Below are 119319 nucleotides of genomic sequence, written 5' to 3' on the forward strand. Positions count from 1 at the left end.
AGTTGCCCCAGAAGCCCAATTTGTGCTATAAGGAGTAGTCGAAAGGTGATCTTCTTTTAAGTTTATTAGAGAGTAGAGAAAGCAAATAGACCACTGCCCTACCTGACACAGCACCTCTAGACCCTGTGAGAGGGAATTGAGGAAACAGAATAATCTTCTGGACCTGGGCTCAAAGCAAGCTCTGAGCACACTTGGGACAAGGAGGCAGTTATCAGTCTTCAGTAATCCAAAGGCCTGCTCTTCACTACAGAAGGTGGAGCCAACACCTGCCCCTTCTGTACTCCAAGTTCCTTTTCTGCTTAAATTTCTCAGATAGTCCACATCCAGACAACTCTCCCTCTGTGACTATTTTTCTCTCACCCAGTGTGGCAGTGTCCCCTAACATCCTGACTTGTGATTGTTCCCTGCTTTCAAGCCTCCCCTAGCAGCTCAGTCTCAAACATTAGGTTCCCTCTTATGACCGTACTTGGTTATAGCAATCTAAGTTATAAGGAACCATGTAGTGTATTTCTTCTCCATTGCAGCTCCTAAGAGTCTCAGATCAAATCCTGACTGCTGCATCTAGGATGGAAGTAGGTGAGCTGCCTGGCTTACCTCTGTGGTTATGACTTTGTTTCCCAGAGTGACTGAAGATGGGTAAGAACATGAATCCCTGAGTTAAAGCTTTATTATCAGCACAGACAGAAATTCAAGCTTCAAGGGCTAGACTTGACTCAAGTGTTAGAATGCTTGCCAGGCAAGCCAAATTCAAATGCCAGCACAGCTAATAAAAAGAAAAAGAAAAAGCCCTAGGCTGACTATTCCTCGATCTGTGTAAACATTCAAATGAACTGTTTGAAGTTGACTTTGGATATTTTCAGTACTGCTTTACACTTCCCCATGTTGCCCTTTTCCCTATTGCTGGTATGGCCTACTTGTTATTCTATTCAAGAAATACTAATACAGGATCTCAGCAACTTCAGCAATACTAGTGGTGGATACTATCTGTGGTTACCTTACATAGTTCCTGGTCTTTTGTTTCTTTTGAAATGTTCATACCTTCAGGAAGAGTTTGCTAACCTAGTCCAGCTTTTTTGTCCTAGTAACATTGAGTCAAATTTTCTACCTTAATTATTTGAAACAGACTCTGAATATCAACACTGAGAGTGCCAGTTTTTAAACTAAAGTTCTAAAATTTCTAAGATTGACAAAAACAAAAACCCAGGTTGTTGTTCAATCTCTCATGCTTATTTACTTACCTGAGGAGAGACAGGGGCAAATGTTAGATTTTTTTTTCATATCTTATGCCTAGTAATAGAAGACATAAGAGATTTGAGCTTAAACACATTGGGTAAAATTGATAGACCTTCTTTCTCATTAGATTAGCTGAAAGAGTACTATTACTATAGAGCTTACATCTACTTTTTTTTGCCAGTCCTAGGCCTTGAATTCCCAGCCCCGGACATTTACTTTTATGTGTAAATATAATGATATACTTTCATACTAAATGATGCCATATTCATACTACAACTACTTCACCAATCATCATATTCTATTATCATGCATTTTTCCCCCATCCTTATTTCTTACTTTTCTTCTTAAGTCATTTCAGGTTCAATCCTGTTGTTCTAATGACCTCTGGCTTGCAATTTTCCCCATGGAGTATTTAGAGTTACTACTGCCTGAAATTGTCTCCTCCCAGAATATTCACAAGAATTTGATTATCTTAGTCTCGTTCTTTACAGTATTTATTACAGACATACTTACACTATGTTACTTGCCCCCTCTACTTACAATATCTCCACAGCAGGCGCTGGTTTTATGCACTGCTGAATTCGTAAAACTGAAAATGGTATCTGGCACAAACTAGGTACATTTGTTGAATTGTCTTTATTATGGTTTGCAAAATTTCCATTGTGGTGCATATATAAATATATATGCATATATAAATATGAGGAAATGTAAATAGGAACTAGAGGCTTATAGAAATGTGTATTTGCTTACTTTTCATTGACTTGTACTAAGAGCTCTGACAAATAGTTTCAAGTTAGAGCTACACTTGAGGCTAGTAGTATTTGAAATAAGAAAGAATCCAGTGTATACAGCTTCTATTACACTCAGGGAGCTGTAAGGGCAAGATTCTCCTTTTTCTCCTCTCACCTCAATGATCTCTCATCAAAAAATGTCAGAGAAGCCAGGAGTTTGACCTAGTGGTAGAGTGCTTGCCTAGCATGCACAAAGATTCAGGTTCGATTCCTAGGTACCAAATACATAGGAAAAGCCGGATATGGTGCTGTGGCTCAACTAGCAGAGCTCTACCAGAAAGCCCAAAGATGGCCCTCAGGCCCTGAGCTCAAGCCCCAGGGCTGGCAAAAAAAAATGTCAGGGTCTTCCAGAAGGCAGACTGACTATATTTCAGCTTTTGCAATAAGCTCACGCTAAATCTGTAAGTTTCAGATACAAAACCAAAGTAGAAAGCCTCTGAATTATGAAGTTGAGTCTTGAAGAAGCTTTTATTTCACAGATAAAAGAATGCAGTAAATGATTAACATCAGGCATGCACCGCAACCTGAAATTGCTTAGTTTCTGATTGGCCTAAACTTGTATAATTTCTTTAGGCACATTTACAAATTTTTTATGCCCTAATATATAGGGTAAGATAACTTCTTCCTGTGGCAGTCTAGTAATGAGAACTAAGTTCACTGACTAGATTCCTTTATAACTAAAGGTCTTTAGATTTGCAAGCTGCCAATTCTCCTTTGGTATTATATTTCAATATGGATATTTAAGTAAATCATAGTGTAGGGGAGAAAGTTAACCTAGAAAGATGAAGTGTACTATATAAACAATCCATCATTTTTCTGGCACTGATAGTCAAACAGTAGATAAAGAGACCCACAGGTAAGTGCCAAGTTTTTATTCTTCTTCCACAGCTGCCTTTTCTGGCACGAAGATCTCCCTCAAATCTGAAATTCACACAAAAGAGATGTGATCCAACTATCAAATTAAAGAAAGCATTTCCACTATCAAAATTATAGAACACATGTACGGAGATCTTAAGAAAAGCACAGCCCTAGGTACAGTAATATGCATCTAATTGTTTTCCATTTATCTGTCAATTTCACATGATTAGCATTAAAAACACAACCTAATACACATGACCCTCAAGTCCCACCCCCACAAAAATTGGTCTTTGTTCACTGTCAAATGACAAGATGTCCCAAGGGTGAGAAAAGGTGAGTGTCAATGCCCCTTAGCCTATTTCTTCAATCATTCCATCAACAGCTCTTCATTTCTTGAACTACCTTCCTTTTCCAAAGAGGTAATGCTGGTATCAGTCAGAAAGGCTTTCTGAGAAGACTGGCTTGGATTTCTGGGTCTGTTCCAGTCGATTTAAGATGAATTGGCTCGTATCAATGAAGCGCTCAACGCAGTTCACAAAACAGGCCTCAGCCCGACTGTCCAACTTTGGCCCAGGCTTGTCCATGCACTTCTCCTGCTCAGGACAAAATATAAAATCACAAAAGGAACTTGCAAAGAAAAAAAAGTAGGATTTGGGTAGCTTCTTACTGTTTAGAAGAAAACTTCATAGTATCTGATAAGTTACTATTGCACATTTGGTAGCTTACCAATTGCTAAGCTAAATTCTCATTACAACTTTGTGGGAAAGACATTATTACATATCCTTGTTTTGTAGAAATGAGGGAAACTGTGGCAGAGAAATCTCTTGTCGAAGATTATAGAGCCAGGGAATGGTGTAGGTCAAGAAAAATGGTAAAATACATGGTAATTCAATTTTGCTGAATTTGGCCCTAAGTAAAAAACAATGCAGTAGTTGCATTAAATGCCTTTATATTAACTGAAAAATAAAAGGATTAGGCAAGTCTTTACTGTGAGCAAATTCACTCCCTCTATTATGTTCCTATGCCTTCTTCTCTCCTCCTTCCATGTATGTGTATTTATATAAATATGTAACTTCACATACATATGTACATGTATATATTTTATATGTAAGTACTTCAGTCATCTTTACCCTTTTGTAGCATTTTGTTTTGTTGAAACAGCTTCATTATGTAGTCCAGGCTAACCTCAAATTTGCAGCTGACATACCCCACCACACACAGCCCAAAAGCCAGAAGTTTTCAACCCTTCTCAAAGGGAATGAAAATGTATGCATTTTCTTCAAAAGCCCATAAATCAAAGATCCTTAAAGGAGTCCTTAACCACACCCCCTTCAAATGCAACAAGAAATGAAAAAAAAACGACAGACCTGAATTAATAAGTAAGCATTCTGTAAGGATCATAGTCCAGTTTAGGAGGAAAGGGACTGTAAAAACCGATGCTTGCTTATAGTTCAATGAATTTCGTTCAATGAATTTCATTCATGATTTTCTGCTGTAATTTCAAGCTTACTACCCTCCAGATCAAATAAATATCTCTGTTCTCCAAGTTTTGTAACTTTGTATGTGAAGTGAATGCAGTATGCTGGCCTTGACAAGCAGTACACTTTGTTCTCAAGCTACAAATGCCTCCTACCAGTTCGCTACTCTTCAGGGCAGACACAATCCTTCAACCTTCAGACTCGAATGGCTAGGTATTGCTCAACTAACAAAAGACAAACAAATGTGTATTTGGAGGAAATGAACCCAGTTTTATTGTCAGTAGGTTCAAGGCACTCATTGTTTTTACCAATGGGATTAGAAAATGGGTAATCAAGGTAACTCCTGAGAAATCCAGGAATAGATTCTTGGACTCTAGGGATTCCGGTTCCCCAAAATAAAATTCCAGTACTGAGGAGTCTGATCGGTCTTAGTAACAAGCACTAAGCAGTTCCAATCTCAAGTGTCTGCAAGTGCTGGGTAGGACAGCGGCCTAAGGCTCTGATCCCCAGACCCTTGCACCAATAAAATGAGGTCTGAAATAGCGAGTCCTTAGAAAAGTTGGGTCACCCTTCTCCCTTCCGGCTAGGCCTAGGGAGTATGAGCCATCGCTCCCCAGAGTACTGGCGAGTCCACCCTCTTTTCAAATTCCGTAGGGGAAAGGTAAGAGGCAAAGCGGGGACACTGCCTAAATCAGAGCCCCGGTATTCTCACCCAACAAAGTTCAGTCATCTGGTGCACCAGCTGCTGGAAGCGCTGCTTCTGCGTCTCCACCTCAATGAAATGCTGTAATTGTGGGTCCACTGCTCCCAAACCGCCCGCGGAAGACGAGGACGAATCCATCCCAGCGCGAACACGCGTGCCGAGATGAACTCCGCACCAAGTCACCGACCTTCACGTGTCTCAAAGACGGAACCGGAACCACAACCCGTGGCCTCAGGGACCGCCCCGTGAGTGCACTGCGTCGGCGCAAGGCTGCCGCCCCAGCCCTCTCCGCCATTCCCCAGGCTTGGCGCCACCACCCTGCTCTTTTGGCGTGCAGGATCCGCAATGAGCCGCAAACTCGCGGCTGAGCCAGGCATACGCCTATTGTACTGGCGTGGTCCAGACGTAAACCCCAAAACAAAAGAATAAAGGGAAAAGGATGTTACATTAGACCACATGGCCCATGGAGGGCGGGGTCTGGCTGCTCCGCCCTGGTGCACTTCTTAGTCTGCCCGCGCTTTTTTACCACCCTGGGGCTGCCTTGGCGGGGACTGGCGGGAGACATAGCTGGCCTTTGGCGGGGAAGGAGTGGGGGGTGGAGGAGACATGGGAGTGAGGATGTGCTAGCTCTAGTTCGTTGATAAATTTTTTCATGCAGGATAATGAGCTTTGACAGTTCATCATCTGCCTTTAATCATGCCACACGTCTACTGTGTTCCAAGCACTCACTGTGCAGGCATCTCAGAATTAGAGGCATAAGTTAAAAAGAGCACGAGGGATAAAATGTCGATAATCCTACGGAATATGATAACCCAATGCTTTACCCTTTTCTGCAATACTGAGATAAGATGTTCCAAGAAAGCCACATGATTGAGATATGAGAGACTCACTCTTCACAGTAATTTTATTTCATCAAAATACCCCTGCCATTTTATGACACCGTTTCATTTCTGCCAAATTCCAAGCCATCCTCAAGCTCTAATGCTTACCCAAAGGGCAGTGGGACCCCTTGTGAGGCTATTTACATACCTCCCCCTCCCCCAAATTTTCCCATCCTAAATTCAGTCTCTCATAATAATCTTGGGAAATGCGCTCTCTTAGACCTGGAGGCAATACCAGGCAGAGAAATTTTTTGACTGTTGTTCAGAAGGAATGAAGCATTCCTAGATGTACAGGGGCCTTTATGGATTTAGTTGAGAATACAAAGACCCCAGAACCTTCAAACCGGTAATTCTCTCAAAGATAGTGAAATTGGGATTTGGAGAGTAAAGGAGTAGGACCAAGAAGTTTATAGGCCAGTTCAGGATTCTTCATCCATGACATCTAGTATGTTGCTCAAGAGAATTTTGAAAGAAGGACGTTCATCTGCTTTCTAAAACCAAACAAAAAGTACAGTATTACAGTGATTAAATTGCAGAATCTAAGGGAATTGTAACTGTAAGCAGAAAATGTTTATTAAAAATATACTATATGCAGGGCCGCAAGCGTAGCCTAGTGGTAGAGTGTTTTCCTAGCATGCATGAGGCCCTGTGTTCGATGCCTCAGTACCATATACTCAGGGAAAAAAAAACATATATGCTACATGTTTAGTAGACTGTTGACTAAAACAAAATAGCAGCTCTCTCCATAAAGTCTTTCTGTCCTTTTCATCTCTAGTAACTCATTATTAGTTATTAGAGCAAATCTCAGGTTATTAGTGCAATAATAATCTGAAAATATAAGGATAAACATTTATTAAAACTGGAGGCAAATTTATTACACAATTGAATATGGATTCTTATTTTGGATCATCAAGTGAAAATGGTTACCTAACTTAAGTGGTTGGCAGAGCAAATGTCCTACTAGCTGTGATAAAGTTTAGTTTTGTTTCAAACATTTTCAATGATGCCAAAGATTGTGAGTGGAGGGCTTAACATTTCCAAGCCACAAGCCATATGCCTGGCAAGGACTCTAAACACCTGGGACATTTTGTCAATCTGTTCAGACTTAGGTCCTTTCTTATATTTTCTGTAACCCCTGAGGTATTTCATGATTCAGGGACCACTCATGCCAGAATGGTTTCAATCTGTCAGAAACAAAAGGACTTCAGTTCTTTCGTTCTATAAATTAGTGGTTCTCAAAACTAGCTGAGTTCCCTGGGTGCTGATAGCTCACATAATACAAGCTACTCAGGAGGCTGGGATCTAAGGATCACGGTTTGAAGCTAGCCTGTACAGCAAAATCTATGAGATTCTTATCTCCAATTAACCACCATCAAAACAAACAAACAAAAAACAGAGTTTCAGAACTTCCTAGGAACTTTGAAAACATCCCTTGTTTCCATGTTAAATATACCTAATCAGAAACTACAGGACGGGGCTGTGAGTTTGGCCTAGTGGTAGAGTGCTTGCCTAGTATGCACAAAGACTCGGGTTCAATTCCTCGGTACCACATACATAGAAAAAAGCCAGAAATGGTGCTGAGGCTCAAGTGGTAGAGCTCTAGCCATGAGAAAGTCCAAGGATAGTGCTCAGGCCTTGAGCTCAAGCCCAGGACTGGCAAAAAAAAAAGAAAGAAAGAAAAAAGAAAGAAAGAAACTATAGGAAAAGTTCCCACAAATGTATATTTGTTTTTTTTCCAGCCCTGAAGTTTGAACTCAGGGCCTAAGCACTGTCCTTGGGCTTTCTCAAGGCTAGAGCACCCCCAAACTCCAACACCTCAGAAATCTATATTTTTAAGAGTTCCTCAGAGATTCTCATATGCACCCAGTTTGGTGCCATTAGAGAGTTGATGTGCAGACCAACTCAGAGAATTTGCATATTATCAGTCTGTAACTGCCTTGCTATGAAAAGTGGACACTGACTAGTTAAATGAGAAATGTAATGGAGGTCATTTAATTTAGTACTAAATAAAGGGTAATAAAGAAATGGAAAGAATTTAAGAAGGTACAATAAAACACTTACTTCATGCCAGCAGCTGTACATGATGGCATATACACTCTCTGAAGCCAGATGTGGCCTGTAGAGACGTAGGCCTTTTGCAATGTGTTCAGCTGTCTCACTGTTAGTAAATCTCTCATATGGCATCTTCCCCAGGGAGTAAATTTCCCACATCAAAACCCCTAGAGGATGAAAGGAAACTGTGTAAATCAGTTTGCCATCTTTTGGAGATGTAGAGATCCTAATCCATCTAGAACAACCTCAAACATTAGAAGCTGATTTCTGCACATGTCCAAGCTTCTTCAATAGTACTGATTATACTAGAGGACTAGAGAATTGCACTAGAATATTAGCTACTCTAAATGAGAGACAGAATTTGGTTTGTCTTTGAAGTTCCTTGCGTCTGGCAGAATGCCTAGTACATGATCAGTATTCAGAAGCTGTTGGCTCCTGAATGAATTGTTTTCCTCAATATATTGTCAGTTCTAAGAAGATGGGCGGTAATGTCCAGTTTACTGATTGTTGTCCTCAGAAACCCCCAGAGACACTCCCCAAGGAGTAGATGGTCTCTCTGGGCAGGTTGCAAACTTGAGTTTCTTTGACAACATTCCTCTTTCTTTCTGTAGCATCTGTATCAACTCATTAACTTACCAAAAGCCCAAATGTCAGATTTGCTGCTGAACTTGCTGTACATAAGGACTTCTGGTGGTGACCATCGGACTGGAAATTTGGAGCCCACTGAACTGGTGTATTCATCATCCAGGACATACCTGCAAGGGATCCGAGACTTGTTGCCAATTGGATTTGCCAAACTTGCTATTTGCTTAAATCTTCTTAGCATGCTCAGAAGAGTTCCACAGGCTTTCTCAAAAGCCTTGGCTGATTAACTAGTTTTGTTACCTTTAACAAAATTCCTGTTTTCCTAATTTAAGCTTTTCTGATGGACAATATGGTCACAGGAAAAATAAAGTGAAGTGACATCTAATGAATACCCCTTTCCTCTTTTCTAAAACCCTTTGTTTCCTCTGTTTTCCTCTTCCTTCCAATTCCAGTTACCAGTGGAAATTAGAGGTAAAGGGAGACAGGAGTATATAATACATAATAATAAAAAAGAGATGAGGGCCGGGAGGTTGGCCTAGGGGTAGAATGCTTGCCTAGCATGCATGAAGACCCAGGTTCGATTCCTCCGTACCACATACATAGCAAAGAGCTGGAAGTGGTGTTGTGGCTCAAGTGGTAGAGCTCTAACCTTGAGAAAAGTCCAAGGACAGTGCTGAGGCCCTGAGTTCTAGCCCCACAAATGGAAAAAAAAGATAAAAGAAATAACCTAAATAATTCATAGCAACAAAAAAAGAACAAAAAGATAGTAAGCAACATGAGAATAAGAGTAGAAAAACAAAATGAAGGGATTAAAACTGTTAAACACTTCCTCATGTTTGCAGTGTTCCAGTTTTAAGGAGAAAAAATAAAAAAGGCGGGCCGGGAGTTTGGCTTAGTGGTAGAGTGCTTGCCTAGCATGCACGAAGACCCGGGTTCGATTCCTCGGTACCATATACATAGAAAAAAGCCAGAAGTGGTGCTAAGGCTCAAGTGGTAGAGCTCTAGCCTTGAGAAAGTCCAAGAACAGTGCTCAGACCCTGAGCTTAAGCACAGGACTGGCAAAAAATAATAAAAAATAAATAAATAAGGCACACTCACCTAGACAGGCCGAAGTCAGATACCTTCACAACTCCTTGATCATTTACTAAACAGTTTCGAGCTGCCTGTAGTACAACAAAAATCAGTGAGACCTTATCACTGTCACACAGGTTAAATGAAGAGCGCTTCTGCCCATTAAAAGAATGAAGCCAACTCCTTCAATTATAGACACACCCTTGTGATAGGAGTCAGTTCATGTCATCGCCAAATGCTGATGCATTTCTACCACACAAAAAGCCTATCTTAAGCACTAAGGAGATATGCAAGTTAATTTACATTGGCAATTCTACTACATCGAAATAGTGAGATAATTAAGGGGTGAACTTTGTTTTGTTTTCTGCATTTCTGCCAGTGACACTAGGGCACTTTGAGCTTTGGCCTAGCTGAAAAAAAAATGGAAGCACAAAGTCTGATGCCTCTGGGAGCTAAGAAGGCAAAGAATGAAGTAGGGTGGGTGGATATGTGGAAACACTGGACTTGTCTAAAGTAGGTGGCTGCTCCTCAGTACCAGGTGACTCAGCATAGTGTTTAAGAATGTGGAGTCAGGGGCTGGGAGTTTGGCCCAGTGGTTACAGTGCTTGCCTAGCATGCATGAAGACCCGGGTTCGATTCCTCGGTACCACATACATAGAAAAAAGCCAGAAGTGGTGCTGAGGCTCAAGTGGTAGAGCTCTAGCCTTGAGAAAGTCCAAGGACAGTGCTCAGGCCCTGAGCTCAAGCCCAGGACTGGCAAAAAAAAAGGAATGTGGAGTCAGGCCACGGGTTTAGCCTAGTGGTAGAGTGCTTGCCTAGGATGCATGAAGACCCGGGTTCGATTCCTCGGTACCACATACCTAGAAAAAAGCCAGAAATGATGCTGTGGTAGAGCACCAAGCAGTAGAGCAGTAGAGCTCTAGCCTTGAGAAAGCCCAAGGACAGTGCTCAGGCCCTGAGTTCAAGGCCCAGGACTGGCAAAAAACAATTATCTTTAGGGCTGGGAGTTTGGCCTAGTGGTAGAGTCCTTGCCTAGCATGCACGAAGACCACATACATAGAAAAAAGCTGGAAGTGGTGCTGAGGCTCAAGTGGTAGAGCACTAGCCTCGAGAAAGTCCAAGGACAGTGCTCAGGCCCTGAGCTCAAGCCCAGGACTGGCACAAAAAAAAAAATAGAATGTGGGCTCCATGCTGTCAGTTGCTCTAGATTTTCAAGAGAAACTAGAAATGACAGCCACTGCAAATATTTCTCTTTGGTAACTACCATAATTTTTTTTTCAAAACTTGATATATCTACAGGCCTTCAGTTTGAGTAAAATGTCACCAAAATGGTGGCTCCATGCCAGGAGTAGTCCCATTGGGGAGTATACGACTGCCCTGCTGCTCTTAGTTTAGAATTTCCACTGAAGAAACCCACTGTTTCCTGGTGAGTGGCAGAGTGAGGGTGAGTACCTGCTTTAACTCTCATCGTGGAAGACCTTGGGGTGTTCAAGACTGAGATATCAGATAGACTGAGACAGAGGCATACTTTTAGTGTTTTCCAGAGAAAGCTGAAATACTTACACCAGCAACTCTTCCTCAACAGTGTATGCTATCTCTCAATACAAATTCTACCCCACCCCCAGCCCTGGGTTCCATCTGAGGTCCCACCAGGTCTCGATGAAGAAACTGCTTTGACTCCAGATATTCCATAGCTTCACAGACATCCTTGCACATCTCCAGCAGTTGCTGGGTCTGGAAGGGTTGGCGCATCTCCCTTAGGTAATTTAGAAGGCATCCATTAGCCATGTACTCAGTGATGATAAAGATGGGGCGCTGTTTGGTGCAGACACCATATAACTGCACCAACTTCTCGTGAGAAAGATTCCTAGAAAAAAGACAAAAAATAAAAAACAAAAAAAAAGAATCTTTCCCTTTTGGCTCTGCATATGTACTAGTCATAAAATGATGGGGGGGGGAAGGGATTGTCTAGGATAGAGACAAGAGACTTTCTCATAGGAGAAAGTTTCCTTTTCTTCTCACCACAAACTTCCCAAGTTCCTAATATGTAGGAGTGAGCAGGAATTTCCCTCCAAGTATGGTCACCTTATACCAAAATAGGTTGTCCCAGTAATTATTAGACCTCAGCATCTGAATCCAGAATTGGGCTGGTGTTGTAACTCACATCATGACCTTGGCTTCTTCAATAAATTCATCTTCAGACATGGAGCCTTCTCTGATCATCTTGATGGCCACATCATACTGGCCTCTCCATTTCCCATACTTCACTACGCCAAACTGTCCAGTCCCAAGCTCCTTTAAGAAGGTCAGGTCCTTTGGATCGATTTCCCATGAGCCTAAAACAAAGTTTTGGTAGTGTGGTTCTTTGCAGGATACATTGGTATAATTCATACAATAGATTAAGAACCCCTACAAGGGTAGAAATATGAAAAAGCAGTAAAGGGAAATTTTCAAGAATACAAATCTATGCTTACTCAGGTAAATCTTAGGGGCAGGGGTTACTGGCTGCAGGAATCTGGAAACTTTAGATACAAGTTGGTCATATGGCAAGAAGATATGTCCTTTATGATTATGCTAATAAGTGTAGCTAATAAATTCATTGATAATATTAATTTTTTTACAATGGAGAATTAAACACACAAGTATCTGAATCTTTGCTTTCACAGTCCCAGCAGGAGCCACTAGAGGGAGGACAACCATTAAATAACTTTTGCTTGTCTCTGCCTTGACCTTTCTTGAGGTGTAGAACAGCTTATCCCAAGGACATTTCCTAAAGCAAAGTCTACAAAGGTGGTCCTTGCAACTGGCCAGCACAATCTGCCCAAAGAAAGACGCAGTTACCATAGCCAAGGCCTGCAGTGGAAGGAGCGTTCTTGTTTTGTTGAGACACTGGGTATTTCAGCCTTGATATCAGTCCTAAAACAGAGAGGTTATGCTGTGGGTATAGTGCAGAAGGTGGAATTCCTGCCTCATTTAAAGCCTCAAACGTCAATGTGCATCATTTTCGCTTACTTTGAATCCCAGAAGATCTTCTATGAACCCATTTTTTTTTCTGGGAGTTTATCCCCTTACACAAGTTTTGAAGACAAAGAAAAATATTAATTGAAATATACTCAATATTGCATATGTTTCTACCTTCTAGACAAAGCTCAGCTCACATCCTACCTACTCAATGAAGCTTTTGCCCATGTATTCATGCCTTGAACCATTTCCCAGTTTTTTGATTGTTGTTAGTCTGTGAATATTTAGAAATTGTCTCTGAACTGTCTGTTCTATTGGGACAAGGCACTGGATTAAGAAGTGCTCTTTTAGATCTGATATATTGCTTGAATATACAGTATAACACAAATAATCACTAGTGAATATTTGATGGCTGATTAGTCACTAGTTTCTTCAATTCCTTTCCTTAACACTGAGCATCAATAACCATATTTAAAAAAAATCAGTACCTACTGGGTATGACTCTGCTGTCCTAGAGGTACAGATGTTTACTTTCATAGGTAACTCACAGTGCTGAGTGAGTACACAATGTTCTCCTTGTGTCTGTAACACTTTTCTCCCTTGAACCAGGGTACTCACCTGCAGAGTTGTGTTGATGATAGTTAATGAGCTCAGGAATGGTGCTGAAAAGGTGCTTCTCAGCCAGGTAATACTGGCTCTGAGGTGTGGAACATACAACATAATGGCGTATAACTCCTTTAGGGTCCCTAAAGACAGGAATGTTTAATCAGTAACTTGGGAACAAGGATTAGCAGGACCCCAAATGTGGAGCGACAGGAGTTTAGAATTGAAAGCACAGATAGAGTGGAAGGGACATGACATTAGGTAGGTTTGGAGAAGGCTTTCTGTATTTTGTCCCCAAGGCCTCGGAATAATAAACTCACCCTGTAGATCTAGCAAACACAGACACAGTGTATTTTCCAGCTTTGCTGGAATCTCTGACAATGAAACCTCCTTCTTTCCCCTGAAACAATAAAGAAAGAAGCTGGCTATAGAAGAAAACAGTAACCACACCTACATCCCACCTGCACAAACCTGAGAGAAAACAGTCATGATTTTACTGCTCGATCCCATGCTCTAGCTGAGGCCTCCTTGCTTTTAATTCGGAAAGATGTAAGTAAAACCTCAGACAAACGTGGCCCTCCACAAAGCCTTACTTATTGTGCATATAAAACGCGGTTTGTTGGTGTGGCCCCACACTCACCTCTTGCTTTAGTAGTTGCTCAGCTTGACTCCGAGTCATGTGTTTGGAATACCACCTGTGGAAGGAGAGTACTTGAATGCTTCCTAGGCCATGTTTTAGTAGCTCAGATATCCTCTGAGCGTCCTGTAGGACTCATCCATGCCTATGACTCCATCAAATTCAGTAAGACCCTATCAAATGGCTATCATGCAACTAACATCCTAAGCCAATGCTGGGAAAGGCAGACAGCATAGTTTTCAGGGAAGAGATCAGGGGCTGGATCCCTCAAGATCAACCCACTTTTCAGAATGAAGGAGAAAAAGATATCAGTACAAATTTGACATTTCTGTCCTTCAAATATTTCCCATAAGGAAACTCTCTCAACTCTCTTATCACCTCTCTCAAAGAAGGACTCCCAAACAACAAATCCATCTATGGAATCAAAGAAAGAGTTGATGCCCTCATATTCCCTTTGGATTTGAGAGCGTAGAAACTTTTCTAGCACTCACAGCAGAACTTTTGCAATCACAATAACACATATGCATTCACTTGGGATGGTGACATCATTTGACCCAGTTGGCATTCACTGTATAGTGTATCTTGAAATAAAAAAAACATTTATAGAAAATATAAAATGTATATACTACATTTTGCTCCTCTTGGAAGATGGAGGAGCTAAGCATACTCACTCATACATTTCTATGGAATCTTCTGCTTCAGTGACATAATTACTAGGGATGTAGCCTTCCTGCCTGTAAAGGAGACAATATTCCTATGTTGATCATGCAGCACTTCAGTCATCCTCAGAGAGACAGATTCATATGCTTACATACCTTAATTCACAGAACCAATCCTTGATTTTATATCCATATATGTATATATGTAAAATAATATGTAGGTATATACAGGACTATGTCTTTGACACATGGTTCAGCTGGTGAAGGTTGGAGCTTCTGAACGTGTAGCATGTATGCTTCTGTGTTATGTGTACATAACAATAGAAGCACTTGGAGGTGACAGATCATATATAGAGATGAACCCTGGAAAGCACTTGACAGGAGAGTATATGCACTTTGGTGTGGGAAGAGCAATCCCTGATCAAGATATTGGACAGGGAGATTATGTTGCAGCAGCAATTTTTGCAAACGTCTGCAGTGAGCAGGCACAGGTTCAGGACAAGCTGCATATACTCACCCATTTTTATCTCGTGCTCGCCACCAGGGTAGGTTGCTCTCCTCCAGGATAAAATACTCCTCACCCTTCCGAAGCTGCAGGTCATTTGCATTCATTGGCATGTAATCATAAAGGGCTACAACCTTTTTCAGCTCACTTGTGGAAACAGGTACGGCTGTTGGCTCAGGAGGCAATGGCTTGTTCAAGATCTGTGTAGTTAAGAGGAAAAGTACAGGGGTTGACTAGTCATCAAGCATTCTCCTCTTTTCTCTCAGCTCTCTGGTTTACTAGAGACATTATTCTAACTCAAAATCACATGTAATAAGAGTTTCAATCTGTTTTCACTCAACAACTGTACTAAGCACCTATACAAGGGGTTCTCAATCTGGGGTAGATATGATAATCAGCTAAAGAATGTTTTAACTATGTCAAAATGTCTGGGAGTAGGACCCAGGCATCAGTATTTTGAAAGCTTCCTAGATAAAGACTATGTATAGCCAAGGTTAAGAAACCTGTCTGGGATTGATCTAGTTAGTACATGGATCTAAGTGATTCTGAACTTCAACTTCCTTTTTAGAAATGAGGACTATGACTTTGAGACCAGCCTAGCATCTACAGTAGGACCCTGCCTGAAAAAAAGGAAAAAGAGGGCCGGGAGTTTGGCCTAGTGGTAGAGAGCTTGACTAGCATGCACAAAGACCTGGACTCAATTCCTCGGTACCACATACTTAGAAAAAGCCAGAAGTGGTGCTGAGGCTCAAGTGGTAGAGTTCTAGCCTTGAGAAAAACCCAGGGACAGTCCTCTGGCCCTGAGTTTAAGCCCAGGACTGGTTTTAAAAAAAGGAAAAAGAGCCAGGAGCGGTGGCTCACCCCTGTAATCTTAGCTATTCAGGAGGCTGTGATCTGAGGGTCAAGGTTCAAAGCCAGCCTGGGCACAAAAGGACCTGAGACTCTTATCTCCAATTAACCTCTAGAAAATGGGAAGTGGGGCTTGACTCAAGGATAAGGCAATAGCCTTGAACTGAAGAGCTCAGGGACAGCACCTAGGCCCAATTCAAGTCCCATGAACCACAAAAAAAGAAAATAGTAGTAGTAGTAGAATCTATGAGTGGGTATATGAGTACTCAGATCTAAATTATTTCAATTTTACTGTATGTTTGAAAATTGTTATAATTTTTAAAAATAGAAAATACTTTTTGCTTAAAAATTAAATAGATGATTAGAATCAATGGGTTCCAAGAGCTATCTGATAGCCTTCTACCTTTTCATTGAAGAAGTACTAAACAGATAGAACACATCTCTCTCTCAAGCAAAAGTTCCAGAGTATAAGATTCTGGTATGTTTCAGGTTTGCATGAAAATTTCCATTGATGCAGCAGTAGTGTGCAAATTTCATCTATACCTGGTCCTCCTCTGGTGTAGGGGGAAGAGGTTTTTTTGTTTTTCGATGAGAACTCCCAGGTTTTAAGCCTGCAAAAAAAAAAAAAAAAAAAAACAGAAGAAGAAGGAGGAAGAGGAGGAGGAGGAGGAGGGGTAGGAGGAGGAGGAGGAGGAAAGAATATAGAATGTATTTTAGGAAATAGTACAAATATAAGTTTGGTTAGGGCAATTGCTGCTGCACAGATGTGACCGGGGTTTCAGGTCACATGACTCAAAGCTGGATTTCAGCACCCACTAGTCCCCTTTATCCAGGCTCATTTCTGCAGTTGCCAGAATGTGTAAATGTTGTGTGTTCCTGAGCTTGACAGGCACTTGAGTGTGATGCAGTCAAAGGAGGAATAAACTGGGCTGTGGATGTAGCTGAATGGCAGAGTGCTTCCCTAACCTCTGATTTACATTCCCACATCCCACCAAAACAGGAAGAAAAAAATTTATATTGAGCAGATCTCTTACTTCCATTCCTGTTCTCCAAAATTTGGCAGCCCATGGCATTTTTAGCTGTCTGAGAGCAGCAGAGATATTGTCCATCGATCCAGAAGCAAGGATGGAATTTCTGTACCAAGTCACTATTGTACCGGATTACTGTAGCAGGAGAAAAAAAAGATCACATGTGACATGAAGGAGAATCCATCATTTGCATGTTTTCCTCTTTGAGGAAGTGTGCTGGTGAGCCTGCCCAGCCACCCTGAAGGAACGAATACAAATGACAGAGTAGCTGGCTCACATGATTGTCCAGTCTGCCTGTGTGTCCTGTCCCCCCACTTCCTGTGCTGTTGTCATCAGTGGTTTGTCATGATGAGCACCTTCAACTAACATGATAATCGTATCTGATTATTTCAGAGGAAATATTATCTGATTTCCCAGTAGCCATTACAATCTTTCTGTAAGGGAGGTGTTCATTTGTTCCTGTGGGGGAAGCAATGTGTTCCACATGCTCTCCAAACTCCTATTATTATTATTTTGTGCCTGACTGGAGTTCAAACTCAGTATCTTGTGCTTGCTTGTTTGCTTGTTCAGCTAGTATTCTACCACATGAGCCATACTTCCAGACCAGCTTTTTACTGCTTATTTTGAAAAGGGCGTTTTGTGGACTCTTCTATCCTAAGTGGTTTTGAACTACAACCCTCAAGACCTCAGACTTCTCAGTAGCTAGGATTGAAGGCATAAAAACTAGCACCATGAATCATTCCATTTGTGTATGTGGGTTTGCCTGTGTGTACACAAATGCGCACACACGCACACACCTAACAACGTTGATCATGGTACTTGAACTCAGTACCTAGCTCTATCCTTGAGGTCTTTTGCTTGAGACCGGTATATTATTACCTGAGCCAAACTCCATTGCCAGCTTTTTTTCTTCTGTTAGTTCATTGAAGTTAAGAGTCTCACGAACTTAGCCAGGCACAGTGGCTCACGCCTGTAATCCTAGCTACTCAGGAGGCTGAGATCTGAGGATCAAGATTCAAAGCCAGCCCAGGCACAGAAGCACCTGAGACTCTTATCTCCAATTAAACTCTAGAAAATGGGAAGTGGGGCTTGGCTCAAGGGTAGGGTGGTACCCTTGAGTTGAAGAGCTCAGGGACAGTGTCCAGGCTGAGTTCAAACCCCATTACACACAAAAAAAAGTCTCACAAGCTTTCCTGTCAAAGCTGGCTTCAAATCACAATCCTCAGATTTTAGCCTCCTGAGGTGCTAGGATTACAGCCATGAGTCACCAATGCCTGACCTTTATTTCATTTTTAATATACCAACTTTCTAGTTTTCAGCAATAGATTTTCTGTGTTTACAGAATAGTTAAGGAAGTTGAGTTTAAGAGCATATGAAGATGAGCCTGCCTTTAAGATCAACATAGTTCCAGTCTTTTTTCGACCACTAAGGTAGGCTGAGATCATTGCCACAGGTAAACATAGCAGCTCCATTTCCCTTATAATCCTGTGAAACTCAAAAGATCTCCCAGAGGCAGGCATGGTGACTCATACCTGTAACCCTGGCTATTCAGGAGGCTGGGATCTGAGGATCAAGGTTCAAAGCCAACCCAGGCACTAAAGGCCATGGGACTCTTATCTCCAATTAACCTCTAGAAAATGGGAAATGGGGCTTGGCTCAAGGGTAGGGTGGTAACCTTGAGCTGAAGAGCCCAGGGAGAATGCCCAGGACCTGGGGTGGGGCAGTATCCTTGAGCTGAAGAATTCAGGGACAGAGCCCAGGTGCAGAATTCAAGCCCCATGACCAAAACAAAACAAAACAAAACAAATAAAAAACCCACCATCTCCCAGAAGCTGAAATACTATGCAAAGAGTATAATGAAGAAAGGTGGAATCACTATTTATAATCCCAAAACAGTCTCACAAAGTCAGTTAGTAAAGGTGTCCAAGGGATCAAGTATCAGATAACTGAGAGTTAGCAAAGGCAATTGAAATGCATGACAGTGGCAGGTACCAGGGCAAAGACCCAGGCTGGCCTAAACTAGATAGATAGACAGACAGACAGACAGACAGACAGACAGAGAGACAGACACAGAGAAGGCTTGTGCTGGTGGCTCATACCTATAATAGTATCTACTTGGAAGATGAAGACTGGGAAGACTGTGCATCAAGACCACCTTAGGGAAAAAACACTTATCTCTAACAGCTGGGTACTGTGGTACAATCTGTCATTCTGGCCATACAAAGGCTGTGATCAGGAGGATTGTGTGGTTTTAGGCCAGTCTGTGCAAAAAAAAAAATTCAAGTTCCTATCTCAACAGAAATAAGTTGGTGTGATGGAGTGTGCCTGTCATTCCATCTATGACAGAAAGCATAAGAAGAAAGATCATGGTTCAGGCTGGCTAGAGCAAAAATAACTAGAGCAAACTGGTATGGAGTCATGGCTTAGGAAGCAGAATGTCTGCCCAGCAAGTACAAAGCCCTAAGGGCAAACCCACTACCAACAAAAAAAGAGAATTAAACCAAAATAAAGCATTCTACCATGGAAAACAACTTGAAGCCAGGCAGGGAAGTATACAACTATAATCTCAGACCTGAAGGGATGGAGGAGAGGAGAATAGAGGAGAGGAAGAGAGAGGGGAGGAGGGAAGGAGAAATTGACAGAAAAGAAGAAAGAAAAGAGAATTCAAGTACATAAGTGCTTGCCAGTCATATTACACTCATTGAAGGCCTTGGCGGAGGCTCAGAAGTTCTTATGGTCAGGTGCATTTTTGTTTTTGCCAGTCTTGGGCTTAAACTCAGGGCCTGAGGACTGTCCTTGGATTTTCCTCAAGGCTAGAACCCTATCACTTGAGCCTCAGCACCACTTCTGGCTTTTTCTAAGCATGTGGTACCAAGGAATCGAACCCGGGTCTTCATGCATGCTAGGCAAGCACTCTACCACTAGGCCAAACTCCTGGCCCTGGTCAGAAGCCTTTTTGCTAAAGTGCTATCTCAACGTCTATTTAAAATCCTTTATTTTTAAGTAGCTGTACAAAGGAGTTGCCATTTAACAAAGCAGAATATTAGTACAATAAACCTTCATCAATATAACCCTTTTATCATTCCTCCCAACTTTACCCCTGCCCTCAATTTTCTTAATTTTGTAGAATATGCATTGAATTTTATAACTGCATTTCCTTCACTTGCTCTCTTCATTTGTCAACCTTCCCTCCATTTGATCCCATTCCCCAATTCTTGTTTATTTTGTTGGATGAATTAGCCTTTATTTTTTTTCCCTTTTTGGCTAGTCCTAAGGCTGGAACTCAGGGCCTAGACATTGTCCTTAGGCTTTCTCAAGGCTGGCACTCTACCACTGGAGCCACAGCACTACTTCTGGCTTTTTCTATGTATGTGGTACCAAGGTATTGAACCTGGGTCTTCATGCATACTCGGAAAGCACTCTACCACTAGGCTAAACTCCTGGACAATGAGTTAGCCTTTCTAAAGGATTACATTGGGTTCTTTTTCTCATCATGGATTTGGAGACTTCTAAACACTCTCCCTTACCTATCCTTAGCCTGCTTATCTTGACCATCCCTCTTCATCTTTACTTCAAAGGCAGGGTGGTGGGTTGTGTTTGGGCAATAGGGGCTCTTTTGGCTATAGAAATTTTATGACAACAATAAAACCAACCAAAGTCTGCATGTCCTTTTTCATTACCAGGCAATGGAAATTCTGAATAGTATTAGTGATAATCTTCCTTGATCGATCCCACCACCAGCACCTCTATCAGCTGCCCATCCAGTGTCAGTCTCCTCACCCAGGGATGTGAGGACCCTCAGGAAGTCTGTACCTATGCAGGCTGGCACCAGCTGACTTGCCAAGGATACGTCATCACAACTAGCCACTCATAAACTAAGCTATGCTAATATGCTAATGAAGGAAAATGAATCTTCCTGCCCTTCCTACTCTCAAAACTCTCATTAGGGAACCTCCCAACATTCCAAAATAATATCTACCACTTTGGCAGTCCCTTGAAGATAACACCCTTTATTTCATTGGCTAATCTAGAGCTTGTATTTCCGGCTGCTTAGAATGGCAAAAGTAGTTCAAGTATGAGAGCTTAGGGGAGACTGATGACCAGCTCACAGGTGAATTGTCTGGAAAAAACTACTCATTGTCACATATTTTCTAAACACCCCATGGGCTGATCTGTGCTATCTATGTTTACCAGGATAATAGCTAAAATTCTTTTCAGGTATGCAGGAACCATTCCTCCCTGGATTGCAGTTTTGCTAATGACATTCTTACATTCATTTGGGTGAGGTCGGGCTATTCACATATCATTGATGTTGCAATTAGGATAGGCACTATTAAGGTTAACCATAAAACAATTCAAGAATGACTATAAAGTGGGCTGGAGCTTGCCCTAGTGATAGAGTGCTTGCTTAGCATGCACAAAGACCGGTGTTTGGTTCCTCAGTACCACATGTATAGAAAAGCCAGAAGTGGTGCTGTGGCTCAAGTGATAGAGTGCTAGCCTTGAAGAAAGCCCAAGGACAGTGCTCAGGCCCTGAGTTCAAGCCTCAGGACTGGCAAAAAATGAATATATGGCTGTGGTACAACTCAATGGTACAATTCAGGAGAAAGGCCCTAATTTCAATACCTAGTACAAGAAAAAAAGATGGACTGTAGATAATCTTCGTCATGATATAACATAAAAATGTCTGTTACTACGTTTAAGGAAATGGAAGTACAGAGTCTGTGGCTAAGTCCTCATGGATACAAGCTTTGTATCGTATGTGACATGGGAAAAATATGGCAGCTGTGTATGCAGTACCTGAGGGTCACTATGAAAACTAGGGCATAATTCACATATAATAAAATACACAGATCTGGGGCTGGGAATGTAGCTTAGTTGGTAAAGTGCTTGCCTAGCATGCATGAAGCCCCGGGTTTGATTCCCTAGTACCATATGAACAGATAAAGCTGGAAGTGGCACTGTGGCTCAAGTGGTAGAGTGCTAACCTTGAGCAAAGAAGCTCAGGGACAGTTCCCAGGCCCTGAGTTCAAGCCCCAGAACTGGCAAAACAAACAAACAAAAAACCAAACAAAAACCCCTAGTATTTTTCAGTGCATGAGAGAGTATATGTGTGCAAGCACACTAGTAGTTGGATTTGATCTCTAAGCCTTTTGCTAAGCTTTTGCACTTAAGGCTGGTGCTCTACCACTTGAAACAAAGCTCTACTTCCAGGTTTTTGCTGGTTAACTGGACATAAGTGTTTCATGGACTTTCCTCCCAAGGCTGACTTTGAACTGTGATCCTTAGATCTCAGCTTCCTGAATAGATAACATTATATATGTGAGCCTTGGGCACTTAGCTAAGGAGTTTCTATCTTGAAGACGTTACACATTCTTTCTCTCTTGCTTCTCCCTAAGTTCAGTCTCAACAAGTATTTCTCTGACTTGTAAGTAGAATACTAATTCAGAATATGACATCTGGAGCCTGAATATTGGTATCACCACTCACTAAGCATGTGCTCATGAGAAAAATTGGTAAACTATTTAAAGCTTCAGTCCTTTCATCTGGAAATAGGGGAATGATACATCATAAAACTATTGGGAGGATTAAATGAGCTAATGGATTTGAAATAAGCAGCACAAAATCTGGTTCATAGCAAGTGCTTATTAAGTGTTACTATTATTTATGTTCTAGCCAGAATTATTATGAGAATTAAATGAGATAATAAATGATAATAAATATGAATATCTTGTTTATCTTCAGAGTTTTGTGCTAAGAATTAAATAAATGAGGCTGGGAGTTTGGTCTAGTGGTAGAGTGCTGGCCTAGCATGTACAACGACCGGGGTTCTATTCTTTGGTACCACATACATAGAAAAAGCTGGAAGTGGTGCCATGGCTCAAGTGGTAGGGCTCTAGCCTTGAGAAAAACCAAGGAGCTCAGGCCCTGAGCTCAAGCCCAGGACTGGCATTTAAAAAAAGAATTAAATAAATGTGCTAGGCATGTTGGCCAATGCTTCTAATCCCAGCATTTAGAAAGCTGAGGTTGGACCATCATGAGACCGGCCAGGGTACATAATGAGACCCTGTCTCAGGGAAAAGAGAGGAGGGGAGAGGAAAGGAGAGGGGGGGAGAGGAGGGGAGGGGAGGGGAGAGGAGAGGAGGGAAGAGGAGAGGAAGTGGTAGAGTGTCTGACTAGAAAGGCACTCTAGCCTCTGAATTCAAATCCCAGTGCCCCCAAAACCAAATGAACAATAATGAATTGTGGCTCATGCCTATAATCCTAGCTACTCAGTAAGTTGAGATCTGAGGATCAAAGCCAGCCCAGGCACGAAAATCCTGGAGATTCTTATCGCCAATTAACCACCAAAAATGGGAAGTAGAACTGTGGCTCAAGTGATAGAATGCTCGTGTTGAGCTGAAGACCTCAGGTCCAAGCTCCAGAGTTCAAACCCCATAATCAACAACAACAACAACAACAAAGAATTCAGTGAATGGTTCTTTTCTCCCTTTCTTCTTTCAGTTAGACTTTCCAACTAAAATTTCTTTGTTGTTTTCAAGGCAATGAATAAGAAGGATGGTATAACCAATCACTCAGGATCAGAATGTAAATGTTTAAGACAAAGGGTTGTCATGCAGTTATCAGGCTGCCCTCCTTCCTGTTTCTCTAGGCAGTCTTTCCTGATGTCAACTCAACCAGTTCATTTCTCAGTCACTTGACATGTGGCTATATATACACACTAATACAAATGCCTGCATCCTGTACTGCAAGCATTCAGTCAAGTTTATCTATAAGCACTGTACGTTTTCTGCAGCACAGAAACAATGTTCAAGTTTAAGTTCACACAATGTGAGGAACAAAAAATGGCTCCTTGGGAAATATCTATCCATAATAAAGAAATGTGCAGTGCTTCCTTATATAGTACTTTCTGGTTTTGCACATGTTTTTAACATAGATTATTCTTCACTTGATTCTTTGAACAACTCTGGAAGTAGGTATCATTATGCCCATTCAGAAAAAAAAAACTTGAGCCTCAAACTATATCATTGGAATACATGCCAGAAGCTATGTGGCTTAGACATGATACCACTCTGCTTGAAATCAAGATTTTTTTTACTATAATTTGAAGCACTCTCATACATTACCTGTTTAATTTTTGGAGCTAGGTATTCCATATGCAGAACTCTAACCATTGCATAGTCATTGAACAATGCACCATCCTAGTTGGTATATTAGACTTTGTTTTAAATAGGGAAATGGAAGCTCTCATAATTACAAAATTGCACTGAGTGATGGTTGCACCTGTTAGTCTAATTTGTATATTTTATTCATATGATGAGACACTAAACTCTGTAACTAATTTTAAGGCAAAATATGATCTTTGTTTTCTCATTCCCTCTGTTGCTCTCCCTCCCTCCCTCCCTTCTGTCTTCCCTTTTTTCTTGTTTTATTTTCCCTCAATTCATTCATTCACTCTTCCTTTGTCTCTACTTTTCTTCTTTCTCCTTGGGCTCTCTTCTTTTCTTTTTACCTTCTTTTCTTTTCTTCCTCTTTTCTTTTCCTTTCTTTCTTTCTTTCTTTCTTTCTTTCTTTCTTTCTTTCTTTCTTTCTTTCTTTCTTTCTTTCTTTCTTTCTTTTGTGGGTAGTGGGGCTTATACTCGGCCTGGGCACTGTCCCTGAGCTCTTCAGCTCAAGGCTACTACCCTACCCCTGGGCCTGGGCATTGTCCCTGAGATCTTCGGCTCAAGACTACTGCCCTGCCTTTGAGCCAAGTCCCACTTCCCATTTTCTAGAGGTTAAATGGAGAGGAGTCTCCGGTCCTTTTGTGCCCGGGGTGGCTTTGAACTTTGATCCTTAGATCTCAGCCTCCTGAGTAGCTAGGATTACAGGCATGAGCCACCTCACCTGGCTTAAGGAATTTTTTTTTCAGTTGGTTGTGGGGCTTGAACTCTCTTTCTTTCTTTCCTCTATTAAAACTATTTTACTTTCCAAATAGTTCTCACCATTTTTGAGCTGATGAATCCAGCGTTTTCTCAGTTCTTCAGTTGGGGAGAAGACATAGAGAGGCCCTTCATCATATACAACCTGGAGCAATGGACACAGAATTCCTCGGTTAGGATGTTGGAGGAGTGGAGAAAAAGATCTGAACACAATAAATTTAAATACAACTTTATATACCCATTGTGAAAAGCAAAGAAAGGAAGGGTTTTCATTCAGCAGTTGTGCAGCGGTTTGGAACAATCGTAAACTACTCAGGAAAGGAAGATGTTAAGACTCTTAGCTTTTAAAAATGTTTTATTAAAGAATTTATTAACATTGAATTTTACATTATATTTCAAATGACATATTTAACTCTTAGCTTTTTTAAATACACTTAGTTCCTCTTAACTGATGTTTCAATTTGTGTAAATGCTTAGTCCGTAATGTTTCCCTTAGTGCTTGGCAGATATGTTCATTTTTTCTTTATTATCAAACTTTGAGTTTACATAGAAGGGTACTGAAATGATAATCTGTATATCCTTTGTCATGGTTAGTACATATTTGTTATTCATTTGGATAAGAGAGAGGCCACTATTTATGTCTTACACCAAAATTAGCCAGAACAAACCAAATTTAGAACCACAAACTTACTTTGAGAAATCCAAGTATATATTAGCACTATCACCAAATGAGTCCACTCTTTTTCTGCCAGTCCTGGGGCTTGAACTCTGGGCCTGGGCCTTTAGCTTAAGGTGAGCACTCTAACACTTGAGCCACAGCACCAACTTCTAGCTATTTTTGAGTAGTTTATTGGAGATAAGATTCTCACAAACTTTCCTGCCTGAGCTAGCTTCAAATCACAATCTTTAGATCTCAGCCTCCTGAGTAGCTAGGATGACAGGCATGAGCTACTGATGCCCAGCTCTGTCCACAGTTTTTGAACATCAGCCCTATTCAGAACATCATGCCAGATGTTGTAGAGATGCATGAAATACAAATACTTGGCTTCAACCTTTGCAAAGTTAAGACATACCACGCAACAAATAACAAAGTCAAATAAAAATTAATTTAAATTATAGACTGTTCAGCATCATCTACTAATATAAGCAACTTCATCTTGTTGAAAGATGATGGTAGTAAAATCAGGTCAAAAACATTCTTCCTTCACAGCCTTTATAACAGTCAGGGAAGTGAATAAAACCATTTTAGATTTTTTTTTGCTTGTTAGTCTTACTGTGCTCATAAATCCATGACAGAAAGCCCCCTCCCCTGAGATTTTCCACTTCCTTTTCTGGTTTTCACTGTTGCAGAGGCTGCAATATTCACAACATGCGGCCTCCAGAGTTGCTGGGACATAAGTCACATTGAAGACTGAATCTTTCTCTCTTTTCTTTTATGGCCTACACTGCATACACTAAACAGATGCCTATGTGGCTGGCTCTTCAGCTATTTCACATTAGAAGAATTTAAGTTTATGTATGGGACAAAGAGGCCTTCTACATATGGCACTTCCTAATATCACTCATTCCTCCCCTCCTCCATTCTTTCAACCCACATGATCACCATTAAGATAGAGAGGCAGAACTAGAAGGAAGTGATACGTTCACACAACAGAGTATCTTTCCCAATCCCGTTATCATATGCCAAACACACTATAATGGAATTAGAAGTGTAACATTTTCCTCGTCCATGGGTAGCAATAGAGGATACTGTGTTAGCTTGGGAAAATCTCAGCTCTTGTCTGTCTTATTTCTTGGTCCAGCTAAAACCAAGCTCTTGCTCCACAGACCACAATCATCTGCTGGGCAATTACTGAAAGAAAGCTTAAAACTATAAACCAGTGTGTTTTATCCTGCAGCTCAGAACCATCTCCCAAGGACCTCCCAGCCATTCTCAAGAATGTAACTATAAAAAAAAATAGGAGAGCTGGACATAGTGGCTCATGCCTGTAATCCTAGCTACTCAGGAGGCTGAGATCTGAGGACTGTTGTTCAAAGCTAGCCTGGGCACTAAAGAACGTGAGACTCTTCTCTCCAATTAATGTCTAGAAAATGGGAAGTGGTGTTGTAGCTCAAGGGGTACGGCGGTAGCCTTGACCTGAAGAGCTCAGGGAGAGTGCCCAGGCCCAGAGTTCAAGACTGATTATATATGGGGGGGGGGCTGGAGTTTGGCCTAGTGGTAGAATGCTTGCCTAGCATGCATGTAGCCCTGAGTTCAATTCCTCAGTATCACATACACAGAAAAAGTGCTGTGGCTTAGGTGATAGAGTATAGCCTTGAGAAAGCTCATGGACAGTACCCAGACCTTAAGTTTAAGCCCCAGGACTGGCAAAAAAAATAGAATAAGGTATTTATCTTGAAGAAGATATGGAAGGGAGACCCTTAGATTATCACTAGTCAGCAAACATAACAGGCCTAGTCTCCTTTACACTAGCCATCGCTCTCTATATTTAACTTCGCCATCTCTGCTGAGCCCCTGTGCTCTCCTTGGTTTATTTTTTTTTAATTACTGATCTTAGACACCACAGCATGAAGCTATATATTAGTCTCCCTCTAGCTTTGCTGTAGAAAACACCTCTGACTTATGGGTTTTAATGTTCCCGGTCCCTATTTTCAAGGCCTTGACTATCTCTTTTGCTTAAACCACAAAGTCTTGCTGGGTATGGTGGTGAACACTTGTGATCCATGTCCTTGGAAGTCTGAAGCTGGAGGATTTTGATCTCAAAGTTAGCTTGGGCTACATAGTGAAAGAATCTCAGATAAATAAAGCAATAAGAAAAAGACAGGCATGAGGCTCATGTCTATAATTCTAGCTTGATTCTGGAGGTTGATATAGATCAGAAGACATTGGTTCAAAGCCACCCTCAGGTAAAATGTAATGAGACCTTTTCTCAATAAATAAATCTAGGTATAAAGATGAATGTCTATAATCCCAGTGACTAGAGCGCATAGGAAAAAGATCATAGTCTGCGTACAGTCCCAGGTAAAAAATCAGAGATCTTCTCTAAAAGATAACCAATGGCCAGGAGTTTGGCCTAGTGGTAGAGTGCTTGCTTAACATACCCGAACTCAGGTTTGATTCCTCGGTACCACATATACAGGAAAACCCGAAAGTGGTGCTGTGGCTCAAGTGGTAGGACTGAGAAAACCCAAGGACCTGAGCTCAAGGCCAGGACTGGCAAAAAATAAAAATAATTAAATAAAAAATAACCGAAAGGGATATGGCTCAAGTGGTAGAGTACCTGTCTAGCAAGTGCTGGCCCTGAGTTAAATCCCTACCAACAACAAAAAAAGAAAGGGAATGAGGGCGATAGGAAGAAAGAAAGAGAAGAGAGAGAGAGATGGGAGGAAAGGGAGAGAGAAAAGAGAGGGGGGAGTTTTCACTTGGGCTTGCACAGGTGTTTGATAAGTGACATATTGATATTAGTAAGTTGAAATCTTCAACCTGCTATACTGCTTGCACTATCATTTCTTGGACATGTATTTCAGCCATATTCCACAAATATCCCCAAGCATTGGGAAGGAGGCAGATGTGAGACTTGAGCATCCCACCTCTATACTTGATCGACTTGAAAATAAACCTTTTAGAAAAACTTGTTGTTTCAGAAATTAGTATAGTGTGCAATGGGCGCACCACACCTTCTATTTCAAGTTCTGTACATTAACACCTAGTCACCTTGCCTCAGCCCTGAGCTCCATCCAGGAGGACTTCATTGTAGGGTCCTTTTCACAACTGATGAGAGAAAATAACTCACCTGGAAGGGGTAAGGGAACCTTTCAATGATTGAAATTTGCTCCATCTCACTGGATTCTTCGCCTCTTCTCTGTAATGAAAGAAGAAAGTACAGTTATCCTACAATTACATTGCTGTTTTCTGAACTTCTTTATGTATTGGAGGCTTTCTACAGCAGCTTCAGAAGACCTTGTGACAAATGTCTAATTCTAGTGATGACTAACTTCCCACAGCCTTGTAGGGACCATGTCCATAGGATCATTCACTTTAGAATGTCTCAAATCTTTTAAGTTAGTAGGAAAGCACATTTCTCTCTCTCTCTCTCTCTCTCTCTCTCTCTCTCTCTCTCTCTCTCTCTCTCTCTCTCTCTCTCTCTCTCTCTCTCTCTCTCCCCCCAGTCCTGGGGCTTGAACTCATGGCACTGTCCTCGAGGCTCGAGCTCTACCACTTGAGTCATAGCACTCCTTCCAGCTTTTTCTAGGTATAAGGTACGGAGGAATTGAACCTGTGTCTTCGTGCATGCTAGGCAAGCACTCTACCTCTAGGCCAAGTTCCCAGCAGCAAATTTTCTCAATAAGTCATGCTGAGACAAATATTAGAAGGAGAAGAACGCAATAAGTATTTTATACCATATACCAAAGTAAATTCCAATTAAAAATACAACTATATCCGGCCATGGTGGCTCATGCCTGTAATCCTAGCTACTCAGGAGGCTGAGATCTGAAGATCAAGGTTCCAAGCCAGCCCAGGCACAAAAGGACCTGAAACTCTTCTTTCCAATTAACCTCTAGAAAACCAGGAATTGGGGCTTGGCTCAAGGGTAGGTTGGTAGCCTTGAGCTGAAGAGCTCAGGGACAGTGCGCAGGCTGAGTTCAAGCTCCATGACCCCCCTCCCCCCTCATACACAAAAATACAACTATAGCCGGGCACAGTGGCTCACTCTTGTAAATCTTAGCTACTCAAAGAGGCTGAGATCTGAGGATCACGGTTCAAAGCCAGCCATGGTACTAAAGACGCTTAGACTCTTATCTCCGATAAGTGGCACTATGGCGCAAGGGGTAGGGCAGTAGCCTTGAGCTGAAGAGCTCAGGGACAGCACCCAGGCGCAGAGTTCAAGTTCCATGACTGACAAAAAAAGGAAAAAAAAGAAAAGAATGTGAATAGTATACAAATAATCTATGATGGCACATGCTTGTAATCTCCCCACTCAGGAGGCAAGGACAGGAGGATCTCAAGTTTGAGGTGATATAAGGAAAAACCTTGCTCATAAAAAGAAAGAAAATAAAAGAAAGGTTAGAAAGAAAGATGAATAGTATGATATGATTCTGTGTTCTAATAATATATGATATATCTATGAGTAAAAGTATATGAATTGCTGGTAGATAAAAGCATCTGAAAGTCTGTATAGAACATCATGCTATAGAACATCTTATATTTTTAGCTTTTATGTATTCTCTATAATTACTATGATGCATTACTTTTTTTCCATAGGGTCATCTTGCATTACTGTTATGATCAGGAAAAAGGAAAAGCTCTGTATTTTAAAGTACTAAATCAACCAGGCACTAGTGTGATCATAGCTATTGAGGAGGCTAGGATCTGAGGATTGTGGCTCAAAGCCAGTCCTGACAGGAAAGTCTGTGAGACTCATATCCCATTACCCACCAGAAAACCAGAAGTGGGACTGTGGCTCAAAGTGGTAGAACTCTAGCTTTGAGTGAAAGAATTCAGGGACAGCACCCAGACCCTGAGTTCAAGCCCACTACTGATAAAATATAAAATAAAACATCAAATCAAAAGCTAATAGGTGACACACTTTGGAGAAGTTCCACGAAGTGAGAGGAGAACACACAATAAGATATTAAAGAGCTTGGTGTACCACAGCCACTAGTTCATGCCATAAATCCTAGTTACTCAGGAGGCTGAGATCTAGATGACCACAATTCAAAGCCAGTCCAGACAGAAAAGATTGTGGGACTATCTCAACTAACCAGCAAAAAGCTGGAAGTGGAAGTATAGTCAAGTGGTAGAGCACCAACAATGGGGAAGCTTAGTGAGAGTGCAAGACCTGGAGTTCAAACCCCAGTACCAGCACAAAATTAAAAAAAAACCCTCATGCGATCCTAGGATCTTGATCCATAGACTTAAATCAATATGAAATTGTGATCTTGGTAACTGAAGGAAAAAAAAACCCTCTCACTCTGCTCAGTATGAAAATCTGATGTGGCAATGATTTATGATTAGCTATTATATATTTCAGGTTAAGTGAGTTGTCTGTTCTACATATGGAGGAAAGACACTGAGACTCAGTATACACAAGCCATAGTAGAACGAAGACATTTATACATTTATATTTGACCATATTCCCCATTGCACAGCATTACCAGTCTATTTACAGAAAATGGAAACATTTCAACTTTCTCAGAATCTGCAGCCCTCTCTTTCTGATGTTAAATTCTTCTTACCAGAATCTGTCTTTCTGGTGGAGGATTTTGTTCAGGAACCACGGTTTCAACACAGGTGATCTTCTCAACATCTATTGAACCCTTCTTACTGCCTCTTCTCTGAGAAAGAGAATGAGGAGGAAAATGAAGAAAGATTAAGAACAATGAAGCTTTTTAGCTAATCATTCACCATGATAAAGTGGCCCCCAACCCCCAAGACCTGTGTTTAAAAGGAGCAATCTTCAAGGTTCATTAATCTAACCATCTTTAACTACCAAATGGAGGGCAATCTCTGTGAGAAAGTAAAGAAATTTTAAAATGATCTTTCCCTTATCAGATGGCAAAGATCTCCTTCTATTCTGTTGGCTGTCTTTTAACTTAGTAACTATGCCCTTCACAGGGCAGAAAGGTTTTGGCTTGATCATATTCTATTTCCTTCCTTTGGTAGTTTCAAGGTTTAGGGTCTTACATTGAAGACTTTGGTCCATTTTAGATATTAGTACAATGTTACAGGGATGGGTTGGGAAAGATAGTGAAAAACAATGCAAGGGGTGACACAGATCATGATATATTGTGCTGTGGCTCATGTCTGTAACATTTACTCAATAGAATGAGATCTGAGGATATCGGTTTGAAGTCAGGCTAAACAGAAAAATATGTGAGACTCTCATCTCTAATTAACCACTAAAAAGCCAAAAGTGGAGCTGTGGCTTAAGTAGTAGAATGCCAGTCTTGAATGAAAAAGTTAAGGGACAGCACCCAGGCCTTGAGTTCAAGCCTGAGGATTGATGCACGCGTGTGCACTCGCGTGCACGCATGCACACACACATACACACACACCCCACAAAGATGCATTGTAGCACTGCAACTCATAGACTGATTTATGTACAACCACTTAAGGTAATAAAAAATAATGCACCTCGCTGGGCTTAGTGGCTCATGCCTGTTATCCTAGCTACTCAGGAGGCTGAGATCTGACAATGTTCAAAGCCAGCTTGGGCACTAAAATCCAGGAGACTCTTATCTCCAGTTAACCACTAGAAAGCTGGAATTGGCACTGTGGCTCAAGGGGTATGGCAGTAGCCTTGAGCTGAAGAGCTCAGGTATAGCACCCAGGGCCAGAGTTCAAGCCCCACAACTGACAAAATAATAACAATCATCATTATAATAAGCCTCACAAGGTGATTTCCAACTTGGATTTCATTTGGAACAAACATTTAATAAGTACTCACCAATTGCAAAATTCCATGCATCTTTGAAATTTTGTCCTTTCACATTTGTAACTAGTTCTAATCTAGGAAGTATTTTGTTGTCTTTAATGTACTTAGGTCTAGTCTACTTCTATCCCTTCCCCTACCATATAGACCTACCTCTTCCTGAAAGGCCTAAGGCCAAGTCCTTGAAATCTTCAAATTCAATCTTCACAGCTGAAAAACTTACCCCACGTTCAAAGTCATACTCATAGTAGGAAAGTTTGTGCACAGTCAGAAGAAAGAGGCGTTTCTTGAAGTTCAAAGGTGATGTTTTCTTTTTTTGCTGGGAGCGTTTCAGAAAAATGCTCTCCAGTATTACTGCGGCCATGGCTTCTTGGTACTGGAGCTCACGTGTACACTGTTGATAAGGAAAGTTCTTGAGGTTCCAGCACATGAATCCCCATGCTCCATGTTTCCCCATTAGCCTTGCTACCTATTTCATATGAAACAAAACGTGCAGTGCTAGCAAGTTTGGAGATTTAAAGCCAGCCTGGGTAAGAAAGTCCATAAAATTCTTATCACCAATTAAACATCAGAGAGCCAGAAGTGGAGCTGTGGCTCAAGCTATAAAGTGTCAGATTGAAATGAAATGCTAAGGGGTAGCTCCCAGGCCTTGATTTCAAGCCCTAGTTCTTCCACACAAAAAGAAAGTAAAGTATTATTGTAAAAATGGGGCACTTCTGTCTCCAGCACCAAAAACTAACAAGCAAACACCCTCCCACACTCACGCAAACCCATGCATGCATGCCCAGTTCATTTAAAATAGAGCTTCAAGCCAGATATTTGTGGCTCATGCCTGCAATCATAGCTACTCGGGATTTTATGCCAGGGCAGAAAAGAGACTCATGGGAGTCTCTTATTGCCAATAAACTACTCAGGAAAATCTAGAAGTGGTGCTGTGGCTCAGGCAGTAGAGTGCTAGCCTTGAGCACAAAGAGGCTCAGGGGTAGCATCCAGGCCCTGAGTTCAAGCCCTAGGACTGGGAAAATAGAAATAGTTTCAATTGTTATAGCATTTTACGTCTTTTCTTAAATTACAAATGGAAGGATTTTTACATACCTAACCTTTGGAGCCTCTTCAATCTCTATGGAGAGAATTCAGAAAAAGGAAGCTTATTAAGAAGAATTTTAGCCAGCATACAAACTGCACTATATCAGGAAATTAATATTGATAGCACTTGGACAATTAGGAAACTAACGTGGCTCGTATTGCTGACTCTTATCTTTGTTATGATAATGTAAAACACTGTTAAGAACACCATCAGAGTAAAATTTAGTAAGAGGAGCGCACATGTGTGTGTGTGTATATGTGTGTGTGTGTGTGTGTGTGTGTGTGTGTGTGTGTGTGTGCCAGAACTAGGGCTTGAATTCAGCACCTTGAACTTGTTTAGCTTTTTCACTCAAGGCTGACACTTTACCACTTGAGCCACTGATGAGTTTGCTTATTAATTGGGTATAAAAACCTCTTGACATTTTGTTGTTGGTGGTGGTGGTGGTCGTGGGGCTTGAACTCTGCTTCTGGGTGCTCTCTCTGAGCTCTTCAGCTCAAGGCTAGCGTTCTACCACTTTGAGCCACAGCGCCACCGCCACTTCCAGTTTTCTGGTGGTTAATTAGAGAAAGACTCTCATTGACTTTCATTTCCAGACTGGCTTTAAACTTCGATCTTCAGATCTCAACCTCGTGAGTAGCTAGAATTATACGTGTGAGCCCCTGGTGCCTGGCTTTGGCAAGAACCTATGGTATATTAGTTAGAACTAATCAAACAAATACTTTGCCAGAAGGTCCAAGAAGCAGTTTGTTCATTTAATTCTTCTTTAAAATATTACTGAATTGGTCATCAAGAGTCTAGTTATATTCTTTCTCTTTATAGGAAGATTGAAACAAAATCCTGTTTCAGTGCCATCTTTTTGTCATGAATTTTATTTTATGTATTCTATGCACACGATGATAATCAATTCCAAAGCTGTGCACCTACTAAACAAGCAGTTTCCACTAAACAATATCCCCATCCTGTCAATGTATTATTTCATTTTTTGACAACTGATGAAAAAAAACAGTGCTTACAGAAGCGCATCATCCATGTATATAATCTTTGTTATTTATTCATCTATGACTGTTTTTGCTTCTGCTATAGTTCCTCGCCTCTCAGACTGTTTTGTTTCGCTTCAGTTTGGTTTTCGCTTCAAGAGGGCATAATGCCAAGCTATATTAACACCCTGTCATTCCCCCTTATGGCTATCATCAAAGAGCAGTTGACACAGTGTTCTATGAATGTTCTGTGAAAGGAAATGGAGAGTAAAAAGGATAAGGTAGAATTCAGAACCCTGAGACACTTCTGTCTAATCCTGTAGGACTGTGATGTCAATTCTTCTTTTTCTTTTTTAAGGAAAAGACTTTTCTCAGGCTCGCAATATTTGCTTATATTTTCCTTCTTTTTTTTTTTGCCAGTTCTAGGGCTTGGTCTCAGGGCCTGGGCACTATCCCTGAGCTTTCTCAAGTCTAGTGCTCTACCACTTCAGCCACAGCACCACTTCTGGCTTTTTTCTATGTATGTGGTACTTGGGAATCGAACCCAGGGTTTCGTGTATGCTAGGCAAGGACTCTACCACTAAGCCACACTCCTGGCCCTGTATATACTTCTTACTGATTCCTCATCACTTGCTGCATTTTTTCAGTATATTTTTATAGTACATAAAAGAAAATCACAATATTTGGGTAGAACCCCCCCTCTTGCTTTCTGATCATGTAAAAGTTTGATTGCATCTCTTTTGGAAGTACTTGAATTTTAACTAATGCCTCATACTGTCTAGACAATCATTCTAAAACTTGAGCCACAAACCAAGTCTCCCCTTTTATTCTTTTTGCTTTGTTTATTTTTTTTAATTGAGTCATTTTTGCCAGAGTGAGTCTGAATTATGATCCTCTTATTTATGACTCCTGTGTAGCTAGAATCACAAATGTGTGCCACCCTGCGGGGCTTATTGCTTGACCAGGAAGCCTTACTAACTTTTGCCTTGAACTTCCCACTGATACTTCCCAACCATCTGCGATTACAGGAAAGAGACACTGTAGGAGACCACAGTTTTCTTTTCTTTTTTGAATCATGGTGTCATTTTGTAACCTAGGCTGGTTTGGAACTGAATAGGTAGCCCAAGAAGGCCTTGAACACATTATTCTCCAACCTCAGCCACCTGAGTTTTGGAATTGCAACTTTGAACTACTTCACTTGGCATACACTATTGTTTACAATAGAATATGTTATATAATACAAAGAATAATATTTTCCCTATGTACTTGCCACTGAGTTCTCCATTAGTTCATTGTTGCATCAGGTGTCTTTCAGAAATAAAATACCATCCATTGAACCAAAATATACCTGTGTAATCTATAATCTTAATTCCCTAACTTCTTAAGGAGTTATCAATATCATGCATTCAGCTGGCATACCTAGGCAAGTCTTATATTATTACCACATATGTAAGTATCCACCAAAGATATGCAGTATTATTTTGTATTAGTGAGTTTTAAAATCAGGGTTCTCTTATTTGCTAGACAGACACTTCATTGTTGATTCACACTTCTAACCCTTTTGTTCATTAGTTGTTTGGAGATAGGGTCTTGCTTCCTGTCCAGGCACAAATATGACCATGATCCAACTATTTTTCACTTGCCATTGAAGCTGGAGTAACCTGTCTGACTTCTGTTGATAAAGAATCTTCCAGAATGTGGCTTAGTGGTAGAGTGCTTGCCTAGCATGCATGAAGCCCTGGGTTCCATTCCTCAGTACCACATAAACAGAAAAGGCAAGAAGTGGTACTGTGGCTCAAATGGTAGAGTGCTAACCTTGAGCAAAAGAAGCTCAGGGATAGTGCTGAGGCCCTGAGTTCAAGCTCCAGGATTGGCACACAAAAAAAATCTCTCAGTCATTTTTATTATGAAGGGCTGGTCTGGAACTACAATCCTTCTAAACTTAGCCTCCCACAGAGCTAGGATGACAAGCACATGGTACCATTCTATGCTATCAATTGAGAAGAGGTTTCACATATATGCCCAAGGTGGTCTCAAACTTTTCTTGGCCTCCTGAGTGACTATAATTTTAAGTATGAATAACGTACACTAGGGCTTCATGTATATGTTCCTTAGCCATTTACCTTTTATACTCAATGTAATGTTTGATGACTTTTTTTACTTTCATACCTCTAGCTTGTATGTCTTAATTCATTGTAGATGTCTAATAGATTTTATCTGAGGAGTTTTGTCCAATTTGTACATTCTATCATTGTGTACATATGTGTGCTAGTCTTAGAGCTTGAACTCAGCATCTAGGCACTATTCCTGAGCTTTTCTGCTCAAGGTTAGCCCTCTCCTTCTTTGGGCCATGGCTCCACTTACAGCTTTTTGGTGGTTAATTTGAGACAAGAGTCTCACAGACTTTCTTGCCTGGGCTGGCTTCAAACTATGATCCTCAGATCTCAGCATCCTCAGTAGCTAGGATTACAGTGTGAGCCACTGGTACTTGGCTTTATCCTATTGAATTTACCCTATGAAAATTTAGATTTTATATTTTTCCAGTGCAGGCTTGAACTCAGGGCCTGGGCACTGTCCCTGAGCTTTTTGCTCAAATCTAGCACTCTACCATTTGGACCACAGCACAACTTCTGGCTTGTTCTGTTTATGTGGTACTGAGAAATCAAACCCAGGGCGTTATGCATGCTAGGCAAGTACTCACTCTACTATTAAGCTACATTCCCAGACCTAGGGTTGTGGTTTTTTGTTTGTTTGTTTGTTGTCAGTCATGGGGCTTGAACTCCGGGCCTGGGTGCGTTGCCCCTGAGCTCTTCAGCATAAGGCTACCGCCCTACCCGTTGAGCCACAGTACCACTTCCAGTTTTCTAATGGTTAATTGGAGATGAGTCTCATAGACATTTTAGTGCCCGGACTGGCTTTGAACCACAATTCTCAGATCTCAGCCTCTTGTGTTGCTTGGATTACAGGTGTGAGCCACCATGCCCGGCTTTCTAGGTTTTTGTTTTTTATTTTCTTTTTTTAACTATACCATGTTTCTATGAATATTCTTTTTTCTTTTTGGTTGGTCGGGGTACTTGAACTCAGGGTCTGGCTGCTGTCCCTGAGTTCTTTTTGTTCATGACTAGCACTTTAGGGCTAGGAATGTAGCTTAGTTGTAGAATGCATGAAGCCTGGTGTTCAATTCCTCAGTACTACATAAACAGAAAAAACTAGAAGTGACACTAGCACTTTACCACTTTGAACCATAGTGCCACTTCTGGTTTTCTGGTGGTTAATTGGAGATAAGAGTTTCACAGACTTTTTTGCCCAGGATGGCTTTGAACCACAATCCTAACATCTCAGCCTCCTGAGTAGCTAGCACTACAGGCACGAGCCACTATTGCCTAGCTTTCCTTAAATATTCTTGTATGTGATCATAGTTTCTGCTTTCAGAATGAGTTTTCAGCTATTTAGGCAAAGTGGCAGCTTATTTGTTGGAATACTCGCGTTGTATTGTTCCTTGTTCGTCTTTCCTGTCCTATCATCTGATACACTGTAAAATATGGTATAATTATCAAACTGCTGCGAGATATGCAATATAACTGATGTGTTAAATTTGGTTTACCCAAAATATTTTCTTAGTCCCTCAAATTATACCACTGATCTGAGATTTTTTATTGAGAACTCTTTGGAACTAAAAGTCTTTAAAATATCATAACAAAGCAGGCTCAAGCCTTTACCCTAGCTACTTGGGAGACAAACAGGAGATTGTGGTTTAAGGCCAACCCAGGCAAAAACTTAGCAAGATCATATCTTAAACAGCAGTCTAGGAGTGGTGGTGTTTAGCTGTAATCATCAGTTACTCAGGAGACAGATAACAGGATCCTGGTCTGAGACCAGGCAAAAAGCAAAAAACTCTGCCTGAAAAATAACTAAAGTAAAAAAAGAAAAGAAAAGGTTGGAGGTGTGATCCAAATGACCAAGAATTTGCCCAATAAGTGAGAGGCCCTGTATGCTTCCATTACGACCACTAGGACAAAAACATCCATTAACAATCATAGCCATAAAGCAACCCCATTAATTAACCTCTACTGAAACCTGATTACTTTATGGTAAGCTTCACTATAGGTAACGAAATTGTTAAGTGCTATAGGTAACCAAATTGTTAAGAAGATATCCAGCCCAAATCAGTTTTCTGGGAATATTCTTATGTTCCATCATCATTTCCAAAAGATTTGAGTGTTCTGCTTCTTCCTGTAGTACTTCATGTGATGAATGTTTTACATTTCTGTTCTGTGATTTTGGAAATGTATAGGTCTCTATGGCTCATTAGCTCTTCTTCCATGCATAAGAGACAATATATTCTAGGCAATTTATAATATTACAAGACCCAGATACTCAATCTGCAAGTTTATTGTTGGTGGGAAGAATTTCAGTATTGTCCCTTTGCCCTACAGATAACTGCTAGGGTTTCTATCCTGTCAACTTTTTGGTTTTATTTTTCAATTTAATTCTTGTCTACTTTGGTTTAGACATTTTATTTATTTATTCCTACATTATCAAATGATACACATTCATTATTAAATGTTTAAGCCCTGACAAACCTTGAGCTCAAAATCCTTCAGCCACAGACTCCCAAGTACACAGATCACAAATGTGCACTACCATACCCAGGAAGAATTAGTGGTTTTAACAAAAGAGACCCTGAAAATAGCCTATGAAACCAGGAACATTAAAACTCATATGACAGAGGGGTTATCTACAGTAAAGCTAGTGGGAGACTAATATATAGCTTGATGCCATGGTGTGTAGGATTAGTAATTACTTGTCTGAAATTTAACTTCTCTTGACTTAGAATTTAACTTCTCTTGACTTAGGTCAGCTAATCGACTCATTTAATTTCATTTCAGGGAGGCAGTAAAGTGAGACAAGCTTCTCCTCTAGTTACAAATAACCAATACAGTCCTAAAGACATCTAGTGAGGGATTTCAAAGTGTGAGGAGAAAAGCCTGGGAGTAAAGCTTCTAGGTTTAGAACGTTCTCAAACTGTCCCCAGTCACTGTACATAAATCTCCACGAAAACTGAAAGTCACACGTGGCCCAATTGTTCAGGGTCCTCAGAGAAGTTCTCCCTTCCCCTACCCTGTTTATGGCTCATGCATAACAAAGCAGCTTTGGAGAAAAGGTCAAGGTCCCTTCTCTAACTTCTTATTGAGTAATGCCTCACTGAAAAATTCTTGCTCTTCCTGGTTCTCAAATCTCAGCACACATGAAGGGAAGGTAGCAGGTACAGGATTGCTCTCTGGAATACATCCAAACTCTGGTTTTCAAAAGCCATATCTTTTCCTTATAACTAAATTATTTCCTGGTATGGTCTAGGCCTCTGAAAGGAAACTTGAAATTTGCTCAAATGGAAATAACAAATCATAATCATAATTTCAAATGACACTAACACTCTAGAAGTAGATGAAAAGTTCTTACTATAAGGAATTTACAAAGGATTCCAAACAAAAGGATCAACAGACACAGGCAATAGGAATTTTGACTTTGACACAGCAAAATAGTTTTTGTTAGTCTGAGAATAAAATTGGTCAAAATAGAGTAGATAGGACAAGCCCTAAGGGATACTGTTTTCAGTGTAACTTTTAGGTTTCCATGAGTATTTGTATTTTTTGGCTTATTTGGTAAGCATCATTGCTTTGTTTTGTTCAAATAACTGTGTAGCACTCTTACTTCAGGAGCTTGGCATATAAAATGAGGAAAGGAACAGCTAACAACAAAGAATGCAATCCCTGAACATGTGGACCTTTCCCTAGCCTGTTGACTTTGATACTGTCTTGTCTCTGAAATGCATGGTATAGATAGGCCTTCCAGGTTTGAAAAGCAGCAGGGAAATTAGAAGAGATCAGGTGGAGATGTGGAAACTCATACGTATAAATAAAATTTTTTGAAGGGCCAGGAAATACTGGTATTTTAGTTTAAATGCCACAGCAGTTGCTCTAGGTAGTCCTTATGAGGATACTGGCAGGTCTTAGGTTCAATGAAAATAATAAATGCTGAGATATAGAACTTACTATTACCAAACCCAGTTTTAACTGCTTTACATTTATTTATACATTAACATGTTTACAATAACCCTATGGGGAAGATACTAGGTAAGTTGGAAGGGGAAAGAGAAATGGGGGAAAAAACTAGAGGAGAAAGTGGCAGGAAAAATTAAATGCAATTCAAAAACTATGTAAGTGCTGATTCTGTCAGGAGACTTAGTAATTTTAAGAAGGAAGGTGTAAAGAAGAGAGGATGCCGCTGGCAAAAGGAAGAGAAAGAACAGAAGTGGGAGAAGAGAAAACAAAATAAAGATGAGAAAAGCTAGCTATATACGTGATAGGCAACAACAAGATGAGAAACCTTCACTACCATCTCAGGGGTTGGCCACACTGTCTCGGCTAAGGCAGAGACTGCTTTCTTTTAGCTCAGTCGATTACCACGAGGTTGGCACAGATTCTAACACAATCTATCCAACAAGGCAGCTATGATCCCAGCAATATTTGGCCTGATGCATACCAGAGTAGTTAGCTTACACTGTGGTGTACCCAGAGTCTTTCCCCACTTCACATTGCGTTTTCTGGCATGTGGGCTTTTACTATTTTCTCAGATAAGTGACCTTCTAGAATTCCTTCTTCTAAGGGCCTCATTGTAAAAGTATACATGTTGAGTCTTGAGGCAATGTTAGATCAAAGGATTTGCCCTGCTGCTACTTGCAGTATTTCTGTCCCAGCAAGTTTTGCAGAGGTCCCTTTCTAACATTTGCTACATATGCAGATGGTCATTTCAGGTCACTTTTTCTCTTCTTGTTTCCCCACACCCCTTCTTAGAACGGACCCTTACAGCCTCTCCGTTCACTTATGCTGAAGGCATTCCCAACCTCAGTCTTCCTCCTCTGCCAGAAGATAGGCGGCACCAGACATGCTTTCTCCCTATCCTTTGGAGGTGAGAGAAACCCATGAAAAGTACTTGCTACTACTGCCCAGCACCTGTCTTCCCCAGACCCACCTCGGTCCTGAATTAATTCAGGTAGCTTTCCATCTGCATTGAGCTGCCAGAGCTTGGAAACTGGGACTTGATCTCCGAAGACACTGGCTCTGGAGACATAGTCTTACAATCCAGAGAGGAAGGACAGTCTGAGCAAACCCCACCCTTTCATAGCCACTCAGTTCCCCTTTTTTGTTTCCTGACTTAAACCAATGTCTTTTTTCTTCTTCTTAGCAATATGGTATCTTGTTCCTTGCTGCTGTCCCTATCCATCCCCCACCCCAACTGTCTCCGCCCTTCATTTGCTTGGGACCTCTCACAGAATTGTCTTGGGTCTAGTTCTAACAGATTCTTTCTTTGCATTATTGGGATCACTGAGTCTCTGAACAAAGCTCGGTTGAGCAGACTGGTTGCCAGGCTATCTTCTTCAAGATAATGAGAATACGTACCTAAAGGATTGTCGGCATGGTCAGTACAGACAGAAAAAAAATGTAAAAAGAAAGAAGAAAGATGTCAAGCTGCTGGAGACTGAATGAAGGGATTGCCTAAGGAATGTTATTTGGAGACTCCTATCCATTGAGTTGGAGGAGACTCAGGACTGCACATTTAAACTTGAAAGACAGTACTCATACAGGGACACTGAAGTTCTCAGCCTGACCGAGGTGGAAGCAAGACTTCCCCTGCTGAGTCATTTTCTAAGAAAGTATTTTTTCTATAGATAAAAATGCCAAAAATGCAAGCCCACATAGTTGTTTGCCTTTCCCTGTATTCTGTGAATGCTTATTTTCTCCATTTAAGATTCAATCTATGCCACCATGGTGGCATACATCTGTAATTTAACACTCAAAAGGCTAAGGCTACCATAGAGTTAAAAGCCAGTTTGGGACTCATTGGTGAGAACTAGTTTTAAAATAAAAGGGTGTGGTAGCTTAAACTAATATTCCCAGCTGGTTGGTATTGGAAGGGACTTATGTAGAGACTAATCTCGGCAAAAAATTATCTCTGATCATTATCTCTAACTACTAGCCAAAGTGTCCTTCCAGCAACAGGGGGGTAAATTTAAGAGAATTTGAGATGATTGAGGCCTGAGGCTGAGCCTGGGTGAAAATGCAAGAGTGTTTCTGTAAAATAACTAAAGTAAAAAATAAATGAGACAAGAAGTTTATCTTGTGTGATTGTTGTTCCTAATGTACTATGTTATTTCTATTCTCTTTTTTTGCCCTTATGGTTAATCTCATGTTGTTACTGTATATCTCATGTTGTTACGTGTATATCTCATGTTACTGTATATCTCATGTTGTTACTGTATATCATGAAACTGTATATCTCATGTTGTTACCTGGTATATTGTATATACATTTATTTGTTTATTTTAAATAGGAAAGGGAAGAGGGAAAAACAAGATGATTGGGAAGAGGTGGGCGAAGGAAAACAGTGACAAAAACATGACAAGGGGTATCATGCGAGAAGTAATGCACCTACTACCTGACCAATGTAACTATAACCCCTCTATACATTATCCCAACAATAAAATAAAAAAAATAAAAAATGAGGAGGGGGCAAGCTGGAATGGAGCATGGGAGATGGTAACAGGGATAAATTTGATAGAAGCGCACACACACATATGAACACACATATGTATATACATATGTATATTTGAAAATAGCATGATGAGATCTGTTAAAAACTTAAATAGTAGAGGGAGAAGTAGGGGTTAAAAGCAATATAGGCACGGTAATTTTAATAAAAGCACGTTATATGTGTGTGTGTAAATATCACAACGAAGTCACTTTGTATGATTAGTTAGTGATAAATTTTTTTCTCGGTGGTGGAGATTGAACTCTGGGCTTAGATGCTGTCCCTGAGCTCTTCAACTCAAGGCTACTGCTCTACGAAATGAGCCACTTCTGGTTTTCTGCTTGTTAGTTGGAGACAAGTGTCTCAAGGACTTTCATGTCTGGGCTGGCTTTGAATTGTGATCCTCAGATCTCAATCTCCTGATTAGCTAGGATGACAGGGGTGAGCCACCAGTGCCCAGCGTGGTTGTCAGAAGTTTTGTTTGTTTTTTTTTCCAGTCTTTTGGCTTGAACTCAGGGTCTGGTCACTATCCTTGGACCTGTTTTGCTCAAGGCTAGTGCTCTACCACTTGAAACATAGCACCACTTCCAGCTTTTTCTGTGTATGTGGTACCTAGGAATCAAACTCAGGGCTTCCTTCATGCTAGGTGAGTACTCTACCACTAGGCTATGCTCCCAGTCCTTTTTTTTTGTCAGTCGTGGGACTTGAACTCTGGGTGTTGTCCCTGAGCTCTTCAGCTCAAGGGTACCACACTACCCCTTGAGCTATAGCACCAATTTCGGTTTTCTGGTGGTTAATTGGAGATAAGAATCTCATAGACAGGGGCTGGGAGTTTTGCCTAGTGGTTAAAGTGCTTGCCTAGCATGCATGAAGACCCGGGTTCGATTCCTCGGCACCACATACATACAAAAAAGCCGGAAGTGGTGCTGAGGCTCAAGTGGTAGAGCTCTAGCCTTGAGAAAGTCCAAGGACAGTGCTCAGGCCCTGAGCTCAAGCCCAGGACTGGTAAAAAAAAAAAGAATCTCATAGACATTAGTGCCCAGGCTGGCTTTGAACCATGATCCTCAGATCTTAGCTTCCTGAATAGCTGGATTACAGGAGTGAGTCATCATGCCCAGCTTGGTTGTCAGAATTTTTAAGGCAACAGCATGTTCATTTAAGAGCGTTTAAGTGATGACAGAGTGATTGATTTTCACAGTGGCACAAGATAAATGGCCACAACAGATTGTACAGATCTCATCCTACTTTAGTGACAAGTTATATTCTTTCACTTTACCTGAAATAGCTGCTCCCATCATTGCATCATCATTGGCCACTGGCATACACCTTCCTTCCCTTTCTTTAGCCAGATGTTGTTTGTTGCCACATGTCCTGCCACCTTCATAGTGTCTATCTTGAATTGGAGACTGGGAATTGATAGGGACACGATTGGAAAACGAGACAATGAGGAGAACAGGAGAGGAAACAAAGTGAATCTAGGCTCTTTTTCACCCTCTGCCATGTCAACTCCTCTAACACACTCATTCACATGTATAGAACCATAACCAAGTGGTGCAAACAAATGGCATCATATCATCCCAAAGATTCCTAAGGTAATGTGAGTTCCTGTTTTGGTGCTACCTGTTCAGCATTTCTGTTAATAATCTCTGAGATTATTGAGCTAACATCAGTTAACCTGTGAGTAGCTCAAGGTGTGATGGCCTGGATGACAAAAGCAGGCAATTATGCTTCAATGATCCTAGTTATGATGTGAAAATCCAAATTCAACAGAATACTTTGTCAGGGGTAAGGATGCTGTACCATGCTTAGGCCCTAACTTTGAACTTCAAATGGCTTCAGGTGAAAGTAGGGAAGCAATAACATTTTTGGAATGGTTCTGAGAGTTTTGCTGTACAAATCAAAAGAAATGTCATATCATAACTCAGCTGACAGAAATGCCAAGTGATTGTTAGGCTTTCTTTTAGAAGTAAAATATTTACACAAGAAGAATGTGAATATGCCAAGTATTCTGTAAGGCCAGGCCACACCTAGAGTTCTACAGTTAAGTTCTGAGTGCCATTGTTTGATAAACTAATGAGCAAAGGTTTCTTCAAAATAGAGATCCGGATTGATATATAGATCTTGAGCTATAACAATAAATAAGTTCTGGATATCCAATATACAGCACAGTGGCTATAGTTAATAATACTGTACTGTTTAGTTGAAATCTACAACCTCATCACAGACACATACAAAACAGTTATGAATGCTGATTCATGTGTTTATTAATCTGACAATAGTAATCAGAATAGTATGAATGAGCACATTATATATGTTGAAGACAGTCAATATCAATTAAATATTTTGTATCTTAAAATTTCCATGTCATATTGTATGGGAAACTCTAGGAAAAAAGTTTATTGGCAAAAGAGGGGCTATTTTGCCTTCATATTTTCATGTTACTAACATAAAAAAGGTACCAGTAGCTCAAGCCTGTAATCCTAGCTACTCATGGGGCTTTGATTTGATTTGAGGATTGTGATTTGAAGCCAGCCCAGGTAGAAAAGTCCACGAGATTCTTACATCCAATAAACTATTTAGAAAAATTCATAAGCGGCCCACTATCATTGAGAACAGATAGGCTCAGGGACAGAGTTCAAGTCTTAGAACCAGCTAAAGAAACAAGCAAAAACAGTCAGGAGCTAATGATTCCTGTCTATAATCCTTGCTACTTGGAAGGCTGAGATTTTAGGGGATCTCGGTTTCAGGACAGCATAGGCAAAATGTCTGTGAAACTCCCATCTCCACAATAATCAGCAAAAAAATAAGGCGGGAGACATGGCTGAGATAATAGAACACTAGCATAGCAAGCAAGCCAAGCAATGTGAGATTCTTTCTCAAATCCCTGTACCTCTAATGATAATAATAATCAGGCTTAAGAAACTTTTTAAGTCAGTCAGATCGTTTAATATGTCTGCAGAGAGGACAATGGAGGGAGATTTCAGGCTTGCAGTATTGGGGGAAAATTACGAAATATAAAAGTACTTTGACAAGCAGTGTGTATGGATGTAATTATCTTATTCAAAAGACAATCCAGCAACAAAGAGGGAGGTCAGAGAGTAAGTTCTGGACTTAGGGCTGAAGATTTCAAGTTCCTTATCCTTTAATCCACCTGCATCCTCCTCTTGCCTCTCCGTCCAGTTCTCAATCCTGTAGGTGCACCTGTTTCTTTAGTGTAATACAGTGGTTAGATGACCTAAGATCACATTACAGCTTCAGAAGTATCCCTCCCTACTTGCCAGCTGGGTGTTCTATTATCACAGCCATGTCCCATAGGAGCTGTAAGTGGCCCCTGGCACAAGAGGCTCTGTAATATGTCACTGTGTGCTCTGTTCTTCTTACAATTTCTCTTCGGTACTAACTTTCAGCAGGTAATAACTTTTGAGTTGATATTTTAAAATATAGAACTTTTGTCATTGAGCCACAACTGTAATCCTACCTACTGAGATCTGTTTGAAGCTGGCCTGGGTAGAGGTATCTAAGAGCTGTGCCCCCAGCCCTTTTTGTTTTAATTTTTTTCCTTTTTTCCTCAGTTTTACTTTTGGCCTGGACAGTTTTAGCCCATAGTTCTACTCATCCAGAGTAAGGACGTTTACAGGCATGTTCACCTGGCCTCTGTTAGACTATGTTGAGACCTAATACATGTAAACTGTCAGGTATGCAGGAAAGGGAAGAGCTTGGTGTATAGTCTCACTCTTGGCTCTGATAGCAGAAATGGAAAATTTTTTATCATCACTTTTCAGAAACAAGAGCAGCCAAGTTACTCCTTCAGCTTAAAAAAAATTGTTGCTTGAGCTGGACCCTGGTGGCTCATGAGTGTCCTGGCAGTCGAGTTATTGAGAGTCATATCTCCAGTTAGCCACCTAAAAGGTAGAAATGGATCTGTGGCTCAATTGGTAGAGCGCTACCCTTGGGTGGAAAAAGCTAAATGGCTGCGTCTAGGCCCTGGGTTGGAGCTCCAGTACACACCTACCCTACCCCCACACACGTATGCTGTGTGCAATAGTGTTGCTCATTCAGTTCATTGTTCCTTTTGTTCAAAGGACTCCACCCATAATTGAACTTCGTGGATATTACTAGATTACTGGGTCCCTCCTGTAGCAGAGTGCTTGATACTGAATAAACAGGTATTCAATAAATTACTAGTTAAGCGTACCAATTAGCTAAGCACGTGATAGATGAAGCGGAGCAAACTGCTCCCACCAAGCCTTCACTAAAGCAGCAACTCTGGGTGAAGTATTGAAAGATGTTCTCAGAAACCTTGAGGTGGCTCAGGAAAGAAACACAGGCATGGATCCGCTTCCTGCGATACAAATATAATCTTTCGTTCGGTACAGGGTGACCAGAAATTAGGGGGAGAGCATTTTTCCTTCCAATGATCGCTACTGCGCAGCACCTACCGCCAAGTTTCGAAGTAGGGAAAGCAGTAAAGCAGGGAGGAAGTAGAGTGAGACGTTAACAACACGGTGGAAACCCCCTCCACTTGGTGGGATCATCTGAGCCGTCAGATGGCGCTGTGCAAGAAAGTTTAGACTCTATGGTTACTCCTTCCGACTCCGGAGGAAGGGCGTCCCGGAAGCTCCTATATACTTCCTTTTTCAGCCCGGCCTCTTTCTTTTGGCGCTGCTGCAGGTTTCATGCCATCATGGTAGGGTCTTCCTCGGGGCTTTTGTAACATCCATCTCAATCCTCATTCCCTTTACCACGGTACAATCGGATCGGTACTGTCCGGCTAAGCTGGTCTCCTGCGTGGCACCGATGTACTAAAGAAAACCGAAAGTGGCGGGAGGGCACCTGGAAAAACCAGGCTATGGGGCGAGGAATTGAAGTGCAGTCAGTGAGTCGTGGGTGGGGCTTAAGTGGTCTCACTACTTGGGTTTGAACGGAGGGTGCATTATTTGAAGCAGTGTGGGGAAATCTAGCTAGACTGTGGGGCTGTTGTGGTTAAGAATCTTATCTTTGTAGTATTCGGCATCTTCAGCTGTGTCCCAATGGCATTGTGTCCTTATAACTGCACGTTTTGAATGATTGCTAGGTTAACGTTCCCAAAACCCGCCGGACTTTCTGTAAGAAGTGTGGCAAGCACCAGCCTCACAAAGTAACACAGTACAAGAAGGGCAAGGATTCTCTTTATGCCCAGGGTAAGAAGATGTCTGTGTTATTTGTTTTACTTCCGAGAGGGTTGGTGAGTTGGTAGGGAGGGGGTGGGGGTGTGGCGGACGACAGAATCTCAATTAGCCCAAGTCTTACCTCAGTTTCCCAAATGCTGATACTATACGCCTGTTCCATCATCACTCCGAGCTTAGTAGACTTTGATGTGTACTCCACACCGGTTCCCTACTTCGCCATTGTTAATGCAAGCGAGCCCAAGATTTAAAAAAACAAAAGAAAACAAAAACGGTTTTTTCCAAGTACCTGTTGCAATAGGTGATTTTTAGGTGAGGTATTAGTTATGGGGAAGGAATTTCATTGTTAACTTTCCACACGTGTTTACTATTCCAATTACGCCCCCTTCTATTTGCTCTGCCTGCCCTACCTCTCACTGTTTCAAACGTCATTGTGTTTACTTCGTTATAATGTTCAATTTTCTTCTTTGCCGTATGGTAACAATTTCTTTGTTTCCCTCCCACCCCTAACCAGGAAAACGTCGTTATGACAGAAAACAGAGTGGCTATGGTGGTCAGACTAAGCCAATTTTCCGGAAAAAAGTTAGTGATGATTATTATTTTACTTGCTAATTAATTATACAATCTTTCATGTGTAATCTGCTCTACTACATGCTAGAATTAATCTCAACAAAGTTGGCCCAGTTTCGTGCAGTGATATACGTGTGCACTGGACTGAAAAGTGTTACCCAGCTCTGATGCTACTGAACAATACCGAACTGTTTCAGTATATTCATTTTCTTTTTTTTTTGTTTGCAAAGAAACAAAAAAGTGAAGGTGCCCCGAAGTGGAAATGCACTAGTCATGTCTGAATCCTCTGGCCTTGACCTCAAATAAAGAATTGTTTTGAATGCTGAAGGTATAGCTCACTGGTTGAACTCTTGTTTAGTATCTCCTGAAAGAAGCCTGAGGTTCTATTCCAGAACTGCAGCCCCCTGCCCCCTCATGAGGTTAAACATTAAAAAACAAACAATTCTTCCTTTGCAATAGCCATTTAGTCCATCTACTGGTCTCTGTATGACTCTGGCTAGGTTTTTGCTTTGGGTCTCACTATGTGGCTCAGGCAAGTGTTTATTGCCATACATTTTCCTTTTTCTTTTTCAACCACTCCTGGGGCTTGAATTCAGGGCCTGGGCACTTTCACTGAACTCTGCATCAAGGCTAGCACTCTGCAACTTGAGCTACAGCACCATTATGTGTGTGGTGCTCAGAAATTGAATCCAGAGCTTCATAAATGCTAGGCAAGCAACTCTGTCACTAAGCCACATTCCTGGGGTTTTTTTGTTTTGTTTTTTGTTTTGCTAGTCCTGGGCTTGAGCTCATGGCCTGATCACTGTCCTTGGGGCCTCAAGACTAGACCTCTACCACTTGAGCCTCACCATCACTTCTGGCTTTTATGTATGTGGTACTGAGGAATCGAACCAAGTTTTCATACATACTAAGCAAGCACTCTACCACTAGGCCTAACTCCCACGCCCCCCTTTTTTTCCCCAGATAGGTTGATAACTACAAACTAGCAGCAGAACTCTGGCTACACAGGTAGGCTTTAAAAGTTGAGGATTTTTTTTTTGCCAGTCCTGGGCTTGAGGTCAGGGCCTGAGCACTGTCCTTGGACTTTCTCAAGGCGAGAGCTCTACCACTTGAGCCTCAGCACCACTTCTGACTTTTTTCTATGTATGTGGTACTGAGGAATTGAATCTGGGTCGAACCCCTGTCTTCGTGCATGCTAGGCAAGCACACTTACCACAAGGCCAAACTCCCAGCCTGCCCCAAAACTTGAGGATTTTTATATAGATGGATATATATCTAGGACAAACTGCTTAATTTCAGTTTTGTTCTTAGATTTATATGCCAGTGAGATCCCATTTTTCAATACTTACTTGTTTAAGTTGACATTTGAAATATACGAAAAAAATCAACGTTAATAAAATATTTTAGTAAAAAGAAGTTGAGAATTACTGTAGGATGTGTCTGTGTAAAATAGTCTAGTTAAATAAATTCATGATTTTTTTTTTCAGGCTAAGACCACAAAGAAGATTGTACTGAGACTTGAATGTGTTGAACCCAACTGCAGATCTAAGAGAATGCTAGCTATTAAGAGATGCAAACATTTTGAACTGGGTGGAGATAAAAAGAGAAAGGTATGTTCTTTGTAATAACAGCTTTATGAAGTGAAGATTAATACTCAGGGGTTTTCTTTTTTTTCACATATTTTTATTGTAATTAATAGATTACATTCTATTCATCAGATAGAAGGTGCATTACTTCACATACTCAGGGTCATTCTTAACCATGAGCATACACGAATGAAAGTGCGGTTACATAACCCATTTCCTAAGTACTTATGACTTGATTGTATAGGTTTTTTTTTCTAATTTATGGGACTGTTTGCATAGTAAACATCCTTAAGCCGAAGATCTGACATTGCACACAGATGTGTTACTAAAATGTTTCAGATTTCAGCATAAAGCTTTTGGTGTGAGTTTTAAAAGGAAAGGGACAATAAGCAGACTTGTATGCTGATATCCTTAGAAATAATGTTCTTGATAGAATGATGATACTTTATAAAACAACTTTTTTTCCCTATTGTGTTACAGGGGCAGGTGATCCAGTTCTAAGTTGCAACTTTTATTATGAAGCCAGTACTACCGTGATGTCTAAGTTCCAGCTTTTGTTATGAAGACAATAAAATCTTGAGGTCAAATTCACTTAATTTGTTTGCATTTGTTTTATGGGCAGGGAATAATCACCAAAATTCTTAGATTTGTTTCATGTTTCTTAGCACTTGTAGTTGTTGAATGTTTTGATGGGCTCCCCTGTGGTGTTCAGCAGAAGTTAGTCAGGAGTGTTGCAGCTACTTGTGAATCCAGATCTGACAAAAGGGCTCGAGGTGGGGCTCAAATATTTGAGCATTTGAAGCCCTGAGTAATATTCCCAGAACCACAAAGTAAAAAGAAAATGATGCCGATTATCATAATGGCTACATAGAGACTTAGGTTCCAGAAAAATATCAGGGTAGTAACATCCAAAGAGACTAAAAGTTTGCTAAAAATGTAAATAATCTTAAACCTTTGGTACTGAAGGCATCTTGGGTAACTCAGGAGTTTTGGCCCTGTTCTCTAGGTAATATGTCTTCTGTACACCTTAAGTATTTTAAATGTCTCAGTGTAGTTTAAAATTACACATCCTTTTCTCTTATCCTACCCTTCTGTCTCACTGATATTTACATCTTTATTCAGCAGGAAAACTTGGATAAGTGTCGTTAGCAATTTTATTTGTCAAGTGGATATTGCTTTTATGACAATTGTTCATTTCATTGGTTCCTACATACACTTCTGCATGGTTTTATTTTTTGCTGCTCTTCAGGCTTTAACTTGGCTCTTCAGGCTAGTGCACAACGACTTAAGCCACAATTCACATCTGGCCTTTTGCTGGTTAATCTTATGGACTTTACTGCCTGGGTTGGCTTTGAATCACAATCTTCAGACCCCAGCCTCCTGAATAGCTAGTATTATAGGCACAAGCCACCAATGACTGGCTTCACTTTTGTTTCAACTAGAAGAGTTTTGTAAGCACACTAAACTGGACAGTGGTGGCTCAACACTTAAAATCCTAGCTATGCAGGAGGCTGAGATCTTAGAATCATGGTGTGTAGCCAGTAAAGGCACACAATTCTATCAAGTTAATCTCTAGTTAAATAGCAACTCAGAAATTAATGTGTGGCCCAAGTGGTAGAGCACCACTTGTGAGCAAAAATGCATGAGTCTGGGAGTTTAACATGTAATTTTGGTTCAGGGAAAACGGTATTTTTCTACATAAAAGGAACACCTGGGGGGCCGGGAGTTTGGCCTAGTGGTTAAAGTACTTGCCTAGCATGCACAAAGACCCGGGTTCGATTCCTCAGTACCACATACATAGAAAAAAGCCAGAAGTGGTGCTGAGGCTCAAGTGGTCGAGCTCTAGCCTTCAGAAAGTCCAAGGACAGTGCTCAGGCCCTGAGCTCAAGCCCAGGACTGGCAAAAAAAAAAAAAAAGGAACACCTGGGACCTCGAGCATAGCCTAGTGCTTGAGTGTTTGCCTAACATGCATGAAGCCCTGGGTTCAAGCCCTAGGATAAACAAAACAAAAAGGGAACACCTTTGAACCTTTGGGTACAGATCTGTTCATGCAAACTCATTGTAAAGAAAGCAGGACTCTTGAATGTCAGGAATTTCCCTGAAAATTATCCATGCCTGAGTACCTCAGGGTGAACATCACACTACATAGTAACAAGCTGTGAGATAGTATCTAACATGGAAAGGGTATCTTGTATCCTCATGTATCAGTTACCCTGGAAAAAGTAAAACAACCTGCATTTGATAGATCTACATTACAAACCTAGACATCTGAATTTCAAGATCATTCCTACCTGGCAATTTTTTGTTCAAGTACTGAAGTTGATTTTACTGTTTGTAAAGCTAGTACTGGGGCCTCATCCGTGCTTGGCTGGCTGGCTTTCTTGCTAGTCTCCTGTGCTACCACTTTAATCATGCCTCAAACCCTGCTTTTTGCTGGCTAATTGGAAATGGAGTCTCTGGATTTTTCTGCCCAAGAAAGTCTCACCTTCCTAGGTAGGATCACAGTCTTCAGCCAGTGGTGCCTGATATGATTGTATTTTCTTTTTCACAGATTGAGTCATCTAAGTACCAGTTAAGCAGAGTGTAATAGGAAACGCTAATGTTTAAATCTTGACTTGGTGAATAAACATCTTCAGGGTTGGGATGGTTAAAATACATCTTGAGTATTTAATACACGGCCTAGCACAAAAGCATCCAATAAGTTATAATAGCTTTTTTAGTAGTTACATTCATTTTTAAAGCCTTTACTTTTTTAATGAAAAATGTACATTTATTCATAACTCCATATTCAGTCCATCTTAACAGTATCTCAACTAAGCAGATGAAACAAACACTTAGAAACTATCACCAAAGATTAAGGCAACATTATTTGTCCGTGACTTAATAAATGAGCACTGCCTAGAAACTGCACACACAAAACAGGATTTAAAAATTCAAAAAAGGGGCCAGGTGTATGGCCTAGCAGTAGAGTGCTTGCTTAGCATGCACAAAGCCCTGGGTTCAATTCCTTGGTACTACATGCACAGAAAAAGCTGAAAGTGGTACTATGGCTCAAGTGGTAGAGCACTAACTTTGGAAAGCTCAAGGACAGTGCCCAGACCTTGAGTTCAAGCCCCAGGCCTGGCAAAAACCTCACAAAATTAAAAAAAATCCCCAGTTATGCTTATTCGTAATCTCATTCTATGTAATTGGTGTAATAAATAAAATATAAATAACTCTTGATATGATTTTTACAAGCAACTTTGTATAATATACACAGACAATCTAAGAACATATTTAAGTCCACCAAGGAATTAAATTAGAAACCTTCAAGGGAAGAAATTTTAAAAAATCCCCCAGATACTTAAAAAGCTAAATACCACAGATTTCTTGAATCCATTTTGCTTATTCCAAACTGTTTGCTTTGGATTAAGTTCTAACCTAGGGAAATTTTTTTCAAGGAAGTAGATCTTTTATAGTGGAAATGCAGAAAAGCAGACAGGAAATAATCACTGGAAGAAAAATAGATTTCAAACTACCAAGCCTTTCAATTTAGTCTAATGGCTTCTAGCTTTAACAAAACAGTGCCTGTGGGGTTTATTTGCATTTTGAAACTAGAAGTCCATCCATAAAATCCATAATCCTTTTTCAAGGGGAGGAGCTGTGTAATGAAGCAACCAGGATTGCAGGCCACGCCTTTACCCAGGGAAACAAGTGACATGGTATAAGAAAGAGGTCCACCAATTTCCTTAAGGTTTCTCACAGCTATAGCCCAGGATAAGTTTGAGAGAGGTCGTTCCCACACTTCAATGTCTTTTTCCTGAAAATCCAAAAGAAAAACGTATGACTGCTTTGTAACTTGAAGCAAGTTTCCTTGTTAGGCTACCTTGTCTGACCTAGCTCTTTTAGGAAAAAGAAATTTTGGAAATAGGGGCCGGGAGTTTGGCCTAGTGGTTAAAGTGCTTGCCTAGCATGCATGAAGACCCGGGTTTGATTCCTCGGTACCACATACATAGAAAAAAAAAGCCAGAAGTGGTGCTGAGCCTCAAGTGGTCGAGCTCTAGCCTTGAGAAAGTCCAAGGACAGTGCTCAGGCCCTGAGCTCAAGCCCAGGACTGGCAAAAAAAAAAAAAATTTTTGGAAATAAAGTAATTCTTTTAGTAGGCTTATTACCATTGGTTTTAGCATCAAGGTCAGGGGAAAAATATTTGCAAAAATTACTCCAGTCTTCATATGTAACAGATGTAGGTCTGAGACAGACTTGGTACTTTACTAGGTTATAAAAAGCTACCACAGAGTAACATGCTTAAGTCATGGTAGTACTTGCCTGCAATTTCAGCACACAGAAGGTACAGGCAGGATTATAAATTACACACCCAAAATAAACACTTGAATTATAAAGGCAGGAGTTCTTGAGCTATCTTCTCCCTAGAGAATTATTTACCATACCTTTCTAAGACGATACCCCTGCTTGCCCAAGGGGTCTTGGTTGATTGCAATCACATCCTTGTTTTGAAGTAGAGCTTTTGATTGAGGGCTGATTTGTCTGAGGTCATTAGACATGATTAAAGGAGCTGCCATGATTGCCCAGAGAGCCATCTGAGTCACTTGTTGATCCCAGCTAAGTCCAAAGTTGCCAATCACTAACTGGGGAAAAGAAAAATTAAATAAGACAACACAGAACACCTTTACTTTAAATTTGCACACGTGGCCCAGAAAAAGAAGCCATTTGCCAACATTGTCCTGATCTCAGCACTTTCACAAAAAGCTTCCTAGAGATACTGGAAACATAGTTCAATACTAGAACATTTGCCTAGCATATGTGAGGTCTAAGGTTGCTCCTCAGTACCGCTACAATAGCAGAAAGTATCCATTAGGCCTACCATATGGCCTTGAACAGTGAGGTTGCACGTCCTTACCATGTCTGGATCATTCCAACCACCTGGTCCCGCAACATGAACAATTCTATCTTGATTAGACGCTGTCCAGTCCAAGATCTGCTTTATACTTTCCCAGGAATCATAAATATCAGCAAAATTTCTCCAGTGATTGCAGTACTGGCGAATTTTTTTGTAATTGGGCTGTGAAGAAAAATGGGACTCTTGTTTGCTTTCTAACTTCTGAGATGAAAATAGTCATATTTAAAGGACATTCCAATTAAAGCCTCTTTAACAGATTTGAAGGTCTCCATGGAGAAATGTAAATTTTATAAAGAAATTTCATTGTAAAACGTTTGCTTCAGTAGTAGACAACATATAAAATCCTGACTTAAAAAGATTTTCATACTGTTAATGGTAGACATTTACCAATTGTTATCTAGATATTATAGATTTTAAGATGTTCTCTTTGAACTTTTCATGCTTTCCTTAAAGAAGCATGGATTCGTTTTTAATAAAAATAACTACAATTATATAAAGCAAAAAAAATAAGCTGCAAAATCCAACAGTACTTCATCAAACATACAATCTGAATCTTAGGCTTATTGTTAACAAATTAAAAGTTTGTGGATAGGTGCAATATATGAAGTTTAAGATGTTGGGAAAGGGCCAGGAGCATAGCCTAGCAGTAGAGTGCTCACCCAGCATGCACGAAACACTAGGTTCGATTCCTTGGTACCACACACAAAGAAAAAGCCAGAAGTGGCGCTGTGACTGAAGTGGCAGAGCACTAGCCTTGAGCAAAAAGTGTCCAAGGACAGTGTTCAGGCCCCGAGTAAAGCCCAAGGACTAGCAAAAAAAAAAGTGCTGGGGAACAGATGTGACTAACTGCAGAGATTTCAAGGAAATAATAGGGCTTTATCCCTCACGTAATTTTTGAACACTAGCAATATGATACAACAATTAAGTCAATGTCTCTCACTGATGAAATTGACATTCTAATTGGCAGACAAACAATAAGTGAAAGAATAAAGCTGAGTTCAGAGAAGGCAATTAAATATGAATGTGGAGAAAGGACAGAAAGCTATTTTAAAGTAGTAAATAAGTCTGAGTATGTGGCATCTAGTAGGTTACTGCAATGTTAAGGAACCAACCAATGCTTTAAAAATCCTGGGGGAAGAAGGTGGAAAACAAAAAGCAAGTATAAAAGGATTGATGGTGTTCACATAGACATAAAAACTGTGGTGAGGGAAAGTCACCATTGCAGGACATACAGCTGGAAAATGGATGTAGGGTTGCTGATAAGATAATGAAGATAGTTCCTGGTAAGATAATGGATGATGAAATAAAGGGAAAAATAAAAATAAATTATTTGTAGGTTGTGACCTTACACTATAATTACAACAGTGGGGATTGTGATTGGGCTTTGAAGGGGACTCATCTCCTTTCTTCTCAAGTTCAGAAAATTTGGATTGGGCTCACTAGCTCACCTGATGAAGGGGCCACATATAAAGAGGCCACTCACAGGAGTATACAATGCTTCTGCCAGTTTCGTTCAGGGCCAGTGACATTTGCTTATAACCTGTATGAGAAAACAGTGGGTAAAATAAGGGGAAGAAGGGGAAATTCCAGCTAATACTATAGATGTTAAGAGGCTGCCTGAAAGGACATCTGTTTGTATTTTAGACCAGTGACAGGGGCAAGTGTTTGCTCTGTGATTCAATAGTGTAGAATATCTGTGAAAATACTGGGATTATTCCGAGTAGACAGTGCAGAGATGGTGTGTATTTTGAGGAAAAGCAGGAAGAAGGTGTTCTTTCACTGCGTGTTATCCTAGATTTTTTCCTAAATATAATTACTATTCACAATTAACTTTTCCTGTTGAACTAAAAGTTCACAATGTTAGCCATGGTTAGGCATGCAAATAATAAACTGAAAAAGAAGAGGTAAGTGTTCTGATACATTGCAAACAATTAGTTCTTTGATGCTCAGCTACCTTGGTCTCAAAGTTTTCCTCTTTGCTTATGGCTAATCTCTTCAAGGAAACTTACCTTTTGCCAAAAGGTTTATACTGTCACAGTGACAGCCATCAAATTTTAGCAGATCTACTCCCCAGTCAGCAAAAGTCTTGGCATCAATGTCATAGTATCCAAAACTCCCAGGGAAGCCTGCACATGTTTTATTTCCAACATCTGCATAAATCCCTAGCTTTAGTCCTTTGCTGTGGACCTGAAATGAGATGAAAAAGTCACAATAGAAGAGCAATCAAGAAGTAGCAGATAGGTGTGGTGGCTCTCACCTTTAATCCTAGCTACTCAGGAGGCTGAGAGCTGAGGATCAATTTTCAAAGCTAGCCCGAGCACAAAAAGACTTGAGACTCTTATTTCCAATTAACCTCTAGAAAACGGAAGTGGGGCTTGGCTCAAGGATAGGGTGATAGCCTTGAGCTGAAGAATGCAGTGCCCAGGCCCAGGCTGAGTTCAAGCCCTATGACCTACCCCCCCCAAAACCAACCAACCAACCGAACAAACAACAAATTCCCTTTTCTTCCTAGTAAAAGGATTAGCTGTTTCATTAAAAAAAAAACCTTACCAAGATGGACCTCAAGAGATATTGCAATACATATATGCTGATGGATGAAAGTTCCACTTGATAAGAGTCACAATTCAATGTTTAATAACCATTCAATTTCTACGTGTCACAAGGACTGTTTCTCAATATGATTCTATTTGTGCTTACAGACCCCTGAGTGAAAATAAAATCATTTGTAAACTTACATAATTAGCTAGGCGTTGAATCCCTCCAGGAAAGCGCTGAGGATCTGCTTGAAGTCGGCCTTTTGAATCTCTTTGGGGAGCCATCCAGCAGTCATCTATACAGACGTACTCATAACCAGCATCCTTCCAGCCATCAGAGACCATGAGCTCTGCCATCTGCATGAAAAGCTGCTCACTGAAAGAGTAATTCCAATAATCATTACAATTCATTAAATGAATACTTAGGAACTCTTATTAGGCACCTTGAGATTTTTTTTTCTTCCTACCAGTATCAGGTCTTGAACTCAGTGCCTGGGCACAGTCCCTTAACTTTTTAGCTCAAAGCTCAAGTTGTACCACTTGACCACAGCTCCAGTTCTGGTTTTCTGGTGATTAACTGGAGATAAGAATCTCACACACTTTCCTGCCTGGGCTGGCTTCAAACCATACATCTTAGATCATAACTAAAATAGCTAGGATTGCAGGTGTGAGCCACCAATGCCTGGGAGGTTTGTAATTTTTTTAAATTCTAGTAATGATGTGGCAGTATTCACAATCAAGACAAGGTAAAAATCAACTGTTCTTCCAATTATTCTCTCATTCCTACATCCTTAAGTCCTCTGCCACTAAAACTCTAAAGCAATAGGATAGAAATGTGGCTTGATAAAAAAAAGCTCTCATGCCTGTAATCTTAGCTACTTAGGAAGCTGAGATCTGAGAATGGTAGTTCAATGCCATCCAGGGCAGAAAAGTCTGTGAGATTCTGCTAAATTATAGAGTCTAAAGATGTGCTTATTTTGACACATGTCAAATGATTCTTCCCAAAGATTTTACTGTTGTCAGCAACAGTGTGTAAGCATGCCTATTTCCCTTACAACCTGACCCAACACTGGGTTTGTCATTTAGGTTTGCCAATCAAATAAGTGTTTATATGCATTTTTTCTGAGGAGCTCAGAGTTGAACGTAGGCCAGCTCCGTATAGCTAGGCAAGTGTTCTACCACTGGGCTATATATTTAAGCCCCAATTATTTACAATTAATTGACTAATTTTCTTTGTGCTAGTACCAGGGCTTGAACTCAGGGCCTCACACAGTTGTCTGATTTTTCTCTGGGGCTCTACCACTTGTGTCACCTCTCCATTCCAGCTTTTTTTGTTGTTGATTAACTGGAAATTATAACTCTGTGTAAGAGTTATAGTGTTGCCTAGTGGTAAAGTTAATTCCTTGGTACCACACACACAGATAAAGCTGGAAGTGGTGCTATAGCTCAAGTGATAGGGCACTAACCATGAGAAAGGTCAAGGACAATACTCAGGCCCTGAGTTCAAGCCCTAGGACTTGCAAAAAATTATATTATCCCGATTTCTAGACAAGGATAGCAATGATTAGATAAGCTAAGTTCAACCTCAATTACTTGGTGGTTTAGTCTCCCTAGGTCTACCATCCTGCCTGACTACCACACTCAAGGGCAAAGAGGTAAGAGATCTCACAGACTGAAATGTTTTTCTAACTTCCTGAAGTTACAGCCAAGGCTCTAATGACCTCCAAAAACAAATGACTCAAGTCTTAGTCATTTGTCTTTCCTTCCCTTTTTTCTTTCTACCAGTCTTGGGGCTTGAACTCAGGCACTGTGCCTGAGCTTCTTTTTGCTCAAAGGTAGCAATGTACCATTTCAGCTACAGTGCCACTTCGGACATTTTCCACAGACTTTTCTGTTCCGGGCTGACTTTGAACAACGATCCTCAGATCTAAGCCTCATGAGTAGTTAGGGTCACAGGCGTGAGCCACTGGTAAGGATTTTTCCCCCAAAGGAACAGGAAGGAAGCTCTTCTTCAGTCTCAATGTTCCCTTTGAGACTCTCCAAACACACTCAGAGAAACATACGGAAACGCAAAATAAAATAGCTACCCAATATCGGATACCTGATGCAGGAATAAGGCTCTTCCTGGCAGTCCAAGTTGCACATGAACCGTTCCCAGTGCAGCCATCCCATAGTAGGAGTCCTCGCCAAGCCATTGTCCAGTGCCCTGACCCCAAGGATATCCCAGAAAACTAGGACCAGAAAGAAATGAGCAAGCACAGAGCCCGGGCGCTGACCAGTTGTGGGCTTCATAGCCTCCAAGAGCATACAAGAAAGATTTCTGCGGGCAACCTGAGTTTTAAGTTTTCCCTAAGAAGCGGACCAATCACCGACGAGTAATTAAACAATGACGGTGTTGTTTCTCAGGTAACTGGGAGGTTAGCTCCAGAAGCCGACCAATGATCACTCACGTAAGACGTACATCACTAACCAATCAGGATCTCTCTTCCATCATATTGGCCCACCCTATTTCAATACCGGAAGACGTGCAGTACCTCTGCGATCCCGAATTTAAGCGGAAAGCTGCTCACGTGACCTAGATCTCACATGACGTAGGTGCTCACGTGAACAATCGCTTACGTGAGCAGAAGTAGTTCTGGTCGTCGTCAACCGCCTCGCCGTAACCGTTTGAAAGAAGAAAGAGGAAAATTGCCCGTTTTCGTGAGAGGTTGGTGTGTGTGTGGGAACTGAGGACCCAGGCGTGGTGACGCTGAACCCCAAAATGGGGTTCGGAGCCGCCTCCGCCTTTTTCGTTCCCCGCTTTCCCCTCCCCCTCCCTCTTCCTCTAACCCCCGCCCCCCTCCCCCCCAGTGCCGGGAAACCGCCTTAGCTGTGTCTGGTGGGGAAATGGTGGACCGTCGTGACTGAGTGTGTGTTTGTTTATTTTTGTGTCTGGGCCCCTTTCAGAGGGCCCCAATAGGGACCGAACGAAAAAACGTTTGAAAACTACTTACCTGAATTAAGAAAAACATCGAGACCAGTGGTGGTCCATCCATTCAAGCACACTGTCTACTGCTTACTTGTCGCGGGAGGCCCCAGGTAAATTATATTACTGTCACTTCTACATAAGTGCTGCGTGCCTAGTAAACGTTTTTTTCTTAATTGAGTATTTGAATAACGTTTGTTTTTCTGTTTATAACAGCAGTTTACATGTTAAATTTTGGTCCCATAAAAAATAGAAAAATAACCGTATAAATTTAAAGCTAGACGTAATTCATCACAAACTTTATGTCGTTAGTTTTTTTTTAAGTGTACGTAAAACACACTCAGCAAATACACAAATTTTCCTATTTTAAGCAAGAGAGCCCTGGTGGCCTTCCCAGAAGATGCAGCCCGTTCCTAACTGAGGGGCTCCTAGCATAGGGGCTGGGCTGTTAATGCAGAGTGCTGCAGAAGTCTCATTGTCGTCATCATTCTGGGATGTTCTGCCCTGTGACTTAAACATGGTTTGTAAGAACTGTTAACCACTACAGATGTAGGCACATAATAGGCAATTAGTAAATACTGGAATTGAGTTCTCAATGTGATTTTTTGCGGGGGGGGGGCAGTCCTGGAGCTTGAATTCGGCCTAAGCACTATCCTTGGGCTTTCTTGAGGATAGATATACCACTTGAACCACAGCACCATTTCCAGCTTTTTCTGTGTATGTGGTTCCTGGGAATAGAACTCCAGTCTTCATGCATGGTAGGCAAACACTCTACCACTAGGCCAAACTCCCAGTCCCTCAATATGTTTTTTTTTATTGTGATTAATAGAAGGGTTACATTGTATTCACCAGATAGATGGTGCATATCTTCACAAACATTGATACCTTTTCTCATGACATGGTCCCCATGTCCCTCCCATCCTCCCATCCCAATATGATTTTATATATGGCAGTTAGTACACTTTTTACCATCCTTCCAAGAAGCCTAGGATTTCTAGACCAAGTCAGAAAAACATCGATATACAAAATCTGAGGATTTTTAAAAAGTTGCATTTCCAAATCCCATGCACTAAACATTTTTTTAAGTAAAAGCAATTTTTCCTTTCAAAAAAATTTAAAACTGCACAATATAAAAAAGTTGGAAAGGCCATAAACCTACCACTCATAATAATTACTTTTAACATTTGATGTATTTTTTTTAAATTGTTGTGGCTTTTTTTTGGGGGGGGGGGGTCTGTTTTGTCTCTTGAACTTAAGGCCTGGCACTGTCCCTGAACTCTTTTGCTCAAGGGTAGTGTTCTACCACTTTGATACGTAGCTCCACCTCTGGTTTTGGGGTGATTAATTGGAGATAAGACTTTCCTGCCAGGCTGGCTTTTAGCCCTGATCTTGAGATCTCTGTCTTCTGAATTGTGGGCATGGACCATTGGTGTCTGATTCTAATTGTTATTTTTAGTTGTTATTTTTTTTATGCCAGTCCTGGGCTTGAGCTCAGGGCCTGAGCACTGTTCTTGGACTTTCTCAAGGCCAGAGCTCTACCACTTGAGCGTCAGCACCACTTCCGGCTTTTTTTCTATATATGTGGTACTGAGGAATCGAACCCGGGTCTTCCTGCATGCTAGGCAAGCACTCTACCACTAGGCCAAACTCTCATCCCTTTAGTTGTTATTTTTATTTCAATAAAAAGAATTTAAAGAACTGAAACTAGGATAAAAAGTGAAAAGTCTTACTTCATAAGAAAAAAGTAAATGTTTCCAGATCTTTTCTTTGCACATTTATGTACATACATGTATATTTTTATTTTACCATAAATAGAATGATACTGTGTATATTTTTTCATTTAATGTATCTTGAATATGTTTCTAGGTTCTAAGTCAGAGAAGTAAGTGTGTGTGTGTGTGTGTGTGTGTGTGTGTGTGTGTGTGTGTGTGTGTGTGTGTGTGTGTGTGTGTGTGTGTGTGTGTGTGTGTGTTGGTCCTGGGGCTTGAACTTGGAGTCTGGACAGTCCCTGAGCATTTTTGCTCAAGGCTAGGTACTCTACCACTTGCACCACAGCTCTGGAAATAAGAGACTTTCTTGCTTGGGCTGGCTTTGACCCATTATCTTCAAGTCTCAGCCTCCTGAGTAGCTAGGATCACAGACATGAGTTACCATTGCTAGGCTTGTCTGGCTTTTTAAAAATAACTGTATAGCATTCTTTCTTAAGATAAAATATAACTCATTCAGCCATTTCTCTTGGTCCTTTTTTATTTTTTGCCAGTCCTGGGTCTTGAATTCAGGGCCAGGGCACTGTCCTTGAGCTTTTTTTTTGCTCAAGGCTAGCACTCTACCACTTGAACCACAGCACCACTTCCAACTTTTTCTGTGCGTGGTATCAAGGAATTGAACCCAGGGCTTTTTTGCTTGCCAGGCAAGCACTCTACCACTAGGTCTATCTCCCAGCCATTTCTCTTTTGATGGCTGTTTAGATTTCTAATTTGCATCTGCCATTACTGTCAGCTTCTAAGCTTTTCTTTATTTTCTTTTCCAGGGCTACCTGCATGCTAGACGAGCACTCTACCACTGGGCTATGCTCCCGGCTCTACCTTTTTTTTTTCTGTTGACCTGTTTTCCTAGAATGTATTTTAGCAGAGTCAAAGAATACACATTTATTTATTTTTTCATTTTTTTATTGCCAGTCTTAGGGCTTGCCTGGACACTATTAGTGAGCTTCTTTTGCTTAAGGCTAGCACTTTACCACTTGAGCCACAGTGCACTTCCAGCCTTTTCTCTTTATGTGGTTCTGAGAAATTGAACCCAGGGCTTCAGGCATGCTAGACAAGTACTCTACCACTATGCTACATTCCCAGCTGCAATATTTGTTTTTATACATAGTTAAAATTATAAAGTACCAGTGATTTTAGGACACTATAGATTTTGAAACCTTATTTAATGCATAGTATTTTACTTTCTTTAAAATGTCATTCATAGAAGATACAGTTTTGTAAATCTTAGTCTGAACTTTTATCTCTGTAAGGCACATGCCCTGAAGTAGATTTACTGTCGAAACAGCTAGTAGATATTACCAAATTGCTTTCTGGAATAGTATATTATCAGTACTTATTTTCTGCTATGATGATGCGTATAAAATAGGGATTGAGTTTTTACTTTAACCTGCATTTCTAACTACTGATGAGGTCTACATTTTTCAGACTTCTCTTTTGTGTCCTTGTATACCTTTACTCACCTCTTTCTTACTAAGTCCTTCAGATTTTACTTTTTTTTGTCTTGGTCCTTAGGCTTGAACTTGGGGCCTGGGTGCTATCCTTCAGTTTCTTTTGCTCAAGGGTAGCATTCACTTCCAGCTTTTTTTCGGGTGGGGGGCCAGTGTGATTATCATTCATTGGAGATAAGAGTCTCACAGATTTTTCTGCTTGGGCTGGCTTTGAACCATCTTTCTCAGATCTCAGCCTCCTGAGCCTCTAGGATTACAGGTGGGAGCCACCAGCACCTTGTGAGATTCGACTTGTTTTGTGCCAGTCCTGGGGCTTGAACTCAGCCTGGGTACTGTCTCTGAGCTTTTGCTCTAGGCTAGCACTCTACCACTTGAGCCGTATCTCCACTTCTGGCATTTTTAGTAGCTTATTGGAGATAATTGTCTTACAGACATTCCTGCCTGAATTGGCTTTTAACTGCTGTGACTCTTTGGTGTCAGCTTCCTGAGTAGCTAGTATTACAGGCATGGGCCATTGGTACCTGGTCAGATTTTACTCTTTTTTTGTGGGGGGGAGACACTGTCCCTGAGATTCTTTTTTCTCAAGGCTGGCTCTCTACCACTTGAGCCACAGTGCCACTTCTGCTTTTTTCTGTTTATATGGTACTGAGGAATCAACCCAGGGCTTCATGAATGTTAGGCAAGCACTCTACCACTAAGCTACATTCCCAGCCCAAGATTCTATTTCTTTAATAAATGTACATCCCATTTTTCCTTCCCCCTTTCATTTTATAACAGTTCTAGTAAATCCTTTAATACGTCTCTAAGAAACCATTCTAAATAACCTAAACCTAGCTCACTCTTAACCTAGACCCCCTTCTGTTTGAGTGTAACAATGTTGCCTGGGTGATTTATCTGTAATTGTTGTGGTGATGTCATTACTGGTTTAAAATCCATACAAGGCCCTTAGCAGTTGTAAATTAGAGCCTTCAAGATCTTCCCAGCCTTATCTTTTGTCTTGTCCTATCCCATCTTATGCTTGTCAGAATTTTTAAATTTTGTTTATATATTCCTGGACAGGTTTATTTCACTTAACCATTTTGCCTACCTCTAACTGACAGAGTTGACCTAGTCCCTCCTTTTTTCTAACTTTAAACGCTACACAGATTTTTTTTCCATTATTTGTAACGTGTGTTTGCCTTCATATATTTGGTGAAGACATAGAGCACCCCTATAGGAAAATAAAACCTTTTAACACTGACTGATTGTTTTTGCTATGGTTGGGTATTGGATCTGTCATCTAAAACCACTCAGTATGCAAATTCCCAACAACTGTCTTTCTTCAATTTTTCTTTTAGACCTTAACAGCTTTCTTATTTTATTGATCATTTATGCATTCTTTATATGAGATTATAAACAGATTTTTCATGGCTACCATAGGAGTTTTGTATGCTTTTCAATTATATTTCATTATACTTTTAATCTAAGGAAGTTCTTCATTTTCATGTTAATGGGTAGAGCTGTATTTCATTTGTTGACTTGAGTTCAGTAGCCTTTTCTGATATTGAGGCTTGAACTCCAAGCCTAGTAGCTGTCATCATTTTGCTCAAGGATAGTGCTCTAACATTCCAGGCACAGTTCTACTTCTGAGAGTTTCTTTTGTTGTTAACTAGAAGAGAGAGTCCCATGGATTTTTGCGGGGTTGGCTTTGAACTAGAATGCTCAGACCTCAGCCTCCTGAGTAATATTACTGGCATAAGCAGTTAGAACCCACCTATCCATTGCTTTTAATGTTACATTTTGCTTTTTATTTTCTATCTATGATGTTAATACATTATCAGTATAGAAAACAATTAAAATGCACAAAAGGGAAAAAAAGTTCCCTGAAATTAAGCACTTCCAAAATCTTACACAGAAATATATACATAATAGGCATTGAGTAAATAGTTTCTGAACAAATGGGTTATTTTGGTACAAGTTTATGTAGATTTTTTTTGCCATCCCTGGAGCTTGAACTCAGAGCTTGGGCACTGTCCTTGGGCTTTCTCAAGGCTAGCATTCTGCCACTTGCGCAACAGCACCATTTTGGTTTTTCTGCATATGTGGTATCGAGCCAGGGCTTCGTATATGGTAGGCAGGCACTCTACCACTAGGCCGTACTCCTGGCCCCTGTGTAGATTTTTCAATGCTACCAATGTGATTGAATTTCATATTAAGTTTGCTTTTTTCTTTTACTATGTTGTCAGTATTTTTCCATAACAAGTCTTTTTATTTTTTAAAGCCACATTGAAATTGTTATTGAGCCAAGCTTGCCGTTAAGAATCCCAACAGTCACCATGATGCTGAGCACAGAAGGCCGGGAGGGGTTCGTGGTGAAGGTCAGGGGCCTACCCTGGTCCTGCTCAGCGGATGAAGTGATGCGCTTCTTCTCTGATTGCAAAATCCAGAACGGCACATCAGGCATTCGTTTCATCTATACCAGAGAAGGCAGACCAAGTGGGGAAGCATTTGTTGAACTTGAATCGGAAGATGAAGTGAAACTGGCTTTGAAGAAGGACAGAGAAACCATGGGACACAGATATGTTGAAGTATTCAAATCCAACAGTGTTGAAATGGATTGGGTCTTGAAGCATACGGGTCCAAATAGTCCTGATACTGCTAACGATGGCTTTGTCCGGCTTAGAGGACTCCCATTTGGCTGTAGCAAGGAAGAGATTGTTCAGTTCTTTTCGGGGTTGGAAATTGTGCCAAATGGGATGACACTGCCAGTGGACTTTCAGGGGCGGAGCACGGGGGAGGCCTTTGTGCAGTTTGCTTCACAGGAGATAGCTGAAAAAGCCTTAAAGAAACACAAGGAACGAATAGGGCACAGGTACATCGAAATCTTCAAAAGTAGCAGAGCTGAAGTTCGAACCCACTATGATCCCCCTCGAAAGCTCATGGCCATGCAGCGTCCAGGTCCTTATGATAGGCCAGGGACTGGCAGAGGGTATAATAGCATTGGTAGAGGAGCTGGGTTCGAAAGGATGAGGCGGGGTGCGTATGGTGGAGGCTATGGAGGATATGATGACTATAGTAGCTATAATGACGGGTATGGCTTTGGGTCTGATAGATTTGGAAGAGACCTCAATTACTGTTTCTCAGGAATGTCTGATCATAGATATGGAGATGGTGGTTCCAGTTTCCAGAGCACCACAGGGCACTGTGTACACATGAGGGGGTTACCTTACAGAGCCACTGAAAATGATATTTATAATTTTTTCTCACCTCTTAATCCTATGAGAGTACATATTGAAATTGGTCCTGATGGTAGAGTTACTGGTGAGGCTGATGTTGAATTTGCTACCCATGAAGATGCAGTGGCAGCCATGGCAAAAGACAAAGCAAATATGCAGCATAGATATGTCGAACTTTTCCTGAATTCTACTGCAGGAACAAGTGGAGGGGCTTATGATCACAGTTATGTAGAACTCTTCTTGAATTCTACAGCAGGGGCAAGTAGTGGTGCTTATGGTAGCCAAATGATGGGAGGAATGGGCTTGTCCAACCAGTCTAGTTATGGGGGACCTGCTAGCCAGCAGCTGAGTGGTGGTTATGGAGGTGGCTATGGTGGTCAGAGCAGTATGAGTGGATACGATCAAGTGTTGCAGGAAAACTCCAGTGACTATCAGTCCAACCTCGCTTAGGTAGAGAAGGAGCACTGAACAGCTACTACAGGGATAAGATAAAAGCTGTGCATTTATATGAGTCTGATAGAATGGGAGAGATATCTAGTATATCCAGTATGATTGGTACATGGGACATAGAGTTGATTACTTGGTTACCTTTCTTCCTTTCTTTTTTTTCTTTATCTCATTTTTTTAAAGAAAAACAAAACTTTTAAGTTCAACAGTTTTGCATTACAAGCTTGTGATTTATGCTTACTGTAAAGTGGAAGTAAAGATTGTCTAAAACTTTAAGCTCAGTAATTCTGAACACTGAAACATTCACCTAGGACATAATAACAAAGTTCAGTATTGACCATAACTGTTAAAAACAACTTTCAGCTTTCCTCAAGTTAATTATGTTGTAGGAGTGTACCTAAGCAGTAAGCACATTTAGGTTAAAGCAGTTTCACTTCGTTAAATGTTGCTCTTATACCACGATACATGGAAAACTTCAGATGCATGTTGAGAAACATGCTATTCTGTAAAACTCAAATATAGGAGCTGTGTCTACGATTCAAAGTGAAAACATTTGGCATGTTTGTTAATTCTAGCTTTTTTGGTTTAATATCCTGTAAGGCACGTGAGTGTGCATATTTCCTTTTATTTTTTAAAGACCTGGGACAATTTGGAGATGTAATACCAATACTTTAGAAGTTTGGTCATGTTATTTGTATGAAAATCTGAGGCTTTGATTTAAATCTTACCTTGTATTGTGATTTCCATTTAGGTGTATTGTATTAAGTGAAACTTGTTAAATAAATCTTCCTTTTAAAAACTGGAAAACTAATCTTTGTAGCTTGATTTAAAAAAATTCTGTGTGGGCACACTATAGTTGACTTTTATAAATAACTTGCTATTGATATTTAAATTTAATTTTTTCAACTATAGTACATTAGTATCTTTATATTCTTTTTTTGCCAGTCCTGGCTTGAACTCAGGGCCTGCTCACTGTCCTTGGGCTTTCTCTAGGCTAGAGCTCTACTCCTTGCGCCATAGCACCATTTCCAGCTTTTTCTATGTATTAACTGAGGAATTGATCCTGGGTCTTCGTGCATGCTAGTCAAGCACTCCACCAATAGGCCAAGCTCAGCCCCCTATATTCTTGTATATAATATTTCTAAGACATATTTCTAGAAGCACAATTACTAAGTTAGAGGTATATGAATTTTTAAATGTTTTGATTTATTGTACTACTAAGATCTTGGTCTTTTTTTCTACTGGAAATGTGTGATGTTTATTTTTCCCTTATACCTTCTTTAATGATTTTTTTGTTAATGATTTTGTGTGTGTGTGTGTGTGTGTGTGTGCGCACGCACATGCACACGCGCACACACATGCTATTACTGGGACTGACTTCAAACTCAGCCTCAGCTCTTAGCCTCCAAAATAGCTAGGATTATTGTGTGGGCCACCAGTATTCGGCTTCTGCTCTCTCCTCCCCCCCCTCTCTCTCTCCACATATATATATATTTCATTGCCAGTTTGTTAGTTGAAAATGATACTCTAGCCAGCACTGGTGGCCCACACCTGTAATCCTAATTATTCAGGGTGCTGAGATCTTAGGCTTTTTTCATTTACTTAATTATTTTTTGCCAGTCCTGGGCCTTGAACTCGGGGCCTGAGCACTGTCCTTGGGCTTTCTTAAGGCTAGAGCTCTACCACTTGAGTCACAGTACCATTTCTAGCTTTTTCTACATATATGTGGTACCAAGGAATCAAACCCTGGTCTTCATGTATGCTAGGCAAGCACTCTACCACTAGGCCAAACTCCCAGCCCTTAGGATTTTGACTCAAAGTCAGCCCAGGTAGGAGAGTCCCTGAGACTCTATTTCCATTGACCACCAGAAAACCTTAGAAGGGGCACTGTGGCTTGAAGTGGCAGAGTGCTAGTCTTGAAAGAAAAAGCTCAGGTACAGTGCTCAGGTCTGGAGTTCAAGACCCATGGCGGTTAATTGGAGGTAAGAGTCTCAGGGACTTCGGTGCATGCCCAGGCTGGCTTTAAACTTCAATCCTCAGATCTCAGCCTACTGAGCAGCTAGAATTACAGGCATGAGCTACCTGCGAGGCACCTGGCTGTTTATAGTCTTGATCCATTCTTTCTGGCAGTGACTATGCAGTCATCTTGGAGGTCAAGAAGGAGTGGACAAAGAAACTAGACCACTTGCAAGGCAAGGTCCCAGCTGACCAATCCTGAGACAATAATAGACTGCAAGACTCTTGATTGCACCACAGCCACCTCTGAACACACCTTTGATATGGAGCTGTTTTCACTAGTTAATACTTTGTCGCCTCCTGCCATCAATTCTCTCTCTGTAAGCTAAGGAAAATGGACCTAGATGATGGCTGAAGGTATACTGAAGTACTATCTTCCCAAGACAGGCTTCTTTCACAGCTTTTGTTTGAATGTAAGGAGCAAGTGACCACACTCCTGTAGCTTGGGCCTGGAGTCTAAAACTCTAGTTTCAATTAGTCTTCATTTGCATGCAAATACTCACATGGGGTTTATACTTTAAAGGTAATTCTAAATTGTTTATTACAGGAAATGGGAGGCAATCGGGGACCATAAAGGAAGTTGAATCTTAAATTAATTCAATGGTTAGACCATTACTATTGGAGAATTCTAAGACAACAGTATTTACACTTGGTTGGGCACCATTGCAGAATGAATCAAACTTCCAAACATGGGGCCTAGCAACCAGTTTTTTTTTTGCCAGCCCTGGGCTTGGGCTCAGGGCCTGAGCACTGTCCCTGGATTTTCTCAAGGCTAGGGCTCTACCACTTGAGCCACAGCACCACTTCTGGCTTTTTGCTATGTATGTGGTACCGAGGAACCGAACCCAGGTCTTCATGAATGCTAGGCAAGCACTCTATTACTAGGCCAAACTCCTGGCCCCATCAACCAATGTTTTAATAAGCTCTATATTAATGCAGTTTGGGAAATGGGCTCACAAGCTTTAGAGATGCTCTGAAAACCCTGTGTGCCTTCTTTTTGTTACCTGAAAAGATTTGCTTTTTACTTCTTTGGATTTTGGTGCAATGTTTCTAGTGATAGAACACCAGCCTTGATCTTAAAAGCTAAGGGAGCCGGGTACAGCACTGTAGCTCATGCCTGTAATCCTAGCTATTCAGGAGGCTGAGATCTGATAATTGAGGTTCAACTCCAACCCAGGCACTAAAGTCCACAAGACTCTTATCTCCAGTTAACCACAAGAAAACCAGAAGTGGTGCTGTGGCTCTAGGGGTAGGGCAGTAGCCTTGAGCTGAAGAGCTCAGGGACAGTACCTAAACCCAGAGTTCAAGTCCCACAACCAATGGGGAAAAAAAAAAGACCAAAGACACAGATGCAAAGTGGATGGGGGCTGGAATGTTGGGTGCTTAGCTTTTATACTATTCATGGTCAATTTGTGGGCCCAAGTAAGAAATGTTTATCAGCAAAGGCATTTAAATGGTACTTGAAGGCACTATGGTACCTTCAAATGAGGTTATCTTGTTTGTGTTCCAGTCACAGTTGTTGCCAGGTTCAGGTCTAGATGACCTTAAGTACTGGATGCACTCAGATCAGTACAAGCTGCACCTGAACATCTGAAACTCTCTAGACCTGATTGGCCTTTAATTGTATCGTTATCTTTATTCTTAAAGACACAGAGAAATACCCTGACATGGGGGCAGATGCTATTTGATAAGTTCCTAATCCCGATCAGGGACATCTTGCCAGTCCTGGGACTTGAACACAGGGCCTAGGCACTATCTTTGAACTTTCTCAAGGCTAGCACTCCACCATTTGAGCTACACAGCACCATTTCCAGCCTTTTCTGTGTATGTGGTACAGAGGAATTGAGCCCAGGACTTCATGCATGCTAGGCAAGCACTCTACCACTAGGCCACACTCCCAGCCCCAGGGACACTTTTTAATTGAACAGTGTGTGTGGAAAAACAGAAAATCCATTAGGAGATATTAGAAATGTATTAGACTCTTAAGGCATTGAGCTAGTCATTGCCTTACTATCTCAGCCTTTCAGGAGGCCTTTCTTAGAGGGTAAACTTCATTCTAAGTAGGAATGAAGGTTCTCCAGTTGACCACAAGATGTCACCAATTTCCAAGAAGTGTAGCCTGGAAACAAGGCCATTTGCTTCTTTGCTAGGTAGGAGAAACCCAGAAGGGATCTTGGTCGTAGTTCAAAAGGGAGAAGATGAAGGAACATCTAGCACTAGGAGTGTTCTACAGAATAGCAGTACTGGTCAGGGCAACAGCCTAGATCCTTGTGTATGTAAATATGCACATTTTAGGTCTATCTTACTACCACTACTTATCATGAAACAAATACCCAGGGAGTATTATAGAAGGTAAAATGGGCAGCCCACTAACATCCCCAACTACTGAGTCAAGAAACTCATTTTAGATTGTTTAAGCACAAGATCAGGCAGAAAGTTGGCAGTGGCAATAATTATGGCCCAAGATGGTCTCCACTAATAGCTTGTGCCAATGTTTCTCAGTGTGGTTCCTGTATTAGGAGGAACAGTATGATCTGAGGCCTTATTAGAAATGCATTTTCTCCCAGGTGAACTGATTTAGAAGCTTTGGGAGGGGGGATGAGCTAAGCAATCTGCGTGCATTTGTGTGTGTGTGTGTGTGTGTGTGTGTGTGTGTGTGTGTGTGTGCAGTACTGGGGCTTGAACTCAGAATCTCATGCTCTTTTTTTGACTTTTGTCAGAAGGCTGGTGCTCTACCACTTGAGCCACCCCTCTACTTCTGCTTTAAACTGGAGAATCAAGATAAGAGTCTCTTGGATTTGCCTGCCCAGGCTAACTTTGCACCAAGATCCTCTGATCTCAACCTTCTGAGGTACTATGATTACAGGCATGTGTTACAGGTGTCTGACTAAACTGTGTTTTAAGAAAGGATTTCTGGCCTAGTGGCAGAGTGCTTGCCTAGCATGCATGAAGACCTGAGTTCAATTCCTCGGTACCACAAATGTAGAAAAAAGCCAGATATGGTGCTGAGGCTCAAGTGGTAGAGCACTAGCCTTGAGAAAGTCCAAGGACAGTGCTCAGGTCCTGAGCTCAAGCCCAGGACTGGCAAATTTCAGACGTATTTGTTAAAGTGAATCACTGCCTTATGCAATGGACTCTGTTATACACACAGTCATTTATTCCTGCATTCATTCATCTAATCGTAAAAGGGGTACCCTACATACACAATCCTATGTGTAAAGATAGCACATGTTCATGTGACTCATACCCCAGCAGCTGATAAGAAATCATATTGCACGCTTCATTTATAAGCCAAATGCTTTCTGTATTAGGGCAAATCCCTAGCACTATCAATAAAAAGTAAGATTTCCCCAATATGAGCCTTTAGGGCTATTAAAAAACAGATCTTGATAAATGAGATTCCACTTACTGTGTCTAATATCAGGTAGAGAATGTCATGAGAGCCCTTTCACAGTCTATTCAGTCCTGTGTGGAAAAGCAGGTCAGTACATAGGGGTGGCTAGGTTAATGGATAGTGGTCAGTACACAGTATACACAGAGTACACATGGCTCAGGCCCTCTGATAGAGGTCAGGCTTCTACTAGAAGAGATGGGCATTGAGAGACAACATCTGAGATTTACCCTGACTTCCTAATTAGTTTTTTTTTCTCATTTTTTTTAACGTATAGGTAATGCTATCTGAAGAACTTAAAAGTCTGTCTACTTGGACAATATGAGGGCCTTTTTCTTCCTTCCTCCTTTTTTTTGGTCATGGGGCTTGAATGCAGGGCCTGGATACTGTCCTCAAGCTTTTTCTCTCAATAGACCACTGAGCTTCAGCACCACTTCCTCCCTTCCTCTTTTCTGTTTTCCTGTGTCCTTCCTTTTCAGAGATCCTATTTCATCTCCATATGATGTCAGTGGTAATGAAAACTAGGTCCAGTTTATTGATGCAGGATGCTGGACAGGTGTAGGAAATGGTCTCTAGAGTAAGAAAAAAAATGCTACTCAAATTTGTGTGTGGGATGGCTTAAAGAGCAGCTGTGCTCTGGAGCCTATGGAATGATACTGGAGGTGACCAGAGCTGGAAACTGCCCCTCTCTTGTTCCCTAGTTGGCAGTCCCTTTGCTATTGCTAGGCCAGAAGAAAGCAAGAAAAAGAGAGGCAGGGAAAAGGAGTGGCAGTGGATGGCTCAGGAGAGTGAAAGGGCTCAGTAAGAATCCCTGCCCTTCTCCCTTGCTCTCCCCTCCCTTCCTTTCCCTCTCTTTCGGAGTTACCGCGGCCATCTAACATGATGCAAGCTCCTCCGCATATTTCGTTTCTGGGAAAGGGACTGGAAAAATTCTGCAAGGAAATGGCGGCTGGGGCCTGGTGGAACTGCGGAAGCCAATGGGAGGGGTCGCTCAAACGTAGTGAATGAAGGATGGAGGAAAGCTAGAGAAAAAGGTTCGGCTGCCCGTGCAGCCGCCAGGGGGCAGATGGTCGCTTTGGTTATCAGCTGCCAGGCATCTGGAGGAATGGGGCTACTTCAGGTACCCTCTCTGTTCTTCTTTCCTGTGGTGGGAGGGGACAGGGAAAACTGCATTATGGAATAGGCGAAAAGAAGGACCTGGGACTGCTCACGCCCTGCCAGTGACTCCTGAAAGGGTTTCTCTAGTACTGGTATGGGTGGCTGGGACTTTTCCTTCATGGAGAACACAAATCAACCTGGATCCGCTGGGAGGGGCATCGTACTATGTAGCCTGGGCAGACCTCTGCCCTGAGCTCATCTCTTCGCATGACACACAGTGGGCACTTGCTTATATGTTTATTTTCAGTACAGTGTTGATTCAACTTTTCTCATTAATCTTTTTCCTTCTGTTCTAGAAACTCCCATTTCCTCCTGGACCAAGGACAAATAATTCACCAACTGTCACAACACCATATTGGAGCTTTTAAAAGTTTTGAAAACATGTTTTATTTCTTTATCATATTACATTTTTCCTTTATTTTTCTCTGAAGCAAAGCCATTTAATATTGTACCTCTTTGAACTTCCTCATCTCCTTAGTTAACACTGTTTTAGTTTGTCAGAGACAGGATCTTGCTGTGTAACCCAGATTGGCTTTCAAATCCCCATCCTCCTGCCTCAGCTTCTCAAATGCTGAGTGTATGGGAGTGTATCACACCACCTGGTGTACCACCATTACTGCATACTGATTTTTCTTTTGTGAAACTTTTTGAGCAAATAATCATAATTGAAGAGTGAGTATATAAGGTTCTCAAATGATTTCACATATGGTAGGTTTTTCTTCCCCCAAACTGGGGTTTGATCACAGGGCCTCATATTGCTAAACTGGCATGAGCAACATTTCCAGTTCTTTTTCTTTTTGCTTATTTTTAGGTGGTGTTTTTCTGTTGAGTTTTTCTCCTGGATAGTCTTGTAATCCCCTAGCTAGCCTGGACTGAAGTCTTCCTGTTTACATCTCTCATAAAGCTGAGATGATGAAAATGTTGAGAACTGGTGCCTCATTTCTATAATCCTAGTTACACAGGAAGCCGAGGTCTGAGGTCCAGCCCAAGTAGGAAAGTCAGTGAGACTCAATCTCCAGTTAATCACAAATAAGCTAGAAGTGGGGATATGGCCTAAGTGGCAAAGCACCATCCTTGAGTGAAAAAGCTAATGGACAGTGCCCAGGCTCTGAGTTCAAACTCCAGTAGTGGCACAAAATAAAATGATAAAATATACTAAGCCTAGGTTGTGGCAATGATTTGTACAATTCTGCAAACTTACAAAAGACCAATGAAGTTACACTTTAAAACAGTGAACTTGGTGAAATGTAAATTATTCCTCAAACAAGCTTTTGTAAAATGCCAATGGAGTAGTAAGTAAAGAATAGCAGAAGCCAGGCACTGGGGGATCACACTTGTAATCCTAGCTACTCAGGGAGCCTGAGATCTGAGGATTACGTTTCAAAGCCAGCTTGAGCAGGAAAGTCCATAAGACTCTTATATTCAATTAACCACCAAAAAGTGGCAGAGCACTAGCCTTGAGCTAAGGAGCTCATGGACAGTGCCCAGTCCCAGAGTTCAAGCCCCATGACTGATGTGGGGCAGGGAGAGGGGGAGAAGGAAAGGAATATGATCTATTTTGTTGAAAGACTTGCAGAAAAGGTAAGACATAATAATAAACATACTAGCCTGTGCTGCTTCTTTGCCATTTGTTCTTGGCTTTCCCATCCCAGACATAGTAGGTGAGTAAAAGGAACTGAAAAATCTGTATGGCTCAACCTTAAAAGGCAATTGGGAGAGCAGCATGCTGGGAGTTTAGTCTATGTCAATATAGGTGGTCAGGGAAGACCAGGCCTTAGGAGCCAGTGTAAGCTATTTTTTCTGTATCCTAGGGTGCTTTAATGCACTATGGAGTGGGGTAATAAGTCAGATTTGTATTTTGAAAATATTACCCTGTGTGAAAGGGAAGGGGTGACATTGTCCACAAAAATGTACTCCTTTAATGACTTACGTCACTGTAACCCCTCTGTACACCACCTTACAATAACAATAAAAATTAAAAACCATATTACCCTGAGCATACTATGGGCCAAGCATGGGGAAGAATAAGACTGTGTTAGGGAATCTTATTAGGAACTATTGCAACAATATAGCGTGAAAGTGATGGTAGCTTAGTTTAGGGTAGGTATGGCTTAGATGGAAGGGCTAAGTATGTTCTAAAGATCAGGTCCAGAGGACTTGGCAATTAACTGGAGGCAAGGGAATTGTGAGATGCATAGTTGGTCATTGTCTCAGTTTGTTTTATGGTGCTACTATAAAATATCTGAGATGGTGTACTGCCTAGGCAGAAGTTTCGTTACTTTTAGCCATACGGTCTGAACGCAGACCCTTGTGCTTATTAGGAAGGCTCTCTGCCCCCAGCCCTTTTAGCTTTTGCTGTTTCTTTTAGTTAATTGGCTTATGTTAGATGGGGGAAGGTTTTTTGTCATATCTCTCACATTTTATACTGTATTTCATTCACTTTCACTCCTTCTATTTTTCTAATATTTTGAATAGGGTTTCAATTTTTATGTGGAAGACTTCAGTCCTCACATTTATACTTCTTGAGAGGCTGGGATTACATATGTGAGCTAATATGCCTGGCTCAATAAGCAAAAGTTTATCGACTCAGAGTTCTGGAAGTTAGCATTTTGCATTTGGTCAGCTAATCTTTTATGGTGCTTTGCATATTGCATCTTCTAACAGGGAGGCGGAAGGTAAAAAGGCTAAGAGAGACAAGTTAATCCATCTGGAAACAGAATGTGACAAAGTAGGGCTGGGAGCATGGCCTACTAGTAGAATGTTTGCCTAGAATGCACAAAGTCCTGGATTCAATTTCTTGGTACCACATACACAGAAAAAGCCACAAGTGGTGCTATGACTCAAGTGCTAGAGCACCATCCTCGAGAAAGCCCAAGGACAGTCCCCAGCCCTGTGTTTAAGCCCCAGGACTGGCAAAATAAACAAACAAAAAGAACTGGGCTGGAGCAAATTTACAATCCTCCCAATTCCCCCTCCTAAGTGCTGGGATTACAGAATATGAATCATCATGTGTGGCTAGAACAGCTTTTTAAAAATAATGAATACTACCTACGAGGGCAGAGCCCTCATGCCTAATTACTTCTTTTGTAAAAGTTAATTATTATTATTTTAATTGTACATATGGACCATCTGGTGTGGCACTTTAATATGTGTGTACTGATCAAATCAAAGCAATTCATGTTTCCATATCCTTATTACTTCATGTTTGGAGCCTTCAAGCTCCTTTTCTCCAGTTATTCAAAACATATATAATAGGTTATTGTAAACGACATTCACCCCACTGTGCTACAGAACCACATCACCTATTATTTTGATCTCTTTGTGCCTTGATATTTCCCTAATCACCTCCTCAAGATTCTACTTTATGCTGTTGTAATTGCTACTAAATTCCAATATAACATTTGGAGGAGAGACACACTCAAACTGTTGTATACTTTATTCCTGTTTCCTGACACAAGGCTCCTAAAACTCTTGGATACTCTGAAGTACAAAGTGCCTTTTGAATGCTAATGAGATAACTGTTAGCTGGGACCCTTAAATAGCTTCAGGATAGGGAGAATCTTGTTACCAGTAAGACCTAGGAATGGTCAGAATGTTACATCTTCCAACTCCAACCTCACCCTGTGGTATGTGTGGGGGGTGGGGGTAAAGATAAATAGATCACCAATGGCAAGTGATGAGCAGTCATATCTACATGATGAAAACTTCATGAACTTTTTTTTTTTGCCAGTCATGGGCTTGAGCTCAGGGCCTGAGCACTGTCCTTGGACTTTCTCAAGGCTAGAGCTCTACCACTTGAGCCTCAGCACCACTTCAGGCTTTTTTCTATGTATGTGGTACCGAGGAATGGAACCCGGGTCTTCATGCATGCTAGGCAAGCACTTTAACCACTAGGCCAAACTCCCGGCCCAACTTCATGAACTTTTAAGGACAGGCTTGGAAATGCTTCCAGGTAGTTCAACACATGTACTTTCCTGGAGGCTGGTGTACCCGGAGAGGGCATGAAGTCTATATACATCTTCACTCATACTTTACCCCATGCCTTTCTTCCATCTGGCTGGTTGTATCTTTCACGATATTCTTTATAACAACCTAGTGAACAAAAGAGTTTTCATGAGCTCTGTGAGGAACTCCAGCAAATCAATTGAATTCAAAGAGGAGATCTTAGAAACACTGATTTCTAGTCAGTTGGTCCTAACTACAAGTCACAAGCTGTCATCCTTATTTGGGGGTGGCACTATTGTGAATCTTCAGTTTGGTGGGCTCCAATGCTATTTCCAAGTTAGGTAGGGCCAGAGTTGTAGAGAACACCCATACATCATGTGCTGCAAAATTGATTGTTTGATATGAGGTTCAATAGCCCATACTCATGGGGTCACAAAAGTTCTCTGTTGAGAGTAGAGAACAAGAAAAATAGCACTTGGGCATTTCTGGTATATCTTACAGGGAGAATGAGGGGTCAGGGATAACTGATATTTCTGGCTTATATAACTGTTTTGGATGCTGGACAAATACACTAAAGACCAACTTCAGGGAAGAAGAATGTGAATTTATGACTAGGGATGTAGCACCGAAGTAGAGTGCTTGCCTTGAATGTGCAAGGACCTAGGACCTAGGTTTAATAACCATCACCACAATACAAAGTGAGGGCTGGGTGTCTGGCCTAGTGGTAGAGTGCTTGCCTAGCATACACAAAGTCCTGGGTTCAATTACTTGGTCCCACATACACAGAAAAAGCCAGAAGTGGTGCTGTGGCTCAAGTAGTAGAGTGCTAGCTTTGAAAAGGACCAAGGACAGTGCCCAGGCCCTGACTTCAAGCTCCATGACTGGCAAAAAATGAGCTCGATCTTATATATATATTATGTTGGAGGTGCCTTTAAAAATATCCAATAATAGCCATATTACATCGTTGAATGGACACCTCTAGAGCTCAGAAGTGGAATATAGAAATATAAATTATGAGCTTATATGTATTCGGGTGGTAAGTAGAGCCATGGGATCTAAGTATCAGAGTGAGAATACAGGAAATATAGACATGAAAAAGCCCCAAGAAACTCTAGGATTTTCTGGGGATCAGCCTGCAAAGAAGATGGAGAAAAGAGCAGAGAGATTTAAAAGAATGTTAGGAGAGACTTTAGGCATTGGTGACTCATGTTTGTAATCTCAGTTAATCAGGAGGCTGAAATCTGAGGATCACAGTTCAAAGGTAGCCTGGGCAAAAAATTCTATGAAACTATTACCTCCAATTAACCATGAAAAAGGCAGAAATGGAACTGTGGCTCAAGTGGTAGAGGGCTGGCCTTGAGTGAAAAGGCTTAGAGAGAGTGAAAGGTCCTGAATTCAACCCCCATTACCCTCCCCCCTCCCCCCCAAAAAAGATAGGAGAAACATGGATCCCTGGAGCCAAAGAAAGAGACTGATCAAACAGTAGAGAGTAACCCAGGCACCAGTGGCTCATGCCTATAATTCTAGCTACTCAGGAGACTGAGATCTGAAGATCATGGTTTAAAGCCAGCCAAAAGAAGATCAGAGACAGCATTCAGACTCTGAGTTCAAGCCCCAGGGTTGACACCACCCCCCAAACACACACACACACACACACACAAACACACACACACACACACACACACACACACACTAAGTAGAAAGTAAATTATCAAATATCCCTTGGTACTTAGAGGAAAAATGAAATATGAACTGTCAAACATGTATTACATTTGGAAATATGGAAGAATTTAGTGAACTTTGTCAAATCTATCTTTAAAGATTGAAATCTGGAGCAGACAGAGGCGGCAGGCAAGGGAATGGAAACAAAGGAACACAGATGAATATTAGAAATAGCTTGGTGTGAAATGTATGAAAAAGTCAGAGTAGTAGCAGGAGAACAAGTAGCAAGAATGAGACATTTTAATAGGGAGAATTTTTGTGGATGCATGAAGTTTACAACTGTTTTTCAGATAAATGTATGGAAGACGATAATCCTAGCTACTTAGGAGGCTAAGATCTGAGGATCATGGTTCAAAGCAAGCCTGGGCAGGGAAGTCTGTGAAATTTTTTTTAATATATTTTTTATTGTAATTAATACAAGGGTTACATGATATTTGCCAGATAAACGGTGCCTTAATTTCCACACATTGATACCCTTTCACATGTCATGGTCCCCATTTCCCTTCCCCCCTCCTCCACCCCTCATCTTGTTTTCCCCCGTTCCCTATCCAACTTCAGATAAACAAATACAATTATATCCGATATATCAGATAACAAAGTGAGATAGTGTAACAATATGAGATAACCAAGGGACAGTAGAAGTGATGAGAGATAACATAGTACCTTAAGAACAACAATCATTAATTATATGGCTTATGTTTACATCATATTTTAAATGACAAGTTTAACAAACAATTGTTCAAGGAGGAAATCTCTAATTACATTCTCTGGGACTTAGTCTTTAGAACTTAATCAAAATTAGGCTAACGGTTTGTATGTCATAGAAACATATCAGTTTATGAAATAAAACATTATGTCTACAGAGTCATAGGTTTTTTTGTCTATATAGTTATGTTTGTATTTCCATTACCATGTCCATTGCCTTGGGTATGCAGTTGTTGAGTCCTCGCTCTTGTACACTTTGGATTTAATAACCGCATATTAAGGATACCATGTGCCTTTTGTTCCTTAGGTCTTGACTTGTCTCACTCAGCATGATTCGCTCTAGATTCATCCACTTCCCTGCAAATGCCATTATTTTATCTTGTCTGTTGGCTATGTAGAATTCCATTGTGTATATATACCACATTTTCTGTATCCATTCATCTGCAGTAGGGCATCTGGATTGTTTCCATTGCCTGGCTATTGTGAATAGTGCAAAGATGAACATAGCTGAGCAGGTGTCTTTATAATATCCTGGGTCATGCTGTTCAGGATAGATGCCCAGAAGTGGTAAGGCGGGATCATAGGGAAGGGCTATTTTCAGTTCTTTAAGGAATCTGCACACTGCTTTCCAGAGTGGCTGAACTAGTTTACAATCCCACCAGCAGTGCAGTAGGGTTCCTTTTTCTCCACAACCCCGCCAGCAACTGTCATTGTCTGAGTTCAAAATCTTGGCCATTCTTGTTGGGGTAAGGTGGTATCTTAGGGTTGTTTTTATTTGCATTTCCTTTATGACCATAGATGATGAACATTTTCTCATATGTTTTTCTGCCATTTTAATCTCTTCTTCTGATAGGTCTCTCTTTAGTTTCCTTGCCCATTTAGTGTATGGTTTATTGGGTTTTGGGGGGATTAGTTTCTTGAGTTCCCTGTAGAAACTGGATATTAAGCATTTGTCAGATGTATTGTTGGTGAATATCTTTTCCCAGTTGGTTGGCTGTCTCTCTACTTTTGCAACTATATTTTTAATCCTAGCTACTTAGGAGGCTAAGATCTGAGGATCATGGTTCAAAGCAAGCCTGGGCAGGGAAGTCTGTGAAATTTTTATCTCCAATTTATCACCAGAAGATCAGACATATGACACTGTGCCTCAAATTGGTAAAGTGCTAGCCTTGAGCAAAAGAGCTCAGGGACAGAGCTCAGACCTCCAGTTCAAGCCCCATGGCAGACAAAAAATATATCCAAGAGAGAGTGAATTATAATGTCCTTTGCTAAGAAAGTATGGGTGGAATAGGAGGCCCAAACTTTGCTTTCTTAATTGCGGGACTTCTGATTATATTGATAAGGATATTTGCAGCTGTGGCAGGTTTATGCTTGCTGTTAGATCAATGAGAGGGACCCCCTTCTCCAAAATTCTGTAAATGGGAATTGTAGTCACACTCAAGTGGAGAGAATAAAGAGAAAGGGTTGGAAGTTAGAAGCAATTGGAGAATGTTCAGTGAGTTGTAGGATAAGGACAGGTTGTAGATTGACCAGAGATTGTCCTCTCTCTCCTTCCCTCCCTCCCTCTGTCCCTTCCTTCCTTTCTTCCTTCCTTCCTTCCTTCCTTCCTTCCTTCCTTCCTTCCTTCCTTCCTTCCTTCCTCCCTCCCTCCCTTCCTTCCTCCCTCCCTCCCTTCCCTTCCCTTTATTCCCTTTCTTTTTGTGTCAGCTTGAACTCAGGCTATCACTTGGCTTTTTCTACTCAGTGCTAACAGCTGGCATTCCACCACTTAAGCAATGTCACCAGTTCTGTCTTTTTGCTGGTTAATTGGGGATTAACCAGGGGATTTATGTATTTATGTGTTTATGTATTTATTTATTTATGTTGGTCGTGGGGCTTGAATTCTAGGCTTGGGCACTGTCCCTGAGCTCTTCAGCTTAAGATTAGCACTCCACTACTTGAGCCACAGTGACACTTCAGGTTTTCTGGTGGTTAATTGGAGAAAGAATCTCACGTACTTTTGTGCCTGGGCTGGCTTTGGATTGTAATCCTCCCTCAGATCTCAGCCTCCTGAGTAGCTAGGATTACAGGCATGAGCCCCTGGTGCCTGCCTTAACCAGAGGATTTATATATCCAGGAGGTTTTGAACCTCAGTTTTTAGGTTTTAGCCTATTTAATAGCTAGAACATTATAGTCATGAGCCACTAGTGCCCAGTTCTAAGTCTTTTTCTATATGTCTCAGAGATTTTATGTCATTTAATCTTCCAAGTAGCATCTTTTTTTTTTTTTGCCAGTCCTGGGCTTGAGCTCAGGGCCTGAGCACTGTCCTTGGATTTTCTCAAGGCTAGAGCTCTACCACTTGAGCCTCAGCACCACTTCTGGCTTTTTTCTATGTATGTGGTACCGAGGAATCGAACCCAGGTCTTCATGCATGCTAGGCAAGCACTTTAACCACTAGGCCAAACTCCCGGCCCATTTTTTTTTTTGCCAGTCCTGGGCTTGAGCTCAGGGCCTGATCACTGTCCTTGGACTTTCTCAAGGCTAGAGCTCTACCACTTGAGCCTCAGCACCACTTCTGGCTTTTATCTATGTATGTGGTACCGAGGAATCGAACCCGGGTCTTCATGCATGCTAGGTAAGCACTTTAACCACTGGGCCAAACTCCCAGCCCCAAGTAGCATCTTGAGATAGATTTTTTGCCAGTCCTGGGGCTTGAACACAGGGCCTGAGAACTGTCCTTGTTGGGCTTTCCTCAAAGATAATTCACTGCCACTTGAATCATAGCACCACTTCTGGCTTTTTCTATGTATATAGTACCAAGGAATCTAACCCAGCTCTTTGTGCATCCTAGGCACAAAGATGGAATAGTGGTACAACAAAGCTAGGACATTTGTTGTTTTTTAAGTCAAAGAGCTAGGTTTGCAGCTAGCTCTCAAATCCTGATTACCTGGCTCCAAACGAATGATCTCAACTGTTGCACTGATTACAGTGGGAAGAAAAGGTCTTGATCATACTTCATCATTATTAAATATAGATATACATAATTACATTTAATGAATGCACTGTAGTTTATTGTGTTCTGAAAGTAACACATATTATGATGTGATTAATCCTTTTTCTCCTAGTATGCTTAAGCCGGTTGTCACAGCTTGTGACACACAGCTTGTGTGTTTCTCTGTACCTTGTGCCGTGGAGGAAGAATACTCAGAAAGGCTGGAAGTTGTTAAGGGGCTCTGTCTTAACCAAGCTTCATAGAAGATTGGGCTCTGACTCACTCATGGAGAGCATCCCCATGGATTTGTGAATTGATTTTATGCTTGACAATCTGCTCAGTTAATTTTCCAGAAAGTCCCTAGCTATGACTCTGCATTCTCAAGTCATAAATAATCAACAGTAAATCCCAGAAAGAAGAGAGCTTATTTAAGCACTAGGTCACAGGAGATTTAATTTCCTTCCTTTCACTTTGTTGTATTTTCCAGTTTTCTGTAGAGAGAACGGCCATTTTGTGGGGAAATATTAAGTTAAATAAAAGTCAGAAGGATGGCCAGGAAACAGAGGGCTAAGACTGAGTTCTTTCAAATGTACAATAGCTAAACAAATGTACACTGAACAAGTCTACCCCTAAGTATGTATCCAAGAAAAATGAAAGCTTATGAGGTGTATACAAATACTTGAACACATATGTTATTAACTCTATTCATAATTTCCCCAGACTAGAAATAACTCAAAAGTGCATAACTAAGTGGGAGGATAAACAAATTGTGGCACATGCATAGAGTGTGATAATACTTAACAATAAAAGCAATATGCACAAATACAGATAAATCTCCAAAGGAGTATAGTAAGCTGAATCAAGAGAATCATAAGTTCACAGTCATTCTGAGCAAGATCCTACCTGAAAATAATGTATTATTTTTTATTCTTAATTTACTTATATAACATTCTGAGGAAATGAAGAATAATATATATTTGCAATATTCAGATCAGTACAAGTTACCAGTGAAGGTGAGGATTATGTGAGGAGCAGCATGAGGGAGCCTTAAGATATGCTGGACATGTTCTCTACCTTTGTCTGATTCCACAAGCATATTCACAGATGAAATTTGTCAAGCTGTTGGCTTCTTGGGTGTGTGTGCTTGAGACTTGAACTGAGGGCCTAGACACTGTCCTTGACTCAAATCTGGTATTGTACCACTATAGTCACTAGATTTTTTGATTCAGGTCTGGTGCTCTGCTGTAGCCACATATCCATATCTGGACATCTGGCTTTTTGTTGCCTAATTGCAGATAAGAGTCACACAGATTTTTCTGTACCTTCTGATTTTGAACCTCAGTCCTCAGATCTCAGCCTCCTAAGTAGCTAGGATTACAGGAGTGACACACTAAGGCCTAGCCAGCAAGCTGTGTTTCATAAAGTGCTCAGGGTGTTTTTGCACTGGCTTCTGCATGAGCTCTGTTGGGTATCTAGTCATCTATTCCTGCATTCATTCGTCTAAGCCTAAAGGGGGTAAGCAACACCCACAATCTTACGTGTAGGCAACATGGTCTTGAGACTCATACCCCAGCAACTGATAAGAAAATGTGTTGCAACTATAACCCTTCTGTACATGACCTTAATAATAGCAATAAAAAATTTAAAAAGTGTTGCAAGGTTCATTTATAAACTGAATGCCTTTTCCATTAGGGAGAATCAGTAAAAAAGGAAGATTTCCCCAAGATGGGCCTCAAGAGTTGTTGCAAAACAGCTGCTGATGGAATGAAATTCCACTAGGCTGTGTCTAATATCAGGCAGGGAATATCATGAGAGCCCTTTCACAATAAGTTCAGTCCTGTGAGGGCAAAGCAGGCATGTCCATTGAGTAACTAGGTTAGTGGGTATTCGAACAAACAGAGGATGTCAATGGTCAGATTATGTTAGTTTCAGAACCTGTGTCTGCGTTCCCTCTGCATCAGCAGTGGTCAACACACACTATGCACAGAACACACATGGTTCAGGCCCTGTGGTAGAGGTCAGTCTTCTACAGGAAGAGATATGCATGGGCCAGGAGCATGGCCTAGCAGTAGAGTGCTCGCCTAGCATGCACGAAGGCCTGCGTTAGATTCCTTGGTACCACATACACAGAAAAAGCCAGAAGTGATGCCATGGCTCAAGCGGTAGAGTGCTAGCCTTGAGAAAGCTCAAGGACAGTGCCCAGTCCCTGAGTTCAAGCCCCAGGAATGACAAAAAAATAGGCAAGTGAAGAGATGGACATCAAGAGACCACATCTGACAAGCATTTTGACTTCCACACTACTTTGTGAATCTTTTACCTATAGTAAACTATGAATTGTTGAAACAGGCACAAATAGGAATCTAATTCTAGGGTTGTTATTCTTAATCTTCTTCCCTAATGACAGGCTTTGTTCCTGAGCTGTGTTCCTTGTATCTAGCTCTGTTTTCCTTCCAGTGTAATTGTCTTAGAGTAGTCGTCCCCACGCCCTCACCCTATGACCTGAAAATAGTTCTGTGTCAGAACTCACCGCCAGTTCTTCAGATATGATTTACCTCAAGCAAAGGACATAGCTTGAGTCATTTCCTGGAGGCTCTTAAGCATCTAATGCAAGTGGAATTTCATTCAATTCATTTCACAGCTTCCTCCAGGGATGACGGACAATCAACACTCTCCTTATCCCTCTTCAAATTGAGGGATCGTGAGCATCTCCCAGAACATTCCCAATATACTCACAAGTGGACTTGTTCAAGTCTTTTCCTGCAGTCTTTCTAGTCTGCACAGCCTCACCTCCGTTCCTGAGCATAGGTGTATGAGTCATCCTCCAAAGGGACACAGAGCCATGGTTACAAAGATTTCTGACTCCAGTAATGCCAAATACCATGGTTATTCATCAATACCTTCCTGAATTTCCACTGCTAGCCCCCCCTAGACAAAGCCCTTAGTTGTTTGTGTACATTCTTCTCTCTTGGGTACATTTAACTGAAGTCTCCTTGTTGGTCACTTTTGTGTAAAGCTTCTAAAACTGGGGAAAGATGTGACTTTGACTACAGTTGCTTGAACTCAGGGCCTAGGCACCGCAAGGTTAGGATTCTATCACTTGAGCCACAGGACCACTTTCAGGCTTTTCTGTTTATATGATACTAAGGAATTGAACCCAGGCTTCAGGCATGCAGGGCAAGCACTCTACCACTAATCCACACTCTCAGCCCTGCTTTCTATGTCTGAAAAGCCTCCCATCCCCCTGCCTACCTCTTTTCCTCCCTCCAGGCTAGAGCACACCAGATTAGGAGTCAAATGCAATCTCTCTTTCCTTTTGTGATAGTTTTGAATAAAATCTTCCTCATTTGTATCAGAATAAGTTCTCTTTTTCTTAGTATTATTGAGATATAATTCACAAGTTAAAAAGCATCTATCCAAGCTGCCAGGAGATGGTATGATAATTGTATATGGTTTGAAATGATTTCCACAAGAAATTAACACATGTACCACCTCACATAGTTACCATTTTGTATACATACACGTGATGAATATGCTTAAGATCTACCTTCTTAGAAAATGTCAACTACACCATACTTATTATTAGAACATATTTTTATTAGTTGTATTCACCTATCTTATAACTAATACTTTGTATCCTTTGACGAATATCCCCTTATTTTCTCCATTTCCCAGCCCCTACTTTTCTACTTTCATGTCTTCAACTTTTCAAGACTGCACAGGTAAGTGTGGTCATGTAGTGTGTACCTTTATGGCCCAAGCTGATTTCATTTAGCATAGTGTCCTCTAGGCTCATTCCGAATGAAAGCTTTTCCTGGTTTCTTTCTTGTTGTTGTTGTTGTTGGTGGTGGTGGTGGTGAGGATTAAACTCAGGACCTGGGCACTGTCCCTGAGCCTCTCTGTGCTCAAGGCTAGCGTTCTACCACTTGAGCCACAGCACCACTTCCAACATTTCCTGTTTTTGAAGGGGATGGTGAAGCAGTGGATTCTGGGAATCAAACACAAGGCCTTCCTTGCACATGCTCAGCATATACTGTACTATGAAGTTATAATCCAAATCTAATAGTTTCTTGTTTTTAAGGATTACTAATGTCTTATCTATGTAGATATACCACACTTCCTTTACCCATTCATCTTTCAATTGCCATTTACATTGTTTCCTTTGGCTGTTATGAGTGGTGCTGCAATTGATACATCATAACAGCTCGCAGCTGCTCAAATCAGTTCCCTTGAAGCTTGCTCTGTAATCATTACCCAGACATTCTCAAAGGCATCCCACTATCTACCAAAGAAAGGACATACTTCTTGTCCTGGCTTTCTCTTCTCTCTCCATTCCCGAACACTTACGCAAAATATTGCTGTTGGAAATTTGTAAACAAAATGCAACCATTATGTATATGATCAGGTTTATTTGAGACTCACCTAGCAGTTAAAATTTTAGAAAACAGTTCAAGTATGGTAGTGCATACCTGTATTTCCATCATTTTGGGGCTAAGACTGTAGGATTACAAGTTCAAGGATAGCTTTAGCTATATATAACAAGACCCTGTGTATAAAAAATTTTCCAGCAAACAAACATTTTGTAAAATAATGACAATTAGTGGGCCGGGAGCGTGGCTTAATTGTAGAGGGCTCACCTAGCATGCACACACACAAAGCCCTGGGCTCAATTCCTTAGTACCACATACACAGAAAAGCTGGAACTGGTGCTGTGGCTCAAGTGGTAAAGTGCTACCCTTGAGCAAAAAGTGTCCAAGGGCAATGTCCAGGCCCTGAGTTCAAGCCCCAGGACTGGCAAAAAATAATCATAATTAGTAAGATCTTGAAGTTAGTGGAAAGAGACAAAATCATTTTTAAATAATTGGATAAATCATGACATTCTCATACCAAAGTACCCCTAAACCCACTTCATCCAGTAGTATGTGTTAGGCTGAATTGTCTGGCATTATCTGTAGAGTACTGAACTAATAGCCACCATGGATTACAACCATGTTTTCAGTCCTATCTTCTAAGAGCTCTGTACTGTGAGTAAACAACATCATCACCTGCCTCATTCTTCAAGAGACTTCTGGGCTGGGAATGTGGACCAGTGTTGGTGTATTTGCCAATCACTTGTGAGGACCTGGATTTGTTCCCTAGCCCTGAAACTGAGAGGGAGAGAAGGATTTAGGAAGAGAGGGAGAGAGGGAAAGAGGGAGAGAGAGGGAGAGATGGAGAGAGAGAGAGAGAAGGAGCTGAATTTTCTACAGGTCAAGAGAGAATAATAGCTGTGTACTTGGCCTTTGCACACAATATTACCGCATAATCAGCTCCATGAAAGAGCACTATTAACCTCTTTCAGAGGGGAAGAAATCACGTCTCAAGGGAGTCATAACAGCTTTGTCTTTGGCAAAAAACCCAGATTGCTGGAGATTATGAAACTGCAATTTTAGAGTCTAGGTTCAAACTCCTGTGATTACAAATATTATATCCGGTCACTCGCCCCTTCTATGCCAAATGAAGACACATGGTGAAGGGCAGTCAAGGGTGTTCATTATATGGCACAACCATGCTACAAGAAGACAGCACTTCAGTTTATAATCAGCCATTTTTCATGGGTGTGAACATAGCATTAGGTTTAAATAAAGAATTGGGAAGAGTGAATGATACATATAAAAATGTTTGGTCACAAGTGTGTTGAGGTGGTCAGAAGCAGTGGCGGACGGCCTGGCTGCTCACTGTCTCTGGACTGGTCAGGTGGGGACTCGCTGAGCCTTATTTCAGTCCTTATTCCTGAAAGGTTGTTTTCTGAGAAGTTATTATCGTTCCCTGGTCCTGAAAAGGCCTTGATGTTCCCTTCCTCGGAGGCAGTTTCCCTTTCCCTCTCTGTAAATAAGTTATCACCAGTCCTATCCAAGGTGACTGGAAGGTGAATGACTTAGAACAAGGACACATTTTAAAACTGGAGGTGAGGCTGACTGATTACCTTTTAGTTAGTTTCTGGGCCCAAGTAAGGAGTCCCTACTTTATAGCAAAAGCAATTTCAAGACTCTTATTACAATTAGAGTGGGATGGAGGAAATGAAGTGTTGCTTTTGAATACAAGGACAAAATGAACAAGCTTGAATATATATATATAGAAGTTATGTATATCATGCTTATTTTAATACATCCCTAGCCGTAGTATTGACAGGAATTTGCCCCTCCCACCAGGTACTAGTTTCAGATTCCCTATTTCACCTCCTTTTATTTTTGCTGGCCCTGGGCTTGAAATCCGGGACTGAGCACTGTCCTTGGGCTTTATTAAGGTTAGAGCTCTACCACTTGAACCACAGCACCACTACCGGGTTTTTCTATTTATGTGGTAAGGAGGATATGAACCCAGGACTTTGTGCATGCTAGGCAAGCACTCTACCACTTGGCCAAATTCCTGGCCCCTTCATCTGCATTTTGTAGGAGAGTGGAAGGAAGAAGATGAAAGGTTCCAGGTGCCTACTTGGAGGAGAGGTCTGTTTGGGCCTATGCAGATAAGAGGATTACAGGTAGAAGGAATAGGAGATAGGATTGGCTCAAGGTGGCATCAAACATGGTGCTTTGACAGTAAGTTATCGGGGAATATAGTAAGTAGTGGAAATGAATGCTACTAAATTTCCCGATAGGCAGATATTTAATTATATGTATTTGAACTTCTTTCCTTTTCTTATTTGATCATTGTTTTTGCCAAATCATTTTCACCAAACAAGAACAATAGTGCATTTATGTCCATGGTGGCTTAACTTTTTAGGGGGCTGTAAATTTTAAAGCAGTGTGGGTCAGTCCTTCTTTTTCTTCGTGCTGTTATGGACTTTTCCAAATACACATAAAAATAGAATGGAAACAAATTACCTATTCTTACCAAACAACTTCAACAGTTATTCTCAGCACCTTTTATTTAGTTCCTCTAAATAATAGACTTAGAAATCCATAACTTAATTGTCATTATTATTCATAAAACAATTATCTTTCAATATCACATCTCCACTTAGTGCTCTAATTTTCTTGACTTTTATTTTATACACTTTGTTAAAAACAGGTTTCAAATAAGATTCACTTATTTCACTGCTACTTCTCTTAGATCTTTTTTTTTCCCTTTTTGTTAGTTTTGGGACTTGAACTCTGGGCCTGAGGGCTGTCCCTGAGCTTTTCAGCCCAAGGTTACCACCTTACCCCTTGAGCCACAATGCCACTTATGGTTTTCTGGTGGTTAGTTGAAAATAAGAGTCATGAGGACTTTCCTGCCCCAGCTGGCTTTGAACCCCGATTCTCAGACCTCAGGCTCCTGAGTAGCTAGGCTTACAGGTGTGAGCCACCAATGTCCAGATTCTGAATCTCTTTTTGTGATGTTATCAGCCAGTAATTGCCATTGCCTAGATTTATTATGTCATTAGTGCTTGTAAGATGGTGATGATATTCAAGTTTTATAATTTTGTCTTCATTTGCTACTTGGGAACTTCTGTACAATTCTCAATAACTATTCATTTGGTCACGGTGAGAGGCAATTTGGATTCCTTTATTTTCATCCTCTGAAGTAACCAATGTAATCTGGGAGGAGGAGTGATTATGAACTCATGGAATTTTGAAATATTCAATATTGGTCAGTCCACGAGTTCATTGTAGTTATTCATTTTTGGTGCTTGTCCTAGGCCTTGAACTTAGAACCTGAGTTCTGTCCTGGAGCTTTGCTCAAGGATAGCATTTTACTTCTTGACCCATATCATAGCTCCAGTTCTGGTTTTTTTTGGTAGTTAATTGGAAATAACAGTCTTATAGGCTTTCCTGCCCGGTCTGGCTTTGAACTGTAATTCTCAGATCTCAGTCTTCTGAGTAGCTTGGATTGCAGGTGTGAGCTATTGGTGCCCGGCTACAGTTATTACTCTTAATGATGATAAGATTGGCTGTTAGGACTCCTTTCAAATTGTTTCCAAAATGCTTTTACTTTCGAGATAGGTTCTTAATATGCTTCTCAGGCCGATCTAAATCCATGAGTTCAAATGATCCTTGTGCCTTAGCTTTCAGAGTGGCTGGGACTATAGTTGTACTCCACTATCCCCAGATTTCCTAAATTCTTTTGACATATAACCAATAGTCTTGGATAGTTTTATTGCTTTTTGTTATGGTCATTAATAAAATAACATGAATAATATTTATGACATTAGCTACATGATTGAGATTCAAAATGACTTGGGCTAGGACTTTGGCCTAGTGATAGAGTGCTTGCCTAGCATGCACAAAGACCTGGGTTCTATTCCTCGGTTGGAGGTGGTGCTGTGGCTCAAGTAGTAGAGCTCTAGCCTTGGAAAACCCAAGGACAGTGCTCAGGCCCTGAGTTCAAGCCCCAGGCAAAAAAATGACCATTTAGTTGTGCTTCATATAAAAGTATATAAAAACTATCTTCACTTCCATTCTATGGAGTGGAATTAAATTATAATTATACAAGGTAGTCAAAGCTTTCTTTAATTCAGTGTCTCATGAGATACTGTTTTTACAGAAAAATATATGTCCAGTACCTAATTTTACCTCCAAAATAAATCACTCACTGTGGCCTGGTACATTTTAAAAAGTAGAATGAAGTAGAATTTCTTCCGTCTTTGAAATGTATTCCTAGAGCTCCTTAAACATTTGCATTTTCAAAATAATTGAGAAAAGGCACTGCTTCACATTGTAGGAGGGCCATTAATGAGATTTGTTATAAATGTGCCAATTGCACTGGACTTCATTTTCCTTTCCTACAGTCTTTAGTGTATTGTTTAGCCACTCCAGTGGCTTTCCATTTTCTCCTGCTTTTCCTTATGTTTGCACTGAAGGATTATCTTTGTTCCTGTTGCCTTTTGCTTTTGGCTTAGTTTTCCACTTTGCAGGAACAGTTTCAGATCTCTTGGCCTCCTTGTTTTCTGCCTCTTTAACTGAATTGACTTCCTTCTTAGAAATCTTGGCAGAGCATAAGGAATAATGAAATAATGCCCTTTGCAGTAAAATGGATGAAATTGGAGATCATTATTTTAAGTGAAATAAGCCAGACTTAGAAAGAAAAATATTACATCTTTTCTCTCATATGCAGAATCTAGACCAAAAAGAGAATGAAAAACAAAACAAAACAAATGATATGAACATAAAGCAGTGTTAGGAACTGTCTGATATGTAGAACAGTGGGAGACTGAGAAGAGAGTGTCAAAGGAGGGATAAATATGATCAAAATTATTTATGCACATGTACAATAATAAAATAAGGAACCTGGCAGTGGTAGTACGCAGAATACATATACTTCTTTTCTTTCATTTTCATAACACTTCATCTAGTGATTATATTACACCTAACAGGTTCTATATATGGATGTTTAGTTTAGGTATCTTAAAAAACTCTGTGCATGGGCTGGGAATGTGGCTTATTGATAGAGTACTTGCCTATAAGCATGCATGAAGCCCTGGGGTTAATTCCTCAGTAGCAGAGTGCTAACCTTGAGCAAAAGAAGCTCAAGATGGTCCAGGAATTTGGCCTAGTGGTAGAGTACTTGCTTGGCATTCACGGACCTTGGTTTTATTCCTTGGTACCACATATATATAAAAGCAGGAAGTGATGCTGTGGTTCAAGTGGTAGTCTTGAGAAAGCCCAAGGACAGTGCTCAGGCCCTGAGTTCAAGCTCCAGGCCTGGCAAAAAAAAAAGTTCTGCTATCGCATGCACAGATACAATAAATAACCTAGTATATATGTCACAATGTATTTCTGCCAGTCCTTTTTTTGTGTGTGTGCTGGTCATAGACCTTTAACTCGTGGCCTCTGCATTGTCCCTGAGCTTTTGTGCTCAAGGCTAGCAATCTACCACTAAGGCATGCCTCCAATTCTGGCCTCACTTGTGATTAATTGACGGTAAGAGTCTTATGGACTTTCCTGCTCAGCCTGGCTTCGACTTGTGATCCTCAGAGCTCAGCCCCCTAAATATCTAGGATTATAGGCATGAGTCACTGGTGCACTGTCAGAGACCAAGGAGTTAAACGGAACGAAGCAAAGACCCTCTAGCCTTGAGCAAATCGCATCTGGTTGAGTCATCTGCACAAAATATTTCTCGGAATAACCGCAGGTGGTTGCTTGGGTTAGCACAACGGCCAAAAGAGCAGCCTGACCCACCCCTAACCTTGAGACTTCTCCTTCTTGTTATCACAGAAACTCTCCATCCCCCCCCCCTCTATACTCCCTTCCTTACACTCAGGGTATATAAACCCTGCTTTACTTTTAATAAATGAGGCCTTGACGCGACTCAGATTGTCTCTGTCTTTCTTTATGCGCCTGGTCTCCTTCCTCTCTTTCCCCCATTGGTTTTCTTCTTTCAGGAGGTGCCTCTTCGAGCCGCATGAATAGCTGAACCCGCGGGTCGGGAGAAGTGGCGCCCAACGTGGGGCTCGAAGCACGGTGACCTACCGGACGGCGTGGAGAACAGGGGACCCCGACTATATTAAGGTAGAGACGCCCACACCGCATCGCTCGTGCACCGTGGGAGAGTCTTGAGGTAAGTTCTGCCGTCCCATCAACCATGGGCAAAGCATTATCAAAAGAGGTTTTATTTATAAAAGAAATGAAAGGATCACTTAGGGAGAGAGGAATAAGAGTTAAAAAGAAAGATTTGGTAAAATTCTTTTGTTTTGTTGGAGAAAAGTGTCCGTGGTTGGTCTTGCACGGACCAGACATCCATCCCCTTACCTGGAATAAGGTAGGAAAAAATATCAATGATTTACTCCGTCAGGGAGAGGAAATCCCCGAGGCCCTCTTTAGCTTCTATGGGGTTATTAGAGATATTTTAAAGGAAGCAGAGGAGGGAGGTGACAGTGCTCGCTTACTAGCTTTAACAGAGGATTACCTAACGAAGTCACGTTGCCCGTCTCGCAAAAGCGAAAGTGACAATGAAAAACCTATGGTCACTGGCCTTCGGCCTGGCTCGCGCACTCCCTCTGTGATTGATGAGCCTGTGCCCTCAGGACGCCGCTTGGCGTCACCTTTAATCCCCGAAAAAGAGAAACAAGTCCAACCCCCTTTAGAAGACAGCATCAAGAACAATACTAAAAAGAAAAATATGTCACTAAAACCTTATAAAAATATTTATCCTATTATTCCTAAGACTTCTCCTGATAATGGCAGGCTCAACCCCTCCTCTGAGGTGGAGCTAGAGGAGGAGGCAGCGCATTATGAGGAAGAAAGATATGGCCCTTTTCCTCTTCCCCAAGTTTCTGCAGCTACACAGACTCCAGAGATAAGGGCCCTTCACTGGCCCACCCCTCCCCCCTATCCAGACACCTCTCTCCTGTCAGCCCCACCACAGGAAATGGTGAGATCATTCTCTGTTCCTCCGGAGGTGCAAGGTCTCCTTAAATCCAAAGACTCTCTCTTGAAACAAGTGACAGAATTAAAAAACGTGCTTCATTTAAAAAAGAGAGTTAAGGGACCTCACTTTGCAAATTCATAATTTACAAATGGATCTTGTTGGGGAAGCCATGACTACCCCCCATGCCTCGGGTAACAAGCCCGCTAAAACACCCTCGGCCTCAAAGAGCCGCAGTAGTAGACTCAGATCCGGGGCGCAAACTGTTTCCTTCTCCTTCCCCGTAATTACTCGCTCTAACACTCAACCTCGGGAACAAGAGGGGGAGGGAGGAGAAGTGGGAGAGGAGGAGGTGGACACCACCAGAAGGCAGGAGGAGGGACAAAACCTAGATTCCTCTGCCTCCGAGGAGGAAGGGGATGATCAGGAGGAGGCAAGGAGAGATTCTCAAATTACATATAGGAGATTGAAGTTTAAACAAATTAAAGAATTACATTCGGCTGTTAAGAATTATGGAATTAATGCCCCTTTTACTTTAACAGTACTGGAGGGCCTCGGGGGTGAGGGACATTTATTGCCTCTTGAGTGGCACAAGATTGTGCAGTCTGTTTTAACCAGGAGTCAATATCTAACCTGGAAAGCTGAATTTATAGATAAGGCAGAAAAATCAAGCTATTACCAATAAAAAAAACATACACAAATGGCTTCATGGTCTTCTGATAAAATTTCAGGGAGGGGCAAATTTGCCTCGGAGGAAAAACAACAAAAACTCCCTGCAGGAATATTAACCCAGACTGCTCAGGCTGCCCTGGCCGCCTGGAGAGCCGTGCCTGCTGCAGGAGCGGTTACTACCTCTCTTTCCAGGGTAATACAAGGCAATAATGAACCATATTCTCAATTTGTTGCCAGACTGTTAGAAGCAGCTGAAAGAATATTAGGTGAGGTAAATACAGATGATATTATAGTTAGACAGTTGGCCATAGAAAATGCTAATGCAGCCTGTAAAGCTACTTTAAGAGGTAAAACAAAGACCCTAGATTTAAATGGTATGATTAAAATTTGCAATGATGTGGATTCCTTTGAACATAAAATGTCTAAATCTATTAATTTGGCCATTGGAGCCATACTCCAAAACCAGACTCCACCTTCAGGAAAACTAGGACAAATATCTAGCCCTAAAAACTGTTTTAAATGTGGACAAATTGGACATTTTGCTAGAGAATGCCCTGGAACTATTAAACAACCCAATGTTCCTGGGACGATTCCCTTCCCCCTTCCCCTTGGCCTTTGTCCTAAATGCAAAAGAGGCCGTCACTGGGCTAGAGAGTGCCAGTCCAAGACCGATATAAATGGCCAGCCTTTATCTGCGGTCTCAGGAAACGGGCCCCAGTAGGGGGCCCTACCTACCCACCATGACAACCAATGACCCCTCCCCCCCAAAATCTGCCTCTGATGCAAACATCGCTGACTCAGACTTGTTCCAAGCCACTGCAGGCAGCGCAGGACTGGACCTCTGTTCCTCCACCACCAGAATTGTAACTCCAGAGGAAGGAACAGTTGTTATAAACTCTGGAAGGTTCGGGCCTCCCCCGCCAGGAATGTTTTTTCTTATTATAGGCCGAGCTTCAAGCTCACTGCAAGGACTCTCTGTCATTCCCTCGGTGGTTGACACTGATTATTCAGGCGAATTAAAAATTTTAGTTCATGCCTCTCAAGGCCCTCTTGCCATATCGGCAGGCCAACGCATTGCACAAGCCCTCCCTCTGCCCGTAACAGGACAGTTCCCATATAAGCATCCCCAGCGTGGCAATTCTACCCCAGGATCAACAGATATATTTTGGGTACATCAATTAACAGAATCTCGACCAACTTTAAAACTTTTTTTGGAAGGAAAACAATTCCTGGGTCTTTTAGATACAGGGGCCGATGCTACTGTCATTGCAAAACAACATTGGCCTATCTCTTGGCCTCTGGAACCCACCGCTACCCATTTAAAGGGTATTGGGCAGACTCAAAATACACTCCAGAGTTCTAAAATATTAACATGGACAGACCCAGAGGGAAACACTGGGACAGTTAAACCTTTTGTGGTGGACGGACTCCCTGTAAATCTATGGGGGAGAGATATAATGACCCAAATGGGAGTTATCATGTTCAGCCCTAATGAGACTGTGACTAACATGATGCTCAAGTCTGGATATTTGCCAGGAAAAGGGCTGGGAAAGCATGAGCAAGGAATTAGTCACCCAATTATACCCACCCCTAAATGGGATAGAAAAGGTCTTGGGACCGACCTTTTTTCCTAAAGACCACTGCTCCCCCTGCACTCCAAGCCGATAAAATAACTTGGAAATCTGACAATCCGGTTTGGATAGACCAGTGGTCCATGCCTCAAGAAAAGGTTCAGGCTGCTCTTCAGTTGGTGCAGGAACAATTAGAGCAGGGACATCTTGAACCTTCTACCTCTCCCTGGAATACTCCCATATTTGTTATAAAAAAGAAAAATGGGAGTTGGAGGTTACTGCAGGATCTAAGGGAAATTAATAAAACCATGGCACCCATGGGAGCCCTACAACCTGGACTGCCCTCTCCCACAGCTATCCCTAAAGGATTTTTTAAAATTGTAATAGATATAAAAGACTGTTTTTTCTCCATTCCCCTCAATCCTGGAGATTGTAAAAGATTTGCCTTTTCCATACCCATGATAAACCATAAAGGCCCTAATCCCCGCTTTCAATGGCGAGTGTTGCCACAGGGTATGGCTAATTCTCCCACTCTTTGTCAAAAATTTGTGGCTCAATCCATAGACCCAATTCGTGTTCAATACCCTCATATATATATTATACATTATATGGATGACCTATTAATTGCTGCCAAACTAGAAATGGAGGCACATCAAGTGACTCAAAGAATAGTTATTGCTTTACAAGACAGAGGACTTTTTATCTCCCCAGAAAAAATTCAAACTTGCTATCCCTTCTTGTTCCTGGGTTTTCAATTAGAACCCTCTTTAATATATGCTCAAAAAATTCAAATCAAAAGGAATAAACTAAATTGTCTAAATGATTTCCAAAAACTCCTTGGAGACATTAATTGGCTACGTCCTCACCTTAAATTAACAACAGGAGATCTCAAACCCCTGTTTAATATTCTACAGGGAGATTCTGACCCTTCCTCCCCCAGAAAACTTACGCCCGAAGCTGAAAAAGCCCTAATAAAGTTAGAGGAGGCCATTACACAACAAAATATAGGTTACTTCAACCCCTCCTTGACCCTTTATTTAATCATTTTTGCCACAGAATTTACACCCACCGGTCTATTGTGGCAAAAAACCGTGCCCCTGTTATGGATTCATGCCTCTGCCTCTCAGTCCAAGGTACTCCCCTCCTACCCCTCTTTGGTCTCCCAACTTATTTTTCTGGGGCTCAAGACTTCTGTCAGATATTTTGGCAAGGATCCTAATATCATAATCACCCCTTACTCTAAGGAACAAATTAATTGGTTACAACAAAGACAAGATGATTGGGCTGTTTTATGCACTGGGTTCCAGGGTAGCTTTGATACTCACATGCCCAGCGACAGACTTATTCAATTCCTTAATATTACTCCTTTTGTTTTTCTAAAAAATACCTTGATAAAGCCCATCCCCAATACTTTGAGCATCTTTATTGATGGTTCAAAAAATGGAAAAGCTTCATATGTTATTAATAATGTTTCCCACTTTGTAAATACTTCCTTTAAATCTGCTCAGTTAGTAGAATTATTTGCTGCGCTTTGTGTTTTTCGGTTATTAAAGACCCACCCTTTTAATCTGTTTTCGGATAGCCATTATGTTGTTAGAGCTTTACAAGTTTTAGAAATGGTTCCGGTTATTCAGCCTACTACACCTACTTTTCAATTATTTTTTGAATTGCAAAAACTTATTAGACAACGTTCGTACCCTTTCTTTGTAGGACATATTCGTGCTCATTCTGGCCTACCTGGGCCACTAACCCAGGGCAATGAATTAGCTGATTTGGCAACCCAAATAGTTACCTTATCTCAAACAGTTAATCCGGTGACCCTTGCACAAGAGGCCCATGCTGTTCACCACCTTAATGCTCATACCCTGCGCTTAAAATTTAAAATTACTAGAGAACAGGCAAGGCAAATTGTTAAAAACTGCAAAAATTGCCTAACCCTGCTCCCTGAACCCCATGTAGGTGTAAACCCTAGAGGGCTCATACCTGGACAACTTTGGCAGATGGATGTTACTCATGTCCCCTCCTTTGGAAGGTTAAAATATGTACATGTTACCATTGATACCTTTAGTGGATTTATTTGTGCCTCTGCTCATTTAGGGGAGGCCACAAAAGATGTTATAAACCATCTCCTATATGTTTTTTCTGTCATGGGACAACCCCAAACTATAAAGACAAATAATGGGCCCAGATATACCAGTCAAAAGTTCAAACAATTTTGCTCCCAAATGAGCATAAAACATATTACTGGAATCCCCTACAACCCCCAAGGACAAGGAATAGTGGAAAGGGCTCATCAGACTTTAAAAAACACCCTCATTAAACTTGCCTCACAAGAGACATTATATTCCCTTAAAGAAAACTATAAGACTTTGCTATTACATGCTCTCTTTGTTTTAAACTTTTTAACCCTTGACACTAATGACAAATCTGAAGCAAAACACCTTTGGCATCCCACCACACAAACAGACTACGCCCAGGCCCTATGGAAAGACCCACTGACAGGAATATGGAATGGCCCTGACCCAGTCATTATCTGGGAAAAAGGATCAGCTTGCATTTATAATTCTAAAAAAGGGGGAGCTAGATGGTTGCCTAAAAGATTAATAAAACCATATAATAAACAATAAAGCCATATAACTAATTCCAGGGTGGCGCCTGAGAACAAAAATATTTTTCTTTTACAGGTCAACAACCATGATGATGAGGCCTTCCCCGTCATCACTCCACATGATGCTATTGACAGTGATGCTCTCTGGCAGAAGTTGTCCTCCAAAATCGACGAGGATTAGACTTACTTTTTCTACAGCAAGGAGGCTTATGCGCGGCTTTAAGGGAAAAATGCTGCGTATATGTAGATAGAACAGGACTTGTTAAGGATAGCTTGGAAAAAATTACAGCTAGCCTAGAAAAGCGAAAAAGAGAAAGGGAAAAACAAGAATCTTGGTATCAAAATTGGTTCTCCACATCTCCCTGGCTATCAACTCTTTTACCCTCCCTCTTGGGCCCCCTTGTGGGACTTCTCCTCCTAATTTCTTTTGGCCCTTGGGCTTTTCAGCGCCTTACGCGATTTATAAAAAATCAAATTGATTCTGCCTTTTCCAAAAACTCAATCTTGGTGCATTATCATCGCTTAGAGGCTCAGGATGACCCTGTAGGGTCCGAAACAAGCACTCCCGAAAGAGGGCTCCAGTTTCATACACTTCTTGGCTGATAAACCCCAAGCGGCTAGAGAGCATCCAATGACGGGATTATTATGGAGCTTACCCTGGGTGGCACAACATACAGAGGCCGTCGAGGCCGGCTCAACAAGGCATGTTGCCAGGAGTAAGGGTCCCTCCATATAGCCTAAGACAGGGTGTTCTCTCCACCTATAAAGACCTTGTTCTTTAAAGGAAAGGGGGAATTGTCAGAGACCAAGGAGTTAAACGGAACGAAGCAAAGACCCTCTAGCCTTGAGCAAATCGCATCTGGTTGAGTCATCTGCACAAAATATTTCTCGGAATAACCGCAGGTGGTTGCTTGGGTTAGCACAACGGCCAAAAGAGCAGCCTGACCCACCCCTAACCTTGAGACTTCTCCTTCTTGTTATCACAGAAACTCTCCATCCCCCCCCCCTCTATACTCCCTTCCTTACACTCAGGGTATATAAACCCTGCTTTACTTTTAATAAATGAGGCCTTGACGCGACTCAGATTGTCTCTGTCTTTCTTTATGCGCCTGGTCTCCTTCCTCTCTTTCCCCCATTGGTTTTCTTCTTTCAGGAGGTGCCTCTTCGAGCCGCATGAATAGCTGAACCCGCGGGTCGGGAGAGTGCACAGCTGTTAGCGTTGCATTGGGATTGAAAAGTGAGATGCTTGAATGAAAGTGTAATTGTGCCTTATATAAAAAATGAGCTATGTAACCTAAGTACTATCTTGCCAAACAATTAATATGTTTCAATGTGTTGTAGTCTTTTTACATGTTCAAGAAGTCTATTTGAAGCTGAGCACCATACGTCATGCCTATGTTGCTAACTACTCAGGAGACAGAGATCTGAGAATTAAGATTGAAAACCAGCCTGAGCAGACAAACCCAAGAGACTCTCCGCTCCAATTCATAGGCAGAAACCAGAAATAGAGGTGTAGTTCAAGTGGTAGAGCACCAGCCTTGTGTAAAAAAGCTAAGGAGCAGCATCCGAGCCCTGAGTTCATGCCCCAGTACTAACACACAGGAAAAAAAAAAAGGTCGAGCTATATATTTGACCACTGGAAACCTCTTCAGATTTTTCTTCTGTATCATTTCATTTTATTTTTTGGTGTGTTGGTACTGTGTTTTGAACTCAGGGTCTCATGGCTGGTGCTCTTACCACTTGAACTATGCGTCCAATCCAGTCCCAGCTTTTTACTGGTTAATTGGAGATAAGAATCTCTCAGATTTGTCTGCCTTGGCTGGCACTAAGCCAGGATTCTCAGATCTCAGTCTCCTGAGTCTCTAGGATTACAGGTGTGAGCCACCACGTGTGATTTAGAATGAATGATTTTTTTCTCATCAGTCCTGGGGCTTGAACTCAGGGATAAATGCTGTCCCTGAGCCTCTCTGTGCTCAAGACTAGTGCTCTACCACTTGATCCACAGAACCACTTCTGGCTTTTTATGTTCATATGGTACCAAGGAATCGAACTCAGGGCTTCAAGCATACAAAGCAAGCACTCTACCAATAAGCCACATCCCAGCCCCAAGAATTAGTGATCTTTTTTGTCGATTGTGGGACTTGAACTCTGGGCCTAAATATTGTCCCTGAGCTCTTCTGCTCAAAGCTACCACCCTACTTCTTAGCTACAGCTCCACTTCCCATTTTCCGGTGGTTAATTGGAGCTAAGTGCCCAGGCTGGCTTTGAACCATGACCCTCAGATCTCAGCCTCCTGTGTAGCTAGGATTACAGGCGTGAGCCACGGCACCTGGCAAGAACTAGCGATTTTTTTATTTTAATAAATATATTTTCATAAATTTTAATAAATATATTTTCATATATTTTTTATTGTAATTAATAGAAGGGTTACATTATATTCACCAGATAGATGGTACATTACTTCACAAACATCAATTAATTAGTACTTTTTTTTTTTTTGGCCCCTTTCTCTTTCTGGCCCCGCTCGCTCCGGCCTGGCTAGGCCCCCCTGTCTAGCTCCGGCACCGCTCGCTCCGGCCCCGCTCGCTCCGGCCCCGCTCGCTCCGGCCCCGCTCGCTCCGGCCCGGCCAGCTCTCGCTCGCTCCTGGCTCTGCTCGCTCCCGCACGCTCCGGTCCTGCTCGCTCCGGCCCCGCTCGCTCCGGCCACCACTCGGTTGGGCTCTGTTCACTTCAGCTCAGCTCGCTTCTTTCGCTCTCTGTCGCCGTCGCAGTCTTGTCTCTGCCACTTTTCCGGTTTGGCTGTGTCTCGTCTCTGCCACTTCCGGCTTGGTTGTGTATGTGGGATACTGAGGAATCGAACCCGGGTCTTTGTGCATGCTAGTCAAGCACTTTAACCGCTAGGCCAAACTCCCGGGCCCCTTAATTAGTACTTTTTAAAGTCAATTAAAAGCAAGTGAAACTGGGAAAAGTTTTCTCAACTTTGCTTGGGTGCAGCGAGAGAATTTCTCACTTCCACAATGGGCACTAAGGCTCAGGAGAGAAGATAACATGTAAAGCTCTGAACAATCATTAATACATTAAAGCAGAGCTTCTTAAATTTCAGCATATATCATCTGTAGGAAATGTAAACATGAATTGCCATGCCTTACTCTGAGAATTCTGATTAAGCCCATCTAGTAAAACCCAACAATATGCATATCTACTAAGTTCTAATGTGGCATTGCTGTTGCTGGTCCAGGGGCTATTGGTTAAGAATCACTGATATGGATAATAAACTAATGAAGACATCGTGTAGCCTTTAAAAACCACCTGGAGGTACACAATGAGCTGTGAGGTCTGGTGCAAGTACATGGCCTGGGGTCAATGAAGAGTCACAAAGTGTGGCATATTCAGCCTCATGACCTAGGTCACATACTAAGGCAGTGAATGATATTGCTACTCCCTTAAAGTGTAAGGGAACTAGCCCCTGGACCTAAAACAACTGCCTTGGATATTGATGATTTCATCATATCTCCACTTTGTCAAAGCCTAGGATTAGGCTCATGGCTCTCAGCACCTCCGTTAATGTTAAGAGCTATACATTACTTATTATTAACTTCTTATTTCATATCAGGATATAGGCATCTAGAAGTGGTTAAGTAAACCAGGGAAACTGCTTGTTTAGTACTGAAACCTGAAATCATGCTAAAACATGAAGTCTCCAGGGTTTTGTCTGATGATGGTGGCTATATTATAATTTATGTGTGTGCTAATACTGGGATTTGAACTCCAGGCCTGGGCACTGGTTTTTAACTTTTTCACTCCAGGCTGGTACTCTGTTACTTGAGTCACAGCCCCATTTCCACCTTTTTGCTGATTAATTGGAGATCAGAGACTCATCGACTTTCCTGCCTGGCTGGATTTGAATCTTGAGCTGTAAATCACAGCCTCCTGCATAGCTAGGATTACAGGTATTTAGTTATATTATAAAAAAATTGTAAAACATCATATATGGCCAAAAAATAAAGAAAAACCTATCTGAGATGATTACAGGAAATATTGGCAAATTATATGTGGACAATTCTCAAAATAAATAAAGTTTTAACCAATATACAAAGTAACCAATAGTAGTAATGTACTAGTAACCAATACACAATGGTGAGTAAATGGGACAGGCATCCTTTAAGACTCCATGCTAGTTGGTATTCATGTATTTGGGTAGTCCTTATCCTTGGGTGTGGGCTGTGACTTAGAAGAGGTTAAGTACAGTAGTTTCTTCTATCCTAGAAGCCTTAGAAATCTGAATACATTCATCTCCCTGGACACTGGTAAAGGATGCTCCCAGGTAATCGCACAATTTCTGCTATAATAAATAGTATTATTTATTAAATATGAATATCCTCAGATTTGCCACTTTAATCATTTATATGTGTTCAGTTCAGTAGCATTAAGATATTTCAAATTGGGTTGGGGATGTAGCTCAGTGGTAAAGGGCCTTTCTAGCATGGACAAGGTCCTGGGTTCAATCACCAGCACTGCAACAAAAGGGTAGGGGATATTTTCATATTGCTGTGCAGCTATCGCCATCGATCCTCTCCAAAATGTTAATTTTATTATTATATATTTAAAAACCATATAGATTAAATGACAGTATTTTTAGCAAGTTGACTTACCTTGATTAAGGTTAGTTTTTGACATAGATGGGTCAATGATGCAAATACAACTTCACTTAAAGATCTAAAGAGAAATCTTTTTGTCTTTTTTTGGCAGGATGGGGGTGGGGGAAGGAAGGGCCATTGGGACTTGAAAGCAGGCATTCCAGGTCTTTCCTTTGGCTTTTTTTCCCCCTCAAGGGTCCTCCTGTACCTAATAGGCCACACCCCCAGCCGTGCCACACCTCCAACCCTTCTTTCTTTCATTTTTTTGGGGGGGTCAGTCATGGGGATTGAACTCATGGAATTTCCTGCCTGGGATAGCTTGAACTGCAATCTTCAGATCTTAGTCTCCTGAGTAATTGAGATTACAGGTGGAAGACAATAGTGCCCTACAAGTCCTACTTTCTGCTGGTCAGTTGGGGGATGGGTGTCTTGGACTTTTTGGCCATGGCAGGCTTTGACCTGTGATTCTCTATGTCTCAGTCTCCTGAATAACTAGAATTACAAATGTGAGCCTGGTGTCAGCCACTGGTGCTTAGCTTAGAGAGCAATCTTTGTTCTCAGCAAACATTAATGAAATATCAATGAAAATCACAGAAGTGTGATATTAGATGAAACAGGCAAATTTCAGAAGTATAGGTGTAATTTTGAATTATATGTTTCTTGGTTATGTAAATATTTTCCTTATATTTAAATTATATACAGAGAATAATATCTGGACAAGATATATGTCTATTTATTATCAGTGATTATCTTGAGTCAAGAAATGTAGGTTAGGTTGGGTACAGTGGCTCACACTTGTAATCCTAGCTACTCAGGAGACTGAGATCTGAGGATGGTGGTTCAAAGCCAGCCTGGGCACTAAAGACTCAGAGACTCTTATCTCCAATTAACCAATAGAAAAGGGAAAGTGGCGCTGTAGTTCAAGGGTAGGGCAGTGGCCTTGAGCTGAAGAGCTCAAGGACAACACCCAGGCCCAGGGGTAGGAGAGTAGCTTTGAAACGCTCAAGGACAGGCCCAAAGTCCAAACCCCACGACTGACAAAAAAAGTGTAAGTTAGGTAAAGGGAATAGAAAGGATAAATTCAATTTACACATATACCTGGTTGATCTTGTTTAAAAATTTAAAGACCAGGAAAATCTATTAAGACAAAATATGTTACAAATATGGAACCCAATTCACAAACATTGTGCACACAAATATTATGTTTTAGAAATATGTGTGTAATATACTGGCTTGCTAGGGAAAAGTGCTGATCAAGGTAACAGTTTTGGCAATGCCTCTGTGGGTGGATGTACTTCTACATTTCAAACTATGTCTTAAGTCATCTACTGTCACACATGCAGTATTTTCTTCAACTTAGGCAGAAAAATGGCTATGTAGTGTCAGGCTTACAGATCACAGAATATCCTTTTTTTCCTCCCAGAGGATTGCAGCTAGTGGTGTTAGATTCTAGAAAGACCCAGCTGATGTTAGACATCCAAGCCTCTCCTTCACTCCCCATCCTCTTTCAGAACTGCAATCCTGATTCTGATCACCAGATGACATTTTCTTCTATTTTCTTTATCTTTAATGAAAAGGCATATACATTCTAGAAAATGCATCATTTTAAACAAGCAAAGCATGGTCTTTAAAGTTGCCTAAGAAAAGGTATGCATAAGATGATGCAAAGACTGTTTTGTTGTTTTGTTTTTGAGATGCTAGGAAGCCAGGCTAGAGCTTTCTGTGTATTAGATTAGAGCTATACTCTCAGACTACATTTCCAGCCACACACAGTGTATGTATTTTTTTCTTTTTGCCCAGGATTTACTATTTAGTCTAAGGTGGCCTTGAATTGGTTATCCTCCTGCTTCTATCTCCCAAGTGATGAAAGTACAAGTATTTATCATTGCATTAGCTAATTTTAATATGTATTAAGACTGAAACTATATTTCCTCAGTTATTAAAACAAATTCCACCTCCTCTCTCTTTTTTTTTATCCTCTCCCTTTTCCTGTCTTCCTTTTGTTCCCTGTCAAGGTTGGCTATTCTGAAGAAAGAGCATATGGATCAAGCCCCTCTAGTACCGTACCTCTGAAATAGCTTACCAGTCCCCACTTTTTCTTTTTTTCAGTTGTAAAAGTAATAAACAGAAGAGATACCTTAACATACTTCAGGTAATGAGTACATTTTTTTGAGCAATGTCACCACCATCCCTTGTTTCTCTCACCCCTATGTATTACTTTTTTGCTGTCCTGGGGCTTGAATACAGGGCCTGGACACTGTCCTTGAGCTTTCTCAAGGCTAGTACTCTACCACTTGAGCCACAAGCCACTTCAAGCCTTTCCTGTGTATGTGGTAGCAAGGAATGGAGCCCACAGCTTTGTGCAGGCTAAGCAAGCACTCTACCATTAGGCCACATTCCTGGCTCATTATATATATACTTTTTTAATGCTGGCATATCTTAACTTGTTATATGCCCAAGAATGGAGGAAAGATAGATACTAGAAAAGGCTATTTTTTTGCCTTTCCTGAGGCTTGAACTTAGGGCCTGGGCACTGTCCCTGAGCTGCTTTGTGCTAAAGGCTAGCACTCTACTATTTGAGCCACAGCACCACTTCTGGCTTTTTTCTGTTTATGTGGTACTGAGGAATTGAACCCAGGGCTTCATGCATGCTAGGCAAGCACTCTATCACTAAGCAGCTTTCCCAGCATAGAAAAGGCTATTTTTTTTAACTTATAAATTCAAGCTGCATCATTAAAGAAACAGAAAAAAATGTTCCACATTCCTCTCCTATATACAGATTATGCATCAAATTTACATTGCATTCTGTTTTTAGAACTAACTAAACAAGAAGTAGCAAAAACCCATTTATGGTTTAGCCTTCAATCAAGGACTTTGTCAACTTGAATTTGCTCCTTCTTTGTCTTTAGTCAACCTAGGTCCAATGTAAAGGATGGGTTTTTTTTGGTTGGTCTTGGGCTTGAACGCTGGGCCTGGGTGCTGTCCCCAAGCTTTTCAGCTCAACACTAGTGCTCTAACACTTGAGCCACAGCATCACTTATGGTTTTCTGGGTGGTTAATTGGAGATAAGAATCTCACAGTCTTTTGTGCCCAGGTTGGCTTTCAACTTCGATCCTCAGATCTCAGGCTCTTGAGTAGCTGGGATACGGGCATGAGCCACTCACGCAAAGCATAGGGTTTTGGATTTTTTTTGCCAGTCCTGTGGCTTGAGCTCAGGGCCTGAGCACTGTCCTTCAGCTTTCTCAAGGCTAGCACTCTACCACTTGAGCCACAACACAACTTCTGGCTTTTTCTGTGAATGTGGGGTGCTGAGGAATCGAACCCAGGTCTTCATGCATGCTAGGCAAGCACTCTTACCACTAGGCCAAACTCCTAGCCCCCCCATAGAGTTTTTTTTTATCCCTCAAATCTTATTATAAAACATCCAGGCCCTCAGGTCTAGTGGACTTTATTCTAAGTGTTAATTGGCTGTGCTGCTGGTGGCTTAGGAAATTTGTCCCAGGAGAAGTCCTTTGCCTTTTGGCTAGCATCTGTATATGTCAACAAACACTTTCTTTCAAAACATGTCTTACTATGAAAAGTCAAAAGTTTACCGTCTTCTCTACTGGCTGATGTGTCCACACTACAGAGAAACCTTCCTAAAGAAAATGATGTGTTTCAAACACCCCAGATATGCTATGCCAGTAATGGCTTTCCAAGCCACAGTTTTACAGATTAATTTCTCTGAAACTGGCACTGTAATCATTACAGAAATATACACCACTTCCAGCTTTTTCTGTGTATGTGGTACTAGTGAATGGAACCTGGGGCTTAGTGCATGGTAGGTGAGTACTCTACCACTATGCCTTGCTCCTGGCTCCATACATACATTTTTATTCCATTCTTAGGCATGGAGTATTATTCTCTTACGTAGGCTTCCCTGTTAGCTTTCATGGTGAGTGTGTGCCATAATGCCCAGAGCTCTATTGGTTGAGAGAGTGCCTCTCAAATTTTTGCCCCAATGTACCTAAAACTGCCATCCTTCTGACAGCTTCCTTTAAGGTATTAATGGTAATAGGCATAAGCTACCATGCCTGGCTGAGATCCACTTTTTTAATGTGTGCCAATCTTGGTGCTTGAACTCAGAACTTGGGTACTGGCTTTGGGGCTAAAGGCTTGGGCTCTACCACTTGAGCTACAGCTCTACTCTTGGCTTTTTTGGGGGGGTGTTGGTTAATTGGAAAAAATACTTCAGTAGACTTTCTTTTCCACACTGGCTTTGAACTGTGATCCTCAGATCTCAGTCTCCCGAGTAGCTAAAATTACAAGCAAGTGCCAGTACAGATTTACTTTTTTGTTTGTTTTTGCTATCAGTCCCAAGCTTCTTTGTTCAGAGTTAGTGTTCTACCACTTTAGCTACACTCTACTTCCAGAATATTTTTTTTTTGCCAGTTGGGGGCTTGAACTCAGGGCCTGGGCACTGTCCTTGGATACTTTTTGCTCAAGGATAGCGCTCTGCCACTTGAACCTCAGCACCACTTCCAGGTTTTTCTATGTATGTGGTTCCAAAGAATCAAACCCAGGGCTTTGTGCATTCGAGGTGAGCACTCTAACACTAGACTACGCTACCTGCCCTACTTCCAGATTCTTGGTGGTTAATTGGAGATAGAGCCTCATTACCTTTCTTCCCTGAGCAGGCTTTGAATGATGACCCTCAGATCTCAGTGTTCTAAATAGCTGGGATTATGGGCATGAGCCCCCAGTGCCCAGTAGAGATCCATTATTAATGTAAAGCTACAGAATGCCCAAAGTAAAAGAATGAAACAAGATATCCCTTCAAAATACCAACAAAAATCTAATATCATTATATTAATATCAGAAACTAAATTTTAAAATGAAGCAAGAATAAAGACAAAAGATTACCTCATAATAATAAAAATATCAGGAAGCTAAAATAACTAAAAAATTAAAACATTTATGTTATAGGTATATATAGTCACTTGAATAAAAAACAAATCATAGTCTGTATATTAACTCCTTACCTATTTTTACTCAGAAATAATGTATATTGTTATGTTCTTTTTCTTCCCCAGTACTGGGGATTAAGCTCAGGGCCTCATGCTTATGCTAACTTGTGACATGACTCCAGATTTTCATTCTTTTAGTTGTTTTTCAGATAGGATCTCAGGCTTTACCCTGGTCATCTTTGAATTGCAGTCCTCCCACCTTTTCCTCCTAGGTAACTGAGATACAGATATACACAACCAAGCATGATTGTAAATGTATGTCTAAACAAGAAATTAAAAATATACAGTTCTAGTTCCGTTATACTTTTTTGTTTTATTTTGCCAGTCTTGGGCCTTGAACTCAGGGCCTGAGCACAGTCCTTGGGCTTTCTCGGGGCTAGAGCTCTACCACTTGAGCTACAGCACCACTTCTGGCTTTTTTTTTCTTATGTATGTGGTACCGAGGAATCAAACCCGGGTCTTCATGCATGATAGGCAAGCACTATACCACTAAGCCAAAATCCCAGCCCTTCTGTTGGTACTTTTTAAAGGTTAAATTGTAGTCTACAATTTAGATATCAAATCACAATTTGTTTAACTTCAATCTGGTATCAAGTGGTTTACAAGCATAGAACTACGATCAACATTGTAATAAACATTCTTGAACATATATATTTGTACCTTTGCCTTGCATTTGCATAGAATTGTTTTCCAGAAATTAAATTCTAAGATGATAAGACACATATTTTAATACATTTCTAATATGTATTTTCATATTGTTACTTTAAAATTGTGCTACTGGTGTCCTTTACTCTTAATTTTATGTTTAGTCCTTTGCCCCAATTGTTCATTAGTTAATCATAATAGGCTAAAATAAATCCTTACTAAAACTTCCACCTTATGATTCTTTTTTTGTGAGCCCACTTCAAGGCTTCTCATTAGTGAATCTCAAGGACCTGTAATTTTTGTGCATAGAAGCTGGGAAGCTGAAGAAACCCCATCATCTATTACCCAGTGACAAGAGGAGGAAACGAATGCCTGAGGATTTAAGGCTGAGAAAGATCACAAAGAAGGACACTAATCTATTTATGTCTGAGGTTACAATTTTCCCAGCAATTTCAGAAAACTGCCCTTCTTAGTGTTTGCAAGGTAGGAGTGAGCTATGACAAAGCATATTCTGCCCTGCAGCCATTGTCTGAGAAGAGCTAAAAGAGAGAAAGAGCAAATGGTGGCCATTAGCAACAAGAAACAGAGAGCCAACTGGAGCTCTGGCTGTTCTTCCAGGAACCACAAAGAACACAAAGTCTGATGTAATGCTGAAATGCCATCTTGAACTAACACTTTGAATGCTTGTGACAGTTCTTTGTACAAGTACAAAATGAATTCTTTTTCAAATATGCATCAACTTAAATAGAATTACCATATATGACATTCTTACGATTCGTACACTATCAGTTGGAGGGAAACATCATTAAAACCTCCCAGCCAGGCGCCTTGTGGTTCATGCCTGTAATCCTAACTACTTAGAAAGATGACATCTGGGTTTAAAGCCAGACAAGGCAGGCAAATCCTCAGTCTCTTATCTCCAATTACCCAGCAAAAAAAGTGGGAAGTAGGGACATGGTTCCAATGATAAAGCTTCAATTCTTGAGCAAAAGAATGAAGCCAGAGCATGAGGCCCTGAGTTCAAGCCTTGGTACCAGAACAATAAAAGGTGGTTGTATCATTTTGTGAGCTGGAGCCATGGCTCTGAGGTAAAGAACCTGCCTCCAAGTTCAAGCCCTTGAGTTCAATTTTTAGAACCATTTCCAATAAACAAACAAACAAACAAACAGGACAAGAAGAGGAAAGAAAAGAGTGGGTGGAAGTGTGGCCTAGTGGTAGAGTGCTTGCCTAGCATGCACGAAGCCCTGGATTCAGTTGCTTAGTACCACATACTCAGTGGTGCTGTGGCCTAAGTAGTAGAGCACTAACCTTGAGAGAGCTCAAGGACAGTGCTCAGGACCTGAGTTCAAGCACCAGGACTGGCAAAATAAAAAAAAAGAAAAAGAAAAAAGGAAAGAAAAACAGAGTGATTATACTATGTTTAAACCTTAATGGCGGGGCCGGGAGTTTGGCCTAGTGGTTAAAGTGCTTGCCTAGCATGCATGAAGACCCCGATTCGATTCCTCGGTACCACATACAGAAAAAAAGCCGGAAGTGGTGCTGAGGCTCAAGTGGTAGAGCTCTAGCCTTGAGAAAGTCCAAGGACAGTGCTCAGGCCCTGAGCTCAAGCCCCGGACTGGCAAAAAAAAACTTAATGGCACCAGTTTCAGGTGGCTCTTACTTGTCCTAGCTACTCAGGAAGATCATGTTTTGAACTGAGCCTAGGCAGAAAGTCTGTGAAACTCATCTCCAGTTAACCACCAAAAATCCTCAAAGTAGCTCAATGCTCAAGTAGCAGCCTTTAGAGAGAATGCTGAAGTACAGTGTGTAGGCCCTGAGTTCAAGCGCCAATACTGGTGTATGCATCTATACACACACACGTGCACACAAATTCAGAACGAAAGTCATAGAAATTGAAAAGAGAGTACTTAATAAGGATATAGAAAATATAACCTATAGTCTTGTAAGACAATATAGGCAGTACAAAATAGTATACGCATGTTGTATACAGAGATATTAGTTTCATCAATTTGGGTATTTGTGGATGCTCAAATAATTTATATAAAAGCATATAGCATTTTGATATAACCTACATACATAGTTCTATGTAGTTTAACTCACCTACAGTTTACTTATAGTACCTAACAATGCAAGTGATACATTCATCATTATTACACTGAACAGTGAATAATGACACAAAAATATCTATGTTCAGTACATACAAAAATTTCCCCAAAATATTTTCTTTTTTCTTTTGCCAGTCCTGGGCTTGAGCTCAGGGCCTGAGCCCTGTCCTTGGACTTTCTCAAGGCTAGAGCTCTACCACTTGAGCTTCAGCACCACTTCCAGCTTTTTTTCTATGTATGTGGTACCTAGGAATCAAACTCAGATCTTCATGCATGCTAGGCAAGCACTCTACCACTAGGCCAGACTCCCAGCCATTCCCCCAAATATTTTCTATTTGGGATTATTTGAGTCTATGGATGTGGAACCCATGGATAAAAAGATCAAATATGAATATAATTAAAAAAGCATATACACAATCATTTGTTGAAAAGCTTAACTTATTGCTTCCAGGAACCCATTCATTAGCAAGTTTGCAGAGGATTTGACAAATCTCTCTAATTATAAACCACGTTGTACACAACAGAAAATAATATTATTTTCAAATGTATTTGGCTTAAAGATGATGCCTCTGTTTTCATTTTCTTTCTCTCTCTCTCTCTCTCTCTCTCTCTCTCTCTCTCTCTCTCTCTCTCTCTCTCTCTCTCTCTCTCTCTGGAGGAGGGAGCAGAAGAGAACACAGGAGACTGGAGGGAAGAAGGGTGAACAAATGCAGTCAGAGTATTTAATATATATTAAGTAAAGTAAACTATGCATCTTGTGGGCAGGGACAGGAGGGGGAAAGTGAAGGAAAGTGTGACATTGTTCAAGAAGCACTTTACACAATAACTGACTTAGCTAAGGAATTGTTAGCCCTTTGTACAACTTATTAAAAATAACCATACAATTTTTTTTAAAAGATGCCAGTGTATAAGAACATGTTCATTCAATAATTAAATGTTACTAATTTGTAAGAAAAATAGAACTAATAATCAGAATCATATGATTCATAGCCTTTCCTTTAACAACTATATATTAAGTACTATGTTCTTGATAACTTTAAGTACTGAAAATGAGGTGTCAGTAATAAAAAATTCCCCTGCTTCTAAGAAGCTAACATCTTAGAGAAAGGATTAAATTGATGCATAAATAAACAAGAGATCAATTTTGTAAAAGAAAATGAACTGGATGATGCCATAAAGGCTGGAAATTATATATATATATATATATATGTATATATATATATATATATATATATATGTTACCAGTCCTGGGGCTTTAAATAAGGGCTGGGCACTCTCCTTGGGCTTTCTTAAGGCTAGTGCTCTACCACTTTCCACAGCATCACTTCTGGCCTTTTCTGTGTATGTGGTAACAAGGATTTGAACCCAGGGGTTTGCATGCTAGGCAAGCACTGTACCACTAGGCCATGCTCCTGGCCCAGACATTTTCTTAAAAAATTAATATTTTATTTTATTGTCGGGGTGATGTATAAGAGGGGTTACAGTTACATCCATCAGGTAGTGGGTACATTACTTCTTAAAAATACTACCCCTTCCCATGTTTTTCTCCCAATTTTCTTCCCCCTCTCCCTCCCAATTATCTTATTTTTCACCTTTCTTTCCCTATTTCAAATAAACAAATACAATACATGTATATACAATATACCAGGTACCAAAGTCAGAGCACCAACTTCAGATAAACGATAAGCAGGGGGGAAACAGAGAAAAGAAATAACTTCACATAGTACATTAACAACAACAATCACAATATAAACCTCTTGTTTCCATATCCCGGAGTTCATTTTGCTTAACCTCATCTTTTTTTTTTATTGTAATTAGTAAAAGGGTTACATGATATTTGCCAGATAGAAGGTGCATTAATTCACATACATTGATACCCTTTCACATGTCTTGGTACCCATTTCCCTCCCCCCCCACACTCCCCTCCCGTCTTGGTTTTCCCCCCTTCCCTATCAAATTTCAAATATCCAAATACAAATAAATTCAATATATCAGATAACAAAGTGAGATACTATACCAATATGAGATAACCAAGGGACAGCAAAGGAGATGAGAGACAACATAGTACATTAAGGACAACAATCATTCATTATATGGCTTTTGTTTCACTATCCTGGAGGTCCTTTCAATTAGCTTCACATTATATGGCCTTATGTATCAAGATTTTGCTCTATTGCAAATCTCTGCTAGGAGAGCCCAAGGTTTCTACTGATTATGACGAATGAGGGAAACCATTGAGCCTAAGTTCCTTTGAGTCTGGCTTACTTCACTTAATATGATTTTTTCTAAGTCTTTCCATTTCCTAACAAATGGGGCGATGTCATTCTTTCTGACAGCAGCACAGAATTCCATTGTGTACAAATACCACATCTTGTTGATCCACTCATCAACTGAGGGACATCTGGGTTGGTTCCATATCTTTGCTATGGTAAATTGTACTGTGATGAACATCGTTGTGCTAGTGGATTTAGTATGTCCTTGTTTCTGGACAATTAGGTAAATGGCAAGTAGTGGAATTGCTGGGTCATAGGGGAGCTCTATGTTTAGCCTTTTGAGGAACTGCCACACTGCTTTCCATAGTGGGCTTAACCTCATCTTATACGGCATTTTTATTTTTGAGATAAGGTCTTGCTACATATTGTAGTCTAAATTGTCCTTAAACTTTTGATTCATGTCATTAGTGTTGAGAGTATAGGCATGTGCCAGCATGTCTGGCTTTGTGGGGATATTTTAAGTTGCATTACTAAGAAAAGCTTTAAAGAGAAGGTGACACAATATGATGAAATAAAAATAGGCATTAATATAAATAAACCACACTAAAAAATGGGTCTTTCAAATAAAAGTGATGCAACACAAAGCAAGAAAAAAAATCCCTTTCATAAGAAAATAAAAACTAGAGTTAGGAATGAATGAAAAAGATCATAATCAACTATGATTATATAAAATAAATGTAAAACTGTATCAGTTAAAAGAAATGGATAAAGAGAAAAACATTGAAGATAAACTAAAAAACATTACCAGTTTCTACTGTAGATGAGATGAGAATGAAAACATGAACATCAGATATGAGATTTGAAATTTCAGACAAAATGAATTATACATTTACAAATTTTAAGTAATCACAATTGTCACTGCAGATACATAGATGGAAATGGAAATCATCTTGTTAATTGAAGTAAACCTGGTTTCAGAAGACAAAGGTCACATGTTTTCTCTCAAATGTGGATGCTAGACCTAAAAGATAAACATATACATAAACACACCCAGGACCACACAGGAGGGCCTGGGCTCATACACACGTGTTTCTAATTGTGGGAGTGTTTAAGTAGATTAAAGGGAGGGAAAGAAGAAGAGAGAATGTTAGAGGGTGAATATCTAAATACACTGTATCTGTGATTGAAAACGTTAAAAAAAAGCCATCTCACTGAAAGCTGTTAAATAGTGGGAGTTAGGGGGATGGGAAATGTGAGAGTAAGTGAGGTGGTCAATCTGATTAAAATTCTGTATATGCATCTGTGAAACACCATGGTGATCCCCTTAAACAATTAACACACACTTGCAAATGAATGACAGGGATGTAGAATAGGCCCTTTCTGAGGCATGGATACTAGTGGAAGCGGGGAGAGTGAATGGAGACGATAGAGGAGGGTGAATGTGGTCAAAATACATTATGTACTTGTGTGAAAATGGAACAATGGAGCTTGTTGAGCATGATTTGGGAAGAGAGGAGAATGAGAGAGTGATAGAGGGGGTGAGTGTGACCAAATTACATTGTATCTATATGTGGGCATGTAAAAAAGAAACCCCCTTCTGTAACTGTTACCCATCTGTTCATCATCTTTACAATAATTTTTTTTGAAAAGGAAAAAAGAAACCCTTCTATGAAACTAATTAATGCTAAAAAATAAATGCTAAAACTGGCTCAAGGAGTAAGACACCTAAATATATCAATAACTAACAAAGGCTATTGAAAATAGAATACCAATTACTCAAAACATATTCTTACAAAAAAAAGACAAAAAGGCAGTTATGGTTCTCAGGCTGCTTTGTTAGGAGAGGTTTTGCAACTTGCAAAGAGCCAAGAATTTTTCTTTTATGTAAGCTATCTCCAGAACATAGAAAACCACCAAATTTAGTCATTGTACAAGATTAGAATAATTCTAATAGACAAAAATTGGACAAGAATAATATACAAAAAACTAGAAACAGATTTTATCATTGAACCCTTATGAAAGTATGAAATCAAATATTTATATATTGATATTATTTTGAAATAATTATATAAGGTTTATCACAACAATTCAAGTGCTGTCAGAGTTGAACAATTTTACTGTAATCCAAAGTATTAAAATTATATTAAAATATGATCATTTTGGATTTCAGACATGGCAAGTCCAATGCCAAAAAGAAGTATGATCGTCGCAATGTATACTACAAAATCATTTGTTGAGTATGAACTTCAATTTCTGAGAACAACACTTAGCATGCTAGGAAGAGAGGACATTTCCTTAAGTTGGCAAAGGCTGAGCAGAAGATGCAGTAGAGAAATATACTTAATCATGAGCCATTAAGAGCATTCTCATTATAATCAGAAGTAAGATTAACTGAGGATGTCTGTAATCACTTACTATTCAACACTATTCTGGAGTTCTTGCTCTGGGCCATCAGACAAAAAAGAAGAAATGAGCAGTATAAAATTGAAAAGGCTGTATTTAAACTCAGTATGGCAAAAAATACTGAAAAGGAAAAACACTAAATTCTCATTTATAGATAATTGTGTATGGAAAAAAATCAGAGAAAATCAACGGACACTTAGATCTGATAATAAAGATGTTAGATTCAGAAAATATACCTTTATCTTACAACAACAATAAACAGCAGCTACCCAAATCAGTGGATGCCCAACTCCTTTACATATAATTATATTTATATATAATCTACATACAAATTCCTGTTTCCTTTAAATGATCTCTAGATTACTTAATACAATATAATTCCCATGTAAGCAGTGGTTAAATTGTATTGTTTAGAAAATAAGGCAAGAAAAAGGTCTAAGCATGTTCTGCATGCACACGTTTTTCCTTTTCTGCCTGATAAATAATTTAATTACAAAATAAGCATTATTACCTATAAACTTACCAAATTAAATAAAAGCACATAAACATATCAAATCTTTATCAGACTAACCAGGCCCATGAACATAACAAATATAACAGATTAGTGATTTATGCAACTCTATTACCTTACATCTTCATGGAGAGACACTTAACACAGACACAATTTTTTGTACATATTTTCTCTCCAAGGTTGGTTAAATTCATAGGCCTGGAATCCATGGATATGGAGGGCTTACTGTATGTCTACATTCTTAAGAAAGAGTGAAGTGTTTAGATTCAAAGAATGCATCATGTTCCAGACATTCTGAATGCTGTCTGAAAGTTTAGTTATTTCATAGTGATAGGATCTGAGATGCTTTGTCTTTTATCCTGGCATTTATTGCATTGCACTGCTTTTTAATAATAAGCAATAATGTTTTTAATAAAAGCAGTGTAGTTATTTTCTAAAGAATGAAAGATTTTGTGCAGAAGTCACAATTCACAATATTAATAAAACTGTGAAGTATCTGGGAATATAGCTGATAAGAAATGTGTCAAATTTATATGAATAAAACTATAGTGTTATTAAAGGGCACAGAAAATGATATGGATCAATTTTTAGGTAATCATTGTACCACTGAGACACATCTCCTGTCCATGAATAAAACTTATTACTAAGGTTTAAATATTACAGTGTTAGTATACAAATTCATAAATGTCTTTTTTTGCCAGTCCTGGGGCTTGAACTCAGGGCCTCAGTACTGTCCATGAGCTTCATTTGCTCAAGGCTAGAACTCAGCCACTTGAGCCACAGCACCACTTCTACTGTATTAATTCAGTAAAGTACTAATGAAAAATCCAATAGGAGTTTTTTTTTCATATATTTTTATTGTAATTAATAGAAGGGTTACATGATATTTGCCAGATAGATGGTGCATTAATTCCCAGACATTGATACCCTTTCACATGTCTTGGTCCCCATTTCCCTCCCCCCACCCCCACCCATCATCTTGTTTTCCCCCGTTCCCTATCCAATTTCAAATAACCAAATACAAATATATCCGATATATCAGGTAACAAAGTGAGATACTGTAACAATATGAGATAACCAAAGGACAGCAAAAGAGATGAGAGATAACATAGTACCTTAAGAACAACAATCATTCATTATATGGCTTATGTTTCTATATCCTAGAGATCCTTTCATTTAGTGTCCTACTATATGGCCTTTTTTTAAATATATTTTTTATTGTAATTAATAGAAGGGTTACATGATATTTGCCAGATAAATGGTGCATTAATTCCCATACATTGATACCCTTTCACATGTCTTGGTCCCCATTTCCCTTCCCCCCTCCCCCACCCCTCATCTTGTTTTCCCCCCCAATAGGAGTTTTTAATGGAAAATTTTGTTGTTATTCATTCTCTAATAAATTTGGGTATTAACTCCTTGTCACACATATAACTTGCAAATATTTTTTCACATTCTGTATATGTTTAATGTATTGATGGTTCCTTTGCTCTGCAAAAGCTATTTATTTATTTATTTATATTTATTTATTTTGCTAGTCCTGATGACTGAACTCAGGGCCTGAGCACTGTCTTTGGGTTTTTCCCTTAAGGCTAATGCTCTACCACTTGAGCCACAGCACCACTTCCAGCTTTCTTCTATGTATGAGGTACCGAGGAATTGAATCTGGATCTTTGTGCATGCTACACAAGCACTCTAACACTAAGCCAAACTGCTGGCCCGCTATTTATTTATTTATTTATTTATTTATTTATTTATTTATTATTTACTTATTTATTGTCAGTTTTGGGGCTTGAACCCAGGGTTTGAGTACTGTCCTTGGGCTTTCTCAAGGCTGGTGCTCTACCACTTGAGCCACAGCACCACTTCCAGCCTTTTCTGTGTATGTGGTACCTAGGAATTGAATCTGAGTCTTGGTGTGTGCCAGGGTATGCACTCCATCACTAGGCCAAACTCCTGGCTGCAAAGCTTTTTATTAAGTCCCACTTATTTGTTTTTGCCATTTTCAAACTGCTGTTATATAGCATTCCTCTTATGTTTTCTTATCAAAATTCCCTAATTTCAGGCTTTACATAGAAGCCTTTAATCTATTTGAGTTGATTTTTATTTGTAGTGAGAGATAAATTCTTCATGTGAATATTGAGATTTCTCAGTACCATTTATGTAAGAAACTTTTTTCTAAATTTTTGAACTGTTATATGTCAGGTAAAGAGTACATTTTCT

The 119319-nt window shown here is 40.7% G+C and overlaps 5 protein-coding genes across 9 annotated transcripts; 2 read left to right on the forward strand and 3 right to left on the reverse strand.

Moving 5' to 3' along the window:
• Positions 1-2473: 2473 nt before the first annotated feature.
• On the reverse strand, positions 2474-5289 carry Timm8a (translocase of inner mitochondrial membrane 8A). Of its 2 annotated transcripts, XM_090326363.1 has the most exons (3): positions 5073-5289; positions 3285-3475; positions 2474-2945 (listed from the first exon to the last, which is right to left on the reverse strand). In XM_090326363.1, the coding sequence occupies exons 1-2, from the start codon at positions 5199-5201 to the stop codon at positions 3314-3316; spliced, it is 291 nt and encodes a 96-aa protein (XP_090182489.1). In that variant the 5' UTR covers positions 5202-5289; the 3' UTR covers positions 2474-2945; positions 3285-3313. The 2 variants fall into 2 exon arrangements, with proteins under 2 accessions (XP_090182489.1, XP_090182488.1); XM_090326362.1 differs by having other exon boundaries at positions 2474-3475; positions 5073-5287.
• A 670-nt stretch (positions 5290-5959) lies between these two features.
• Btk (Bruton tyrosine kinase) lies at positions 5960-47420 on the reverse strand. Of its 3 annotated transcripts, XM_090326595.1 has the most exons (21): positions 47342-47420; positions 44179-44308; positions 33345-33369; positions 32473-32643; positions 31054-31152; positions 28611-28679; positions 24880-24961; positions 16901-17029; positions 16410-16477; positions 15030-15217; positions 14525-14587; positions 13857-13911; positions 13537-13616; positions 13232-13359; positions 12494-12568; positions 11817-11988; positions 11303-11519; positions 9680-9744; positions 8633-8751; positions 8006-8163; positions 5960-6435 (listed from the first exon to the last, which is right to left on the reverse strand). In XM_090326595.1, the coding sequence occupies exons 4-21, from the start codon at positions 32611-32613 to the stop codon at positions 6364-6366; spliced, it is 1980 nt and encodes a 659-aa protein (XP_090182721.1). In that variant the 5' UTR covers positions 32614-32643; positions 33345-33369; positions 44179-44308; positions 47342-47420; the 3' UTR covers positions 5960-6363. The 3 variants fall into 3 exon arrangements, with proteins under 3 accessions (XP_090182721.1, XP_090182722.1, XP_090182723.1); XM_090326596.1 differs by lacking the exons at positions 44179-44308; positions 47342-47420 and adding an exon at positions 41346-41532; XM_090326597.1 differs by lacking the exons at positions 33345-33369; positions 44179-44308; positions 47342-47420 and adding an exon at positions 41346-41532.
• Positions 47421-47512: 92 nt separating this feature from the next.
• Positions 47513-50814, forward strand: Rpl36a (ribosomal protein L36a). Its single transcript, XM_090326598.1, has 5 exons — positions 47513-47589; positions 47977-48082; positions 48582-48649; positions 50125-50247; positions 50704-50814. Exons 1-5 carry the CDS (start codon positions 47587-47589, stop codon positions 50722-50724), a joined length of 321 nt encoding a protein of 106 aa, XP_090182724.1. The 5' UTR covers positions 47513-47586; the 3' UTR covers positions 50725-50814.
• Positions 50815-53554: 2740 nt separating this feature from the next.
• Positions 53555-60024, reverse strand: Gla (galactosidase alpha). Its single transcript, XM_090326181.1, has 7 exons — positions 59756-60024; positions 57856-58030; positions 57130-57307; positions 56569-56660; positions 55121-55282; positions 54651-54848; positions 53555-54022 (listed from the first exon to the last, which is right to left on the reverse strand). The coding sequence occupies exons 1-7, from the start codon at positions 59959-59961 to the stop codon at positions 53750-53752; spliced, it is 1284 nt and encodes a 427-aa protein (XP_090182307.1). The 5' UTR covers positions 59962-60024; the 3' UTR covers positions 53555-53749.
• A 203-nt stretch (positions 60025-60227) lies between these two features.
• Positions 60228-68292, forward strand: Hnrnph2 (heterogeneous nuclear ribonucleoprotein H2). Of its 2 annotated transcripts, XM_090327052.1 has the most exons (3): positions 60228-60361; positions 60601-60732; positions 66094-68292. In XM_090327052.1, exon 3 carries the CDS (start codon positions 66149-66151, stop codon positions 67496-67498), a length of 1350 nt encoding a protein of 449 aa, XP_090183178.1. In that variant the 5' UTR covers positions 60228-60361; positions 60601-60732; positions 66094-66148; the 3' UTR covers positions 67499-68292. The 2 variants fall into 2 exon arrangements, with proteins under 2 accessions (XP_090183178.1, XP_090183179.1); XM_090327053.1 differs by lacking the exon at positions 60601-60732.
• Positions 68293-119319: the final 51027 nt, after the last annotated feature.

Source organism: Megascapheus bottae, chromosome X, assembly GCF_031878675.1.
Source record: "Megascapheus bottae isolate mThoBot1 chromosome X, mThoBot2.hap1, whole genome shotgun sequence".
Classification (NCBI taxonomy): Eukaryota; Metazoa; Chordata; class Mammalia; order Rodentia; family Geomyidae; genus Megascapheus; species Megascapheus bottae.

Bases quoted from the DNA above. Each gene is read 5' to 3' on its own strand.
- Timm8a (XM_090326363.1), bottom strand. From the start codon at position 5,201: ATGGATTCGTCCTCGTCTTCCGCGGGCGGTTTGGGAGCAGTGGACCCA. The intron at 3,476-5,072 runs GTGAGAATACCG...TGTCCTGAGCAG, and splicing joins AGATGACTGAACTTTGTTGG to GAGAAGTGCATGGACAAGCC.
- Gla (XM_090326181.1), bottom strand. From the start codon at position 59,961: ATGCTCTTGGAGGCTATGAAGCCCACAACTGGTCAGCGCCCGGGCTCT. The intron at 55,283-56,568 runs GTGAGCTAGTGA...TTTTCTTCACAG, and splicing joins ATATGTGGCCCCTTCATCAG to CCCAATTACAAAAAAATTCG. The intron at 54,023-54,650 runs GTATGGTAAATA...TTGGATTTTCAG, and splicing joins AGGGGTATCGTCTTAGAAAG to GAAAAAGACATTGAAGTGTG.
- Btk (XM_090326595.1), bottom strand. From the start codon at position 32,613: ATGGCCGCAGTAATACTGGAGAGCATTTTTCTGAAACGCTCCCAGCAA. The intron at 24,962-28,610 runs GTGAGTTATTTT...CCATTGCTCCAG, and splicing joins GGTTCCCTTACCCCTTCCAG to GTTGTATATGATGAAGGGCC. The intron at 8,164-8,632 runs GTAAGTTAATGA...TTCATCCTCTAG, and splicing joins ATCTGACATTTGGGCTTTTG to GGGTTTTGATGTGGGAAATT.
- Hnrnph2 (XM_090327052.1), top strand. From the start codon at position 66,149: ATGATGCTGAGCACAGAAGGCCGGGAGGGGTTCGTGGTGAAGGTCAGG.
- Rpl36a (XM_090326598.1), top strand. The intron at 48,650-50,124 runs GTTAGTGATGAT...TTTTTTTTTCAG, and splicing joins AGCCAATTTTCCGGAAAAAA to GCTAAGACCACAAAGAAGAT. The intron at 50,248-50,703 runs GTATGTTCTTTG...ATTGTGTTACAG, and splicing joins GTGGAGATAAAAAGAGAAAG to GGGCAGGTGATCCAGTTCTA.